Here is a 144,179-nt window from a genome sequence, read left to right as displayed (position 1 = left end):
GAGTCCTGCATGTAAAGTCTCTGAGACTCAGAAATTCCATTGTTTATCCAATCATCAGTGAATTAAGACCCTTTCCAGAGGTTGCTTTTACATTGTTACCACCACTTAGCTTTTGGTTAGACTATATCATCAAAGTTACACCATTCTTAAGTCCATCCCCCAGCATATTGTTTGTCATTGCCTTTTGAAAATTAATTGGATGAGGACCTGGATTAAACGATATAGACAGTTACTGTGCTGCTCCTGCACCATTACATAATTATGACTGCTGTGACTCTTAGCTTAATGACCGAATGTAGGAAGAAAAATGCAGCCTGACTTCAGTTTACCTCAATGATGGATCTCCCACATAACACTTAAATCAAAACCTTCATTGTCAGAATATAGTATATTATTGAAATATAATAATCTATTGCATTAACTGATCTGTTCAGCAAGGTATGGGGAAATTCAACAAAATTAGGGACAACTGAATTGATACTTCCTTCTTAATTTTATTTTATCTTAATACAGATGTTACAGATAAGGATAGGGGCTGACATACATCATGCTAACACACCAACTCACATGTAAAAACAGACAGTAACAGGATCTATCCTGAAGTTTCATCAATTCCAAGTTTTGAGTGTACTTGCATTTAGGGACCAAGAACTTTTCCCAAAGTAGGTGCTGAATCATATTAATGCATGCAAATTGGAGTCAAGTGATAGTCAAGAATACAGTGCCATTTCTGTCTCCAACCACACTGCTATTGCCAGCTCCTCAATGCACACACGGACCATGGTTGGTATAAACTGAGAGGCAGCTTTTCCCAGTAGTTTTTAAAATGATTCTCAGCTGCGTTCACCTAAAATATTGCAAAGATTTGGGAGAAGTTTTATTAAGTAGTGATTTTTTTGCTGCTTAGATCATTTTCAATTGTATATAATGGCTGTATATACCCTTAAGAAGATTCTAACGATGCACTTTTGTCTTCATCGGGTTCTGGAAATTATAATCCAGCTGGAGGACAAGGGGTGGGTAATGGATTTCTCCCACCCCACACCCTTGACTGCTTGGAGACAATGGTAATTACTTGCATACTTATGATTCCTCTAAGGGATCCATGATCAGCAGCTAAACTATGATATTTAAATCCATAGCTTTACCAAAAAGACCACTGTAGTCCTCAAGCTATCATTTCAATACCTAGATAGATCTGGTGGATTCTGGCAATGGAGCCCACGCAAAGAATGCATATGATAGTGGTTTTCTTAATCCTGCATAACTTTGCTCTATGTCAGAAGTACTCTATGAAACTACCACTGGATGAGGACCTATTGCATCATCAGGAAGTCAACATGGATGATGGTGCAAGAGAAGGAAGACACCAATGTTTGGCTATAGCTCATCAAAGGCCACTTCAGCTGAACTGCTCCCCTCCATTAACAGTACCATCCAAGATCTGTCTCATTCCTTCTGCCCTCAAGCATACATCCAAGACCAACATTGCATTATTAGTTGAATATTCTCTGCACACACAGAGATGTCAAGTGGTTCATTGTTATACTTGCAGAAATTATGGCATACTAATTATCACTCTGTTGTGAGTCCACAGTGCCAGTATTAAGTGCTCTATTACCTGCTGGTCCTGTTAAGTCCTTCACAATGATTTTAACATCTGAGGTGCAGTGCTGCTGTGGCTCAATAATGGGCCCTTCAGATGTTTGCATTCAACAACTTTGAGGAGCTTGGGCCATGGCAGGTCCAGCTGCAGACTCAACAACTCAGCAAGAGTGCGCTGACAGATGCTAAGCTGACTTTCAGGCAACAGAGTAGGCATTGGGTTACGTGCTATCATGGCCTTGGATAGGGTTTAGGACAGGCTTACTAGAATGATACCAGAGGTTAGGAACTTCAGTTATGCACAGAGATTGGAGAAACGGATTGTTCTGCTTAGAGCAGAGAAGTTTAAGGACAGTCCTAATAGAGGTATGCTATTCAGAATTGTGAGTGGCCATGAAAGAGCAAATGGGGAGAAACTGTTTCCTCTGGCAAATGAGTTGGTAAAAAGAGTTCACAGATTTAAAACAATTGGCAAGAACTAGAAGAAGAATGAGAAGATTTTTTTCTACGTAGAAGGCTTTTAAGATCTGCAATGCACCAACTGAAAGGATAGTGGAGTCAGATTCCATAGGAACTTTCAAAAGATTGGACATGTTCCTCAAGAGGATTAATACGCAGAGTTATGGGGGAAAAGATGGGGTTGTGACTAAATTAGACAGTTCTGCAATGGGTCAAATGTTTTCTTTGTGAGCAAAAAGATTCTATTCTATAATCCTGAGAGACTGTAAAATGTTGAATCCCATTACACCACTGCTCCTACTACCAGGGTGCAGCTCAGCATTCTCACTGATCTGCAGAAGAGCAGACTATAGGACATCTCTGATTTGATTGCCTAACCGCTGAAGGTGCAGGGATGGTGGAGCCCAGAGCTAGCATAATGCCAGAATGAACATTTTGAAAATTGCTACTACTGATACTGCAGGCGTCTGAAAGGAAGCCTTAGTTGTAGCAATCATTGAGGTGGCCACATGTTGCATATTTGATTATAGAGTGTCAATGCCACATGAGAGCACCCCATTGAAGTGTGTAATGGACTCTCTATACTCTCCTACATTGTGGAAGCTCCCTGGCATGTAGTACAATTCATTGAGTGATTAGTGGGACCCTAAAATTGTTTCTATCTCTTCCTCAGCAGGTCTAGGATGCAACTTGTCCTCCAGAGAGCTGTTTCCTAGGCTGTCCTTTCTATCTATAGCAGCTTATTGTGTTTGATGAATCACTCAGTACAGATCCTTCTAATTCACTATCTATACAACATGGGGTACAATTTTTGTTATGGTACCTGTGAGAATAAAAGTAATGATGAGAGAGCATTCCCCAGAAGGAAAAGCCAGTAAAACCTGGAAAATCAGTACCAGTCACGTCCTAAGTTTTACTGGCTTTTCCTTCTGGATCTACCTTCCCACCCCCAACTCAATCTGTATGCTTGCAGTGTTTGATTTACTGAAATAACTAAAATAGAGCAAAGAGAGAAGGGTTAACATGGAATCATAAGAATAAACAATACAGACTCACAATCTCCAAAGCTGAGTATCTTCTGTCTTGGCATGTGATGCTGATGACTAATCCTCCATTGCTGTCACAGTCTGTAGTCTGACAGATCCCCTTCTCTTGTATTCACGCTCCAGTGTGTGCCACTTTCTTCTGCAAGAAGACTGGCAATGAATCGTGTACCATTTCAAAGGGTTTTAAAGATGTGTGAGGCAGTTTAGCAGGGCATTTGTGATGAGAGAAAGAATCAGTAAGTATGATTGTTATATTGTTATATTATTTGTAAAGAACTAGGAACTAATTGTTACGTATATATCCTGGGATGCAAATTCACTGTTGCACTGCTGTCACATGCCAAGTAACAATGTATCAGTCTACCAGCCACATGGAGAGATGCAAGTGTTGTGAATTTGCCAGTTTGCTGCATATCTTATATAACTGATTCATCTCAGAGCAATGCAGAGATGACATTCGTTCTAAGCCTAAAACAGGTTTATTTACAGTACTTTAAAATATTTCAGCAATCACGGGATTTCTACACACGTGGTGGAATTTTCCATCCCTGCTGGCGTCGGGCATGTTCGATGGCATCGGGCGTGTTCGATGGCGTGAGTGGACAATATGGCGAGAAAGTAAAAAATCGGTTTCACGATGTTGTGAAGCCAGTTTGTCATTGTCTGCTCAGCCCATCAATGGCAGGCTGCGCTCCCTGCCATTGAATGTTGGTAACCTCACTGTAATACATCAGCATATCAGCATAAAGCTATCCCACCAGAGTAAGGAGGAGATGGAGGAGTTGGAGGTCTCCACCGATGAGGAGGACTTCAACGAGCATGAGGGTGAGGAGGTCCTTGAGGGCAACGATGATGGCAATGTGGCCATCACTCTGGCCAGACGAGGCATGCACGCTCGAGAGGCTCTCAAAGCTACTAAATTTGTGGAGGATGATGACGATATGCAGTGAGGAGACTGCATAAGATCCTCACATTGCATCTATGAATGTTTGACTCCAGAATGGCTTATGGCAGCGCATGTGATAATGCTCCTTTCATGGGAATGCAGTGGAGGCCCTAATAGTCGCTCGATTACTTGAGGATGATGACGACATGCAGTGAGGACACTCCATAGATCTTCACATAGCTTCTGAGCATGTCTGACTCCTGTCTGGCCTAGGGCAGCTCACTTGCACTTTGTGATCAGGGTCATATCATAGAGACCCAGCCATGAAACTTTTTTTCGGCCTTCAGCACATAATCCCTTCAGGAACACAGCGTCACTGGTCACAGATGCTAAAGAGATGAAGGCCAGCCCCACCTTAAAGTGCTGAGGGCACTCAGAGAGAATGATGGTACTCTGTGACGTCTGTCCACAACATTCTGGCAGCAGTGACAAGTACTGTCGAGGTGCAGGCATTAGTAATGTGTCCAGGGAGTGTGAGGCCAGACCATGACTTGGGTCTGAAGGCCCCACAAAGCACAGGGAAGAGGCCCTGGACTGAGACACCTGCCTTTATCTTGTGCAGAAAGGTTTCACATCTGAATGGCACAAACATTGCTCATTAGAACAAGGAACCATTGGCAGGGAGACATTCTTGGGGGTTTATTGACAATAGTGAAAATTATGTACAAGTGATTAACACTCATGCCCAGGCTGTGTAACTATATCATCTTAACCTTCCTAACCCTGTCCCTATGTCTTGGTGTTCCCTGGACATCCACAATGGAGGCGGAGGCAGCCTGCTGACTGCTATGCCCTGTCTGTGATGACCTTGGTGGGTGTCCTCTGGAGAGCCGAGAGCTGGAGGACCCCAGCTGCTTTTGGGGTCCTGCTGTGTGGCAGTGGCACCCTTCTTGGCCTGTGGATCTGGAGCTGCTGAGGTCACAGGGAGAGGGGATTTGGACTCCTGGAGTCACCTGGATGGATGGTCCCATGGGGTACACCTGCTGATCCTCCTCCCTATGGGTGCCCAAGGGCCCCTGGCTGATTCCTTGAGGAAAAGGGGTAGCTGGAGTGAGATCGAGCTGTCCGGCACCCCTCTCATGTACACACTGTTGGAGGCCAACTATGGCATCAATGATAGAGTTCAGCCCACACAGCAGTACAGGAGTGACATCCTGGACTAAGGTCTCCTTGGCGGCTACCATCCTACCAGTGTTGACCTCAGTGATTTGGCATGCCGGCACTATCACCTGAGAATGAAGGCGGATGGACTCCTCCATTGTGCCTTGCAATCTGAGGAGTTCAGTGGACATCCCTTCCTTTATCCCGAGCTTGCCTTTACAGATTCAGCAACAGTGACATAACCGAGTCTAGAGGCTCACCATCTGACTCTGGCTCAACATATTTCTGGCCTTCAGCAGTCTTATGAGTGCTGGACACCTGGGAAGGCCCTGCCACCGCCTGCAGTGGATCAAACAGTGCGATATGCTCACCAGATTGTGATTCTGGGGCGACTCTAAAGCTAGGTCCCACCGGGGTGTGCATCTCTGCTCTGGTGGAGGGTGTGGGTGAATGTTGTGATGGGACTTCATGGGGGGTGCCTCCAGATTCCTCTTCAGAGATTTCTTCGGAGCTTGCTTGGAGGCTCTGGGTCATGGACTCTTTCGGCTGTTTGGAAGATGTGCCTGCGAAAGCAAGGAGAGGTAACTAGTGCATGACAGTGACCTGTGAAAGAGGACACATCACTCATGGCATGGTTGTCTGATAGATGTTGAACTGCTGGATCCTCACTTGCTGGAGCATTGCCGACCTCACCGTCAGCACAGGAACAGTTCAGATCCTCGCCGGCCAGCTGGATGGCTCTGTTTTCAAAGTCCATGAGGACCTTGATCTCAGGCATTCCACCACCAGTCTGCAACCTCTCTCTCTTTTGTGCCAGCTTGTCCTGCATGGATAGAGATGGAGAAAGTGTAAGCAGGATGCCTTCCGGGCCAGAAGATAAATGTGCCGGGCTTGTGTGGGCAATGAGTGGTCCCATGGACTGGATGAGGACAATGACGGTGAGTATAAGAGTGTGAATGGTGATGTCCCTTGAATTGGCATTGAATGAGGGCCCTGTGGATAGGTGATGGGTTTGTGAGTGTGTGCATTGAGAGTGATGAAAAGATTGACTTACCCTGGTGGAACGGAGGAGATCATTAATTTTCTTGCAGCGCTGGGTGGCTGTCCTCTTCTGAAGGGCATTGGCACTGACCACCACTGCCGCTGCCTCCCAAGTCAGATTGGTCACATTGCTGCCCATCCTGCAGCCAGAGCGGGGGTACAGGACATCCCGGCCGGTGTGAACTGGAAGCAATGAGTGTGTGCTTGCGGCTGGACTTTAAACATGGTGCCCGTCTTGGTGATGGTGGGTGGGAAAATGAGGAGCCTGCCCGCCATGGAAGCAGTGTGTTTTCCAGCAGTGCATAAATAATGAGGCAGGTTCGAGATGATATGGTGTGAAAACCCACCATCGGCGGCGGCGGGCAGAATGCCTGCCCTCTACCATGCTTAATGCAAATTTGGGAAAATTCCACCCAGTGTGCTTATTTTTCTAAATGATTACTGATAAAATTAGCACTATGAAAAGATTTATATTATGAGAAAGATAAAATTCCAAAGACATATTGAAACAATGGAATTTGCATTAGAAAGGGAGAAACATGTATAAAGGAGATGTGGCTATGTGTCAGAGGAGAAGGCATTCTAGGATCTAACACAAGTGCGAAAAACCTCCAGCCTCTGTGCATCAAGCTGCTGTCCGCAGGATCTGAATCTGAGAAAACTCACTTTGAATTTGCCTATCCAGGGTATTGTGTTGCTTTGCCTGGGCCTGTTTAAATCTATTTGTTTTACTGTTGCCTTAATGGAACTGTAACTGGGAGCCAGATTAATTAGGAGTTTTAGGAGTTATTATAGTAGTAAGTTGTAGGCCTAGGCATGCGTTTGAAATCTTTTCTTTTGTTAATAAATGTTTAATTTAATTTTTTAAAAACCTCTGAAGTTATGGCAGTCTTATTACTTCTGAATTCAGGGCATGCATCTTGAAATAAAATACCAATTGCAAAACAGTTGTGACCGCGTGATCAGGTTTCCCTCGTGGATTTGATCTGCCTGACACACAACATTGGCGTGAGTGGACAATTTGGCGAGCAAGCCACAAATTGGTTTCATGACATTGTGAAACCAGTTTGCAATCGTTGGCTCAGCCCATCGATGGCAAGCCGTGTTCCCCGCCATCAGACATCGGGAACCTCATTGTAATACATCAGCGAATCATTATAAGGCCAACCTGCCAGATTCATCCCCCACTGCTGGATCATCCGCTCACATCAGCAAGCCAACACACCAGTGTGGAACATGTCTTGAAAAGGGTGATGAGCAGAAGTCGGGGCTTACCACCAGGGCCTTGCTCACATCGCGGACATCTAAGGATCAGAAGATGCTGGAGGCCGACGGTAATGGCACACTGGAGGAATATCCATGGCATGCTGGGTGGATTCTCATGGGCATGGCTCTGCTGTGAAGCAGCTCAAGGAAATTGGAAAGTCAGCATTGATGCGCACAACGGATGATGGACGAGAGGGTCTAGGATCAACTGGGAGAGGAAGAGATGTCAGGGTGGTAAGGTTGGGGTGTGGAAATGAAGGTGTTGGGCGGAGGGTTGAGAGGGAGTGGGAGTACAAGGGGGATGAGGGGGTAACCAGGAGAGGATCTCAACTGTGGAGGCAGGTGTCAGAAGGAGTGGAAGGTGTAAGGGAATGAGTTCAGATGGGGAAAGGAGTGCAGAGAGTGGAGGGAGCCCGGGGGAGGAAGGAATGTGGAGAGGGGAGGGAGTAAGTGTGGAAGAAGAAGTAAGGATGGAGGAAGCAGTTGGGAAAGGGGAAGGAGTAAGGCAGGAGGAAAAAGTGAGGCTGGAGGAAGGAGTCAGGAGGGAGAGGGACTAAGGGTGGCAAAAGAAGTAAGGGTGTCTGAAGGAATCAAGGAGGGGGGGACTAAGCAAGGGTGGAGCAATGAAAGGGTCCTGGGGGGTAAAGGTTCTGTGGCGGAAGGGGTCCGAAAAGGGGATGGGGTGCTGAGGGAGAAGGGGTCCGGTGGGGGGGGGGTAAGAGGTTCTGGCAGGGGGAGTTCCAGGAGGAGGGGAAGGGGTTCTGGGGTGGGGCAAGGGTGGGGCGGGGGGGGGAGGTGGGGAGTGAGAGAAGAGGTACCGGGAAGATGCGGTTCCAGTGGGAAGGGGTCCAGAGAGGGGAAAGAATTCTAGGGGTGGGGGAAGGAGGCCAGATGGGGGAAGGGATCTGGAGGGGGGTGGGGGTTGGGGGGGGGGGGGGGTGCCCAGGTGAATGTGCAAGGGAGAGGTCTGATGGGTCCATGGCTGCCTCATGGGGAACAAACTGAGGGTGGACATGGTATGAAGGAATGGTGAGAATGATCGAGGGCAGAGTGAGGCGGTAGGGTGGGAAGGTGAGGGTTCAACAGGAGCAGTAGAAGGGATAGTGAGGGTGGTTGGTGGGGACTCAGAGGCAGACATGGACCCTGGAGGTGGGAAGGAGGAGGTTAATGTGGATGAGAGTGGGATTTTCGGGAAGGAAGGGAACGTGCATGTTCACCAGGACATCCCAAAGGGAAAGGGATGTGGTTGGTAGATCACAGAAGGGACGTGGAAGGCAATGCCTGGGGGGGGTCAACTGTGATGGGGGATAGGAAATGGGTGACTGGAGGAGGGTAAACGACGGATAGCAAAAGTAAAACCGAATTGGCACTATGCTGTCCAAATTGAAAGTGAAATGAAAGTCGTGATAGGTGAGATCATGTGCTGCATGGGAGTGTGATCAATGGGTGGGCAGAGATGCTGGTCAATTCAGATGGACAACTGAAAGTGAACCCCAGCAGGCAGCATTCAAAATGTTCAGGACTTTGAGATGTGATATGGGAAGGATCCATCTGCGTTGGGGAGTGCTTGCATGAGGCTCCAAAAGGCCCTGCCACACACACCCTTCTCCCTCCAAAATCACTCATAAGCTGGCTGCTCCCTCTGCGGTGACAGAGGACGAGGTTGAGGACTGCACAGGCAAAGGAGACTCGGAGGAACTGGACAACCTCTGAGATTGCTGAGTAGATGACCCAGGGGTGTACAGCTGCTGCTGCTACTCCCTTCAGGAGCCCCAAGGCCCCGGGCAGACTCATTGAGGAGAAGCAGCACCTGGAGATATGTTGAGGTGCCCCATTTCCCTCTCGTTGCCACTGCAGGAACTCATCCATGGCTCATGCAATGGAGTGCACATCTTCATGTTCTGTTGGACCAGGGTCTCCATGGCATCCACCATCCTCCCCATGTGACCTCCATATGCGCACATGTGGGCACCACTTCATCAGAGATCAGGCGGATGCACTCCTCCAACCTGCATACCACTCTGTTGAGGGCTTCCAACAGCTCTGTGTGATGTTCCCCCACTTTCTGCTGACTCTCCAGGATGAGTTGGAAGACCAAATCCAGAAGTTCATCGTTTGACTCGTACTTCACAGATGCCTCTTCCCCAGCAGGCCTGCAGGTGCCAGGGAGCTCAGCTAAACCTGCCTCCTCTACTGCAGAGGCATGTCCATGCGGTGACCACCAGATTGTGATCCCAAGCATGCTTTAGATCTAGGTCTCACCGAGGTGTGTATCTCTGTGCTGGTGGAGGATGTGGGTAAGTACTGTGACGGGTCTCCCAGGCTGCTTATTTTTCTAGCTGTTCAATGGAGGAGGTGTCCTCTAGGCTGGAGGTGAGGACCTGAATGGAGCTGAGGGACTGGGTGGCTGAGCGTGTCGGTCACTTGGCAGGGTTCCCTGTGAACCGAACTAGAGATAATGAGTGGCAGCAGAGTCAAAAACAAGAGAGAGAGCACTCACATTTGCATTGGGAGGGGAATGATGTGCAGGATCCTCATGAAGGTGTTTGCCGCCAACCTCACCGTTGTCACAGGCAAGGTCCACATCCTCACCAGTCAGTGCGGCATTCATCCTGTAGTGGCACTGGGTGGCTCTGCAGGGCTTTGGCGATGACAAACCCTGCCACCACCTCCAATGCTGGATTGGTTATGCCGCTGCCTCTCCTGCAGCCAGAGCGGGAGTAGAGGACATCACGGCAGGCCTCCACAGTGTCCAAAAGGTACTCGAGGGACGCATCACTAAATCTGGGAGCCTGCAGTCTTTTTCCGTGCAGCAGTCGTGGGCTGGAAGCACTGAGAGGTGTGCGTGCAGCTGGACTTTAAATATGGCACTCGGCGTGATGAAGCAGCGAGGTGATGGTGTAGCAGGCGAATGAGAGCCCACCTGCCATGGAAACAGTGTGTTTCCCTGGAATGCATAATTAATACGGCAGGTTTGAGACAATACAGTGTGAAAAGCACCCGCTATCGCACTTAGTGAAAATCTGGGATGATTCCACCCTAAGAGTTACAGATACTCTCTCGAGCAAGTGATGACCTGAAAAGATACAGCAAGCACAGCCAGCAATATGGCAGTTCGAGCCTATCAGAAATGACATCTCACTAGAAGATGGTGTTCTGCTAGCCGGATCCAGAATAATCAAATCCAAAACCATGTGGGAAGAGTTTCTCTAGAAGATAGATGAAGGCCACATAGAAATGGAGAAATATGATGGAAACAAAATTGGAGCCTCTACTATCACTATTCATAGCTCTGGGTAACAACATGCATGTAAAAGTGCATGCTGCCATAACAACTTGGACTCCTTGCAGTTGGCTCAGTTGGCTGAATGGTCAGTGTGGATCAGATGGCTGCCAATATCATGGGATCCCCATTCTGGTTGGCATGGATTCGGGACCTACCTCCTCACCCTATACATGATGGAGATCGCTGCAATCTAGATCAGACCTACCATCATGCAGAAAACTGAAGCAGTAGTTTACAAAAAAAAGTTAATCATTGGAACCTTTATGTTGATATAAAAAAGGATGTTATATTGTTATATTACTTGTTAGGAACTAGGAACTAATTGTTATGTGAATATATATTCTGGGGTGCCACATCCATTGTTGCACTACAGTCATGTGCTGAGTAACAATTTATCAGTCTACCAGCCACATGGAAGAATACATGAAATACACACAATGAAGCTCCAGCATTTTGAGTTTAAAGTGTGAAAATCTGAGATCTTCCTGTATGGGTGGTTGTACTCCAGAGGTAACCTGGAAAATATGCTAGGTACTCTTCGGAAGTCCCCATGCAGTCACTTCACAGGAATTGCCTGGGAAATTTCAACTTTCATTGGGCAATTACCCTTAATCTGGAACCCTTCAAAACTATGATTTAGAGTCGGAGACTTCAGATGGTTCCAACTCACTTCACACATAGTTACCCAGGGAGAGTTAGAAGGATTAAAACCAGTTCTAACTCCTGGGTAATTATACTAGTGACCCCCTCCAACTCCCCAATGGATGTCGCAAACTCCGACTACACCCCAACCCCCCCGACCACCCGGCTAGCTCCCTGACCACATGACTACACCCCGTCAATCGCCCAACTAATTCCCCCACCCCCTGACCCCGACTACCCTCCCAACCTGCTGACTACCCCACACTTCTGACTACCCCAACTCTAGACTACCTTCCCAACCCTTCCAACTACCACCAGCCCAAACTACCCTCCTGACACCCATTGCCTACCCCCATCCCCCAGCCCTGACTACGCCCTACCCTGAAACTCCCCATCCCCCACCTCCAAACAGCCACCTAACTGGACTACCCCCTGACTACACCCCCACCCATCACAACACTCCCACCCCCTGAACCACCCTACCCCCTCACCCACTCACCTTACTCACTTAACTACTCTTGGTAGCTTGTCAAAGTAGCATTTAAAGAAAGGGACATTTAAACTTACTCGAATACATCACCTAATTTCTGTAAAATGGGAGGATGGCTTGGTTTCCCCTGATGCTCCTATACGATCAGGGAAGGATGCCAGGAGCAGGTATGCTCCACATTTCTCAAGAGGCCTGGGTCAGAAGTCCAGATAAGACGTGGAGTAAGGTAAGTTGATAGGAGTGGAGTGGCAATCTGATGGTGATTGTCACTCCTTGGAAGATTCAGCCCATTATTTCCAACTTCTGGGAACCAGAAGACATAACAGTTACCAAAAGAAAGAAATAGTTGTGATCACAGTAGCAGGTATTGAGTAAGTTAAGGTAGAAGGAGGTGTAATGAAATATGACATAAGATTGGAAGAGTTGCTTGGAAAATAAGAGAGGAAATTATTGATTATGCTGCATCTAAATTTAGGTGGTGTTAAGAGATTAGAAAGTGAGGATAAGTCTTATCTTGACTATTCTGATAAGCTGTTAAATGTCTTACTTCGCTACAGCAATGATGCTGGTATTGATCTGTTCAGCCACCTCTCTCCAGTGCTGTGGGTTAACTTGATGGATCTGTTGCCTGTCATAAGTGTCTCAATGGCTGGATCAGAGAATGGGGATGGGGTTTGGTGGGGTGGGGATGAAGGTGTGTTGGGGGAGAGTGAGACAATATCATGCTCATACTTCTTCAATAATTTGTTTTTGATTGATCACCTTTGGAAAGGAAACCTCCCCTTTTTGAGGGTCCAGCCTGCCTTTACGTGATAAATAATTCATTGGATCTTCCACTCATTGAACTGGCAGGCTGACTGTAAGGAGTGTGATTATTACTGGCAACATTCCTGTTGTATTTAGCCGAGGCCACAAAAATTGATCGGGCCTTTGGCCAGTGTCATTAGGTGGGCGGAGCTACTGCCAAATATACCATCTAACCAACGTACACTACAAATTAAAATTGACCCTTTAATGTAGAATTTCTCCTTAAACAATAACATTAAATGCGACCCTTTGAGTACTACTGATTAAAGACAAAGCGTTCACTTGAGTCAAGTAAATCTGCTGAATTTGTAGATATGTAATTTAATCATGAAAGATGAGTACAATATACATTTTTTTCTGTTGTTAGTACTCAGTGCTGAGTTTTTTGTCACTTAGATTTTTTTATAGTTTATGATTTTTAGAATTTTTTTATTTTGGCATATTATACATTGTGTGCATTTTGATTATGTAATTACATTGAAAAACTAAGAAAATTTGGAGCTTCAATTAGCTGTTGGTGTAACAATCCAGCATCTATGGTATCTTTGAGACATATTTAGATATTGGTGAATTGTATTTACATAATTCATCAATTAAAATATAATAGCTCACCCAGTCCAAGCTGGGCTTTTAATTTAATGTGGGGTTGTGCAGCCTTGATCCCCTTCACCAAGCTGCTCTATTTTTTTCTTTTCTATACTCAAACCAAAATGTTCAACTACAGAGCTGTTCTATGTAACAAAAAGCTCCTCTTGATGTGTGACAAATCTCATACCTGTTTTGGCAATGATAATAATTATGCAAGAATAGTATAAAAACTGAACTGGATCACTAATACCCTTCAGGAAACCTACTACCACTACCAGTGTGGCCTACATGTGACTCTAGTCCTATTCTATGTGACTGACTCTTGTGTCTTAAGGGCAAATGTGGATGGACAATGTGTAATGCTTTGACAGCATTGTCCAAATTCCAACAGTATAATAAAGAGAAATGTCAACAGAGTCTATTTACAAATCAGAATTTTATTTTTACAAAACTGAAAACATCGATTTGAGAGCATGACATTCATCTTTCAAAGATGACTAATATGCAACATGTGTGATTCTTCTTCTTAAGGTCCAATCATTGTTGAAAATAAAAACTGATTTAACCAGTGATGTACTAATTATTTCTTTGCAACAAAGTAGTATAAAAATTGTAAAATACAAAAACATCTATGTACAGAAAGCAGTAAATGTGTAGCATCATTGAAGTAAATGGAGCACCAAACAGAATAAATAAATTGATCAGACAGTTTTGTTACATGTAATTGTTCTCAATGAAGCTTACCATTATAGTTTGAAGTCCAAATATTCTGAAAATATAGAGGATATTTTTTGCTATTAGTGGCTGCACCATGGCAATGCTAAGCATTTTTGTGGTACAAGTTCTCAGCTGTATCATGCTGCCAATTGGAAATGTGATTCTGCTGAGGCTTGTAGTTCGTTGTTTATGTCTGAGTCCTGCACTATAATCCTGTGGATGAATGCCATATTATACAATATAGCACAAGATCAGCAGAATTTGTCGGGCAAATACTGAGCCTCCCCATGTAAATTCAGAATGGTATAAATTCATCTTTAATATCGCAAATATGCCTTCAATGATCAAGTAACATAGTGTGCCTTATTATATGGTTCCTTTCTGTATCATTATCTTTGAATAACAAAGTTGCAAGAAAAAAAAGTTAAAAGCTGCAAGCCAACAGCTAGTTCTTTTTCTTCAACTTCTTTTATCTTCCTGATAATGCAATATTAAGTGACTGTTGCTGAAGCATTCTTATAATAATTTGGCATCACATGTCAACCTCGTATTCAGAAAATGTCCACTTATTGCAGGTTCTTAAATGATTACAGTGAGTCAGAACTGCTAATGGAATTCTGTCTTCTCATCTGGTAGGGAATAGGAATCATAAAACTCATGTATTGGTTCATCCTCTGAGTGCAGCAGAAGAGCACTATGAAATGGCTTGCTGCTTCCTTCGTCTGATGGCCATAAGATGCCTGCTGTGGCTAATGTAGCTTGAACTAGCAAACTGCAATCCACTGGAACATGCCACCTCAAATTCTGTGTGTGATTAGTATTGTTGTAAGCTGTTATCAGCCCCCATATACAAAAATGATTGATACATCTTAATAAGAGAATTAAATAATTGTGGTATCAACCTTGATGCTGAATTTCAGGTAAGCAAATTATATACGCTCATTATTCATGCTATCAAAAACCTCACTTACAGATTGTCGGTATTTTTTCATAACATCCAATAATTAATGAAAACATTCAAAAAACTAGCTGCTACTGTTGCTGTTAACAAATAATTTTAACTAAACTGATGTGCTACCAAGCTTTTCTTTATGATTTTCTCCTCCAACTCTTCCTATAATTAATTAATTATTTCACTAAGTGTAAGTCCACAGGCACTGGTTGCTTTCCAGTATCTCAGCCAAGCCATCTTCTCGGTGAACCATCAACACAATGAGTGACAATAGGCCATTTTAGAGTTTCCCAAAATAATCTGACCAGGAAATCCTTCTGAATTGCTCCCGCTTGGTGGTGTTACTTTCCCAGAAGTGCTGCAAAAACCTTATTTACGAGTGTAATTGGTTATTCCACTGCACTGCTCGTGACCTAATGCCAGCGCAGCGCAAGCAGAAAATTGCATTCTTTTGGCCGCCAACCAACTTCACTATAAGAAAAACTGTGGCTTCTCTTCTTTTTGCTGGAGCAGCATGAGTAACTCCCTGCGGACTGAACTAGAACAGGTCTGCAGCCAGATTTTACAGTGATGGAAAAGGGAATGACGAATGAATATGTTGCTTTGGAGGAACATGTAGGGGAGAATTTTCTCTCCGTCAGGGGGGCTGAGTGGGACCGGGCGTTGGCAGGTGTGCAACCGATCACCACCTGCCATTGGCTGCATGCTGCTATTTTATGTGAGCGGGCCAATTAAAGCCCGCCCAGCATGACGCGCACCTGGAAGCACTGAGCGCTCCCTGTGCAGGCAAGGGGAGGAGGGCAGAAATCTCCCTGAGGCATGGAGCTGCCTCAGGGAGATTATTTTCTTTATCAAAACTTAAAAAAAATAGATAAAATTACTCAGACATGTCCCCTCATGTGACAGTGTCACATGAACAGGACATGTCAATGAATTTTAATTAAAAAATTTATTTGATTTATAAAGCCTTCATGAAACCTCATCCTGCCCGTGGATGAGGTTTCATGATAAATGTGAAGGCCGCCTGGGCTCTTCGCCTGCCTGCCAACCTTAAGGTTGGACATGCCGCCCTGTTAACTGTTTCAATTACTTTTTAAATGGCCTTAATAGTCGACTCCGGTGCGTGCCCACCGAACTGAAGATTGGAATGACATGAGGTGACGTCGGCACACACGCCTGACGTCACCATGCGTCATTTTACGCGTCAGCGAACGGGGCCCATCCCCGCACACTGACCAGAAGATTCAGGCCATAATGTTAATTTATTTGTGCATACTTCGAGGACCCATGAGTGCAATTGCCATTGTTAATCTATTAATGAATTAAATATGATACCAAGCAAGCAGCAACATGAAAACCAAGCAGGACAAAATAAACATTCCAAAACATTGGGCGATAAAGAAATTTCTGTGGTCAAGGCTAGTTTTTAAAGGAAGGTTGTCCATCAGTTCTCACTATGCATCCTGGGGATCCAAATACATCAACGCAGAGACAAAAAACAAAATGGATGCTCGCTGAACTCAGAACTAGGCAAAGAACTTTATCACACATTTCAGGAGATACGGGGATAGGGAGATGGTGAGAGTTAAAAGGGAATGCAAGCACCTCACTAATGGAGAAGATACATATTGCTGTTAATAACCTCAAAGTGGCCCCCAGTTTAGGAATCTTTTGGCACGTGAACTGCAGTAACCATTACAACCAAGCTCTGTTTTGGATAGCAATGAGAAGAAACATCGATTTCCTCCACTCTGCAGCAAATAACAACTTGCATTGATCTAGTGCCTTCAACACTGTAAAATGTCCCAATGTGCTTCACATGAGTGCTTTATACTGGAGCCAAAGGAGCAGAAGAGATGACGAAAAGCTACATCAAAGAATATTAAGGAGTATCTTAAAGGAGGAGGTTACAGTGGAGAGGTAGGGATGTTTATGAAAGGAATTCCAGAGGTTAGGGCCTAGATGGTTGAAGGCACAGCCACCAATGGTAAGACAAAGGAATGGGAGGGAAGGGATAGAAATGTTAGAGGAAAGGAGGGGCAAAGCATTGGAAGGATTTGAATACGAGGATGAACATTTTAAAATCCAGGTGGTTTTAGATTGGGTGAAGTGTAAATGGGTCTTGGTATGGTTTGGGAGGCAATGGCTTTGGTTTTCCAAATATTTAATTGGAGGGAATTTCAACTCATTCAGGACTGAAGATCAGGCAACCAGTCTGACAACAGATGCAGCAGAGGGTTTGAGAAAGGTGATGGTGAGATAGATGCTTGGTGTTGTCAGCGTGCATGTGTAATGTGTTTTTGGATGACATCGCCAGGGGCAGCATTTCAATGATATATAGGAGGAGGCCAAGGGTAGATCTAACTGACCGCCTGCATATTTTCTCAGCTGAAAACAGCTGAAGGAAGAAACAGTAAAAACTGGAAAATAAGTGTACTAATCCAAACTGGTCTTGTATACCTTAAGATAGAATGCCAGTTTGGACCAGTATACTTATATCTCAGTTTTTACTGTTGTTTCCCACTGGGGAAGGATCAAACTTAAGACTTTGCTCACCTCTATGGTTCACCTTCATGCCTTACCTTGCTGAGGTAATGGGGAGACAGGATTTTAATCCATATATATTACATGCAGTTGTAATACAAGTAAAAGGGAATTACTTTCCCCAGGATAATATAATTCAACAAAAGGGTTTCAATTCTTTCTTTGCATAGAATGAATGTACAGGATCTGTAATACCTGCATAAATATAAAGCAAAGCTATACATAAAGTAGATCAATGTATTTCCTGTTTAACAAATACAAAATCATCACGCAAGTTTAACATTATTTAGTTGCATCCCATCAAAAGAAGTTTCACATTATTAAAACTTAGCAAACTTATGTGCCTGAATATTTTGTACTTTTATTTTAAACTCAGTATTTCTTTTAAAATCAAATTTAGTGACCTATTGTCTTTGAAACATTGCCAGCAGTGCCATTTTGTGTCATAGCTCCTAACACTTGTGGTTTCCTGTCTTATATTCATTGTACACTCATTTAGTTGATGAATATTGGGTCTATATTTGCTGTGAAAATAATGCTAAGAATATTAGTTTAAATTTTGTACAAATCAGATAGCAACATCAAGTGAGCACAAATGCGCAGTTAAACGCAAACATTCACAAGTTGCTGTGTGTGATATGCTGCTTTTCCGCAAATGGCATGGAAGCAGCATCTAACTGTCAACTCTGCATTCAAATGTATCGAATGCTGTTAAGTTTTAGATATGGATCCACCGCCATATAAAGTTAGGGTTTGTCCATTTAGTATTAATGCCCTTTTAACAGCGTGGTCCGTCTTAATTAGTGCCAAGCAACCACTCCGAGTGTGAAAATTAATTAGTGTGGTCTCATCCCTTCAGATTTTAACTGTTGGAGATTTTTTAAAAATTAATTTCCTTTTTACTTTTTCTTTCTGTCTCTTTTTCTCCTCTGAATTCCAACTTCCGCCTTTCCCTCTATTTATTTTAATTTCTGTACTTGATTTGACATTGAATTCACAATTCTAATTTACACTTCCTAGTCCAGGCTCTGAGTTGTTCAATCCACAATCCTCAACCTAATTGGGTAAAGAGATGTACACCATTCGCATTGGTCTCAAAGGTCCTGTCGAGGGCACTGTACTATTTCAATCTCTCACCAACAACAACTTGCAGTGCAGAATCCAATAGAAATTAAACAGGCAAGGGCAAGTTTAATGAATGAAGAATGGCATTTATTTGTGCTATGGTCATTTCAGGCTCTATTGTTGGAGAAATAGATAATTTGGCTGGCAAAAGTAAATGGTAAATATTTCACTTCTCCTTTTGGTTTAAAATATTTCAATTAAAAGTTTTAATAACCATATAGTCTCTGGTGTTTTTATTTCTTTTTGATTTTAATTAGTTATCAATTGGAACAACATATTAAAAGAAAATTAATTTTAATTATGAAAAGGAGAGTAACTTGCTATGGAAATCGATTTTTAATATATAAATATTTTGACCAACCAACTGAATTATGTTTCGATTTGCTTCCTGTACAGTTTTGTACTAAGTTAACTTTATTGTCCTTGGCTTGAAGCATTTCTTCACCTCTTTCAAAATATTAATGCATTGAGGTTGAAAGGAGAACAAAAAGTAAATCTGGATCCACCTGCAATAATCTGGGTTTTCACACATTTCAAAGCTATACTTGACATTTAACTGGGAATACTGATGAAAACTCTGTTAATCCAGTGGCGGAATGTGTGCAGGATTTTACATCTTGGCATCATTCAAATATAGAACATGTTGATTTAGCCACAAGGCTTAGTCTTTTCAAATAAAAATTGCAGGTCCAAGGGATTATGTTCTCTACAGGGATGTTGCCCTCTTGTCTAAAACTATTTGTTTCAAACATGCTATCAGATTTTGAAAAACAGACTTTGGCATTTGAATTTCAATATATGTAGGTGCTATGAATCAGTTACAGAAATGTACAGCATATCAAAAAATTAATCAGCCCTGGGTTTTTGCTACATTCAGCATGAATTTGACTATTTGGTTAAATAATAAAAAAAGCTATTGAATATTTTCCAAGAATGTTGCTAATGTTGCCCAGTTTCCAGTGCAGTGTGCTCAGAGGATATGTAGTCAACTCATATGAGCCAATACAAATTTCCCAATTTTTTTTGGCAAAAGACATCATTCCCTACTGAGTGCTAGAAGCAGGCAAGGTCTCAGTTATGTTCCATAACATGTAGCCGTGTTCAGTGGCCAAGGCACAGGTAAAACTATAGACTACAAAAGATTATGAAAATGCTGCATTTCCCAATCAGCAATATGGGTTTGGGGAGGAGGGGCACAGGTGCTGCAAATTGGCTAACACATAAAAATGTGTGCAGGGATTGCAAGCATTTTTAATCCAAATCTACTCAGCCTTGCAGGGAGTACAATATATTAGTGCTGCCTATTCTTTTGACTGTTGTCTACAACCAGCTCTCCCATGCTATTCATTGTTTGCATATAACAATAGGAGGCACAATGTTGCAAATGGGTAGTGCTACTTAAAGGCAGTCTACACCTCTTAAAGTTTTGTGGATGAAAGGAGTGGCGGGAATTTCTGTAAAAGCCAATCTGGGCTAAGATACTTTGAACAATGGCTGAACATGTGAGAGAATGTGCACCGTTTTCAAACAATGAACTTGTGAAAAGGAGATGTTCTATATCCACAGAGGGGCAGGAGGCCCCCCAGATATATAGGCCTTCATTTTCATCCTCAAGGTGGGTAGTAGGAATTGGGAAAGTTCCAACTTAACCCGCCCACCTTGTGAGAAAGTGCCCACAAAGCGGGATCTTCATTGCCAGAGGCTGGGTGCAGAGTGGAGTCAGGCCAGATGGCCCAGGAAGAAGTTTGGAGGCCTCCCTCCGTGCCGTGCATCTTTGCCCCCTTAATCTCCATACCCCATCCATGCCACCTTATGCCCCCTATCAACCCCCAGTCCTCTTGTACCCCCTATGACAAGTTCTGGTGTTTTTGTACTCTAATGGTTGTCTGGCCAGCCAACCCTCATTATGAATGCTTGACTGAGAGTCCCTGCATCCATTTAGCTTGTTGAAACAGTTGCTCCCCAAAGAAAACATTGTTTGATTGACAGCTCATGCTCTCTGATCTCTGCTGTCAATTTCATAATGTTTATTTACACAAGTTAAGTGGTTTCAAGAATTTGTGGCTTTTGTATTGATATTTTAAAGGGTCTGCATGATTGACTCTTTTATTAAGTTGTAGTGAAGATGTTTTTTTCACTATTGGAGACAGTAATGAATGAATTACTATTTTTAAAGCTGTTTTTACAGATACCACTATGCACTGTAGGGTTCACTGATTCTAGACACTGATTAGTGGGTCAAGAAGCATGGAAGTGTCATAGCTTGGCAAAAGGGGCACGAGGGGGCCATGTGGGGTAGATTGCGGGAGTGTAACTTGGTGTAGGAGGTTTGAGGGGCATCTTTTGAACTTACTTTTTAAAAGATCCCCTCATGCAGACAAGGCTCCTTTGAGGGGCCACCAACCATCACTCTTCAAAAACCTAGCGCGACTCCAGGAAAATTGCAGGGGAGTGGGAGATGCCTATCTCCACAATGTAGCCAGCCAGGTTAGGATTGCCAGATATGGGCTTTAGATAGGAAGCAGTCTTCACCATTTAAAGGCATTCCCAAAAATCAGGCAACCAGGGAATGGGGTCAGGAATACTGAAATCAGGGCCTGCCCACCATTTTTAAAGGACTCCCGAGTCATCCCAACTTAGTGAAAATCCAGGATATACTCATGAGGCAAATAGCAGTGGAAGCAATGCCAGAAGTGTTGCTCCAAAAACATGGATATAGAAGAGGAAGAAGTGTAACAATCTGATGTGAATTTCCAAGTGGCATATCCTGCCAACTGCACCACTCAACGAGTGTTCAATTCACTACATCTTATCACCACATGCCGACAATCTCTGTTAATCTGTACACAACTCTTCAATTCATATGCTTTACCTCACACTCTCACATTTCATTGTTGCAAGCCTTGCACCCTTAACTGACAACCTGCACACATTGGAGCTATTCAGCCATGACAGCCACATTGCCAAATATACTGCAGGATACTCACTGACACACTTGCTTCTTTGTTGCAGGAGAAGGTGGTGCAAAACAGCAAGCAACAGGAAAGAACTGGAGGAGAATAACTGCACCTGCACATGTAACCCCTATGGAAGACAGTGTTTGGAAGGGCCATTGGAAAGGCCATCATTTTGGTGGTGGCTGTTGGCACGCTGAAGCAATGATGAAGTGCTGCCTCAGAAGAGTGGCAGAGGCTCCATGGAGCATGAACCTGCTGCCTTCTCTCAGGAGGAAAGCATTCCTGCTCCCACCGCTGCCACTCCACCAGTGCCATGCTTCTGTCTATCAGCCAGCCAGCCCTGACAGCTCCAGTCCAGGTCAAGGTGGTACTGTCTGAAGCCAGGCCTTCAAGGCCCACAGCTCCTGCAAGGAAATTGCCTAATTGGATATTGGCAGTCTTCCAGCACCCATGCTGCAGCCACTTGAGAAGTACCTTGTAGCACCAATAGGAGAGGCAAAGACACACAGAACACAAGCATGAATGGAATGCACAAGTGTGTTAGTTTACTTCTGGATACATTATGATGTGACTGAATTGACAAAAATTAGATTGGAATGTGCATTTTCTGGTGGTTTATTTTTGTGTTGTCGGAAAGAGGACAATGTGACAGTCTGTGATAGAGGAAAGGCTAGGAGCCTGGGACTGTTGATGAATGGCAAGCTGTGGTCAAGGTTATTGGTATTGCTCACAACTTATTTGATTGTAGAATACAATAATACAGCACTGAAGGAGGCCTTTCAGTAAGTAGCTCATGAGCCCTTTGAATAACATTGATTGGGCAGAGTGGTGGGGTCCTTCATTTTGTTTAATTCGTGTTCAGCTGTGTGAGGTTAAGACAGGGCATAGATTGGAGTGAGGTATTCGTAAATGGCAGCAGTGGCATCACATCAGCTTTGCACACTGACCAACATTTGGCATGATTTTTTGAGACGTAACTATACCAGGAGTTTAAATCTTTTTTATTTTAAGTACTTATTTTATAACATTTGTATTGCTTTTTCAGATTGCGATAGAACTTTGCAGCTCACATATCTCATTTACAAAAAGTAAATGCTTGTGAATTAATTTACCATTGGTTTCTCCTTCAAATAGTTAGTATAAATTGTTTTCATACAACTGAATAATTGTTTATTGGTGCTACTTTTGGACAATTTAAAATTTTTTCATGATATAGGGAAATACTGGGTGGCATAAAGTTATGTGATATATATAGAAATGGCATGGACACTCAATAAAAGGCATAAACAGATTTTTTTTCCTATTTTCTCCAAGTACCAGACATATCCAAGTAGTCTGTTAGAATTAAGGAATATCAGTGTGTATGGAAGATGGTTGTATTCATATAAACCTGTTAAATGCAGCTATATCATTCATTATGTCAGGGGCCTCTTGGAACTTTGAAATTCCACCTTCATTGCACACAACTCAAGCATGGCTGTGAGGCACAAACTCAATTTTTGTAATTATCCTGCTTTGTGGAAAACTGCATAAAACCTTCTTAAAAGACATTTAACTATGTCCACAGCTACCTTGAACACACTTCCTCTCACTTTGCTTCCTGTAAGAACTCCATTCCGTTTTTCCAGTTTCTCTGTCTCCCTTGCATCTGTTCTGACGATACAATCTTCCATGCCACTGCTTCTGATATGTCATCCGGTTTTCTCAACTAAGGATTCACTTCCAAAGTGGTTGACATGGCCTCGACCATGTCTATCCCATTTCTCACACTTCTGCTCTCACTCCTTTCTCTCCTTCCCAAAACCACAATAGGGTTCCCCTTATCCTCACATAACATCTCACTAGCTACCACATTCAACTGACCTTGTTCCAATAACTCCAGTGCAATGCTACCACCAAACATATCTTTCCCTACCCTTTCAGCAACCAAGGGGACCCCTCCCTCGACAATACCCTGATGCACTCTTCAGTCATCCCAACACCCACTTCCCTTCCAATGGCACCTTCCCATGCAAACACAGGGGGCAGAATTTTGCCATTGGCAAGCAGGGGGCAGGGCCCGCTTGTCAACATGTAAAATGACGCGGGATGATGTCGGGCGGAACCCCCGACATCATCCCAGCCCATTTAAATTTTCAGGAAGGAGGGCCCGCAACAAAATCAGCTATGGGCCCGCCGACCTGTCAATGGCCAATTGAGGCCATTGACAGGATCATTTGGTGGGCAGGCCAGGAGCTCCAATGGCAAATAGAAAAAACATGAAACCTTATCAACCGGCGGGATGAGGTTTCATGTAGGGTTTTAAAAAGTTTAACAAAGTTATTATGTAAATTATGAACATGTCCCACCTCATGTGACATGGTCACATGAGGGGGACATATTAGGGAATTTTCTTTTTCTATTTTTCATATTTTTCAAAGTGTAAGCCATCTCCCTGAGGCAGCACTTAGCCTCAGGGAGATGTGCGCTCTTTCGTGCGCATGCGTGAAAGAGCGCACTCTCGCTTTTGAGGAATCCCCCCCTCCACCTGCACAGGAAGCACATAGCGCTTCCCGCCAGACGTCACGTAAAATGGCAGCGGGGCCCGCTTCTCCGGTGGGGATCGGCTCCCCGCCCGCTAGAGATTGGGTCGGGCCCATCCGCCTGACAGGCAGAAAATTCTGCCCAGGAGATGCAACACCTGGGTCTTTCACTTCCTACTGCCCAGGGCCCCAAACACCTTCCAGGCGAATCAGCAATTTACTTGTATTCCTTTCCATTTAGTGTACTGTATTCGCTGCTCATGATAAGGTCTTTACATAGGTGAGACCAAACCCAGATTGGGTGATCACTTTATGGGACACCTCCATTCAGTCTGTGACACTTGAGCTTCTGATTGTTTGCATTTTAATTCGCCGTCCCAATGCCAGTCTGACTTCTGTGCCCTTGGCCTCCTACGCTGCTCAGTAAAACTCAAAGAACCACATTTCATCCTTGGATTAGGCAGTTTACACACTAGCAGATTCAACATCAAGGTTAACAATTTCAGATCATAACCACATTTAACATGTTTCCAGGCAGCATATGCTGGGAATGATCCTGCTATTGTCATACTACTTCTCCAGACAAATCTTTTATTTCTTTACTTGTTCCAATATCATTCTGTTGTCATTTATTCAGTCCTGCCTTCCACCTTATCACAGATCTTCTGTTTTCTTCTCTCCTCCCCTCTCCCACTTTCTCTGCCACTGCACTTAGTTAAAAAAAACACCTCTAATTGTTTCCAATTCTGACACAGGGTCATCAATTTCAAACACTGACTGCAACTTTGCTGCCTCGGTGTGAGAGCCCCAACTATGAGCCCAAAAAGCTAGTGGCAAGCCTGCCTTGGCCATTTGTGGGACCCCCATCCATATTTTGCAGGGATCTAGCAACTAAGTAGTTGCTATTGGGGCTGCTATCCCTTTAAAGGACTGACCCAGGGAGCTGCTGGCCAATCAGAAAGCCAGCAGCTTAGCAGTCTCAATGACCCCACTAGATGTATTGGCCATTGTTAGGACTGTCTCTGTGCAAAGAGGACGTAATAGAAGGACACTTCCCTCCGAAACAGGTAAGTGGAGCCTGGTATAACGTTTCAGCTCTGCTATCATTCTAGTAAATCTTTTTGCACCTTCCCCATTGCCTTTATATCCTGTTTATAATATGGGGATCAGAGCTATTCACAGTACTTTAAGGGAAAAATTTCCGCCCATCGGTGGGGAAGTGCGAGCGCGCCACCATTTTATGTGAGAGGACAAATTAAGGCCCGCCCAGCGGGACATCCACTTGGAAGTGCTATGCGCTCCCTGTGTAGGCGGGCAGGGATTCTCTCATCCAGGAGTGCGCTCTTTCGTACGTGCATTCGAAAGAGCGCACAGGTTTCCTTGAGGCTAAGTGTTGCCTCAGGGAGATCGGCTCAGAATTAAATTTTGTAATACAAATGATGGAAAAATTTCCCTGCAGTCCCCTCATGTGACACTATCACATGAGTTGGGACATGTCCATAACTTTTATTGAAAATTTAATAAAAATTTAAATACCCTCATGAAATCTCATCCTGCCCGTGGATGAGGGGTCATGCTTTTTCAGAAGCCCACCAGGACTCCTGGCCTCCCTGCCAACCTTATGGTTGGACGGGCAGGTCCATTAATGAATTTAATTAGTTTTTCAATGGCCTCAATAGGCCACTGACAGGTTGGTGGGCGCACAGCTGACTCGGCTGCGCCCCCGCCGACCTGAAAATGGAAATGATGGGGTGATGTTGGGAGTTCCACCCGACATCATCCCGCTTCATTTTACGCGTCGGTGAGCGGGCCCTGCCCCCGCTCGCCAACCGGAATGTCTTGCCCCAAGTTTGGTCTAACCAAGTTTCTAAACAAGTTTAACACAACAACTCTGATTTTAAATTTTCTATCCCTCTGGAAATAGATCCCAGTGCTTTGTTGGGTTTTTAATAGCCTTTGTAACCTGTATTGCTATGTTTAGCAATGTGTGCAACTGTACCCCTGGACCCCTCTGCTCCTCCACCCCATTTAGAAACTTATTTTCCAAAGTGTATATGGCTTTCTTCTTCTTTCTAACAAAATATACCATCTTGTACTTATCTACATTGAAACACATTTACCAATTACACACCCATTCTGCAAGTTTATTAATGTCCAAAATAACAAACACATTTCTAGGGTAAGTTTCTCAGAAACAGATTTTCAAATTGAAATGAAGTGCTTTGAAAAATTTTCCACGTATTATAGTAATATAAAACTTTAAGCTGATGCTTGAAAAACTGTAACCTTCTGCAGCCCTGTAATACTCTGAGATCTATAGTCTCCTCTCATTCAACGATCTGGCACATCCCCTGTTTTAATTATTCCATCATTGGCAGCCAGGCTTTCAGATGTCTTGTACTGAATTCTGAAATTCTCCCCCAAAATCTCTTCATCTCTCCCTCTCATTTCTCTTTAAGATGTTCCTTAAGATCTCTCACTTGGTCACCTGTCCTAATATCTCCTTACTTGGCTTGGTGTCAAATTTTGTTTGATAATGCTCTTACGAAGTGCCTTGGGATGTTGCTCTATGTTAAAGGCACTACATAAATACAAATGATTATTGAAATATCACAAACGTTCTAATATGTACATAAAATATTCAAAATATACAAATGGTGTTGCAACCTATACATATACTAGGCAGGCAAAAACCTAAAACATGCATATAAATGTAGCTGTTCGAGACAAAAAAAAACATAAAAGTGCATCAGGTCTGTTTGTGAAACTTACAATTTTCCAATAAATTAAGCACTAGTACCCAAAAGTGGTGACTTCTTTTTTTCCATAGTTTTTGTAGGTCACATTTTTAAATGTGGAAATTGACCCCCTGTAAAGTGGATTTGTACCCTGAAAATGCAATAATACATAATGAAGTAATAGAAAAATTTATGTAATTGTGCAAATAAAGCTAACCCATTATATGAATTACCTTTATTGTCATAGTAGGTTTTTAATACACTTTATATCTCCAACTTCCTTTTCAACGTCCTTCCAAATGATATTAAAACTTTGTCAGTAATAGCAATAATCACAAAATTAATCTGGAATTTACCCCAATATGCTTGTCCAATTAACACTTCGTAGTATATTTCCATGTTGCTCACTACAGCTTTATCTATCCAGCTTATTGGAATTACAAAATATGCATTGGCATCTCTCTTAATTTAGTAGCCTTTTAAATATTTGCATTCTATATTAAATTTGAGATGGAAATTAACACTATATTTTGTTACTTCATCTTAAATACTTACCGTTTGCCACTTAGCTTTTGCTCGTTCGGCTTCAAATTTGGCCACTTCTTTGCGGTCATGAATGGATATAAACATCTTCCAGATACTGAGGATAACCAAACCAACCACAAGGATTGTCAAAGAAATGCCCAAAACTATCATATATACATTTGGAGGCAAGGGGCAATCTGTAAAAATAATACAATATTTCAATGTGTGCCAGTTGCTAAGATGCAAGAATGCTTATTTTTATGATGAGAAGTGGTGATAGATATGAGAGTTAATGATAGAAAATGGGAGATCAAGGTGAAAGATAACATTGGATGCATTACATTGTCTGTGCAATAGTGATAGGGGCCTGGATTTTTCACTGAGTCCAGTTGACTTGGGAACCCTTTAAAAATTGCGCACAGGTTCTGATTCCAGGATTCCCAACCCCATTCCTAGACTGTCAGATTTTCGGGAGTGCCTTGAAAGGGTGAAGGCTGGTTCCTGTCAGGAGCCCACATCTGGCACTCCCAACCTGGCCGGCTCCATTGTGGAGATAGGTATCTCCTACACCTCTGCTATTTTCGTGGATTTTTCCAGGTTTTTAAAGAGTTCACAGTTCCCGAGAGGACTTGTGAACCCCAGTGTGCTTGAGGGGACCTTTTAAGAGATAAGTTCAAAAGCTCCATCTCATGTCCTCTGTACCAAATTACAGTCCCTCTTGCCTTGTTTGCCAAGTTATGCTCTCCCATTAACCCCATATGTTCCCTTGTGCCCCCTATGCCAAGTTAAGCACTCCCACCCACCTCCTATGTCCCCTCATGTACCCTATGCCAGGATCTGCCCTTCCACCTACCTCCTCATGCCCCCATGTCAGTCTCTGGCACGTCCATGCCCATTGATCCACTGTGCACTTTCTGGAGCCAATGAACATCACAGTATAAAGTGAAATGTTTAAAAAAACTTGAGAAATATAATCCATTGATCACTTTCTCCTATGAAAAGGTCTGGACGGCAAGCTCATAAAAGTGTCAGTCATATACAACGAGGCAATGTTCCACAAGATCTGTTGACATAACTCAAGTGGTTTCAAGTGTTTGTGGTTTGTGGTTTTTGAAACTTCACAGGACCTGGATGTTTGACATTTTTATTAGCTCGCTATCCATGTTTTTTTTCCATAGAAGAAAATGATCAGTGGATTACATCTTTTCAAAGCTTTTTTTAAACATTCTACTTTACACTGTGGTGTTCATTGGTTCTCAAAAGTGTACAGTGGGTCAATGGGCATGGAAATGCCAGAGTTTGGCATGGGGGCATGAGGGGACATGGGGCTGGGTGGAAGGGCAGAGTCTGGCACAGGGGCATGAGGGACCTGAGAGGGCTGTTGGAAGGGTGGAGCCTGGCATAGGGGGCATGAGGGGCCTGAGGGGGTGGGTGGAAGAGCAAAGCCTGGCATGGGGGCATGAGGGGACATAGTGGATGTGTGGAAGGGCAGAGCCTGGAAGAGGGCATGAGGGGGCATGGGGATGGATGGGGGCATGAGGTGACATAGGGAGTGCTTGGAGGGTCAAGAGGGTGGGAGGGGTGAAGAATGGACAGCCTTTGTGTTTTTTTTCACTGGGACAAATTTCCACAGCACCAAGGTGGGCTTTTTAAATAGCTCACCTCTGCACTCAGCATCCCTTGTGGCTGCCTCCGCACTTCTTCCTGGATCGGCTGACCCAACTCCAGCCTGCACCAGGCCCCCAACAATGAAGATCCCGCCATGGTGGGCACTTTCTCCCAAGATGGGCAGGCTGAGCCAAGGATTTTCCCAACTCACCTAGCCCCCTTGAGGATGAAAATTTGGGCCATAGCTTAAGTCTCACTCTATCCCATGCTGCTCTATGATCAAAAACTGGTGGAGAAATTTGTTGCATATTCAAGTATAATAACAGTTCAAACATTTAACTTAGTTTTGTAAATAAAAATATTTACTTTTAGTGTCTGGAATCATTAAGTAATTGTTTTACTTCTAGTTAATTACGAAAAGAAAGTCACCATGGTCCCATAGGACCATAGGCTGCTCTCTCATTAGAGAGAGATAACTGGTGATGAGTTTAACCTGAGGGTCACCGCACCTCATGCAAGGGGTGAGATTGAGAAGGCAGGGCCATCATGGACAGCCACAGCCAGTACAGAAATTGAACCTGTGTTGTTGGCATCACTCTGCATCACAAATCAGCTGTCCAGCCAACTGAGTTATAGATATTCCTATCATATTGAGCAATATCTTTGTAACCCTGTTTGAATGTCAAACCAAAAACCATAGCTGATTTCTGGTCAAAATTATTAAAATATAATTTACATGAACCTGATACTAAATTTCCACAATTTTTCATCATTATTATTAAATGAAATAAACATATCAGCTTCAATATTTATAGTAGCCTCAATGTTTAAATTTTGATCTGATTATAATGCCCCTCACAGTTAGATATTTTGTTGATGATGACAGAAGTAATTCTCAATAGATATTGTAAATCTTGATCAGTTTGGGGCATTTAACAATATCCTGAAAGAAAAGTCATAAAATAATTAGAAAACGTTGATGATTTCTTTCAAGGAAATGCTTCAAAATCTAGTAGCTTTGGATGGTATTTTATTCTCTAATTATGTAGTTGCGGAATAGGTGAATTACCATAATATTCATGTAAGAGTCAATCTCATGTTGATATCAACCCTAGCTCTTCAGCAATCAAAGCCCAAAATTGTCAGAACCAAAGTATAATCATGAAGATGTTAATGATTCGGTTTCATTGTAAATGTATAAATACGAATGAAAATGAGTAATGGTAAATAAATGCTTAAAACATTTCTATGTTTAAGTTTTGTTTTTATTTATTCAAATTATTGAACTGATCAGATTATAAATGATAACTAATATGAATTATTTTATATATACTTTTTTATACATATATATTTCTATTCCCACCTATTTCTATTATTATTTTTACAATTTATTTCCATATTGTTTTATCCCCACCTTACAGCCTATTTTGATCCCCTCCCCCCACCCCACCCCACCCCCACTAGGGCCATCTGTCACTTGCTCATCCTGCTTTCTACCCTTAATGTCACCATTAGCACATCCTTTAGCTAATATCACTACCATCAACACCCCTTTCACCTTTTGTTTATGACATCTTTGGCAATCTCTCCTTTGCCTCCACCTATCACTGGCCTTCCATCCAGCTTCACCTGTCCAACCCCCCTTAAACAGCTTATATTTCACCACATTTCTATTTCTCTTTAGTTCTGATGAAGAGTCATACGGACTTGAAATGTTAACTCTGTCTTCCTCTTCACAGTTGCTGTCAGACTTGCTGAGTTTGTCCAGCAATTTTTGTTTTTGTTTCAGATTTCCAACATGAACAGTATTTGGCTTTTATCTTAAGTAAATTATTTTAGTGTTGTTGGTTTTTACTTTATCCCATTGTGACTATTTTTGTTGGATTTCACTTGGGCCCAAATCATGCATGGATATCAATCCCTTGAAAACATTACCTGTCAACCCAATGACTTTCAAAAATTTGATCTAAAAAATTTTACATGAATATATACAGTATATTTCTAAAATAGCAAGTGCTCAAATTACTTTTTAATCTCAAAACCACCAGCTGAGAATAGGGTCGAGCTGTCACTGAGAAGTAAGGTTGCCAACTCTGGTTGTGCATATTCCTGAAGGTTTCATCACATAACTTCCTGGCCTCAATCTCTCCACCCCACACTCCTCCTTCCTTGGGGGCCCCTGCTCATGCTAAATGGAATACGAATAAGCTCTTCATTACCTGATTGAATGATTCTTGTCTTCTCTCCCATTTCCAATATTTCTATAGCCAATATGCAAATATGACTATACAATTTTTTAAAAAATTGTCTCTATAATAATTTTTCCTGGATTGCTTGCAGCAGTGTCCTGGACATTAATCTTTAACTCTTGGATACTCAAGGACAATCCTCTTGAAAAAGTGGGCCCGACTGTTTAAAGATGTAATTGATCAGGGCAGGATTTTTAGCTCAGCAGGTGGATATACGCCCGACCCAACCAAGTGTGAAATGATGGGCGATGACGTCGGCCGAGCATGCCAACATCAACGTGCAGTCGCACAATAGTTCGGTTGGTGGGCTTGCGCCAGAGCTGACCGCGTGCCTGCCGACAATTAGAAGGCCTGTCAAGACCATTACATTATCAATTGTGCTAAATTTTGCCCATTCAACCTAACAGTCGACGGGTAGGTGAAAAAGCCAAGCGGCTTTTGCATTTTTTTTGGAAACCTTATCCACAGGAGGGATGAGGTTTTCGAAATCAAATACAAATGAAATAAAATCTTTAATTTTTAGTTAAAAACATGTCCCTGCTCATGTGACACATTTCATTAACTTTTTGCGCTGTTTAATAATTTTTTCAATATGTTCTTCATCTCCCTGAGGCAGATGCATGAACTGCGTGCTAGGCCTGCACACCCTCCTTCCCCAGCCCGCATAGGCAGCACTCAGCGTTGCCATTTCCGTAAGGCCCACCCGCAAAAAATCATGGTGTGCTGCCAATCACGGGCAGCGGCCGGCTTCCCGGCCGCCCCTGCCCATCCCGCATGCCAAGGGCAAAATAATTCTACCCCGTGTGTGTTGGTTAGCTACTTATTGTGTCAGCACTAGGACTTCCTGAGTATCATGAACGGTTGGTATCATTTCTGATTTACATGATATGCTGCCAATTTGCCTTTGTTCTAACTTTGATTGATAGTTTCTCTAATCTAAAGCTACCTGAACCTGGTAATCATTATGCCTAGCTTGTGCTAATTCTTCAGTTCCTTACCCACCTTAGCACCTTACCCACTTGTATCAGATGTTCAAATCACTGGAGTGATGGGGCACATTGGACCTAAGGCATCATAATTGCCTGTTTTTAAAGTATAACTATATAGCCTTTGGGAAGGGGCGAAGATCAAATTTCTGACAGTGGACTCAGAAAACCAATTAATGTACCAGTGAATGTTAAGTCATTTACTGCTATCAATTCTAGATTTAATTTTACTTCTGTACATTTTTATTCCTTACAATAAATACATAGGCTTGAATCTGCTGGTCGGCGTGCGGGAGTGGCCCCGCTTACTGACATGTAAAATGACGTGCGGTGACATCGGGCGGGCATCCCGACGTCACCACATGTCATTCCGATCTTCAGTTCGGCAGGCACACATCGGAGTTGGCTGCGCACCTGCCAAAATGTCAAAGGCCTATTAGGGCCACTTAACAATTAATTGAAACAATTAACAGGGCTGTCCATCCAACCTTAAGGTTGGCAGGGAGGCAAAGAGCCCAGATGGCCTTCACTTTTTTCATGAAATCTCATCCACGGGCGGGATGAGGTTTCATGAAGACTTTGGCCTGAATTTTCCAGTCGGCGATTTGGGGGCGGGGCCCGCTCGCTGACAGGAAAATGACGCGGGATGACATCGGGAGGAACCCCCGACGTCATCCCAGTCCCTTTAAATATTGAGGCAGGCAGGCAGACAGCAAAATCAGCTGTCCGCCTGCTGACCTGTCAATGGCCAATTAAGGCCATTAACAGGATAATTAAGGTAGGTAAATGCTCTGCCCCTCCTACCTTAAGGCTGGCGGGCAGGCCAGGAGCCCCAGTGGGCTTCTGATAATACATGAAACCTCATCCACTGGCGGGATGAGATTTCATGTCTGTTTTTAAAAACTTTAATAAAGTTTATGTGCTTCTTATTAACATGTCCCATCTCGTGTGACATTGTCACATGAGGGGGACATGTTAATAATTTTTATATTTTTCTATTTTTAAAGTTTTTTAGAATGTCAGTAATCTCCCTGAGACAGCACTTAGTCTCAGGGAGTAGTGCGCTCTTTGGCAGCTGGGGAATCCTTCCCCACCCCCTGCACAGGAAGCGCATGGTGCTTTCCGTCGGGAAATGGTGGCGGGCCCCGTTTCGGCGGCGGAGTTCAGCTGCCCGCCCGCTGCCAAGCCGGTGGGGCCCACCCGCCAACCAAGGGCAAGATTCAGCCCTTTATAAATGAAATAAAAATTTTTATTGAAGTACATAAATATGTCCCAGCTCATGTGACACTGTCATTGAGGGGACATGTCTAAATAATTTTCTTCTCTCTTTATTTCAAAGTTTAAATATGGAATTAATCTCCCTGAGGCAGCTCCGTACCTCAGGGAGATTCCTGTGTTCTTTTGCGCGCATGCGCGAAAGAGCACAGGTCCCGGCTCTCCCACCTCCCCGACCCCAAGTGTGCATCACGCTGGACAGGCCTTACTTGGCCCGCCCATGTAAAATGGCGGCGCGCAGCCGATCGGCTGTACGACCGCTCTCGCCCAGCCTGCCCGATGGGCAAAAAATCTCCCCATAATTTTTTTAAAACTGAGTTACATAATCTAATAGCTTTGTATTCTTCTTCTTCTCCTCCTTCAGTTCTCTGCCTGAAGGCAGATCTGACCCACAGCACCACAACCTCCATCATGGGTAGGGCAAGGAGGCAGATCCCAAATCCATCCCAGCAGGAATAGGAATTGAACCCCGTGCTGTTGCATTGGTCTGATCTACACCAGCCATCCAGACAACTGAACCAACAGGCTCCCCAAGGAGTCCAAGTTGCTGTGGCAACATACACTTTTACATGCATGTTGTAGCTTATCCATAGCCTGAGGATAGTGATGGTCAAGGTACCAATTTCTTTCCATCACGGCCTACCAGGAATATCTCCCACCCTTACCAGCTGCTATTGGCTTATGTTGGAAAGATTTACAAGTTAAAATGAATGCACCTTCTTTGGCCATCGAGTCCTGGAGTGGGACTTGAACCCAGAACTACTGGCTCAAGAGGTATGGACACTACCCACTGCACCACAAGATTTCCCCAATAACCTTGCACTCTCTGCTAATTAAGAGAGATTTAAAGGACACTAGGCCAGAAGCACTATCCCTGTTGCACATGAGGATTTACTATTTATCATATGGCATATTGCTTCATATATTTCATAGATAATAAATGGGCTTGTCTATGGAAGTTAACTATTGCACAAGAATAAAAGGAGTTGGAATAAAGGTTGGATTGTAAAACACCTAACTTTGTTTTCATTAACAAAGATTTAAATTTAAGACATTTATCAATCTTGTGTTCATAAGATTATAACTTTTTATGCAAACAGTGGATCTCATGTTATTACTCATAATAGTCTGTGGGCTGGAGCATAGCTGTAACATTTAACTTCCTAAATAAAGCCATGTTTATCTTTACCTGTCCCTTTAAAGCAATACTGCACTTATTTCTTAGGGAAACTGATTTACAAAAGCCAGCATTAAATGACTGACTTTCTTTATCGTTTAATAATTGTTTTATATATGTAATAAAGCTTGGCACTTTAAAAAATGCTGCTTATATAGAACTTTTTCATTCCTGATTTACTATATGCAAGCACAAAGATTGGGAGTGAGGCAATTTGTTGGGAAGCTAAATAGTTGCGTGGGAGATGCAGCGTGGGGCAAAAAATGGAACAGTCAGGAGAAGTAGGAACTAGGAAACAATTGACTAGGACAAGAGGCCTGGTTAAATTGACAATAGAAAGGGGTTAATTATCTGACAGCTCAAAGTGGCAATGCTTGGGCCTTTGTTGAATAGAGGTGGAGGGTATGACAGGCACTCTGTGGAAATAGCACTATTTTGGAAGTTGTTAGCAGCACAAGTATAAAAGCAAAATACTGCGGATGCTGGAAATCTGAAACAAGAACAGAAAATGCTGGAAAAACTCAGCAGGTCTGGCAGCATCTGTGGAGAGAGAAACAGAGTTAATGTTTCGAGTCCGTATGACTCTTCTTCAGAGCTTTGAAGAGGAGCACAAGTATTACTGGGTCAGGGCTGAGATTGAGTATGCTTGCTTTGGGGTTTCTCTTCATTTTCTATTTTATTCTACGGAGACTTGCTCTCTTCAACCAAAATCTTTCTCTACACCAGAATGATCCTTAAAGTATAGAGAACTTCAGTATCAGATTGCCACTGTTGGTCAACTTCTTAAACCCCTCTCCCCTGCTCTCTCCGCCCTTCCCTTCAATAACAAGTGCTTATGGGTTTCTTAGACAGTTAGCCGACTTTGCCACATGCTCCCCCATCTTCCAAACCTTCCCTTAGTCCAACAAAGCCAAATCTCCCCTAAGATTCTTTCCCCCCTCTCTGGGCAAGCAGCTCCTCAGTTCCCTCTTATATCCTTTCCTGACCTGTCTGAATTTATCTTGTCCATGAAACCCATCTTCTGTTCTATTGACCCCAGCCCCATTAAATTTCTAACCCTTAAACTTCACTTCCTGGCCCCCAAGCTAGCTGACATCATAAATGGTTCCCTCACTTCAAGTGCTGTCCTTCCCCCTCATCAAATCTGCCATCACCACTCTTCTGCTCAAAAAATCTACCTTGATCCCTCTGTCCTTACAAGCTAGTGCCCCATCCCTAACTTCATTTTCCTTTCTAAAGTTCTTGAATGTTGCCTCACAAATCTGTGCCTGATCTGTAAATCCATGATTGATTCTCCCCACAAGTGAAGCCTTTATCATTTCTCATCTCAACCCAAACTGCTTATACATCCTGGTTTCTTGAACTTAGGTCATACCTCTCTAATGTGCTAACACCATCATTAATTAACAAAGCCACCCCTCCACCTTTTTCTAACTACCTGTCCTTCCTAAATGTCACAAACCCTTCAATATTCAGGTCCCAATCTATGTCGCCCTGAAGCCATGTCTCTGCAATGGCTAGCAGATCGCGTTTATTTATTTCCATTTCTGCTATCAGTTCATCTGTTTTGTTTTGAATGCTATGTGCATTTAGATACAGAGCCTTTAGTTTTGTTCTTTTATTATTTTTGTAGCGTCTAGCTTTGCCTGCCGATTTACTCTTAGATTTGTACTCTTTATTCCTTACTGTCATGGTCTGTATATCATTTCTTATATTAATACCTTTCTCTCTTGCTTTGTCCCTACTCTTTGGTTTACCACATCTTGAACCATGGAGGAAACTGATCCAAATCTGAATGAAGACATTACAAGGGGCTATGAGCGCCTCCACCAGTGACTACTCCATGGCCAGCTTTCACAAGGAGATTGTACAATTTTCCCAGTTGTCCAATTATTTTGCAGCTCCCTAAAACACTCAATAATTTGTAGTCTGCACATGAGGGGTGAAAAGTTCAGGAGCATTTGGTGGCACTTTTATGCCTCTGCATTGCTTAAGTGGGAAGATAAGTTAGAGGCCCAATTCCAAGCATGTTAATGTACCCACGGCTGAACTGTCTCAGCTGCGGAAGAATGCTCACTTTATATGAGGTTCCCCTAATGTGTGGCCGCTTCCCTCCCCCGATCCCCTGCATGTGCTTGTGCACTACCATCAGACCATGCTGCCTTGCCCCCCATACTGCTTTGCCCCAACCGCAGTACAGCCCTTGCCCCAGCACCACACTGTCAGCCAGCCAGGAAAAAGTGACTTGCCTGAATGAGTGGTGCCTCTCCCTTGAAGTTGAATGGGCAACCCTTGCGAGCACTGCACAACATTCGTGTGCACTCACCTCTGAGTTCCCATTAAAGTTCCGATTGCCAGGTGCACGCCTTTTAAATGCTATTCTGAATCACATCGTTCTGAAGTCACATCAAGTTGGGAGGTAAATTCTACATGGGGGAGTGATTCCAGCATTGAAATTAGGTTCCGATGTTGGTCAACGGGAAAGGCAGCCCGCCATTGACAGGTAGAACAGACGATGGCTAACTGGTTTCATGACGAACGTGAAACTTATTTTTGGCCTTCCTGCCATATTGTTTCCCCCCCGCCTGCCATGATGCCCGCTGGCAACGGGGGCAGAAAATTCCTGCCATTGTGCAGTCGACAGAATAGATCACAGAGCAAAAGCTGTGAATCAAGCAATGTTTTTCCTGGGGCACAGCTGTTTCAACATGCTGACTGATATCTGGGCTCTCAGCCAAGCCTCATTAGGTATTCTTGGCTGAAAGGATGAGGAGCCATGGGGATTGGGTGAGGTGGCCATAGCATGGAGGGTATGAGGGATCATGGGGAAGTGGGCAGAAGGGCATAGCTTGGCATGGAGGAAATGAGGGGGTATAAGGTGGCATGGATGGGGCATTGGGAGTGTGTGTGGGGTGTGGCGGTGGTCCCGACTCCAATTAACAGGCGGATGATATCTTATTCATTTTTTTCATTTTTATACATTTCTCAAATTATAAATATTAATTTTACTGATAAATGTTCAATTGGAGGAGGGGTCTCTACTGGGGTCTTCATTTTTCACCACATAAATCCCTAAAGGTTTCACCACACTAGTTTGCAAGGACATAGAAAAGCACCAGGCATCATTCCTGGAGTGTTAAAATTGAAAAGTAAGGAATTTATGTTAAACCTGTATCGAACTTTGGTTAGACCACCCTTGGAATACTGCATGTAGTTCTGGTCACTATATTATAAAGAGGATATAGAGACACTGGAGAGTGTGCAGATTTACAAGGACCATATCAGAAATGCATGGGTGTTCTACCAGAAAGGATAGACAGGCTTGGTCTCTTTTCTCTTGAAAAAAGGCTGAAGAGTTATGTAATAAATGTCTTTAAAATTATTAAATGTTTAGAGTAGACACAGAAAAAAATGCTTCCTCTTGTGGGGAAGAGTATAACTAGAAGCTATCAAAATAAGATTGCCACCAGAAAATCCAAAGGGAATTCAAAAGAAACATCTTTACCAAAAACATGGTGAGAAGCTGGAACTCGTTACCACAGGAAGTGATTGAAGCAAATAATATAAAAGCATTTAAGGGGAAGCTAGACAAGCATATGCGTGAAAAGAAAATAGATGGTTGCAATGAGAGATTCAAATGAAGAAAGAAGGGAGGAGGTTCGAGTGGAGCATAAACACTGGTATGGGCTGATTGGGCCAAATGGCCTGTTTCTGTGCTGTACATCCAATGTAAATCAATGTAAGTCTATGACTTGGATACACAACTCTCTATTCTTTCACTCAAGTTTTCAAAGGACAATAAGTTAGGAGGCACAATAAGTTGTGGTGATGGAAGCAGGAAGCTGTAAAAAAGAAACAGACGCAAATGAAATTAGTGGAAAAAACTGCAGCAGATGGATTTCAATTTGGGAAATGTAAGGTCATCCACTTTGCACCCAAGAATAATAAATTGGAGTATTTCTAAAGGATGAGAGATTAGTAACTGTGGAGGAGCAAAGATGTCCATCTACATAAATCTCTGAAAACTAGTGCATTGGTATGAAAAATAATCCAAGAGGTTAATGGAATGTTGGACTTTATATGAGGGAGACTGGAATATAAGGGAAGGAAGTTATGTTTCATTTGTACAGAGCCTTGTCCAGATCTCATCTGTAGTAATATATTCAGTTCTTGGCATCAAACCTCGAGTAGAATATATTGGCCTTGGAAGGGTGCACCACAGATTTACCAGAATGATAATAGAACTTAAAGGGTTAAATTATGAGAACAGGTCACATAAACTTAGTTGGAAGTACTTTCAGTTTAGAATGTTGAGGGTGATTTCATTGAAATGTTTAAAGTGTTAAAGGGGTTCAACGGGGTATATACAGAAGAACTATGTGTTCTGGTGGAAGAAGCCAGGACAAGAGGGCACAACATTAAAATTATAATTAGGCCATTTGAGAGAGAGATCAGGAAGCATTTTTTCACAGAAATGGTAGTGGAAATCTGGAACACGCTTCCTCCCAAAAGGCTGTGGATAATGGTTAATTGAAATTTTAAAGACTGAGATTGATAGTTTTGATAGGTAATGTTATCAAGAGATATGGATCAAAGGCAGTTAAGTAGAGATAAATGCAGACCAGCTATAATCTGATTGAATGATGGAGCTGACTCAAGGGACTGAATGGCTTACTTCTGTTCTTAAATTCCTTAGCTGGTTAGCTCATTCTAACTTTATAAAATTCTGTATCAATTTAATTTGTCACCTCCTCTAGCTTGCCAGTTTAGGATCAATATTTTTTTTCAAAAAGATTAATTTGATTGGTCAGCATAATAATTCTTCATTGACATCTATTAATGAAATTGAACTGTTTTTGAATTGTTCACATTTAGCTTAGATGCTTATTCATAATTTAACAGATTATTCCTCATTTTAGCAAGTTGCTAATTTTTGCCTTGCAGTTGTGTAACAAACAAAAATATGACAATGAAAGATATGGCTAGACTTTCATACATAGACATGAATTAATTATTACTCAAGCTCACCTGTTTGTTCAAGATCAAAAAGAAGTGATCTTCCATGTCCATCTTTTGCAATACGAAATGACATTGTACAATCATTGCCACTTTTCAAAGAACAGTAGACAGATTGGTTTTCTTCAAATTCTATAAAAACAGTTTGGGAATATATATGTATATTTATATATATATATATATAAAGTTTATATATTAAATATGTATTTTAAAATCAGTGAAACCACAATTGCTGCACACTGACCATGGTCTTGAATTATTGCATTTGTCTTTTCAATGAATGATGTTTGTTTTCAAGTTGTGTGACCATCATTTCATTTCACTGAAAGCTTTGAGGGGCTACAAGAACAAAGCTGTACTGACCTCTGTTTTAAGTTATTTGAAATCTTTATTATTCATTATTCAAGACAACTAAGTTCAGCATTTGGTCCTTTGAGTATTAAAAACATTTCCTGAGGCCCTTTTGACATACATGTACCAATTTTACTAATTTTTAATAGATGTAAGTTCCTGGGCAGTGCACCAATGATTCCCCACTATGCATAGCCTGTGTTTGAGATGACCTGCAGGAGTGTACATTTATAAGATCAGCCTTTTTTTATCAGACATTACTTCTAGAAAAAGTAATTTTCTTAGCAAAATTTTAAAATATTTATTGTAATCGCTATAAGAAACATGAGTCAAAAGCAAGTGCAAGACAGAAGAGACATTTAACAACTAAGCTTCTGAACTGCTAATATTCTAACTAATGCATATTAATACTTCTTGCTTTGGCAGCACTCCAGTATACTTCTGATTTGTGCCTTGTAGAGGGTGGAAAGGTTTTGGGAGACAGAAAGTGAGTCACTTGCCACAGAATACCCAGTGCCTAACTTGCTCTCCTAGCCACAGTATTTGTATGGCTGTTCCAAGTAAGTTTCTGGTCAACAATGACGCTTCCCAGGATGTTGACGGGGATTCAGTGATGATAGTATCATTGAAAGTCAAGAAGCTCCCCCCCCCATTTCACCTTTGGTTCAGTGAGAGCACTGTCATCTCGGATGCAGAAGGTTCAAGTCCAATTCCAGAGACTTGACACTTCAGAGGAGTTCTGAAGGAGCGCTGCACTTGGAGTTGCTGTCTTTTTGATGAGAGGTTAAACCAAGGGCCTGTGTTCTCAGGTGAGCATAAATGATCCTATAGCAGTATTTGAAGAATAACAGGAAGTTTTTCCAATGTTCAAATAAAACCATCAAAAAAACATTGGCTGGGATTTTCCATGCCTGCCGGCCTTGGGCATGTTCAGTGGCGTGAGCTGACAATATAGCACAATTGATTTTGCGACAGCATGAAACCAGTTCATGATTGTCTGCTCAGCCCACTGATGGCGGGCCACGTTCCTGCCACCGGACGTCAGGAACCTCATTGTAATACATCTGCATTCCGGCCTGCAGTTGAGGCGACTTGTGGGGTGGGGAGGGTTAAGGGCAGCCCTGCCGTTGAATATAGCGCACAAGCATTCGGGTAGGTGGTAGGGTGGATGAGGGAAGCGGCCACACTTTAGGGGAACCTTTATGAAGTGACCATTCCTTTGCAGCTGAGACAGTTCAAGCACAGCCACGTTGATATAATTGGAGATGGGCTTCTAGCTTATCTGCCCACTCAAGGGATGCAGAAGCATTAAAGTGCCACAACGTGTTCCAAAGCTTCTCATGCCCCTGGCACAGACTGAAAAGTCATGAGTGTTTTGGTGGACTGCAGACCAGTTGAACGACTGGACACGTTGTCCTTGCTAAAGCTGGCCATGCAGCAGTCACTGCTGGAGGCACTCTCAGCCCCTTGCAGTGTCAGCATCCCGGTTTGGCCAAGTCTCCCCCATTTTCACGCTAACAATGCAGCCTTGCAATGCGGGTTAGGAGAATGCCTGTGCCTGAGCTGAGAGCACAACTTGCAGTGCAGTGGGCAAAGCTGCAGCCAATTGGTCAGGTGGAGTGGGGCAGAGGAGATTTCGGGCAGCCATGCAGTGCACTAATCTTTGGCGATCCAAGAGGTGGCCAGCTTTCTCTGGGAAGCATTAAGGGGCCTTCACACTTAACCAGGACAGGTTCTTAATACACCCATGCTAACCATGTGTCTCTCTGTTTCATCCTGCAGGAGGAGCACATCAGGAGCATGGAGCCTGGTGAATTAGCTGTATGCCTGATGGCCTACAGAAAGCGAAGACGATTGAGAAGAGAATGACTGAGGTGCCTGGCTGCGCAGAGGCAGGAGCAGCAACCTCAGGAAGAAGGGGCAGCTGGGACTCCCGCACACACCGCTGAAGAGCCACAGCGACCCATCGCTGGTTGGCGCCTAGCAACACCCAGGGTCTATAGATGCTGCTTTTCATTCCTGCAGATGACCAGTGTCACCAAACACTGCATTTCTAGGAACTGGTTGGTCACATCTGCCAGCAGGATTTGGTGCCACGGGGACTTGGAGGGCATCCACTGTCAGTGCCCGTGAAAGTGACTGCGGTGCTCAATTTTTACGCCAGTGGCTACTTTCAGGGCTCCACAGGTGACTTTTGTGGGATCTCACAAGCCTCCAACCACAAATGCATCCATGAGGTCACAGATGCCAAATTTGCAAGGGCACACAACTTTGTGCATTTCGCCCGGGACCAGGATAGCCAGGATGCAACAGCAATTGGACTCGCCCAGATCTCGGGATTCCCACAGGTGCAGGGTGCAATCAACTGCACCCATATGGTGCTCAGGTCTCCATCGCTGCAAACGGTGGACGACATCAACCGCAAGGGCTTCCACTCACTCAATGTGCAGCTGACGTGCGACCACCAGAAACGGATCCTGCAGGTGTGAGCACAGTTTCCAGGGAGTATGCATGACTCCTACGTCATCAGTCGGTCACAGACCCCTCAAGTCTTCCAGGGTCCACAGAAGCTGCTGGGATGGCTCCTCAAGGACACAAACTACCTGCAGAGGCCGTGGCTGATGACACCCGTGCAATGGCCTCAGACTGTAGCAGAAGGATGATATAATGAACTCATGCTGCACCTTGAAACTTAGCGGAGCAAACCATCAGGATGCTGAAGATGAGGTTCCGGTGCCTGGACTAGTCTGGTGGAGCCCTGCAATTCAGTCTGCAGAGGGTGTCATGCATCATCGTCGCCTGCTGTGCCCTTCACAACCTTGCGCTGCAATGGGGAGACGAGCTGGCTGAGGAGGAGAGGGGGGAGCAGCAATGACAAGCAATGCCGAGGTACAGGCATCAGTAATGTGTCCAGGGTGTGTGAGACAGGACCGTCACTTTGGTCTGAAGACTGCACAGAGCACAAGGAGGAGGCCCTGGACTGAGGCACTGCCTTTATCTTATGCAGAAAGGTTTCACACGTGAGTGACAAGAACAAGGAGCTCATAGGAACAAGGAGCCATAGGCAGGGAGATATTCTTGGGAGTTTACTAACAATAGTGAACAGTATGTACAAGTGATTAACTCCCGTGCCCAGGCTGTGCAACTACCTCTTCTTAACCTTCCAAACCCTGCCACTACACCTTGGTGCTACCCAGACATCTACAGCAGAGATGCAGGCAACCTGCTGACTGCAACACCCTGTCTGTGATAACCTTGGTGGGCGTCCTCTAGAGGGCCAAGACTTGGAAGGCCCCATTTGCTTTCGGGGTCCTGCTGTTTGGCACTGGCACCCTCCTCGGCCTGTAGAGCTGGAGCTGCTGGGGTCACAGGAAGAGAAGATTCATATGGGCCAGACATTCCTGGAGTCACCTGGATGGATGACCCAAATGTGCACTTTCTGATCCTCCTCCCTATGGGTACCCAAGGGCCCCAGGTTGACTACCTTGAGGTAGCTGGATTGAGATTGAGTTGTCCGGCACCCCTCTCATGTACACACTGTTGGAAGCCATGGCATCAACCATGGAGTTCAGCCCATGCAGCAGTGCAGGAGTGACGTCCTGGAACAAGGTCTCCATGCCAGTTGATATCCTACCAGTGTTGGACTCTGTGCATTGGCATACTGGCGCTATCATCTCAGAGTGAAGATGGACGGCTCCTCCTTGCAATCTGAGGAATGCAGTGGACGCCCCTTCCTGATGTTCTCGAGCTTGTATTTGCAGCTCAAGTAACTGGGACATGACCAAATCCAGAGGCTTGTCCTCTTACTCGGGCTCAGCAAATTTCTGGCCTCCAGCAGTCCTCCGAGTGCTGAACACCAGGGAAGTCCCTGCCTCTACCTGCTGTGGATCAGACAGTGCGATGTGCTCACCAGATTGTGACCCCAAGGCTATGCTAAAGCTAGTTCCCACTGAGTTGTGTATCTCTGCACTGGTGAAGGGTGTGGGTGAGCACCGTGACGGGATTTCAAGGAGGGTACCTTCAGATTCCTCTTCAGGGCTTGATTGGAGGCCCTGGGTCATGGACTCCGTCGGCTGTTTCCCAGAGGTGCTGGCAAAAGCAAGTGCATAGCAGTGGCATGTGAAACATGACATATCACTCACAGCATGGTTGTCTGATGGATGTTGCACTGCTGGATCCTCACTTGGTAGAGGAGTGACGACCTCACTGTCAGCACAGGAATGGTCCGTATTGTCACCAGCCAACTGGATGGTTTGTTTTCAAAGTCTGCAAGGACCTTGATTTCAGGCATTACTCCACCAGTCTGCGACCTCTCCCTCTTGTTGTGTGCCAGCTAGTCCTGCATGAATAGAGATGGAGGAAGCGTAAGCAGGGCACCTTCCAGGCCAGAAGATAAGTAAGCCAGGCATGTGTGGGTGGTGAGTGGTGTCATGGATGGGATGAGGACAATGATGGTGAGTGTGAAAGAGTGAATGGGGGTGTTCCTTGAACTGGCAGTGAGTGAGGGCCCTGTGGATGTGTGATGGGTTTGTGAGTGTGAGAGTTGAGAGTGATAAGAGTGACTTATTCTGGCGGAATGGATGAGATCATTTATTCTCTTGCAGCACTGGGTGGCTGTCCTCTTTTGAAGGGTGTTGGTGCTAACCACTGCTGCCACCGCCTCCCAAGCCTGATTGGTCCCGCCGCTGCTCATCCTGCGGCCAGAGTGGAGGTAGAGAACATCCCAGCGGGACTCCATGGCCTCCAAAAGGTGTTCCCGTGACGTGTCAATAAACCTGCCAGCTTCAGCCGTTTTGCCTTTCAGGCCATGTCTTCCCTGCAGCTGTCATGGTCTGGAAGCACTGAGATGTGTGCGACTGGACTTTAAAAACGGCTTCCGATATGATGAAGCAGTGAGGTGATGGCAGGCAGAGAAATGAGAGTGCGCCTGCCATGGAAACAGTGTGTTTCCCAGGAATGCATAAATAATGTGACAGGGTTTGGGACGATATGGCGTGAAAACCCACCACCGCAGCCAGCAGGGAAAACATCATTTTACCCGCCCGCTACCGCACTTAGTGCAAATCTGGGACAATTCCGCACATTGTCTCACTGCTATTTGTGTGCAAACTGACTGCCACATTTCCCTACATTGCAACAGTTTCTACACTTCAAATATGCTTTTTCGGCTATAAAGTGGTTGGGATGTCCTGAGATCACAAAGGGCATTACATAAATGTAAGTTTCTTTCTTTTCATTCCCTCTTTCTGAACAAGTTGCTTGGCAAACTTTCAGTCCTCCAGCACAACATCCATATGTGAAGATATTTTAAAAATTGTGGTCAGAGACACTTACATTATATAATAAACATGAGGTAGTCTTCAAATGAAAAAAAAAATCTGCAGCTTGGTTTCTCTGTGAAAATTAATTTTTCCAGAATTGATGCTGATAAAATGAATTTTATACTTTCACCCCCATTTTACATTTTACCAATTGAATGATATTTATTCACCATTACTAGGCAGCATAAATATTTTATAAGTTATTATTATAGAAGACCAATGTGGAGTATAACTAACTAAATTATGGTTTTGCACAAGTAATAATCATGACATTTTGCACTTCTTAATGTTTGCTTTAAAGCTAAAACTCCCTTCTGAAAGGCATTTATTCTAAAGGAACAGAACACCAAAATGTTCTCTTTAATATATTCCTTTCTTAAAGAAGTGAAATGGCTCAATTTGTAGCATTGGGAGAATCAAAGGATTGCACAAGAGAACTGAAATAAGTTCATTTTCCCCAATTTTTATGTTTTCCCCTCCGATTTTTCCCATTCTTTATTTATTTGACAACTGGGTCATATGGACTGCCTATGTTCAGAAGGGATCACTGGATAATGATCATAAATCTGAACTTGGTTGAGGTCTCTTTAATGTCTCTACCACTTCCTTGGCTGAGATCAGCTAACAACAAGTGTTATTCTAAAGGTATCAGATTAAGATGAATATTTCTTTATGACCATTGGAAGTTTGAATCAAATATAAATTTATCTCATTTCCATGAAAAGCCATGCCGCAAATATTAGATATTAAGTTTCTGCAGCATTCTCAAAGTAAAGCAGATCTTCCCTGTCTTGTATTGTGATAATTCTGCATATTTTGACTTGATCTTGGACTATCTTAAATTCTCAGATCTCCAGAGATTAAAACAATAAGCTATAACAAAACAGTGAATTGAATTCAAGTAAAAGTAACTGAGTTTGTTTTGGTTATTTTTTCATGTGAAAGTAGTATTTGCTACCTGCTGTTTGATTAATCATGGAGCCAACTATCATGCATTTTTCTTGACATTCTTCTACTGATCCATCCATATTAGACAGGTGACATTCAACACAGCTCCTGCAAGAGAAATACCATCATGCAAGATCAATAACTGCCAGACCTTTGTCTCCATCATTAAAAGATGAAGCATATATGTTTCTTAAGTTTTAGGAACCAACACAATTTGTACAATGCAAGTGTGAAGTATATGCAGCTATACAAAATGCCTTTGGAGATATTCAAAGGCAAGTATCCAGGTACACAGTTACATAGTTGATACTTGGCAGGCATTATTCAAAAGAGAACTTTCCTCAGAGGAGCCGAAGTATTGGGAAAAAAACACTCCTGGCGTATCCTTTGCAGATAAGAGAGCTTTAGATAATCGGGGTTCTTTAACAAAAAAGTATTTCGTGTCGCATTACATAACAGGGAATATTTTCAAAACAGCTACAGAATCCCCTTCAGGACATGTAATTCTATCATAAATTATCTTAGATACAAAAATGTGCCAAGGGGCCTTTTTTGAAAAGAGAAGTGGCTGAAAGTTAACAGAGAACAAATGACATTCCACTGTTTGGGACAGGGATGTGTGAAATATCTCTATCTATAGCAGCCTTTCAAGTTGCTATATGGAAGTATTAAAGGCCAGCCAAATTCATCCCAAGAGCTTTTGGGGAAAGCAAGAAAAGTATTTCTTAAAGCATCACTACTTTCCATTTTGGTGAGAAATAACTGAATTTCTGTTAACACGGAAATTTGAAGCTGAAAATATTATATCTTTGTATCTTGATGTTTCACAATTACCCTTCTGTAAAGCAAAGTCTAGGGCAGGGCTGAGCAAAATTGTCAGCCTGGGTGCCACAGCTGTAAGGCGGGCAATAAATGTTCAAGAAGCAAACAATCCATATTCACACAAGGACAACAAAATTTTGTTTAAAAATCACCACTTTTGAACAATGTACTGTTAGAAAATTGCATAGTTGAGTTGTTTGTTTATATTACCACGGAACTGTATTGCTCCTGTCAAAACACAAACTTTATTATATTTAAAGCCTTTCATTGCACCGCACTAAATAAAATTTTTGTAGCTTTCCTATTTATTGATGACTTCTTTATGTATAATTCTGCAATCGGCTTTGTTGAACCATCAGTAATTCTCCATTAGACTGTGGCAATTACCAAAATATATTCAAACTATTTTAGCTTTTAAGTAAGCCAGAAGTTATTAAGTAATTTCTTTGTTAATCAATTTAACTCTGAATAGATATTAAATATAGATAATTTTTGGTTGACATAGACATAAAACCTTATTCATTATTATAACTACATCATCATACCAATGCATTATGATAATTAAAGCAAACTCACTACTTGTTTAATTGAGGTGTCACTTAGTAGGGTGATATGATAGAGTGCAGCAGTAGTTACTGTCAAGAGTTAGCAAGTTGTTACAGTTTACCAAAGGCTAAACCAGATTCCTGGGGCAGAATTTTACGTTCCATAACTGGCAGGTTTGCAGGTGGGGATGGGGCAGGGGAGGTGCTGTAAAATTCCTTGGATGGACTTCCCACCAGCCTCCCGCCTACCCTGAACTCTCCACAGTTTTGCAGTGGGATGGGTAAGGCTTACACTGGTCCGTCTATCCTTGCCCCAATTGAGGCCTTTAAGTGGCTGATTCAAGACCATTTAAGGGCCGTTTCCCTCCCAGCCTTAATTTTCAGGCTGGCGGTGGAGGGGTGGTTCTGGGGCAGGGGGAGAAACCCTGGAGAGTGACACTGCTTGGGCCTTGGGCAGGAAGGTGGGGAGGAGGCCACCTCCTTAAACAGTATCCTTTCAACATTGGGTGCCCCCGCTCCAAAAGGTCTGACCCCTCTACCACAGGCCTCTCCACCAATACCTCCACACTCCCTCTACTCATTCCCCAGGTGTCACCTCCCCTCTCCGCCCTGAGCACCCCCCAGCAGTTACCTGTTACTGGACTCCCAGGATTTAGACTCCAGAGACTGCTTGTAGCCCTAGTCCTGTCCACTGCAGCACCTGGTGCTGCTGGGACGAGAGACCGGTCAGCCAGTCAGATTAACTGGCAGCTCTCTGAGGTGGGACTTCTGACTAAGGGGCGGAAGTCCCATTTCCAGCCAATTAATGCTCCTTGGATCAGGGTGAAGTTCTTTTGCTGTCAGCACATGATCTATACTTGAACTATTCTTGACTTCAGCCATCACTAGTTGCAGTTTTTCTTGTTCAGCTTCAGGTTTATCAGGCAAGCTCCCTCTAGTGGTCACACTAGATTCTGATCATGTTTTGTGATGACTTCTTCCATCACAGCTCCATGTCCATAGACTAGCAGATCATGCACATTCACTTCCACTCCTGAAAGATCAGTGACTATCTCATGCTGTCTGCATTGATACTCTGTCAGAGCACTGGAAATGCCAAACGGCATGTGCAAACATTTGTACCTCCCAAATTATGCCTAGAATGTAATCGGAAAATTGTTGCTTTCATTTAACTTCACTTGCCAGTATGCATCGTTCATACTGAGGTGAAGACTTTTGCCATGGCAAGTTGTGGCAACATTTCTTCTCTGGCTGGGAAAGGGTATTGAGATCTACTCAAAGTTTTACTGAGATCCTTTGGATCTATGCACACTTGCAGCTTTCCAACTATTTTTCACTGCTACCATATTGCTAATCCAATCTGTAGGAGTTGTCACTTTCTTGATTACTCCTATCTTTTCAAGCTCCTTTATCTTGTCTTTCAGGCTGGACTTGAGAGCAGCTGGAACTCTCCTTGAAGATGCTGAGTTGGTCTCACACTCTCACCTACTTCAAGATGATATTCACCAGAAAGACATCCAAGACTTGTGAAAACACCTTTGTAAATTGTCAGAATCTGTTCAACAGTCAATGGCGCTGTGCCATGCAAAACCCTGCAAATCTTTTCTGGTACATGGAGGGTTACCAGTCAAAGCTTTTCACTTGTTTCAGCTGAGATGAAGGGATTTTGCTTTGTGTCTACTATCTGTAACTTCTTTCTTCCCATTGTATTGGGCTCTCAGCTTAGTTTGCCCTCTTTGGGTGAGCATCATTCCATCATAGAGCATCCACTTTACCTTTGACAGCTTCATTTTCAGGTTACCATCTTGAGCAACTTCATACAGGCCTGTGAAGCTCATGGTGTTGCATGTAGCATTGTTGTCTATCTGACACTTCATATTCACTTGATGCCCTCCTTTTGCAGTCATTATTCTAATAGTCACAAACCATTTTTTACTTTGAGGTTTGATGGTGCTACGCTGTTCTAGGGTGAGCAATTCATCAGAATCACCATCTGACATCTCTCCAGCAACCATCTTTTTAGGCTTGCTTTTCTTCTTTCCAGCAAAACATTTGAATGTAAAATGATTCAGCTTTTTGCAGTTAGAACACTGCTTTCCCCATGCTGGACATGGCTCCTTTTCTCTTATGTGGTATCCACTACAATACTTATCTCCAGTACTCTGGCCTTGATATTTCTGCTGGCCCTTCTGTAAATAGTTTTCCTTCTCTGCATTGTCTTGTGCTTGTAAGGCCTGGGTTGCCTCTCTGCATAGTGCAAAGTCTAATCACTTCTCCCATCAATACTCTTCAGTTGATGATTAATTACTGCAGAGTTTCTGCACATTTCAATAGCTTTCTTGGGAGTAAGTTTCTCTTCTCTCAGCAGACAGCCTCTCAGCACAGAATCTCTTGTACCTAAGATGATCCAATCCCTGATCAGATCACCCTTCAGTTGCTCAAACTCACATGATTCAACTAGACATCTCAATGCAGTCACAAACTGATCAATATTCTCTTCCTCTTCCTGAGCTCTGGTGTTGAACACATAGTGTTCATAAATAACATTCACAGAGTGTTCAAAGTGGGTCTTCAAGGCCTCCAAAAGTTCAGTAGACTGGCTTTTCTGCTCCTCAGTGAGGTCTGGGGTGCAATACAGCTTGTAACACTTTTTCCCTAACACTGATAACAGGATTGCTACTCTGATTTGATCAGGTATCTTGTTTAACTCTGTAGGAGAACTCTAACAGTCCTCCAAGAAAATACTGAGGGAGTCATCAACATTTAAAAGATGGCCTAAAACAGGAAGCAAACTGCAGGCACAGGAGATAGAGCTGTCTCCACTACCCAGCTTTTCTGGATCAAAATATAATTGACAATATATGGCAAAAGCATTTCATATTATTTTTGCAAACCAGTAGATTGAGTCAGTATTCAGACAACATAACTCTTAAGTCTAAGTGATGCAGCACAAGGGCTAGATGAAAAGTTCCCATAGGCCTGAAGTAGCCCAGCCAGGGCCATAGAGTGTCCACCCCTGGCCTAGAACAAATTCAAGTTATCTGTTGCTTCTGATGTTTAATGGTTAACCATGTTCCAAGTAAAATGGAAATATGACAAGTGGAATTTAAAGCAGCAAGTCAATCCCAACATGTAAGGCTGGCTCAGTGCTCATATTTTTACCTCTGAGGCTCTAGATCCTTGAGAAGGTAACAAAGTCTGACAGAGTGCTGCACTGTCAGAGGTAGCACCTTTTGGATGAAATGTTAAACCGAGGCTCTATCTACCCTTTCAGGTGGACAGAAAAGATCCCATGGCACTTTCCTCCCCATGTCCTGATGAATATTTCCTTCTTAAACAGCATCACTAAAACAGATTTATCTGATTATTTATTTCATTGCTAATTGTGGAGCATTGCTGTATGCAATTAGCTGCTAATTTGCCTTATATTACAACACTTCATAAAATACATCATCAGCTTCGAAGCACTTTAAATGTCCTAAATTACAGTCTCCTTTTCTTTGTGGATTTTTGGTGATGGAAGACCAGTTATCTATTCTCAAAATACGTTTTTCCTACCAAACTATAGAGATTACCGTTTAGAAGTGCAGGGGTCATAACAAGTTGGGCACTTTTCACATTTATCCCCAGAGGCCCCCGAATGCATGCAGACACATTTGCCACAGATGCACTCTCCATGTCCACTACATAGGGCTCCATTTTCAGAAATACAAAGGTCAGTGCTTGTGGTGCAATTACAATATTCACCAGTCCATCCTTGGTGACAGTGGCATTCCCCGCAATCACATAGCCCGTGACCTAGAAAAGAAAATGAATATTAAATCTTTGCTTAGGCTCAATGTCAATATTTCATTGAAAACTGTATATATTTTCAGCATACTACATGTTTAAGCATTTTGCACTGGAAATGTCAATTAGGAATCTTAACAGATATTAGTACTGAGTCCAAATATTAATTTAATTGGCTGATTTGAATTAATCTGAAAGAATTCTAAACAGGCTTAGCCTGGACCAGTTTGATTGATTTATTAAACAAGTATATAGGGAAAATATATCCATCTGAGTCAGAGAGTTAGATGTTCAAGCCTCACTACAAACTTGAACGTAATCTAAGCTGAAATCAATAAAGCACTGATGGAGCGCTACATTGACAGAGGTGCCATTTATCAGATAAGTCATTAAACCAAAGCCCTATTTGCCTGTTGAGGTGGATGTAAATAATTCCTTGCAACTATTCAAAGAAGGGCAGGGCAATTCTCCTAGTGTCCTGGCCAATTTTTATCTCTTAACTAACATCATGAAACACATATCAACTGGTCTTACATAGTAGGGCAAAAGACAAGGCTGAAGCGTTTACATCCACCTTCAGCCAGAAGTACCTAGTCAATGGCTGGGATTTTCCGTGCACACCGACATTGGGCGTGTTTGGTAGCGTGAGCGAACAATATGGCGTGAAGGCCAAAATTCAGTTTCACAATGTTGTGAAACCAGTTTGTGATTGTCCACTCCAGCCGCCGATGGCAGGCCATGTTCCCCATGATTGGAAGGTCGGGAACCTCATCAGTGTATCACTATAAGGCTAGCCCGCCGGACTCACTGCTGGATCGTTCACCCACATTGACGGGAAAACACGCCAATGTGTTTCACAATAGCATATATAAGGCATGCACTTGGTGGGCTGCACTTTTCTTGGGACTTCAAGGTTTGTTTGCCTACCTTGCTTCGGTCAGCACTCGCAGTCATCAGCGCCAGGCTTCACAGACAGAACCACATCACTTTTAGGGGGGCTCACAGGTAGGTCTTTACCTACCTGATTAGCCATATGTGGGTGGCTTTTCAATGGCTGAAAGGCTAGGGCTTGCTTGGGGAAGGGGGAGAAGTGGCCTCAGGCAAGGGAAGAGGCTGCAGGACGAGAGCTGTACTGGGGAAGAGAGGTATTCCAGGGTGTATGTGGGGGCACATGTTAATCTGGGCAAGAGGCCTCAAGATGGTGAGAGCTGAGGAGGCAGCCTCCAGAGATGATGATGCCAAATGGACATGTGAGGGTATGTGTTTGAGAATGGGTGGTGATGTGCCTTGAGCTGGCAGTGAATGAATTGCTAGTGAATGTGTGATGAGTTTGAGTATGTAAGTTTAGAGTGATAACATGGTTGCAATACCCTGGCTGCATGGATGAGATCATTCATCCTCTATCTGCATTAGATGGCCAACCTCCTCTGGCATTGATCACCACTGCCATCGCCTACCAAGCCATAGTGCTAATGTTGCTGTGGCCAGAGCAGGGGTACAGGACATCACAGCGGGCCTCCATGGTGTCCAAAAGGCGCTCGAGGGCTGCAGTCGTCTTGCCTTTTGGGGCCATGTCTTTTTTGCTGCAATCCTGGGCTGGAAGCACTGAGCATGGCTGTACTTTAAATGTGATGCCTGGTGTGGTGAAGTGGTAAAGTGATGGTGTGGCAGGTGAATCGCAGCCTGCCCACCATCAAAACAGTGCGTATCCCGGGAATGCATAATTAATGCGGCAGGTTTGGAACAATACGGTGAGAAAAGCTGCCATTGCGACCGATGGGTAAAATGTAAAGTGCAAATCTGGGATGATTCCACCCAATGATTCATCTCAGTCTCTACCTGACATTTCACTGCCACAGTTACCAGTGCATTCAGCCAATTCAATTCACTCCTCGTAATATCAAGAAATGGCTCAATGCACTGGAGACAACAAAGATTGTGGGCCCTGACAAAATCTAGCTGTAGTACTGAAGACTCATGGTTCAGAACTAGTTGCATCCATAGCCAAGTTGTTCCAGTACAGGTACAACACTGGCACCTACCCAACAAAGTGGAAAAATCCCCAAAAATGTCCTGTCCTCAAAAAACAGGATAAATGTGACCTGGCCAATTACTGTCCCATCAGTCTCTTTCAATCATTGACAGAGTAATGGAAGGTGGTACGACAGTGCTGTCAAGCAGCACTTACCTAAAACCTGCTCACTGAGGCTCAGTTTGGGTTCTGCTAGGGCCACTCAGCTCCATGCATCATTCCAGCCTTGGTGCAAACATGAACAACAGACCTGAATTCCAGATGTGTGGTGAGGATGATTGCCCTTGACATTAACGCAGCATTTGACTGAGTGTAGTATCAAGGAGCCCTGGCAAAACTGAAGTCAATAGGAACCAGGGGAAAATCTCTCCACTGGTTGGAGTCATACCAAGCCCAAAAGAGGCTCATCATCTCAGCCCCACTGTTGCAGGAGTTCCTCAGGGTAATGTTCTAGGCCCAGCAATCTTCAGCTGTTTCATCAATGACTTTCAATCCATCATGAAGTCAGAAGTGGGGATTTTCACTAAGTGTTCGCTAACATTCACAACTCTCCAGACACTAAAGCAATTCATACCAATATGCATCAAGACCTGGACAACATTCAGATTTTGGCCCATAAGTCGGAAGTAGCTTTTGTACCACACAAGTGCCAGGCAATGAACATCTCCAGCAAAAGAGAACCTACCCTTTGCTGTTCAACAACATTAACATCGCTAAATCTCCACTATCAACATCCTGGCAGTTACCATTGACCAAAAACTTAACTGGACTAGCTATATTAATACTGTGGCTCCAAGAGCAGGTCTGAGACTGTGAATTCTGTGGTGAGTAACTCACCTCCTGATTCCCGAAAGCCTGCTCATCATCTACAAGGCACTAGTCAGAAGTGTGATGGAATACTATCCACTTGCCTGGATGAATGCAACTCCAATAGCACTCACAATGCTTGACATCATCCAAGAAAAAGCAACTTGCTTGATCAGCCCCCCATTCACTACCTTAAACATTCATTCCCCCTACTACTGGTATACAGTGGCAGCAGTTTGAATCATCTTGAATCATCCCAAAATATACTGCAGCAACTGGTCAAGGATCCTGTGGCAGCACTTTCCAAACCCATGGTCACTACCACCCATAAGAACAAAGGCAGCTGACTCATGGAAATACAATGCAGATGGTGGAGGGAGTGAATATTTAAAATGGTGGTAGGGGTGCCAATTAAGTGGGCTGCTTTGTAGCTACAAATCATGGGTATCCAAAGAAATGGGTTTTAGCAGTTGTATTTTGACTTGACAGATGTACAAACAATAACCAGATATATATTAGAATAAAAACAAAAACAGAATTACCTGGAAAAACTCAGCAGGTCTGGCAGCATCGGCGGAGAAGAAAAGAGTTGACGTTTCGAGTCCTCATGACCCTTTGACAGAACTTGAGTTCGAGTCCGGGAAAGAGCTGAAATATAAGCTGGTTTAAGGTGTGTGTGTGGGGGGCGGAGAGATAGAGAGACAGAGAGGTGGAGGGGGTTGGTGTGGTTGTAGGGACAAACAAGCAGTGATAGAAGCAGATCATCAAAAGATGTCAACGACAATAGTACAATAGAACACATAGGTGTTAAAGTTAAAGTTGGTGATATTATCTAAACGAATGTGCTAATTAAGAATGGATGGTAGGGCACTCAAGGTATAGCTCTAGTGGGTTTTTTTTTAATAATGGAAATAGGTGGGAAAAGGAAAATCTTTATAATTTATTGGAAAAAAAAAGAAGGGGGAAACAGAAAGGGGGTGGGGATGAGGGAGGGAGCTCACGACCTAAAGTTGTTGAATTCAATATTCAGTCCGGAAGGCTGTAAAGTCCTTAGTCGGAAGATGAGGTGTTGTTCCTCCAGTTTGCGTTGGGCTTCACTGGAACAATGCAGCAAGCCAAGGACAGACATGTGGGCAAGAGAGCAGGGTGGAGTGTTAAAATGGCAATCGACAGGGAGGTTTGGGTCATTCTTGCGGACAGACCGCAGGTGTTCTGCAAAGCGTTCGCCCAGCTTACGTTTGGTCTCTCCAATGTAGAGGAGACCACATTGGGAGCAACGAATGCAGTAGACTAAGTTGGGGGAAATGCAAGTGAAATGCTGCTTCACTTGAAAGGAGTGTTTGGGTCCTTGGACGGTGAGGAGAGAGGAAGTGAAGGGGCAGGTGTTGCATCTTTTGCGTGGGCATGGGGTTGTGCCATAGGAGGGGGTTGAGGAGTAGGGGGTGATGGAGGAGTGGACCAGGGTGTCCCGGAGGGAGCGATCCCTACGGAATGCCGATAAGGGGGGTGAAGGGAAGATGTGTTTGGTGGTGGCATCATGCTGGAGTTGGCGGAAATGGCGGAGGATGATCCTTTGAATGCGGAGGCTGGTGGGGTGATAAGTGAGGACAAGGGGGACCCTATCATGTTTCTGGGAGGGAGGAGAATGCGTGAGGGCGGATGCGCGGGAGATGGGCCGGACACGGTTGAGGGCCCTGTCAACGACCGTGGGTGGAAAACCTCGGTTAAGGAAGAAGGAGGACATGTCAGAGGAACTGTTTTTGAATGTAGCATCATCGGAACAGATGCGACGGAGGCGAAGGAACTGAGAGAATGGGATGGAGTCCTTACAGGAAGCGGGGTGTGAGGAGCTGTAGTCGAGATAGCTGTGGGAGTCGGTGGGTTTGTAATGGATATTGGTGGACAGTCTATCACCAGAGATTGAGACAGAGAGGTCAAGGAAGGGAAGGGAAGTGTCAGAGATGGACCACGTGAAAATGATGGAGGGGTGGAGATTGGAAGCAAAATTAATAAATTTTTCCAAGTCCTGACGAGAGCATGAAGCGGCACCGAAATAATCATCGATGTACCGGAGAAAGAGTTGTGGAAGGGGGCCGGAGTAGGACTGCAACAAGGAATGTTCCACATACCCCATAAAGAGACAGGCATAACTGGGGCCCATGCGGGTACCCATAGCCACACCTTTTATTTGGAGGAAGTGAGAGGAGTTGAAGGAGAAATTGTTCAGCGTGAGAACAAGTTCAGCCAGACGGAGGAGAGTAGTGGTGGATGGGGATTGTTCGGGCCTCTGTTCGAGGAAGAAGCTAAGGGCCCTCAGACCATCCTGGTGGGGGATGGAGGTGTAGAGGGATTGGACGTCCATGGTGAAGAGGAAGCGGTAGGGGCCAGGGAACTGGAAATTGTTGATGTGACGTAAGGTGTCAGAGGAATCACGGATGTAGGTGGGAAGGGACTGGACAAGGGGAGAGAGAAGGGAGTCAAGATAACGAGAAATGAGTTCTGTGGGGCAGGAGCAAGCTGAGACGATCGGTCTACCGGGGCAGTTCTGTTTGTGGATTTTGGGTAGGAGATAGAAGCGGGCCGTCCGAGGTTGGGCGACTATCAGGTTGGAAGCTGTGGGAGGGAGATCACCAGAGGAGATGAGGTCAGTGACAGTCCTGGAAACAGTGGCTTGATGTTCAGTGGTGGGGTCATGGTCCAGGGAGAGGTAGGAGGAAGTGTCTGCGAGTTGACGCTCAGCCTCCGCGAGGTAGAGGTCAGTGCGCCAGACAACAACAGCACCACCCTTGTCAGCGGGTTTGATGACAATGTCAGGGTTGGACCTGAGAGAATGGAGTGCAGTAAGTTCAGAGAGAGACAGGTTAGAATGGGTGAGAGGAGCAGAGAAATTGAGACGACTAATGTCGCGCCGACAGTTCTCAATGAAAAGATCGAGAGAAGGTAAGAATCCAGAGGGAGGGGTCCAGGTGGAGGGAGAATATTGGAGATGGGTAAAAGGATCCGTTGAGCTGGGAGAGGACTCCTGCCCAAAGAAGTGAGCCCGGAGACGAAGACGGCGGAAGAAGAGTTCAGTATCATGCCGAGCCCGAAATTCATTGAGGTGAGGGCGTAAGGGTATGAAACTAAGTCCTTTGCTGAGCACTGAACGTTCAGCATCGGAGAGGGGAAGGTCAGGGGGTATAGTGAATACACGGCTGGGGTTGGGACTGGAAGAAAGGGTGGGGACGGAGGGACAGGCAGGGGTGGAGGGTCCTAGATGGGTGTTGGTGTCGATGAGTTGTTGGAGCTTGCGTTCCTTAGCACTTGAGAGAAAGAGAAAAAGTTTCTTGTTGAGGCGTCGGATGAGCCGAAGGATAAAATGAAACCGGGGGCACGCGCAGCTTTGAAAAAGGGTACGGCGGTGCTGCTGGAGGGAGAGGTCGAGTGTGTTCATATGGCGGCGCATGTTAGAATAACCCTAACCCGCTTTAGCTGGATTTGACATTTTGCATCCCCTCATCCAAACTAAATATAAGAACTTTGAAAATTTAAACCCTAATGACAGAATTGAGTAAGCATTTTTTTGTATTGTGGCAACATGTTGCCAATCTTTTTAATGCATTGTCTGATATCCAAGCAACACACTTTTTTGGATTGCCCTTCCTGTCAATATAACTTGCCATAATATCGAAAACGGTAACTCTGGGCAGAATTTTCGGTGCCCATTAGCATCAGGCATCATGGCAGGCGTGATCGGACAATATGAAAGGAAGACCAAAAATCAGTTTCACGATGTTGTGAAACCAGTTTGCAATCATCCACTGCGCCCATCAATGGAGGGCCATGTTTCCCACGGCCACATGTCGGGAAATTGTAACATATCTGCATATCATTATAAGCCCTGCTCACCAGAATCATCCCCCACGCTGCATCATTCGGGCATGCTGGCATGTTTTACAACTGAACATAAGTGACATGCACTTGGCGAGCTGCACTTCTCTCGGGACTTGGAGCCTTTTTGGCCTTCCTTGCTTTGGGCAGCACTTGTGGTCATCAACGCCAGGCCTCGCAGGTGGCACCACCACTTTTAAGGGGGATCAGGGCAGGTCTCCATATACGAGACCAACCGAGAGGCTGTGGTGGCTTTTCAACAGCTGCAGGGCTAGGGATTGCTTGAGGAAGAGGGAAATGTGGCCTCAGGCAAGGGAAGAGGCTGCAGGGCCAGGGCTATGCTGGGGAAGGAGGGTATCTAAGCGTGTGTGTGGGGATACATAATGATCTGTCCAAGTGGCCTCAAGAGGGTGAAGGCTGAGGAGGCAGTCTCCAGAGGAAGAGATGAGGCCAGGTGGAGATGTGAGGGTGTATGAGAGTGAATGAGTGGTGATATCCCTTGAGCTGGCAGTGAGAGAGATGCCAGTGAATGTGTGATGGCCTTGTAAGTGTAAGAGCTTAGAGTGATAAGATGGTTGCCTTACCCTGGAAACACGGATGAGATCATTCACCCTCTTTCTGCACTGGATGTTGAACCTCTTCTGTGTAGCATTGGCACTGACCACCACTGCCACCACCTCCCAAGCCAGAGTGGTGACACTGATGGACCTCTTACGGCTAGAGTGGGGGTAAAGGACATCGTGGCAGACTCCAACAATGTCCATAAGATATCCCAGGGATGCATCACTGAATTAGGGGGGCTTCAGTCTTCTTGCCTTTTAGGTCCAAGTCTTTTGTGCAGCAGTCCTGGGGCTGGAAGCACTGAAGTTGTGCACAAGGCTGCATTTTAAATCTGGCGCCCAACGCGAGGAAGCAGGGAGGTGACGGCGTGGTGGGCGAATCAGATGCTGCCCATCAGTGAAACGCCGTGTTTCCAAGGAAAGCATGATTAATGAGGCGGGATTGGGATGATACGGTATGAAAAGCCGCCATTGTGGATAGCGGCTAAAATGTTCTTTTTTCCCGCCTACTACCGCACTTCACGCAAATCTGGAAGGATTCTGCCCTCTGTCACTCTCTCCACAGATGCTGCCTGACCTGCTGAGTATTTCCAGCATCCTCTGTTTTTATTTCATCTGAGACCACTTGGGTAATTATGGAGAGGGATGAATACCTATTTGGTGCATGCAACTGTTCCACAATAATCAGTTTCACAACTTTATCACAACTGTTGCACAAAACCTATTCCCAACTCAATGACTAGTGAATGAATGAGGGTATGGTAGTTAATTACAGTGTTAGGTTAGGCTCAGTGGTAGCACTCTCTTCTCAGTCCCTTAACCAACACCGAAAACTGATTATTTAGTCACTTATTTCATTGCTGTTTGCGGGAACTTGCAATATGCAATTTGGCTGCCTCATTTCTTAGATTATAATAGTGACTGCCTTCAAAGGCATTTCATTGGCTGTGAAGCACTTTGGGATGTCCTGTGGTCTTGAAAGGTACTGTATAAATACAAGTTGTTTCATTTTTAATGATTAAAAGATGCACTTGTCTTTCTTGCGAAAAAGCCATGGGAAAATCAAATATCTTTTGAAATTTGCATTTCTTTGCAAGTGAGTTGGAGAAGGAAAATAATAAAAACATTCTGTGGTTACATGAAAGCCTGATTGAAATTGGAGAAGGGTGAACTGAAAGAAACAACATCCATAAGAATGTCCGTGGTATCAGACAGATGATGGTATCAAAAACAAGATACTTTTGGTCTGGATTTTCCAATGTGTTGGACTGTTACCAGGGAGCAAAATAGTACACTCAATGGATACATGCTGAGACTTCATAATTTTATAGAGTTCACCCTCCTGGCACAGAGCTTTGCACAACAGGAATGCATATAAAACATTCAGGCTAGGAGATCAAAGGATTGATTCACAGCATGCATGGCTTTGTAACCATTAAGTCCAAAATGAAGAAGAAAACCATCTGCAGCCATTAAAACCAAAATGAAACCTCATTTAATCAATACCAAGATAAGTTCTGAAAAATTGAGCATTGCACCTGATTCAAATGTGGCTGACTTTAATCATGTTAAGCAGATTTGTTTACCTAAAATGCAAAATGGAATTTAAACCTGCCCTAACCAAGACTCAAACACATTTTTTTAGCATAAACATGGAAAATTATATTGCATTGGAGCTCACAGCATTTATACCCTCTGCCAAGGGGAAATTGAGCCTAACATTTCTTATGCATCCATAGATGTTTTACAAATGTTCATAAGTATTTTACACAAATTTTCGTAGAACCTGATTATACCCAATCACTAAATTTTCAAAAGTTGAGAAGTTCAAAAGGGGGCATCAACAATGTACAGCTTAAAGCTAGCATCTGACTAATAAGTGTGTCAAATCATAAAAGATGGCACACCACAAAAAACTAATTTAGAAGAAAATGTTTTAAGAATTTAATTCACAAAGATACTTTTCAATAAATTATTATTACATTATTTAAGCCATCAATCATTGCATCTATCTATATATGAATATTTCAACTATTCTATTTGAACATTCACCAATCAGAACTTTATAAGGACCTGCACGCCAACAGCATCCTGCAGGAAGCAGGCAACTTGCTGGATAATAGAAGGTACTTTTCTGTTGCACATAAGACCCCACCAGTGGCACAGGGCTCTGAAAATTTCACTCATAATGAGTAATTTTAATTGTCAAAATTCTTGATAACAAAGTTCAGGGCTGAGAAACTTAATCTATGGAACAGCATCAGTCAATGCAAGTATGATTATGATACTGTTTAGTGCAGCTTGCTATGTCCATCAGAATTGACACAAATTATTAGCCAGGCTATTTTTGAGGCACACAGGCCTCATTTGAAAACATAAGGAAAATGCAACCCTGTACCATTCTCTTAGGAAATAATCTAACTGAACATAACTGACAGAATAAGATAGAATAAACACTTTGTGTAAGCTTGACTATGTCTTGTGAATGTAGCATTTGTGGTGACATGTTAACCTTAGTTTATCCATCATTCTTATTAGTCAAAATGTTTACTTATTTGAGTCATTTCAAGTTAAAATTGAGCCGTCAAATTGAATATTTTTATACTTATTGCAGCTTAGGGACAAATGTGATTTAGGTTAAAAGCCAGAAATGTACTGTATAAATGACAAACTATCTAAAAAATAATTGGGTTGAAAGTAAAACTTTACATACCTCCACACTGAAGCCCTTTAAATCTCACACACGAAAAATCATCACATTCACAGTAGGCACCATATATTTGTCCAAACTCCGAAGAATGACAGGCACACTGTCCACAATAACAGTCTCCTCGACCATTGCAAGAAATGTTTTCTGCACTGTGCTTGCAGGTACCCATGTTTATGTTCTCTTCTGTACATTCACAATGAGGACCTAATCGGCCAGCATTACAAACACATACACCACACTGAAAAGAGCCATTGCCATTGCTACATCTTGAGCTATTGTGCTCTGCGTTTGTTTGGCAGCTGCAGCTACAGGCTGGCTGTACTTCAATCTCTAGAGTGTCTCTGAATCCTAAAGGCTTTATTACAATACGCTTAGGTTCCTTCAGACATTCTGCCAATTCTACAGTCACATTGAAAGAAACCTGAAGTTAAATAAGAAATAATACATCAGTATCTCATTTGTGAATGTAAGTAAAAAAAAAAGTGATATGCAGCTAATCATCCATCATATGGTCGATAATGTTTTATGTCATCACATCATTCAAACTTGTACAATATAGATTCTGTTCATATAATTTGTGGTTTCTATTGTTTTAAAAATAATTGTAAGTATGAATGTTTGTTACACGTATTAGGCTCATGAATAAGGTCAGAGGATGCAGAGTTGGGGACAACTGGCAGAATGGATAACTACCTGGTTTTAAGACAGAAAGCAGAGAGTTGGGGCAATGGGTAATTATTCAGAGTGGCAGAAGGTGGGAAGCGGTGTATCACAAGAATCAGTCCTGGGATCACTTGTTGTCCATAGTTTACATTTGAGCTATTGAAATCAAAAGCTCAATTTCTAAATTTGAAGATGACACCAAATTGCGTGGGATTGTCAACACTGAGCAAGATTGTAACAAGTTACAAGAAGATATTAAGAAACTTGCAGAAGGGCATATAATTGGGAAATTAATTTCAACTTAGATAAATGTGAGCTATACATTTTGGCAAGGAAAATGTGGATTTACATATAACTTAGAAATTAAGAATCTAAGTGGATAGAGATGCAAAGGGATCTGGAAGTAAAATACACAGGTCACTAAAGATAGCCACACAGGTTAACTGGGCCATAAAAAAAAAGCACTAGGGATTATTTCTGGAAGGAGAGAATTGAAAGGTAAAAATATTATGCAAAACTTGTATTGAACCTTGGTGAGCCCACAGCTGGACTACTGCATACAATTTTGAGCATTATGTTATAAAATCATATAGAGGCACTAGAGTGGGTGCAAAAAATGGTTACAAAGATAATATCAGGAATGCTGGTGTATACTTATCAGGCTGTATCTCTTTTCTCTTGAAAAATGAAGGCTGAGGGGTGACCTAATGGATTTAAAATTATGAAAGGTTTTGGTAGACACAGAGATAATGGGCTGGACTGACCTTTAAAAATGGCAGGCAGGACTCAGATTCAGAAGTTCCACTCCATTTCCAACAGATTTTCACCAGTAGGGGGTTGGGGGGGTGGGTGCTGGGGGGGCAAGGGGCAGGCTGTGACTCACTCATGAGGGAAACCCGAACCCAGCAGGGCCATTTGGTGGTGGGTGGGTGGGGCATTAGTTGGCATGGAATGTGGGTGGGGGGGTGATGGGATGTGAGGGTAAGAGCTGGAGGGCCTAAAATGTAAGGGAACAACTGGGGAAAAGTCCCAGAGAACCGAAGCAGGCCTTTTAAATAGTCTGCTTCAGTACTTGGCAGCCTCTGTGGCTTCCTCCAATCAATGTCTGGGGGACAGCTGTCCTGACTCCATCTCACAGCTGCAACCCCGAGTGAAAATTGTATCTGACAGGGCACTTTCCCCTGAGGTGGGTGTGGTGAGTCGGGAAATTTCCCTACTCACACTGTCTGTGTCAGGAGTCGAAATCTGGCCAATGCATTCACTTATGTGTAAGAACAAAATTAAAGGGCATTAATATAAGTTGGTCACCAAGAAATCAAGTAGATAATTCAGAAGAAACTTTGTTATCCAGAGAGTGGTGAAAATGTGGAACTTGCTACCACAGGGAGCGGTTGAAGCAAATGGCACAGATGCATATTAGATGATGCTCGACCAGCATTTGCGGTAGAAGGGAACAGAGGGTTATACTGATACAGTTAGATGAGGAAAAATGGGAGGAAACTTTAGGGGAGAATTAACGCTGGCATGAACTAGTTGAGCCAGGTGTTGTGTGCTATATATCCAATGTAATTCTATGTAATTCATGTTTTTCTGGAAACTAATAAATCTGCAGTGAGGATACGTTTTATAGACTTGATGCTAACTATTAAAAATAATGGGGTAATAGGGTAGTGGGGTGTGGTGCTGGCCTTGACTGACATGTATCCCCTTTTCAGTTGGTAAGTCATTACTTCTAAAATCCTTCTGATATAGTGACCCTCAACGACAGAAGCAGTTGAAGCATCCACATCCCTTCGCCACTGTCCTTGCAATAGGGCAGCTGTATGACTGTAATACACTCCTGAGTTGGTCAGTAAGATCTAGCCTCAGTTTCTTCAAGCAGAAGTAAAAGGGCAGTGTTTGAAGAAACAGCAGCTTTGATTAATATTTATTGTTTTCCTTAAGTACTAAGCAAACTCATGTCTTTTTTTGTATTGCACCATTGAATTCCTTTTTTATTTTAACACCTCTGAATAGCTATAATGGGAGATAATGATAGCATGTCAAGGTATCAAAATTAACAAGATAAAAAACATTCTTCACAATCAAATATATAACATTCAGATTTGTTTGTTCAGATTGGAAAATTAAGCCGTACCGTATCTCCGATGTAGAGATGAGAGCACTTTTTCTCTCCAGGAATGATAGTGCCATCATGACAGATAGCAGTGAAAAAGAATTGCACTCCATCAGTATCTCCTGTCACTTCCAGTTCCACCTCAGATCGCAGCTCCTGAAATGACAGGGAAGAGATCATAGAATCTTACACCACAAGGTCCTATCCCACTGTGCCTGTACTAGCTACCTATTTTGTTCTAAGTACATGTCCTTTCCCATTCATAGTTAAATTATTCTTTTGCAAGTATTTGTCCACTTCCTCTTCAAAATATATTATGGATTCAACTCCATAAACTGTGTTTGGTAGGGAACCTTCTATCCTGACAAATCTCTGCATAAATTCATTGAATCTTTAATCACAGGAGGCCCATTGTGCATGTGCAAGATAATTTGTCCCAACTTCTTTCTTTTTTCTGTTAGTAATCATCTAAACTTTATGTACTCCAGCTACCAACTAACTCACCAGTAAAAAGAACATTTCCCTATTTACCTCATCAGAACTACTCTCAATTTTGAACCCCTCATAAAACATCTGTCATACTTTGCATCCATTGTCAACAGACAGCCCTTATGTATGAAGCATAACAGGGGGTGGGTATAAGGTAAGACACTTCTTTAATAAACACAAAAATGGTTCAATGCCAGATATATAAGGGCAAAGTGTTCTGTGCATTACTGAACTGTGATACTACTATCTCCCACATTGGGTATCCTTATGATCATGTTGAATGAAGCTGCCCAATCACATATAGTTTAGTATTATTTCCAGAATTCAGTGCCGACATTATTTGTCTGATAACTATGAGCAGATTAATGCTTTGGGCTTGTATGTCCTGTATTAAACTCAGTTCTCTGTAAATTTCCTACAAATATGCCCTGCTGAAATGAGCACAAGACCTGATGTGCAAATGTTAACGATCCTCAAATTCAGATGTTCCAAAATTTCTGAATGAAGCCCAAAACAGATTATATTTTTAAAATTCTGTCCTTTTGTAATAACATTTAATAATAAGCATGCACAGCTTAGCGTATAACTACGTGGGCATATTGTATAATGAGCATTAAACATAGTGTCACCTTCTGAGATTTCTTACACTTTATTTCTGGTTTCAGTTATATAATGTGGAGAAAAAAGCATTCCCTGAAGGAAAAAAAATAGACCTGAGCTAAATTGTACTGGTCTTGTGTGTCTTCTCATAGCTGATTCAAAGATAGGATCGAATAAGCTTGGGAAGAAGTTTCCCAACCACCTTCTCAGTCAGGGAATGCCATGTGAATTCATGGAGTCATAGAATGACACAGGACAGAAGGAGACCATTTGGCCCATCAGGCAAGTGCTGGATCTTTAAAAACTATCCAGTTAGTCCCACTCCCCTATTCCTTCCCCACAGCCCAACAATATTTTCTTTCTTCAAGTATTGATTCGATTTTCTTTTCAAAGTTATTGTTGAATCTGCTTTCACCAGCCTTTCAGGTGGTGCATTCCAGATCATAATAACCCATGTTGCCTCACAGTCTTTTTCCAGTTACCTTCTGGTTACAGACTCTTCTGCAGTTCAAAACAATTTATCTTAATTTACTTATCATAACCAATAAATCAAATCTCCACTTAAACTTCTCTGCTCTAAAGTAAACAACCCAAGTTTCTCTAGTTTCATCACATAACTGCAGTCTTTCATCTCTGCTACCATTCTAGTAAATTTCCTCTGTGCTGTCGCTAAGACCTTCACATCCTAGCTGATGTAGTGCACAGTGTAGCATAAAGGTATCTGGCACTGCAAAGATTAATGTGGGACTGGGAAACAGTACCACCCACAGTGTGATGTAAAGAGACACATGACCAGAGAGTCAAGGGAGCTATGGACTGGATAGAGACCTGTGAACAAGCAAGCATGGAGTTCGCTCCTAGCTTGGGCTATAACCTGTATATATGTATAGTTATGTATTATCAATAAACAGTTAATGTTCAACCATTCAAGACTCAGAAGCTCTCCATGAGACGTACATCATACAACATGGTGGCAGCTAATGGAAAACCCCAGAACCTCAGGGAAGCTGGAGCAAAAATTCACAAGCTGGAAAATTAAAGGAGCAGCATTCTGAACTGAATGAAAGCACTTGAAGTGAAGACACAGAGGAAGATCACCTGAGAGAAGCTCCATTGTAGAATTGGAAGCAGAAAGGCAGAAGAAAAATTCCACTATACAGCTGAGGACTCCACAAGGTCTCATGGTGATCCATTGCGAATGCCCACAGAGTGCAGAGTCAAAGGACCTAGCAAAAAATTCAGTTTTAAGCCAGGGCCAATTTAAGAAGTTTCAGTGCCATAAAAAAAAGGCAGAGCAGCTCATTTCCAAAAGCACCACAGCCAGCCCAGGCTCAGAATTGGCACCATATCAAGTGGCGGTCAAGCTCATTGTAAAGAGGAAAAAAAGAGGTTTAAAAGCCTCAGCTAAAGCAAGGAATGAATTATAAAATGCTTTAAAATCCCACAATATTGCAGGGAAGGATCAGAATAGTTGATTTAACAAATCGCTACAAAAAACTAAACCCCAAAAAGGTCGGGACCGCCATTGCCACGGGAGTCCGCCAAGATGCGACAAGAGCGGGAAGACTCTTTGAAAAAATGGTTACTGCTTTGTCATCTTTAAAATCTGCACAGTATTTAAAGCTGTACTCACCTGAACTTTAAAGCAACGATGGACAACAGATCATCAGTACCAGACAAATTTGAACTGATCCAAGAATCAGACCGATACAAAATTGGAGACTTTGACAGAAAAGATTCCTAAGATACATGATAGGTTTGTGCTTAGATAAAAAGACAGAAGCTGAACAAGTGACTACACTACTTTATTCAGTTGGTCTGATAGCTGATGATATTATTGCGAGACATGGAATAAAAGAATCCTTAGATAAATTTGATGAAGTTCTAAAATAAGTTGAGACATATTTTAATCTAAGAAGCAACAGAATTTGAGGGAGCGCAAAATTCAACAAATGTGTCCAACAGCCTGGAGAACTGGTTGACTCCTTTATAAACAAATTATACAGATTGGCTGAAGGCTGTGATCATGGTGACCTTAACTCATAAGGGACAGAATTGTTGTCAGAGTGGCTGACAGTGCCCTTTCAGATGTACTGCAGGCCAAGGAAGATCTGACTCTAGAAAAGGCCATCAAATTGGTCAGTCTGAAATCCGCCAACAGGACCAATCCATTTTATGTGGCAAAAGCAAGCTATGATACAGAGCAACGCCAACTGTTCAGCTAGTAAAGTAACAAAGGGATTGAGAGACTCCAGACCAAGGAAGACAATACCCAAACCAACCACAAGCGGGTGGGCGAACATGTTAGCGCTGAGGAGCCAAAGGACCCCACAGGCGAGAGCAATGTCCAGCAATCTCAGTGCAGTGTTTCAACTCCAATAGTCTGGGACACTTTGGAAAGCTATGCAAAGCTAAGACACCCAGATGGGTGGAGGATCCCAGGACAATCCATGAGATTGAGGTACCACACCAGGAAGAGACCCAACCGTACACCTGAGCTGAGGTCAAAGATCCTAGATTCTCCTTTTGGAATGCGGATATCTCAGTAAACGGTCAATTTATCAACTTCAAATTGGACACAGGAGCCAGTGTTACAGTTGTCCTGGACACAAGACCTGATGCTATGACACCTGATGCTATGTACAGTTGTACGGAGCAGAAGGTGTTGAGCTTAAGCATCGAGTTAAAGGTACATCCAATACAGAGATAAACAAAAATACAGGAGACATTATTTGTACTCCACAGTCAAGAATTTTCTCTTTTAAGCAGAAAGGCCTGTGCTGACCTCAACCTTATTCAGAAAATTGATGATGTCAACCAGCAAGGGTCTGGTTCCAATTTTAAGAAAGAGTTTCTGAAACTTATCATGGATTGGGGTGACTAAAGTCTGTCATTTTAAACAATGAGAGAGAATGCCAAGCCCGTGTGCCTGTTCACACCATGGAAAATACTAAACCTACTTGTGAAGCAAGTACAGCAACAACTGGACGAGTTGCCCAAAATGGGGGTCATCTACCTCATCACTCAGCCAACTGAGTGGTGCTCCAAGATGGTCCCAGTTCCGAAGCCAAAGGGGTCCATATGTACCTGTACCAACCTGAAACTCCTTCCCACTGCCTTGTGGAGTTAAGTCCACCCGATGCCCTAGGTGGATGACAGCCTGATCTTCAAAAGCACAGCATTTTCAAAGCTCGATGCTAGCAGCAGCTTCCGGCAACTTCCACTAGATAAGAAATCCAGATTGCTGACTAGGTTTATCACCCCATTTGGCAGATTCTATTTCAACCGCTTGTCATTTGGCATTACCTCGGCACCTGAGATTTTTCAATGCACAATGTTGGTCAGTTTACAAGGCCTAGTGGGTGTGATCTGCCATATAGATGATGTTTTTGTCTGGTTCGACCGTGGAAGAAACAACAGGAGGCTCAAGGCTGTCCTAGAATTCTTGCAGGAAGCTGGGTTGACACTGAATGAAAAATGTGAATTCTCCACGACTTCTGTTCAGTTCTTAGGATACATTATCAGCAGTACAAGCATCATGCCGGATTCACAAAAAACAAAAACTATCAACAAGTTCCCAACCCCATCATCAATTCCAGACCTCCAAAGTTTCCTGGGCATGGTGAACCACTTGGCAAAATTTCCACCCAACTTGGCGCTGATCACAGATCCATAGACACACAGATCTTTACAGCACAGAAGGAGGCCACTTGGCCCATCGTGTCCATGCCAATCTACAAAGATCTATGCTAATTCCATTTTCCAGTGCTTGGCCGATAGCCCTGGAGGCTATGGCAACACAAGTGAATATCTAAATACTTCTTAAATGTTTCTGACTCAACCACCATTCAGGCAGTGAGTTCCAGACTTCCATCACACTCTGGGTGAAAACATTGCTCCTCAACTCCCCTCTTAGCCTCCTATCTTAAATCTATGCCCCCTGGTGACTGACCCCTCTACTAATGGAAATAGTGCCTTCCTATCCACCCTATCTAAGCTCCTCATAATCCTTTACACCTCAGGTCCCCTCTCAACCTTCGCTGCTCCAAGGAAAACAACCCCAGCCTATCCAATCTTTCCTCATAGCTCCAACCCTCCAGCCCAGGCAACATCCTGGTAAATCTCCTCTGCACCCTCTCCAGTGCAATCACGTCCTTCCTATAATGTGGTGACCAGAACTGCACACAGTACTCCAGTTGTGGCCTAACCAGTGTTTTATACAGTTCCAGCATAATCTCCCTGCTCTTTTATTCTATGTCTCGCTAATAAAGGCAAATATCCAATATGCCTTCTTAACCACCTTATCTACCTGCCCTGATACCTTCAGGGATCTGTGGATATGCACACCAAGGTCCCTCTGATCTTGTGTTTTCCAGGGCCCTAATATTTATAGTGTAATCCCTTGCCTTGTTAGCCCTCCCAAAGTGCATTACCTCACACTTTTCTGGGTTGAATTCCACTTTTAAGGCTGCTAAATCCGCTAGTACCTCCTCTCTCTCTATGGGCAGAAATTTTCGATCGGTGGGTGGGCACGTGCCTAACCCATTTGAACCCGAAATGATGTGCATTGATGTCGGCCGACATCAACGCGCAGTCGCGTGATAGTTTGGTTGGCAGGCGCGCATGCCGGAGCCGATAGTGCGTCTGCCGACAATTAATAGGCCTGTTAAGGCCATTAAATTGTCAATTAAATTAAAATTTTCACTGCCCATCCAACCAGCTGGCGGGCAGGCAAAAAGGCTAAGTGGCCTTTGCAGTTTTTTGCAAACCTCATCCATGGGCAGGTTGAGGTTTCCAAAAGCAAACAAAAATAAAATTAAAACTTTAATTTTTCATTTATAACATGACCCTGCTCATGTGACAGAGTTTTTTTTTTATATCTCTTCATCTCCCTGAGGCACAGAACTGCCTCAGGGAGATTATGCAGTATTCACTTGCGTATGCGCGAAGTTCACGCTCAGCTGGCTTGCACTCCCCTCTGCCCCCGCACAGGTAGCACTCAGTGCTGCCGCTCATGTTTCACGCCGGGCAGGCCTTAATTGGCCCGCTAGCATGAAATTGCGGTGCAGTGTCGATTGCAGGCGGCGGTCAGCTTCCAGATCATCCCCGCCAAGCTCGCCCACCAAGGGCAAAATTCTGCCCTATGTTAATTTCCTCTAATATTTCACACTCCTCCACCATGATGTCTTTATCTGCATCATCCTTTTACATTGTGAAGACCGACACCAAGTATTCATTGAGGACTGCACCCATGTCTTCCAGGTCCACACACAGATTACCTCTATGGTCCCTAATTGGCCCTACTCTTTCCCTAGTTATTCTCTTGCTCTTTATATATTTAAAAAACCCCTTTGGGTTTTCCTTTGTTCTGCCACCAATGCTTTCTCATGCACTCTCTTAGCTTTCCTAATTTCCTTTTCAAGTTACCCTCTGCACTTTTTATACTCCTCTAAGGACTCTGTCATATTGAGCCCTCAGTATTTGCCATAAACTTTTTTTTCTTAATCCTAACCTTTATATACCTTGACATCCAGGGTTCTCTGGCCTTGGTACCGCCCCCCCCACCCCCCACCCCTTTGTCTTTACGGGAACATATTTGCCCTGTACTCTTACTATTTCCTCCTTGAATGCCTCCCACTGCTCTGACACAAGTAGCTGCTCCCATTCCACTTAGGCCAAATTGTATCTCACCTTAGTAAAATTAGCCTTTCCCCAGTTTAGAACTTTTATTCCCTGCCCAACTTTATCCTTTTCCATAACTATCCTAAATCTAACTGAGTTATGGTCACTATCTCCAAAATGCTCCCCTACTGATATGCCTTTCACCTGCCCATGATTATTTCCGAATGTTAGATCCAGAACTGCCCCCTCTCTTGTTGGGCTTTCTATGTACTGGCTAGAAAAGTTCTCCTAGATGCAATTTAAGAACTTTGCTCCTTCCCTCCCTTGCACAACAAAACATTCCCATTTAATATTTGGGTAGTTAAAATCCCCTATTACTGTCTTATTATTCTTACACATCTCTGAAATTTGATTACATATTTGATCCTCTATCTTTCTCTGACTGTTTGGGGACCTATAACCCACACCCAACAGCGTGTTTGCCCCTTTTGTGTTTTTTACTTCTGCCCATATGGCTTCATTTATCTCCCTTCCTCATTACTATAATTGACTCCTTGATCAATATTGCAACCCCTCTGCTCTTCTATCCCCCTCTCTATTTCGTCTGAATACCCTATAACCAGGATTGTTGAGTTGCCAATCCTGCTTTTCTATTAGCCAAGTCTCAGTCATAACTATATCAAACTCCCACATGTCTATCTGTGCCCTCAGCTCATCTGTTTTATTCCTCAGGTTCCTTGCATTAAAATATATTCCATTTAGCCTTGCTAAACTCACTTCTTTCTTAACTAACCTATGTTTACCCTGCCCTCCAGACTCACTTACTAGCTTTTTAACTTCCAATTCCATCTCAGCTTCTCTTCCCTCTGAATTACATTTCAGGATCCCATCCCCCTGCCAATTTAGTTGAAATCCCCCACAAAAGCATTAGCAAAACTCCCCGCGAGGATGTTGGCCCTGTTCCTGTTCAGATGTAACCCGTCCAATTTATACAGGTCCCACCTCCCCCAGAAACGGTCCCAATGCCAGGAATCTAAAGCCCTCCTTCCTGCACCATCTCTCCAGCCAAGCAATTCATCTGCTCTATCCTTCTGTTCCGAAAAATCATTACTCGCCGGGCCAGCATTTATTGCTCATCCCTAATTGCCCTTGAGAAGGTGGTGGTGAGCTCCCTTCTTGAACTGCTGCAGTCCATGTGGCGTAGATACACCCAGTGTTGTTAGAAAGGGATTTCCGGGATTTTGACCCAGTGACAGTGAAGGAACAGTGATATATTTCTAAGTCAGGACAGTGAATGACTTGGAGGGGAACTTCCAGGTGGTGATGTTTTCATGTGTCTGCTGCCCTCACCACCTGATGCAGACCCAGTTTAGCCATTATGTCCTTTAGGACTCATCCAGCTTGATCTGCAGTGGTGCTACTGAACTACTCTTCATGATGGACATTGAGGTCCCCCACCCGGAGTACATTCTCCACCCTTGCCACCCTCTTTGCTTCCTCCAAGTAGTGTTCAACATGGAGGAGTACTTATTCATCGGCTGAGGGGGCACGGTACATGGTAATCACCAGGAAGTTTCCTTGCCCATGTTTTACCTGATGCCACGAGACTTCATGGGGTCCGGATTTGATCTTGAGGACTCCCAGGGCACTCCCTCCCGACTGTATACCACTATGCCACCACCTCTGCTGGTGGGACAGGACTTATACAAGGATGATGATGGGGTGTCCGGGATGTTATCTGTAAGGTATAATTCCATGAGTATAACTATGTCAGGCAGTTGCTTGACTAGCCTGTGAGACAGCTCTCCCAATTTTGGCACGAGCCCCCAGGTGTTAGTAAGCAGGACACTGCAGGGTCAACAGGACTGAGTTTGCTGTTGTTGTTTCTGGTGCTGAGTTGAGGCCGAGTGGTCCGAGCAGTTTCAATCCTTATCCAATTTTCTGTCATGGTTTGTTACAACTGAGTGGCTTGCTAGGCCACTTTAGAGGGCAGCTGAGAGTCAACCGCATCGCTGTGGATCTGGAGTCACATGTAGGCCAGACCAGGTAAGGACAGCAGATTTCCCCTTCCCCAGCAGATGCTAGTGAACCAGGTGGATATTTACGACAATTGATGATGGCTTCATGGTCATCATTGGACTTTTAATTCCAGACTTTTACTGAATTTAAATTCCACCATTTGCCACGGTGGGATTCAAACCCGGGTCCCCAGAGCATTACCCTGGGTCTCTGGATTACTAGTCCAGTGATAATACAACTCCCAATCTGATACTCTACATCCCAAGGTGTTGAAAGAGGCAGCTATGGAGCTGGTGGATACATTGGCGATCATCTTCCAAAATTCTATACATACTGCAGATTGGAAGGTAGCAGGTATCACCCCACGATAAGAAAGGAGGGAGAGAGAAAACGGGGAACTACAGACCCGTTAGCCTTAGATCAGTATTCGGGGAAAATGCTGGAATCTGTTATAAAGGACATGATAAATGGACACTTGGACAATAATGATCTGAATGGGCATTGTCAACATGGATTTATGAATGAGAAGCCACGTTTAATGAACCTGTTGGAGCTTTTTAAGGATGTTACTAACAGGATTGATAAAGAGGACGTAGTGTATTTGGATTTTCAGAAGGGTTTTGATAAAGTCCCCCACAGGAGATTGGTTAGCAAAATTAAAGCAGCTGTTCACAATACATATCAATGATTTGGATGTGGGGACCTAATGTAACATTTCCACGTTTGAGGATGACATAACGCTAGGTGGGAATGTATGTTGTGAGGAAAATGCAAAATGACTTCAAGGGGATTTGGACAGACATAGTGAGTGGGCAAGATGGAATATATTTGGAAAAATGTGAGGTTATCCACTTTGGTGTGAGGCATAGATGTGCAGAGTATTTCTCAAATGGTGAGAGGTTAGAAAGTGTAGATGTACAGAGAGACCTAGGTGTCCTCGTCAATAAGTCACTGAAAGCTAACATGCAGGTGCAGCAAGTAATTGGGAAGGATATTATTGCCATTGAGGCTGCACGGTGAAGGTTCAATATACTTGTTCAGGGATGGCTGGACTGTCCTCTCATGAGAAATTGGGAAAATTTGGCTTGTATTCTCTGGAGTTTCGAAGAATGGGAGGTGATCTCACTGAATCCTACAAAATATTTGAAGGGATAGACAGGGTAAATGCAGGCAAGATATTTCACTTGGTTGGGGAGACTAGAACCAGGGGGCACAATTTCAAAATAGAGGGAAGCCACTTAGGACCGAGCTGTGGAGAAAGTTTTTTTACTCGAAGGGTTGTGAATCTTTGGAATTCTCTACCCCTGAGGGCTGTGAAGCTCAGTCATTGAGTATGTTTAAAGCAGAGATTGACAGATTTCTAAATACCAATGATGTAAAGGGATATGGGGATAAGGTGGGGAAAAGGCATTGAAGTGGATGGTCAGCCATGATCATATTAAATGGCGGAGCAGGCTTGATGGGCTGAAAGGTCTGCTCCTATATTCCTATGTTATGAAGGCAGGGAGATTTTCCTGTGGGGGTGGCCCACGTCATAGAATATCCCAAGCCCATAGGAAGGCTTCCAGGTTTTTCTGGGTGGCTCCCCAGGTGGCGAAGATGGTAAGTGGTGCTTAAAGGCTTCAACTGGTATAAGGACAGGTAGGATGTCCACCACCTCCTCCATGACTGGTAAAATACCAATGGAGGTGGGAAGGCACTGGGCATGGCAGCCCCTGTCATCCCACCCGATTTTATGCCTGCCCTGTCTCCTAGTCCGCTCACAGGGGAGGGGTGTAAAATGCCAACCCACTTCTCACTTCTCTTCATTGAATTTCATCTGCTACATGTCTTCCCATTTTACTTGTTTGTTGATGCCTAAGTGAAGACTTTTACTATCCTTCTCCCTGTTTACTACATTTCCAAGATTCGTATCAGCTGCAGACTTGAAATTATACACTATACTCAAGTCTCTGCCATTAATACATACCAAAAAGAGCAGTGGTCCCAACATGAACCCGTGAGGAACACTACAGTATAGTTCCTGCTTGCCTGAAGAATAACCATTCACCACAACATTTGGTTCCTTAGTCAATTTCATATCCACGCAGCAACTGCTTCTTTAATGTTTGCTAACAAGTCTATTTTTTGATACTTCATAGTACTTTAAACACCTTTTGAAAGTCCACATAAGGAATATCAACCACATCACCTTCATCAACCCTGGCTGTTAGTTCATTTTTTTATTTGTTCATGCAATGTGACTGTCACTGGCAAAGAGAGCATTTGTTGTCCATCCTAAATTGCCCTTGAGAAGATGGTGGTGAGCTATCTTCTTAGACTACAGCAGTCAATGTGGTTTATGTACACCCACAGTTCCAGGATTTTGACTCAGCAACAATGAAGGAGCAGCGATGTAGTTCCAGGTCAGGATGGAATGTGATTTCGAAAGGAACATGCAGGTGGTGGTGTTTCCATGCATCATACGAAAATACGAACATACAAGTTAGGAGTGGGAATAGGTCATTGGGCCTCTCAAGACTGGTTGATCTGATCAAGGCCTCAATTCTATACATCTATCCATCCCCTATACCCTTTGAACCCCTTATCGATCAAAAATCTACCTAACTCAGCCTTAAAAATATTCAATAACTTTGCTTCCACTGCTCTCTGGGGAAGAGAATTACATCAACTAATGACCATCTGAGAGAAAAAAATCGACTTCAGTGGGAGACCCTGATTTTAAACTGTGTCCCCTAGCTCTAGTCTCTCCAACAAGAGGAAACATCCTTTCAGCATCAACCCTGTCAAGTTCTCTCAGGATCTTATATGTTTCAATAAGACCACCGGTCATACAGGCCCAACCTTTCCTCATAAGATAATCCCTTCATTCGAAGAATCAGTTGAGTGAACCTCCTCTGAATTGCTTCTAATGCAATTATGTCTTTTCTTAAGTAAGGAGGCCAGGACTCTACACAGTACTTCAGATGTGGTCTCACCAAAGCCCTTTACAACTGTAGCAAAACTTTCCTACTTTTATAATCCATTCCCTTGCAAGACAGCATTCCATTTGCCTTCCTAGTCACTTGCTGTACCAACATACTAACATTTTGAGATTCATGTACCAGGACATCCAGATCTCTCAGTACTGCAGAATTCTGCAACCTCTTTTTATTTATATAGTATATTGTTTTTCTGTTCTTCCTGCCAAGTGGACAAGTTCACATTTTCCCATACACAAAAAGAAAAAATGCTAGAAAAACTCAGCAGGTCTGACAACATCTGTGGAGAGAAAGACAGAGTTAACATTTCAAGTCCGTATGACTCTTCTTCAGAGCTAAAGAGAAGTAAAAATGTGGTGAAATTTATAATGTTTAAGGGGGGTGGAGCAGGTGAAGGCCAGCGATAGGTGGAAGCGTAGGAAAGATTGGAAAGATGTCATGAACAAAAGGTTAAAGGAGTTTAAAGGGTGGTGGTACTAGCTAAAGGAGGTGCTTGTAACTTCTGGTGATGGACTGTCCACCAATATTCATTACAAGCCCACTGACTCCCACAGCTACCTCAACTACAGCTCCTCACACACTGCTTCCTGTAAGGACTCTCTCAGTTCCTTCACCTCTGTCGCATCTGTTTCGATGATGCCATTTTCCAAAACAACGCTTCTGACATGTCTTCCTTCTTCTTTAGCCAAGGTTTCCCCCCACGGTGGTTGACAGGGCCCTCAACCATGTCTGATCCATCTCCTGCGCCTCTGCCCTCACGCCTTTTCTCTCCCTCTGAGAACCACGATAGGGTCCCCCTAGTCCTCACTTTTCACCCCACCAGCCTCTGCATTCAAAGGATCATCCTCCGCCATTTCCACCAACTCCAGAACTCCAGCATGATGCCACCACCAAACACATCTCCCCTTCACCCCAGCTGTCGGCATTCCATAGGGACCGTTACCTCTGGGATGCTCTGGCCCATTGCTCCATCACCCTCAACACCTCAACCCCCTCCAGCGGTACCTTCCCATGCAATCGCAGATGGTGCAACACCTGCCCCTTTACCTCCCCCCTCTTCACCATCCCAGGGCCCAAACAATCCTTTCAAGTGAAGCAGCATTTCACTTGCACTTGCCTCAATTTGGTCTACTGCATTTACTACTCCCAATGCGGTCTCCTCTACATTGGAGAGACCAAATGCAGACTGGTCTGTCCACAAGCATGACCCAGACCTTCCTGTCGCTTGCCATTTCAACACATCAACCTGCTCTCATGCCCACATGTCCGTCCTTGGCCTGCAGCAATGTTCCAGTGAAGCTCAATGCAAACTGGAGGAACAGTACCTCATCTTCCAATTAGGCACTTTACAGCCTTTGTACAGACTTTGAGTTCAACAACTTCAGATCATGAACTCTCTCCTCCATCCCCACCCCTTTTATTTCCCCTTTTTCCAATATTCATAATTATTTTTAAATTTTTTCGCACTTACTTTTATTAATATTGTAAAGCATTTATTTTCATTTTTATTCAGTGTTTTATCCGTACCTTTTAGCCCATTTTCAATCTTTTTTCCCACCACCGTCCCCTCCCCTCATTCCACCCCCACTAGGGCATCTGTCACTTGCTCATATTGTTCCGTCTAGAATGCTTACTCTTGTCTGGCTATTATCACACTCTGCTTTCTATCCTTAGTGGCACTATCAGCATCTCCTTTAGCCAGTACCACCACCATTTACACCCATTTGACATTTTGTTCATGACATCTTTGCCAATCTCTCCTATGCCTCCACCTATCGCTGGCCTTCTATACAGCTTCATCTGTTCCACCCCCCCTTAAACAGTATAAATTTCAACAATTTTTACTTCTCTTTAGCTCTGAAGAAGAGTCATATGGGCTTGAAACGATAACTCTGTCTTTCTCTCCACAGATGCTGTCAGACCTGCTGAGTTTTTACAGCATTTTTTGTTTTTGTTTATTTCCAGCATCCTCAGTATTTTGCCTTTATCACATTTTCGCACATTCTGCTCCATCTGCCAAATATTTGCCCACCCACTTAACCTAACTATATCCCTTCGCAGACTCCTTATGTCTTCTTTACAACTTACTCTCATACCTATCTTTGTATCATCAGCAAATTTGGCAACCATACATTCAATCCCTTCACCTAAGTCATTTATTTAGATTGTAAATAGTTGAGGCCCCAGCGCTGATCCCTGCAGCACACCATCAGTTACAGCTTGCCAACCCATAAATGACTCATTTATCCGCACTCTCTGTTTCCTGTTAGCTAACCAATCCTCTATCCATGCTAATATGTTAGCCCCGACACCATGAGCTCTTATTTTGTGTAGTACTTTTGATGTACCTTATCAAATGCCTTTTGAAAATCCAAGTACACCACATCTATAGGTTCTCCTTTATTCAATTTGCTTGTTACTTCCTCAAAGAACTCTAATAAATTAGTCAAACACTGCTTCCCTTTCATAAAACCATGTTGACTCTGCCTGATTGCATTAAGTTTTTCTAACTGTCCTGCTATAATCTCCTTAATAATAGATTCCAGCATTTTCCCCATGAAAGATGTTAAATCTTGGACTACTCTCCTACTCCTCCTTACTGGTTCACTCTCTCCTGCCTCCCCTTATTGGGCCCGCTCTCTCCCGGTTCACCTTGCTGGGTCCACTCTCTCCTACTTTCTTCATACCCTTTTACAACGCACTTGGTTGCTCAATACTGTAGTGACAAAGAAAGACTCCAGGGGAAGGATGTACCATCCATGGCTAACTAAGGAACTTAAAGATAGTATCAAATTGAAAGAAATGTGTACAATCCTGCAAAGATTAGTAGCAAGTCAGGAGATCGGACAGAGTTTTAAAATTAGCAAAGAATGACTAAAAGAACATAAGGAGAAATTAGATTATGTGGGCCCTGACGGGCAGAGAGAGTGCGCGGAGCTGGCGGAGAGAGAGAGTGCGGAGCCGGCGGGGAGAGAGTATGGAGCTGTCAGGGAGAGAGCGTGCGGAGCCGGCGGGGAGAGAGGGAGCATGCAGAGCCGGCGGGGAGAGAGGAAGCATGCGGAGCCGGTGGGGAGACAGGGAGCGCGCGGATCCGGCGGGGAGAGAGGGAGCGCGCGGAGCTGGCAGGGAGAGAGAGCGCGGAGCCGGTGGGGAGAGAGAGTGCACGGATCCAGCGGGGAGAGGTAGCGCGGAGCCGGCAGGTAGAGGGAGCGCGCAGACCAAGAGGGGTGGGAGAGCGTGGAGCCGGTGGGGGTTCAGTTTTTGGACTGACGGATTCTGAAAAAAATCCAAGTGTGCTATCACAAGGTAATAGGTAAGCGATTAGTTGATGTGTATTTTGCTCTTAGCTTTCAAAACTCATGTCATTTATTAGTAATGTAAGGCTTTATTAGCAATAGTAAGACTTACTATCAGTAATAAAGCTGGTTAGGAATAGTAGGGTTTATTAGGAAAAAATAACCAATTCACAAAAGAAACCCTTGGAGAGTGGGCAGAAAGGAACAAGAGTCATTTGGGGCAGAAAAAGCTGTGGAGAGAGCAAGACTTGACTTGGAGAGTGGCAGGAAGGAGCGATTGCTGAGTGGGCATAAAAAGCAGCTGCTGGAAGCAGAGCATATGCAGAATTCAAAACATGAGATTTGGAATAATAAGTGATGTCATCACAGGGGAGAGATTGGTGAATAGTAGGTGAATAATTCTAATTTCCACTTTCTAGGCTCCACTTTTTAATAAATAGTCTATAAGGTCTAGGTTATAAGGCATGGCAGGGCAGTTCAGCCATGTGGAATGCACATCCTGTGACATGTTGGAAGTTATGGACACTTCCCGTAGCCTAGATGACCACACATACAAGAAATGTCACCAGCTGCAGAAACTTGAGCTCTGGGTTTCGGAACTCAAGGAACTGCTGAAGTCACTGTGGGGTATTTGCGATGCTGAGAACTATGTGGACAGCATGTTTAGGGAGATGGTCACACCGCAGGTTAAGAGAGTGTAGGCAGAGAGAGAATGGGTGACTGCAAGACAGTCTAGGAGGGCAAGGCAGGTAGTGCAGGAGCCCCTGAGTCCATCTCGCTCACTAACTAGTATTCCATTTTGGATTCTGGTGAGGACAATGGTTCCTCAGAGGAGTGCAGCCAGAGCCATGTCCATGGCACCATGGGTGGCTCAGCTGCAGAAAAGGGGAGGAAGAACAGCAGAAGGGCAATAGTGGGTGGAGATTTGATAGTTAGGTGAATACACAGGTGTTTCTGCAGCCATAGACATGACTGCAGGATGGTGTGTTGCCTCCCTAGTGCCAGGGTTGAGGATGTCACTGAGTAGCTGCAGGGCATTCTTGTGGGAAGTGCAAACAACCAGAGGTTGTGGTTCATATCAGTACCAATGACATAGGTAGAAAGAAGGATGAGGTCCTAAAATCAGATTTGAGAGAGCTAGGAAAGTAAAAAGCAGGACTTCAAAGGCAGTAATCTGTGCCAAGTGGTAGTGAGTACAGAAATAGGAAGACAAAGCAAATAACATGTGGCAGGAGTGATGGTGCAGAAGTAGGGCTTTAGATTTCTGAGGCATTATGATCGGTTCTGGGACAGGTGGGACCTGTATAAGGAGGACGAGTTACACCTTAGCTGGACTAGGACCAATATCCTAGCAGGGGGATTTGCTAGCGCTGCTGTGGAGGGTTTAAATTCACTTGACACGGGGATGGGAACCTGGTGGGAGTTCAGATGGGAGAGAAACAAAGCTGGTAATGGCTGGAAGAAAAGTACTAAGCAAAATTGGAAGGCAGAAAAAACAAAGGCCAGTGTCAAATAGGGTCAAAATAAGGAAACATGTTAAAAAGACAAAGTTAAAGGCATTCTACCTGAATGTACACAGCTTTTGCAACAAAGTAGATAGAATTGATGGCACAAATAGAAGCAAATGGGTGTGATCTAATTGCCATTATGGAGTTGTGGCTGCAGGGTGACCAAGGCTGGAAATTGAATATTCATGGATACTCAATAGGGAGGATAGGCAAGAATTAAAAGAAGGTGGTTTAGCAATGCTAATAAAGGATGAGATTAGCACAGTAGTGAAAAAGAACCTTGGATCAGAAGATCAAGATGTACAATCAGAATGGATGGTGCTAAGAAATGGCAAGGGGCAGTAAACATTGGTGGCAGTTGTTTATAGGCAACTACACTGTAGTGGTAATGTTAGGCATGGTATAAATCAGGAAATTAGAGGTGCATGTAACAAAGGTAATACAGTAATCATGGGGACTTCAGTCTACATATAGACTGGATAAATCTAATTAGCACTAATTCTGCAGAGGACAAATTCCTGGAATGTATATGAGATGGTTTTCTAGAACGGTATGCTGAAGAACCAACTAGGGTATGGCTACTTCAGATCTCGTATTGTGCAATGAGAAAGGGCTAATTAATAACCTAATTGTAAATGAGCCTTGAGGGAAGAGTGACCATAATATGGTAGAATTTTACACTAAGTTTGAAAGTAGCGTAGCTCAATATGAAACTAGGGTCTTAAATCTAAACAAAGGAAATTATGAAGGGGCAAGTTAACTGTAGTGGATTAGGAAACTACATTAAAAGATATGACAGGAGATAGGCAATGGCTAGCATTTAAATAATTAATGTATGGTTTACAACAAATATATATTCCCTTGAGGCACAAAAACCCAACAGGAGAATTGACTCAACTGTTGCTATCAAGAATAGTTAAAGATGTAGTAGATCAAAGGAAGAAGCTTATAAATTTGCCAGGAAAAAGTAGCAAATCTGAGGATTGGGAGCTTTTTAAAATTCAGCAAAGGAAGACCATCAACTGATAAAGAAATGGAAAATAGAATACAAAAACAAACTAGCAAGAACCACAGGGCAGAATTTTATGTTCCCCTGCTGGCAGGTTTGTAGGCAGAGGACGGCCACAAAATTCCTCAAATGACCTTCCCATTGGGTTCTCACCTGCCCTGACCACTGCAATTTTACAGTGAGTTAGGCCGCTCCCCACCCCCTCACCTTTATCCCAATTGAGTCTTTAAGTGACCAATTAATGACCGCTTGCGGGCTGTTTCCTGCCTCAACTTTTAGGAAAAGGCCGAGAAATTAAACAAATACTGAGGACGGAATTTTCCAATTCACCCTGCGGTGGGTTTAATGGTGGGCAGGAGCTGAAAAATCAGTTTCCTGCTGGCGTAAAATGATGGCGGGAACTTGCGCTCTCACCTGCCATGGCGGGTCGCCATTACCGCCAAAGGAACCGATTTGCATCCTGCTAATAAGATGCAAGGCCCGACCAGAATTGCACCCCCCCCCCCCGCCCCCGCACTGCCAGCAGGAAATCACAACAGCCCAGAACACGTCTGAACCAACATGGCACGTACATGTCAGTACTTAGCTGCAAAAAGTCTGCAGCAGCTCGCAGTGATCCAAAGAGGAGGTGGAGGCCTCCAGTGACCAGACCCTGGGACACCACGTGCAGCAGTGGGTGGGTGGAGCATCCACCACATAGACCTTCTCTGTGCAGCAGCATCTAGGAAGTAGTTGTTCTCGGCGCAGCAACATCTTCCAGGGTCCAGATCATCAATAAACAGGTTCTTCCAGGAGTTGGATCTTCAAGCAGCAGATGTACGGCTGCAGGGGGTACTTTTGGGAGGCAATGGTCTGTGCTGGGGGTGGGGGGGGGGGGCGGGAATTAGATGGGCAGGAGAGGAATGAAGAGCTGAGGCTGGTGTGGAGGTCTAGAGTGGGACAGGGGAGGTTGGTGGTGGTAGGGGAAACAGAGAGATGTTGCTGGTGTCATGGAATGGGTGAGGTGGTATGGAGCAAGAGGCTGTGATGGAGTGAGGGCGGTGAGCGGGACAGGGGTGGGAGGGGGTGCGGGGCTGTTGTGCAGGTGTGGACGGACATGGAAAGAGCGCTGTGCAGGGGTGGGCAGGCATGGGGGGTGGGGTTGGTATTGTGCAGGGGTGGGCAAGCATAGGGGAGTGTTTTGCAGGTGTGGACAGACATGGAAACTGTTGTACAGGAGTGGACAGACATGGAAACTGTTGTACAGGAGTGGACAGACATGGAAACTGTTGTACAGGAGTGGACAGACATGGAAAGAATGTTGTGCAGGTGTGGACGGGCACGGGAGGTGTTGTGCAGGTGTGGACGGGCACGGGAGGTGTTGTGCAGGTGTGGACGGTCACGAGGGTGTTGTGCAGGTGTGGACAGATATGAGGTCGTTGTGCAGGTGTGGATGGGCATGGGGGTGTTGTGCAGATGTGGACAAACACAGAGGGGGTGTCATCCAGGTGTGGATAGACATGGGGTGTTTTTCAGGCATGGTGGGGATGTTGTCCAGGTATGGACAGACATGAGGGTGGTGTTGAGGTGTGGATGGACATGGGGGGGGGGGGGGGGGGTATGTGTGCGGGGGAATGAGGGAGTGGTGAGCAGAATTGATGGAGGAGTCCTGGAGGGCATACTCCGGGCACTGGTGATGGGATAGGTTAAAGGGGGCAGTGGGAGCCGGTAGGGAAGGAAGGCGAGGGTGCAGTGATGTCGAGTGAAGTGGCAATGAGGGTTTTTGGAGAGGATGTGGAAGGTGATACAGATTCTGAGGGTCGGCAGGATGAGTGGGGCATGTCTATTGTAACTGGGGTGGGCTGTTTGGGAAGGTGGGGACTTCAACATTGACCTTCACGAGATGGAAGGTAATGGGGGAGGGTTGAAGGGTGACCATGGGGAGGTCAGGAGTGATTCCTGAGGTTCAATGGTTATGAGGGGGCGACAGAGGGAGGGGAAAAGGTATTCAACTCCACTTGATTTGTCATTAGCACATGGCTGCTCACAATTGTGCAGAGCCTCATGGTGGAGATCTCGAGATGCTGCAAGGGAATTGGGTCATTGGGTGTGGGGGAAGATGCAGGTCATCTCAACTGGACAACTGAAAGGGAACCCCAGCGTTTAGTACTTACAGTACTAGGGCCTTGGGACAGATGAGCATGTGAAGGATAAAGGGTCAGTGTGTACGGGAGAGTTCTTGCACATGGCTCACAAGGGCCCTGGCAAAGACCCTTGGCTCCTTGTACATGCATGATTCTGGGGAACATGGGATGTCCCTTGAAAGATGGTGGAGGGGGGGGCATGCACAGGCTTAAGCACTGTTGCAAATAAACCACATCAGATATGAATAAAGTGCAAGTGAACTATATTTACACAAGAGTGATTAGTTTAACACTGTTAGTGCACCCGTGCAGCCACTTGTGAAATCAGAAGTTCTTAATTTTTCTTTCCCTATCACTTCTTCTAAATGCTCCCCTAACATCTGTAGAAGGGGTGAAGACTGCTTGCTGACCAATTTGCCCTGTTACCTTGGATTAGCTTGGCATCCATCCTCTGGAGACTCGAGGATGGGAGGGCCTCAGCTTTGGCTGTCCTGCTGGGGGGCAGCTGCTCCCTCTGTGGTCATAGAGGACGAAGCTGAAGGAATTCCAGGCAAGAGGGATTCGGAAGGGCCGGACACTCTCAGAGTCCTGAATGGAGGTCACAAGGGTGTTCAACTGCCACTCCTCCTTTTCGGTGTCCTAGGGCCCCTGCTTGACTCCTTGAGGGGAAGGGGCACCTGAAGGGAGGTCGAAGTGCCCCATCCCCTCCATACATAGCCGCTGCGAAAGCTCACCCATTACTACAGCAATGGAATGCAGTTCTGCACGTATCTTCAGCAGGATCTGCTGGACCAGGTTCTCCATGGCTTCGGCCACCCTCTGCATGGAGACCTCCATGCATGAACAGGTTGGCATCACTGCATCAGAGAGCAGGCGGATGGAACCTTCCACCTCACGTGCCACTCTGTTGAGGGCCTCTGTCTTATATTCCCCCCGCCTTTTGCTGCCTTTCCAGCACCTTACGGTAAGCTGATTTCAGAGGACCATCATCGGACTCGAACTTCGCAAATGCCTCTTCCCCAGCATTCCTCCAAGTGTTAGTGAGCTTGGCTGACCCTGCCTCCTCCTGCTGCTGACATGTGCTCTGTGGAGTGACCAGCAGAATGTGAGACCCTTCCTAAACTAAATCTAATACCCATCAAGGTGTGAGAATCTGGGCAGATGGAGGGTGCAGGTGACTCCTGTGACACCTCTAGAGGTGCACTTTCTTCCTCAGTAATGTCTTCGGTCCTCTCTGGGATTGTTTGAGTGCTGGTCAGAGTTTTGTCTGTTTTGGGCCTTGCCCTCTTCCTGGTGGTATCAGGAGAGGAGAGAGCGAATGACTGCAACAGCTGCCTCCAACATGTAAGAACGTGTGACGCTTAGGTTTCTATGACACGCATGAATCCTTACTAGATGGAGGCCACAAGCCCACCTCTCCATCTCCATAGGCTCTGTCCCAGTCCTCCCCTGCCAGCTGGGCTGCCCGCTCCTCAAAGTTGGTGAGGTCTTTGAAGTGTGGCCAGTCCCTCCCGTCTTCTCCCTCTCTTAACTTAACCTGCAAAGTGAGGAGGGACTTGAGAGCAATTGGGTTTCATGTATCTTACTCATGCTTCCAGTCTTACAAATAACCCGCTAGATTGTGTGCCAAGTGATTAATGTACTGCAGCTCGTCCAGAGAATTCTGGGGCAGCACCCTGCACAGCTCATGCAGATAAGGAGAAGGCTCACAGAGGCATGTTATTAGGGGTGCTTGATGGTGCCCCCTTCCCTCACACCCCGTCCCAGAGAGCATGTAGGATCTCTGTGTGGAAGGGTCAGGGACCCACAGTGGCCTCTCCACCTATAGAGTAGATTGACTGCAGTACAGTTATGAGGCATCACCCTATCACTTTGCCACTGAGGCTTATGTCCTCTGTACCATTCAGTGAGATAAGTGTGAGAAGTTGAGGGTTCACTTACCCTGATGAAACGGATGAGATCATTCATCCATTTCCTGCAGTGCAGGGCAGTCTTCCATTGTACATCTTGGGCACTGACTGCCCTGGAGACATCCTCCCATGTCAGGTTCATCTCCTTGCTCAACCTCCTCCTCCCATCCCGTGGATAGAGGATGTCCCTCCTGGCCTCCATTTTATCGAGCTGGATGCCCAAGGAGGCATCGTTGAATTTGGGCACCGGAGCTCCTTGTCCTCTTCAGGCCATCTCCTCCCTCAGTGTTGGGTAGGTTGCTGTCTGGGCACGTTTTAAAAATGGTGCACGGATATGACGGCGGGGCGCTTGGATATCCAGCCTGCCCCGATGCACGATATGTCATGAAACCCATGATTGCATAATTAATGAGGCTGGAGTCACGCGAATTCTCATTGGCCTCTGCAATGGGAAAGACTCCCCATTCCTGCCCACCCCCCTCCATGGGACTTAGTCACAGAAGGGAAAATTCCACCCTTTGTGTCAGTCATTATGGAGGAAGACACAAAAAATACAAGAAATTCCAGAAATACAAGAGAACCAAGTGAGAATGAGGAACTGAAAGAAATTGGTGTTGGTAAAAAAAGTAGTACTGGAGAAATTAATGGGACTGAAATTTAAGCCCTGGGCCTGATGATCCACATCCCAGAGTGTTGAAATGGCTGTAGGGATACTGGATGCATTGGTGGTTATCTTCCAAAATTCTATAGATTCTGGAATGGTTCCTGCAGATTGGAAGGTAGCAAATGTAATTTCATTATTTAAGAAAGGAGGGAACAGAGAAAACAGAGAACTACGGACCTGTTAGCCTGACATCAGTACTGGGTAAAATGCTAGAATCCATTGTAAAGGATGTGATAATTGGGCACTTGGAAATAATGCTAGGATTGGATAGAGTCAGCATGGAAGGGAAATCATGTTTGACAAACCTGTTGGAGTTTTTTGAGGATGTGGCTAGCAGAATAGATAAGGGGAAAATCAGTGGATGTGGTGTATTTGGATTTTCAGAAGGCTTTCGATAAGGTCCCACATAAGAGGTTAGTAAACGTAATTAGAGCACATGGGTTTTGGAGTAATATACCAGCATGGATTGAGAAATAGTTAACAAATAGAAAACAGAGAGTCGGAATTAAATGGGTCATTCTCATGGTGGCAGGCTGTGAATAGTGGTGTACTGCAAGGATCAGTGCTTAGGCTCCAGTTGTTCACAATCTATATTAATGATTTGGATGTAGGAACCAAATATAATATTTCCAAGTTTGCTGATGACACAAAACTACATGAGAATGAGAGTTGCAAGTGGGATGCAATGAAGCTTCAAAGGGATTTAGGCAGGCTAAGTGAGTGGACAAGAACACGGCAGACAGAATATAACATAGAAAAATGTGAAGTTATCACTTTGGTAGGTAAAACAGAAATGCAGAGCATTTCTTAAATGGTGAGATAATGGAAAGCTTTGATGTCCAAAACTTGTTCATGACCTTGTTCATGAGTCACTGAAAGGTAACATGCAGGTGCAGCAAGCAATTAGGAAGCCAAATGGTATGTTGGCTTTTATTTCAAGATGTTTTGAGTACAGGAGTAAAGATGTCTTGCTGAACTTGTATAGAGCCTTGGTGAAACCACACCTGGAGTATTGTGTACAGTTTTGGTCTCCTTACCTAATGAAGGATGTACTTGTCATGAAGGGAGCACAATGAAGGTTCACCGGACTGATTCCTGCGATGGCAGGATAGTCCTATGGAGAGAGATTGAGAAGGCTCGGCCCGTATTCTCCAGAGTTTTGAAGAATGAGAGGTGACCTCATTCAAACATACAAAATTCTTCCAGGTCTCAACAGGGTGGATCATCCATAGCTGGGGTGTCCAGAATCAGGGGACACAGACTCAGAATAGGAGGTAGGTCATTTGGGACTGAGATGAGGAGGCATTTATTCACTCAGAGGGAGGTGAATCTTTGGAATTCTCTACCCCAAAGGGTAGCTGAGTCATTAAGTATGTTCAAGACAGAAATCAATAGATTTCTATATATTAAAGACATCAAGGGATATTGCGATAGAGCAGGAAAACGGTGTTGAAGTAGAAGATCGGCCATTTGAATAGCAGAGCAGACTTGAGGGACTGAATGGCCTATTCCTGCTCCTAATTCATATGTTCCTATGCATTTTTCTGAGTGTTATAAAATATCTCCTTAAATGTCTGCGACTGAATCTCTACAGCCCTACCCTTTAACCAACTTTCCCAATTCACTTTAGCCAGATCTGTTTTATACTCTTGTAATTGCTTTTATTTAAAGTTAAACACTCGTCTTAATTTCCCACCTCTCACTCTCAAAATGAACGCAAAATTCAATCATTCTATGATCATTGCAATTTAAGACCCCCTCTATGATGAAGTCATTAATTAATCCTGTTTCATTGCACATTGCCAGGTCTAGAATACCTGCTCTCTGATTGGCTCTAGAACATGCTCGTAAAGGAATTTGTTGCGAAAACATTGTAGGAACTTTCGCTGCTATCTTCCTGCTCTCTCTCAGACTCACTGTTTAAACTCTCACCACTCTCTCCCTGCTCCCTCTCAGACTCGCTGTTTAAACTCCCACTGTTCTCTCCCTGCTCCCTCTCAAACTCACTATTTAAACTCACTGCTCTCTCCCTGCTCCCTCTCAGACTCACTATTTAAACTCCCACCGTTCTCCCTCTCAAGCTCAAAGTTTAAACTCCCATCGAGTTTTGCCAGGGAGATGCTGATTTAAATCTAAACTTTCAGTTTGAATTCAGCTAAAGCAAATTTAAACTTTTTTCTCTATAATTGCTTATATAGAAATAATAATATATATGCATTATTTTTTAAAAAACAGTTTAGGGTACCTGTGTAAAACTTGTAAGCTAAGAAGACTTGAGAGATGCAAAAATTATTTTACGTCTCAGATTCAAACATCCACAATATTTCAGTGGAGAGCACAATATTATAATATTTCTTTGGTATGCAGATGTTAGCTGTATGTTTGCACTTAATAAACAAGCTGCTAATCCTGCTCGTTCCAAGTACAGAAAAGGCATGCACAAACCTGCTGCTTTCCTTACCTGCAGACTGTGAATCAGGTGATGAAAGAGGCCTTACTCATTGCGGCAAAGGGATATTTGTTTACCTCTAGCATTTGTTAATCGGCTGTCTATGCAACACAAATGGCAGTTTCTTTTGCATTAGTGGACTGACATAAAGATGCACCTGGAAACAATTCTTAACAAAGGCAGATGTCCTTCAAAATCTGACCACATCTGCTGGTTGATGAGCCCACAGAAAACCCAGTCAATTTGTGTTGGGAAGATAAAGACAAATCTAGAGCTTAATGCATGTTTCAACAAATCTGATCCAGCAGGTGATAGTTTACTGTATATTCAAACTTCAGAATGCAGGGAAGAGGTAATGTTTCAACTGACAACTTTGTCTGGGAGTGAATTCCACAGGTAGATGAATTAATTTGGAAAGCTTTAATTTACTGTGGATTATTTGGACTAATATAAAACAAAGCAGCACAGCTGAACCAGCTGTGCAATCCTAACATTAACTTAAGGGATCAAGCTTAAGTGTTTGTTAACAAAGGTTCCTTACATAAAATCAAAGGTTCTTCATTGTGGTTGACTCTTAACTCCAAAGTGGCTTAACAAGCACACAACGTTATATCAAAAACAGAGCAACTAGAATTGGGCAATACATGCCAGCATTTCCTGTGAAGCTTGCATTCCAAGAATGAACAAAGCAAAAAAGAGTGAAAGTAGCTGGTAGAGGTGGTACTGAGGAGAGTTAATACGACAGTGGGTGGTAGGGTGAGAGGAAGCAGATCAGCCACTGGGTAATCAATTGCTGGTGATGTCTGGCTGCACACTGGTGAGGTGCCCTCCCACTTATGCTTTGTCCTTGTCATTGTCTGGATCTTTGTCATCAGATTGTTGAAGATCTTCTTGTTGTGCTGGCTCAATATGCTGCACTTGTTGCACAGCAAAGTTGTGCAAAGTGCAGCAGACAACTACAATGTGAGAGGCTCTCTTCGAACTGTAGTGCAGGAAGCTCCCAGACCTATTCAGGCAGCATAAATGTTGTTTGAGCAGACTGATAGAGTGCTCATTGATGGCTTTAGTGATCCCATGGTTTTGGTCATATATCCTTCTAGTGGGTTAATGTGGATTTTGTAGATGTTTCTTGATCCATGTGTACAGAAGACAGTCTTTGTCCCCAAACAGGTCAATTGGTGGGAGGATGGTGGACTGACAAATTATGTATGTGTCATTACAGCTATCAAAAAACAGAGCACAGGCCGGCATTATTTAGGCAATGGTCACTCACCAGCTGAATATCACGAGAGTGGTCATCTTTCCTATCCACAAATACTGCTGGCTGATTGAGAGATGCCATTATGGCTACATGCATGCAGTAATTGACAACTTGAACTAATGGGAAGCGTACTATCAGTCCAAATCTCACATTCCTTTCCTGGCATTTATGGAGAATGTAAAACATTGATTGGCGTTGGTAAACTGCTTGGTACAGGCATAAACAGAAATCTGATTTTTGTGACTGACATCACCTGTACAGCCTGGAATAAAATTAAGGCAAAAAAATTCAGGGCCATTGACATCTTGACTGGCATAGTCAATATATGACCAAGTGGGAGAATGGCTTTAGATCTTGTAAGAAAAGACAACATAGGTCTATGACAGCCTCTCAAGAAAAACATAGGCAAAAATTCATCTTGTGTGGTGGTATAAAAAAGGCAATAGCAAATTGGCAGACACTCAGGCTCCACTCAATTTTATATTCCATTTGGAAAGAATGAGCATCACCATCACTGCTTTTGTCAGGTATAGAGAGTTAAAATTAGCCCAATGGTGTTTTCAGAAAATGTAACTATATTCACACCAATTTGCCATTTTACACTAAAGGATAGCAGCCCTTGCAGCACAGTGTAAAAGAAGGGATTATATAATAGATCTATTTGATACAAGTCTGAAACTTATCAATGGTTCCAGCTTAGATTCCAGTCAGGCAGTAAGCTACTTACACTGATACAGAAACAAAAGCAAACACACAGCAAGTAAGGCAATATCCAGAGAGAGTTTATGTTTCAGGTGTACACTTATCTTCAGAACTGAAAAATAATGCCTCTGCCCATTCCTTGTTTCTCAGTTCTCAGGGAGAGCCTGCAACCAAAGCATAAACTTCTCTCCTCCACAACTCCAATCTCCCTCTCCACTTTAGGTGTTGACTGATCTGTTGCATGTTTCCAGCATCTGCAGAATTTTGCTTTTTACCCTGTTCACAATGTCTGGTTCAAATTTGCATTACCCTACCAGGAGAAAGCTCTTAGTTGGCATAGTTACACATACTGTGATGACCCGTGTGCTTTTTTGGGGTAGGGGTGGGGGGCAGGATGGAGAATCTATATTTTATGTTGCAGCGATGGTCCCTTTAAAAATTAGGTTTATCTATGAGATGTTTTCCGGTAAAGCACCTGGCTTCCAGTAAATGATCATGTGACCAGGTTGCCTTGGAAAATAGAAAAAAGGCCAACAAGAAGTTAGTTATATGGATGAATAGATTGTGGCATGGTTCTGTTTCATGCCGTTTTTTTGGAGTTTCGAACAATCTGGCTGCAGAAGAGGGAACATCTCTTTCCAGCAAAGTTCATCTGAAATTTTGAATGCTAGCTAAAATACTTTAAGCTCTTCTGAACTGAAGGACTCCTGACAATGAGTTGAGCTTCTAGAGATAGCCAAGCTGGGTGGAGAGTGAGAGAGAGTTTTAGATGCAAGGTTCTAGATTTTAAAAAATACTAGAACCAGGAGAGTTCTGACCAGAGGTGGCTATGCTTAGGACCCTAGTGATGCCTGTGTTGAATGAGAAGTCTACAACAATGGGACAATTGGAGGAGATTTGAAGTGACTATCTTACTGGAAGTGGAAGGGAGTGGTTAATCTTCCAATTTCTGATAAGTATCTGACCTGAATTTTGGATGTGTAAGTCGAATGGGTATAGAAGGAAATTTGAGTTAAGAAGTTCAGTTTAGAGAATGAATAACCGTGTTTGTTGTACTTTTAGGGATGACTAACTACCTTCTGCTGGGAGCTGTTTCCATGAGTGACCGGCAATAGCTTCCTGTCAGGCAAAATCTCAATCCTACCTGCTTTTTCATTATAACACCATGTTAAAATGAACTCATTCTGGTGCCAACATGGACACTGGCCATTCTCACACCTGAACTTAAAATCCAGGCTTAGATGTCAGATTTCACACTACATCCCAATATTTGTGAAAAAATTAATTATTTAACTAAAAAATAAAGATTTTCACTGAATGGTATTGAGATTTGACTTTTCTGTTGAGTGCTAAAAATACAAAAGTGTACCTTGTATGCCTTAATAATCAATTGAAGGATATTTCCTGAATCACTTTCGAGTAGTTCCACTGTGGCACCAGGTATCAGTTTTGCATAATTCTACAAGGAAGCAACAATAATGTGATGATTAATTTAAAAGCAACAAACACACCCATAAAATAAGTTGCTGTGCAATAATAATTATAAAAATTCATTTCTAAAGAAACTATAAACATATGAAAGATTATGTCAAGAACTGATAATAATGGAGCGTGAACAACTCAGATGCTTTTTCTGTAAATAAATTGATTTTGGTTGGAAATATGGTAGCCATTTACTTCAATATTCTAACTGTTCAAAATCTGGGACTTAATGCTGTGATTAGACTGCATGCCTTGTATCAAACAAACATAGTTTTCCAAATAGCAGTGATGCATAGTATGAATTATAATCGCCAACCCCACGATTATTTGGAGTGATTAGGGTTAGGGTTAGTGCATTAGGATTAGGGTTACGGTTAGGGTTAGTGCATTAGGGTTAGGGTCAGGGTCAGGGTTAGGAGTTTGGAGTTGTCCAAGTATTTAGAGATCACCTGTAAGAGGTAGTCCTGCACCACTATTAATGCAGGTCATGCATAATATAAAAGGTGACTAAAGTGACATGAATATTAAAACAACCGACAGTTCATTGCATAATGTGAAAAGGCTATCACTAATAAGTCTGAGAAATGAAACTGATCCACAAAGCAACGAAGACTTTGTTTAAAACATCAAAAGTGATTATATATTTTTCTCTGGTGATTAATATGAGTGAAAAGGTCAATGCAAATATAAGATGGAAAAGATGTTGAAAATAAAAAAATACCAGTTTTCCAATGCAAACAATTAATATAGAGCAAACAGGAATTAATCTAATTAAGATTGAGTTTGAACAATTGTGTTAATGGTGTTTCAACATATCTGTGTATGTTACCGTGTTCAACTGCTCTGTGCTGGATTATGAGAGTCTGTTACTATTGATGTTCACTGTGCTTGATTGGTTCAGCCTGGGTATAGACTCAGAGAAAAGTAAACAAAGTCATAGAAAGAGCTGGAAGCCAGAGCTGAAGCATGGCATAGATATTTTAAAGCACAGTGAACAAACCCCATTACACACACACAAACTAGTGTCATCAAAGCATAGATCCGAGATATAAAATATACAGCATACATCAGCAAGTGGTTCATGAATAAAAGAGTGCTTGTGCAGAATTCTGGAGAATGTGATTAGTAAGTTTTCTTTAAGCAATGTAAATGGACTATGAAACTCCACATCATCTCAAAATGGTACCAATATTGTAACAATAATATAATTATTAACTGCAACAAGGTTTCTGACTTTAATGAGGGGTACTCTATAGCTACGACATGCATGTGCATAAGCCTAACATAATGGAGAAAATCCACTCAGGTGGTCTTATCCAAAATTTATTTGTCTTGTATCTAAATTTATTTTTGCTGGTTTGGGGAGGAGTAGGGTCACATTTTGTATCAAAGCACTGAAAGTGAGATGCAGCAGGGATACAAAAATCTAAAAATTTCTAAAAGAAGCAAATAAAATCAACAAGAAAACTAAACTATTGATTGTCTCAGGATCTAAGCAAAACAGTTTATATCAATGACACAACTACTAATTCACAAATTATTTCTTACAATTGTCTCAAATTAATTCCCCAGGGGCATTTGCTAGTAACTATTTTTACATCAGTACTGGGATAAACTTTTGGAGTCAACCGTGATGATTGTTTAACCTTTATGAAGCTGGGTATTTTGTGCTTTATTGATCAACTGTTCAAACTGCTGAACTGTTAAATAATGTTGCTCACCAGCAATGAAAGCAGCTGAGTAGAACTCTGCTCAGATTGCCACTGTGGGTCTAAATCAATGGAAATTAAGATTGATCAGGAAAAAGCATTTTTTACAGGTGGAAGCTGAGGGGGGTAAGCACTGAGCGAAAAAGCACATGGGAAACCAACTATAGTGATCAGTTGTAAAGATTATTCAGGCTGCAGACCAAAATCAGTTTCTATAACTGAGTTTTACTGTAAAGGCATTGGGTTAGAATCATATCTCTCAAGAATGAAGTTTTCTTTTACAAAGTGGAAGGATCTGGACATGCTAACCTGGGATTTTTTTTTTAAAAAGGTCATAAGTTCACCTTGGAACTGTCAGCAAGGAGACCGCTCTTCCAAAAAGTCACCTGACCTACATGGTACTTGAGAAGGAGTTATTTGTTTGTGTTGAACTGCAAAGCTCTTTAATTAATGAAAAGCTAGGAGACAAAAAGGCAATCACATGGGAGAGAGGAAAAAGCCTAAGTTGTGGACCTGCCTGTTTTGAAGGCAGCCTTGTGAAAACAAGCGGAGAAAGGAAAGCTACCTTGACTGGCTCCCTCTCTCTCTACCTTGCCTAAAATTGTGCGTGGCTATCAGCCTATAGCTGCAGAACCAGGGACAGTGGGTGATTGGTTGCAGAATAATAATTGATAAGGGATGAAAGGACAGAGACTAGGCTTCTTACACATTGGTAAACTAAAATGTCAAAAGTTGCTCAGGCTTTTTTTACAGACAAAAATGTAACCATGACTGGGTTTACAGAAATTAACGAAGAGTAAGTTAATAGAATTGGCAGATAAGCTGGAGTTAGAATTATGCAAAGGGGTGAGCAAAGTAGACATAGTTAAGATAAAGTGCAGCATTTGAAATTGGAAGGGGTACCATAAAGACCATATTCTCCAGGGGGTGAGTCAATTGATTGGCAAAAGAAAAAGGAAAGAGAAAAGGCAGAAAAGTAAAAAGAAAGAGAAGAAAGAGAAAGAGCATTTAGGAAGCTGGAACTGGAATTTCAGGCAAAGGAGAAGGATAAGGAAAGATAGGCAAAGGAGAGAGAGAAGGAACAAGAAAGGGAATACTGGTATAAAAGGCTGGACCTTAAAAAAGAGGCTTCAGATGCTGAAGAAGGTTCTGATAATGAAAAAATCTCCAACCCAAAGCCTAGTGGGGAGATGTTTAAATTTGCAAGTTCTCCCAAAGTTTGAGGAAAGTAATGTAGAGGCATTCTTTATTTCATTTGAGAAGGTTGTTAAGCAAATGAAGTGGCCAAATAAAACCTGGATATTGCCTTTACAGAGTAAGTTGGTGGGTAGAGCTCGCGAGATTTATGTTTCACTTTCAGAAGAGGTTTCTGTGGATTATAGTGCAGTGAAAAAAAAGGCAGTTCTTTGTGTATATGAGTTTGTCCCTGAAGCATACAGGCAGAAATTTCACAATATAATGGGCAGACCTACATTGAATTTTTTTTTGGGTAAGGTTACTGTTGTAAAAAAAAATTTTAAAAGAAAAAAAGTAATTTTGACCATTGGCTATGGGTATTAAAGGTAGAGACAACTTATGAAGCTCTTAGGGAAATAATTCTCTTGGAACAATTTAAAGGTTCACTTCCTCCAGTACTTAGAACCCATGTTGAAAACCAGGGGGTTAAAACAGCTGGACAGACAACAGAGATGGCTGACGATTATGAGCTGGTCCATAAATCTAAACCCCATCATCCCCACAACCCGAGAAGGATAGAAGGTGAAAGGAAGGCAAGTGGCCAGGGATGAGAAGGGAGAGGTGGGAATACCCTGGAAACTCCTCCTCAGGCCAGAAAGGAAGGTGCTGAGAGTGGAAGCGATATTTGAAAGCCTAAGTGTTTTCATTGTAATAAAGTGGGGCATGTTTGTGCCAATTGTTGGAAGTTGCATCGGAAATTCACGAGGACTTTTTGGGGTATGTAAGAGTGATTCAGGAAAAGGGGTCTGACTGAAAATACAACTGATCAAATTGTAGTGTTAACTGCAGTTAGGAAGTCGAGTGTGAACACTGAGTTCAGGAGAGATGAATGAGAAATATGAGAGTTATAAAGAATTTTTAGCAAGGTGAAAAGTAATCTCTTATCTCCCAAATGAAATAGATAAACCTACTATCATACTTAGAGACAGAGGAACCACTCAAATACTTTTGCTGGGAAAGGCATAACTTTTCCAGCAGAGAGCGCATTAAGAGCCAAAGTTTAGTCAATGGTATTGGTGGGAACTATATACCCACACCTTTGCCAATTAACACCTGGGAAGTGATTTAGCTGGAGCAAAAGTAGTAGCTTCTCCCATAATTACAGAAAGCCCAAGTAAGGTTAGGGACAGAGCAGTTACAGATCATAAGTCCATAAGACATAGGGCAGGATTTTCCTGTCAGCAAGTAGACGGTGAGGCCCACTCGCCGACATGTAGAATGATGCGCGGTGACATCGGGCGGAACTCCCGACGTCACCGTGCCCCATTTAAATTTTCTGGTAGGCAGGGGCTCAGCAAAATCAGCTGTGCGCCCGCCAACCTGTCAATGGCCAATTGAGGCCATTGACAGAGTCATTTAGCTAATTAATGTACCTGCTCGTCTAGCCTGAAGGTTGGTGAGCAGGCCAGGAGCCCCGGTGAGAATTCGAAAAAGCATGAAACCTCATCCAAGGGCGGGATGAGGTTTCATGTAGGTTTTTAAAAATTTTATTAAAGTTTTTGTAAAAATTATGGACATGTCCCAACTCATGTGATAGTGTCACGAGGGGACATATCAGGAATTTTTTTTTTCTATTTTTAATATTTGTCACAGAACAGCCGATCTCCCTGAGCAGCACTTAGCCTCAGGGAGATGAGTGTGCTCTTTTGTGCATATGCATGAAAGAGCGCACGGTTGGGTTTAGTGATTCCCCCCTGCCCGCACAGGGAGCGCATAGCACTACCGTGTGGATGTTGCGCTGGGCAGGCCCTAATTGGCCCGCCCACGTAAAATGGCACCACGCCCCAATCGCGGGTGCCATTCGGAGGCACGCCTGTGCGCATCCACCAATCAACTTCGCCCCCAAAGGGGGGGGGGAAATCTTGCCCATCGAAGCAGAAATAGGCTATTCGGCCCATTCCGCCATTCAAAGAAATCATAGCTGATCTGATAACCCTCAACTCCACTTTCTTGCCTTTTCCCTAAAACCCTAGATTCCCTTACTATTAAAAATCTGTCTATCTCAGCCTGGAATATACTTAACGACCGAGCCTCTATAGCCCTCTTCAGTAAAGAATTCCACAGATTCACTCTACCTTCTGAGAGAAGAAATTCCTCCTCATTTCTGTCTTAAGTGGGCGACCCCTTACTCTGAGATTATGTCCTCTGATCCTAGACTCTCTCGCAAGGGGAAACAGCCTCTCAGTATCTACCCTGTCAAGCCCCCTAAGAATCTTATATGTTTCAATAAGGTTGCCTTTCATTCTTCTAAACTACAATGAGTACAGACCCAACCTACTCAACTTCTCCTCATAAGAAAATCCATCCGTACCTGGGATCAAACTAGTGAACCTTCTTTGGACTGCCTCCGATGCCAGTATATCTTTCCTCAGATAAGGGGACCAAAACTGTTCACAATATTCGAGGTGTGGTCTTGTATAGTTTAGCAAGACTACCCCATTTTAATATTCCATTCCCTTTGAAATAAAGGCCAACATCCCATTTGCCTTCCCTATTACCGGCTGAACTTGTATGTTAGCTTTTTTGGGATTCATGCACGAGGACTCCCAAAGCCCTCTGTGCTGTAGCTTTCTGCAGTCTTTCTCCATTTAAATAATATTCAGCTCCTCTATTCTTCCTGCCAAAATGCATAACCTTACATTTCCCCACATTATATTCCATCTGCCAAGTTTCTGCCCACTTAACTTGGCTATATCCCTCTGTAGACTCTGTGTCATCCTTACCACTTGCCTTCCCGTCTATTTTTGTGTCACCTGCAATCTTGGCAATAGTACATTTGCTTTCCCATCTAAGTCGTTAATATATATTATAAATAATTGTGGCCCCTGTGGCACTCCACCAGTTCCAGGTTGCCTTCCTGAAAATGCCCCCCTTATCCCCCCCCCTCTGTCTTCTATTAATTAGCCAATCCTTTATCCATGCTAATATTCTACCCCCAGCACCATGGGTTCTTACCTTATTAAGTAGCCTTATGTGCGGTACCTTATCGAACACCTTTTGGAAATCCATCAATTGGTTCCCATTTATCGATCCTGCTTGTTATCTCCTCAAAGAATTCTAATAAATTTGTCGGGCATGATTTCCCCTTTATGAAGCCATGCTGACTCTACATGATTATATTATGCATTTCTAAATGCCCTGCTATTACATCATTATTAACAAACTTTAACATTTTCCCAATGACAGATGTTAAGCCAACTGGCCTATAATTACCTGATTTTTTTTGTCTCCCTTTTAGAATAAGGGCATAACATTGGCAGTTTTCCAATCCTCTGGGACTTTTACAGAATCTAAGGATTCTTAGATTATTACCAGTGCATCCACTATTTGTGTAGCTACTTCCTTTAATATCCAAGGATGCAACCCATCAGGTACAGGAGACTTATAGGCCTTTAGCCCCATTATTTTCAAAAGTATTTTTTCTCTCGTGTTGATTATTGTACTTATTGCCTCCCCACCTTTTGCCACTTGATTATTTAGTATTTTTGGAATGCTATTAGTGTCTTCTACCGTGAAGACTGATGCAAAGTATTTATTAAGTCCTCTGCCATTTCCTGGTTCCCCTTTATTATTTCCCCAGCCTCATTCTCTAGGAGGCCTATGTTCACTTTGGCCTCTCTCTTCCCTTTCATATATTTAAAGAAGCTCTTACTGTCCATGTTTATATTACTTGCTAGTTTACCCTCAAAGTTTATTTTCTCCCTTTTTTTTTGGTCAGCTTTTGTTGGTTTTTAAAACTTTCCCAATCCTCTGGTTTACCACTAATCTTGGCCACATTGTATGTTTTTTCTTTCAATTTAATACTGTCCTTAACTTCCTTGGTTCACTACAGTTGGTTTATCCCCTTCCTAGAATTATTCTATCTCACTGGGATATATCTTTTTTGTAAGTCACGAACTATTTTCTTACACGTTTGCAATTGTTCATCAACCGTCTTTTTTGCTAAACTCCTTTCCCAGCTCAGTCCAGCCAACGCTGCTCTCATTCCTTTGTAATTACCCTTATTTAAGTTTATCACAGTTGTTTCTGACCCAGGTTTCTCACTCTCAAATTGAATGCTAAATTCTATCATGTTATGATCAGCATTTCCTCGAGGATCTTTTACTCTGAGATCATTTATTATACCTACCTCATTACACATTATCAGATCTAAAATAGCCTGATCCTTGGTTGGATCCACAACATATTGTCCTCAGAAACTTTCCCAAATACATAATGAATTCTTGCTCATGGTAACCTCTGCCAATTTGATTTTCCCAATCTACATGAAGATTAAAGTCACCCATGATTAATGCAGTGTTTTTTTTAATACATGCCCTCATTATCTCCTGATTTATTCTCTGTCCTACAGTACTGTTAGGGAACCTAAAGACTACTTCCACCAGTGTCTTCTTCCTCTTGTTATTTCTTACCTCCAGCCATATGGATTCGACATCTTCTGATCCAAGATCATTTCTTGCTATTCTATGTATTCCATCTTGTACTAACAAAGCTACCTGACTACCATTTCCTTCCTGCCAGTCCTTTCGAAAAGTCACATATCCTTGAATATTTAGTTCCCAGCTTTAATCTCCTTGAGACATGTCGTCGTAATGGCTATAAGATCATACCCATAACCTCTATTTATGCCATTAATTCATTTATTCTGTTCTGAATACTATGTGTATTTAAGTAAAGAGCCATTAATTTTGCCTTTTTACCATTTTTTTCCTCTTTTAACCCTATTTGCTGCTGTTTTTTAATGTTTGTACACTCTGTCCCTTCCGGTCACGCTCTGGGTATCACTACCTAAATAGCTGCCCTCCAATGCTGACATGTCCTTTTGCTTTGTAAGCCTACATATCCCCTCTCCAGAACCTTCCCCCTCTGTTTTTAATTTAAAGCCCTCTCTACAGACCTACTTATTCATTTCGCCAGGACACTGGTCCCAGCACGTTTCAAGTGAAGCCTATCCCACCGGTACAGCTCCCTTCTACCCCAGTACTGGTGCTAGTGCCCCATGAACTGAAACCCATTCCTTCCACGCCAATCTTTGAGCCATGCATTTAACTCCTCAGCATTATTTACCCTTTGCCAGTTTGCCTGTGGCTCAGGTAGTAATCCTGAGATTATTACCTTGGAGGTTCTGCTTTTTAATATAGCTCCTAACTGTTCAAATTCCTTCAGCAGACCTCCTTTCTAATCCTTTCAATGTCGTTGGTACCAACGTGGACGACAGCAACTGGATCCCTCCCCTCCCACTCCAACATCAGAATCTTCTGTTGGGCGTGCGTCCCAACATCACCATGTATCATTCTGATCTGCCTAAATTTGGCGGGCGTGCACCAGAGTTGGCTGCGCACCCGCCGAACTGTCAAAGGCCTATTAAAACCATTATTAAACTAATTAACCCTATTGAGAAAGCTGCCCATCCAACCTTAAGATTGGCAGGCAGGCTAAGAGCCCAGGCTGCCTTCGCATTTTTCATAAAACCTCATCCACGGGTGGGATGAGGTTTCATGAAGGTCTCATTAATTAAATAAACATTTTTATGAAAATTCATGAACATGTCCCAGCTCATGTGACACTATCACATGAGGGGACATGTCTGAATAATTTTATTATTTTATCTATTGCAAATTTAACACTGAAGTTAATCTCCCTGAGGCAGCTCTGTGCCTCGGAGATTTCTGTGCTCTTTCACGCCTGCCCCGACTCTCCCTCCTCCCCCCGCCCGCACAGGTAGTGCTGAGCACTTCTGGGCGTGCATCACGCTGCGCGGGCCTTAATTAGCCCGCCCATGCAAATTGGCGGTGCACAGCCAATCACAGGCAGCGATCAGCTCCACGCCCATTCTCAACCGGCCTGCACAAAGGGGAGAAAATTCTCCCCAAGTTCCTCTCCAACCCTGAGGAGATGTCCTTAACCCTCGTACCGGGCAGGCAACACAGTCTTCGGGACTCACGCTCATAGCTGCAGAAAACACTATCTATCCCTCTATTAGTACTGTCCCCTACCACTACTGTATTCCTAAATCCTCTCCCCCCTTGAATTGCTCCCTGTACATGGTGCTGTGGTGAGTTCACTTATCCTCCCTACAGTCCCCACTCTCGTCCACACAGCTTGCAAGAACCTCATAACTGTTGGCCAGTTACAGGGGCTGAGGTTCCTTGAATCCTACCCCTGGGTCACCATAACTGCTTCACTTGCAGGCACACCCCCTGTCCCTGATCACAGATCAAATTTGAATTACCTAATCTGAGGGCTGTGACCACTTCCTGGAGCAAAGGTAACTTTCCCCCTCCCTGACGTGGAACAATGTCTGCAGCTCAGAATCCAGCTCCTTAACTCAGATCCCAAGTTCCTCGAGCTGCAAACACTTACTACAGATGTGTTCGCTCTGGATCACCTTGGTGCCCAACAGCTCCCACATGCTCCAGCAGCAACACATCACTCTCCTGCTATTGCTATCATATTTTATTTAATTTCTTAGTTAATTACTCTAGTATCCCTGCTGTTTACACTTGAAGAATCCCCCGTTCTTAATGGTCTCTCACTCTTTTCGCACTCACTCACTGTTAAACACCCCAGTGCTCCTCTTGCTCTCTCACTATTAATGGCCCCGCTGCTCCTCTCGCTCTCTCACTGTTAAAGGCCATGCTGCTCCTCTCGCACTCTCAGGAATTTTTCCTTCGTGTGTGATGATCTGAACAATGGCTAAGCAAAATCCATCATCAAAGGTCAAAGTGATACCATTGACAGATTTTTGGCTGGCTGAAATTTTCTTTCTAGACTTAGATAATCCAAAAGGGATGTTTAACAAATCTTCTCTATTTGAGGCTCAACGAGCTAATCCAGAGTTAAATAAAATAGCACAAACAGCCCAAACTGAAGATGAGGCTAAGGCAGTCCAGAATGTTATTATATTAGAAAGGGAATTCTAATGAGGAAGTGGAGACCTCCTCAGAGACCAACAGTTGAAGAGTGGACAGGTATTTATCAGATATTACTACTGCTCAAGTATCGTAAAGAGATATTACTTATTACAAATGGCACATGAAATTCCTATGGCCGGACATGTAGGAATACGGAAAACTCAAGCATGGATAAACCAGCAGTTTTACTGACCAGGTCTTCATAAGGATGTGGTGTAGTTTTGCAAAACGTGCCATACATGCCGGATGGTAGAAAAACCACAACAAGGGAAGGTGATGGTTTAGTGGTATTGTCGCTGGACCAGTAACCCAGAGACCCAGGGTAATGCTCTGGGGACCTGGGTTCAAATCCCACCACAGCAGATGGTGGAAGTTGAATTCAATAAAAATCTGGAATTAAAAATTTAATGATGCCCATGCAACCAGTCGATTGTTGTAAAAACCCATCTGGTTCACCAATGTCCTTTAGGGAAGGAAATCTGCTCTTTACCTTACCTGACTCCAGACCCACAGCAATGTGGTTGAGTCTTAAATGCCCTCTGAAATGGCCTAGCAAGCCACTCAGCTGTAACAAACTGCTACAAAGACAGAAAAAAGGAATTAACCGGATGGACCATCGACCTAGGTACCATCCCAGGTTATTGCTAAGCAAGTGCCACTTGATAACCCCTTCCATTACTTCACTGATGTTTGAGAGTAGACTGATGGGGCAGTAATTGGCCAGGTTGGATTTGTCCTGCTTTTTGTGTACAGGAAATACCTGGGCAATTTTCCATATGGCTAGGTAGATGCCAGTGTTGTAGCTGTACTGGAACAGCTTGGCTAGGGATGCAGCAAGTTCTGGAGGGGGTTAGTAAAGTAAATGGTTTGATAAATACACCAGATCATAGGAAAAAGAATTGGCTGTGTCATATCAATATATTCAAATGATACCATCGTAGGGAGGAAGATAGGAAAGAGCAGGTATGTCAGGTTGTACGCATAGTGGAGGACAAAGACAGTGAGAGTGCGGTATAAAGAGACTTAAGCAGTTAGAGGGAAGGTGTAATTAAATGACAAAGTCATTCAACAGCTTAAAACCCATCACGTTTCCACCTCTCTCCAGTTCCCAAGAAGTCATATTGGACTTGAAATATTAACCCTGTTTCTCTCTTCACAGGTGCTGCTAGATCTGCTGAGTTTTTCCAGCACTTTCTGTTTTATTGCAGATCTCCAGCATCCACAATATTCTGCTTTTATTTCAAGTCAAATGCAAGCCCATCAGTCCAAGAAGGATTGTAAAAGAGGGCAGGGGAAGAAGACATTCACTCCTTACATTGCAACCTTAAAGAGTATATTTTTTCAGTTCTTTTTTAAATAGAAGTCATTAAGTCCAAACTAAACTCCTCTGCATTGCATGGTTTCATGGAAAACAGCCATCTATTTTTTAAAGCGAGGGAGATTAGGGTCTAAATACATGAATTTGACATGTCAAACAATTGTAATTATATTAAATCAGACAAGCAGTTTAACCTTGAAATCAATGGCCCATCTGGCACACTGAAAGGGCTACAAATTGAGCCAGGCTCCAGGCATATCAGCTTGAGTTCAATTACATAATCTAGACTGATTCTGTAGCATAGTGCTGAGAGAGTGCTGCATTGTAGGAGATGCTGTTTTCAGATGAGATGTAAAATAAAGCCACATCTGCTTGCACAGGTAAGTAATCCCAAGGTAATATTTGAAGGAGAGAAAGGAAATCCTTCTGGTGTCTGTCCAACATTTATACCTCAATCAACAGCAAAATAGGTTAATTGGTTATTTATCTCATTAGTAAACATTTGGGTTGGATTTTCTGGCACACAATTACCAGCTGTGTCCTGACAGGTGTTAAAGAATGACAATCTTTTTCTGGATTCTTTATTAAATGTTTAATTCCTGCACCGTAAACACAATGTGACCCAATTATTAATGAAATATCAAATCCAGATGTTCATTACTGTTGTCATAACTGTTGTATTAGAATGTAGAAGGACCTTACTTTTCTCCAGCTTGGTTCGTATTTTTCTTCCATCACCATCCTAACGCAGCAATAGCATACAACATTTATTCAATAAAACTTATGCATTCCATCATGATGTTGCAATGCCCAAGGATAATGCAACAATTGAAGTGAGGCACTCAAATGCTAGCCATATAAAATATCCTGTCACACACTCAGTTACTTGAGTAGCAGATACCACATTGATTACTTTTGTAGGCGCATTCAAAATTTATTGGTGTAGCTTGAATGCTGATATAAATGTCAGAAGCTACAAACCTATATATAGGCATTAAGGCTATGATTACAGAATTGAGTGATTCTAGCGTGTTAATCATTTAATTGACCTGCCAGCTTTTTAGAGTTGTTGGTTAGCTTCTGCTTGTTTTCAAGGTTGACAGGTGTGCTTCAAAAGCAAGAAGGTTAAGGTACAAAAGAAATTAACAATTGTAAATATAATTTGTCAAATTGCTAGTTGTGTGAAGGGATTATACCCAAAGGAAAATTGGAAATTATGAGGTGCAATCAATGAATCTTGCATATACACAATGCAAACACAATGTGGCTCAATTCTTAATGAAATAAACTGCATTTGGTTGGGTGGCTACAATTAGTTTTAAGGACTAAAGATTGCAGGTCAGGTCCATGTATAGGTCCATATCCCTAATTAAAGTAGAGCACATGAGCTATGTTTGTGTCATACACTGCAGGATTCTTAGCATTCAAAGGTCAGATTCAGTGTGCTAAGAAAAGGCTGTCTACACTGCCACCTGTTAAGACACGCTTGGATTATAATGACTAAACATGTGTAAAATCCTTACTGTTTGTTTCATTTATTTTAGCATATCTGCAATCAGTAATTCTTAAGATTACTAGCTATGTTTTGTACCAATGAAGTTTAATTTTATTTTGATTAACATAGACTCATGATGGGCAATGTGGGCAATGAATTACTTTAAACAAATAAAAGATAAAATTACATGTTTCATTCTTTATGATTCATAGAACAAAGGTGAGTTGCTTTGGAAATAATGACTGTCATAGCTTAGATATAACAAAGGCTCTTTGAAATAAGGTGCATTTGGCTGAGAGGCTACAATTAGTTTTAAGGACAAATGGTTGAAAGCCAGGTCAGAGCCATGTTTAGATAGTGTTTCCACTGCTTCAAAAACACTCAGATATAACAGCAGAGAGTCTTCTGGGTCTGTATCCAGGGTCATGGGATTTCGGGCACAATGGATATTGAAAAATTAGATGCATTCCTTTCATGTGTATTCTCCTGATTTTTTGATACTCAATGCCCAAGCAATCTAATGCACCAGGGCATAGAGCCAGAGAAATTTCTAAATGATTATAAGATCCTTGTTTTTTTAATTAAAGAGATTACTGATAATTAGATTCTGATAAACCACCCATTGGCCTGAATCTTGCGTACCGAGGTTGGGAGCGTGCCCAAACCGAACACGTAAAATTTCGCAAAAAAGTGCTGGGCATGCATCATAATGTCATTAAGCATGCGTGCAATATTGAGGTTGGCGGACGTGCACGGGAGCTGCAGCAGCACCCGCCAACAATTAAAGGGCCAATTAAGGCAATTAAAAAGCCTATTGACCACGATTTTATATTGCCCGTGTGATATTTGGCTCATCACAAAGGCAAAACGTGTGGGTGGAATTCACATTTTAATCATTTCCTCATGCATGGGTGGAATAAAAGGCCCTCGGAGCAGCAGCAATTTCTCTGTCATTGCCTGTCCTTTGCTGTGTGAGCACAGAGTTGCCCCAGAGTTTCTTGGCATCTCATTTGATTGTCAAGCCTGCCTTTCCGCATCTCAGGTCCTCATCTTCCCTGGAAGGTTCCCCTGAGTATTGCAGCACAATGCTCCTTCGTTTTCACGGCACTGCTCCTCTGCATCCCAGCTAATGGGGATAATGTATTCTGCTGGTGGAACCTTCTCTGAAGAGGAAGAGAGGGGTAGGAGGGAGAGGAGGGCAGGTGGGTACAGGCAGCATCCCAGGGACAGACCTTAAAGAGGAGAGACACGGGCTGACTTGGTGCAGGACCAGCAGGGAGGCCAAGGCGGGAGGGCAAGTCGAAGATGCCACTACCCAGCAGCTAGAGTGTTCAGGCAATGCTCCAACTACCTCCAGATGTCTGAGGTCCAGTGCCACAGGAGACTCTGCCTCTCCAGGGACACAGTGTCAGCAATATGTCACATGATAGGTCCAGAGATCACCTCCAACTGCATGGGCGGCCACCCCATGCTGCTGGCTTTGAAGGTTACACTGGCCCTCAACTTCTAAGCCTTCGATTATTTTCAGGGCTCAGTGGGGGATCTGTTTCTCAATCAGCTGCACACAGTTCCATCAAGCTCGTGACTGATGCTACCTTTAGACACATCCGCATGTTCATCCATTTCTGGACAGACAAGATGAGCCAGGTGGAGAGAGCACGAAGCTTTGCTGTGATGACTGGGATCCCCCACGTCCAGGGTGGAATAGATTGCACTCACATGGGCACCAAGGCACCAGGTGAGCCTGGAGCTTTCATAAACAAAAAGGGGTTCCACTCAATGAATGTTCAAACCGTCTGTGACCACAGGACACAGATTCTCCAAGCTTTTGCCCATTACCCTGGAAGCTCATACGATGCTTACATTGTGTGGTACTCACAGGTACCAAGCCTGTTTGTGGCTCCTGCATGAGTGGTTGGATGGCTCCTGGGTGGTAAGAGCTATTCCTCGAAGAGCTGGCTGATGACCCTGCTCCATCACCCAAGAACCGAGGCCGAGGAGAGATACAACAGGAGCCATGCCTCCATAAGGGCAGTGGTGGAGAGAACCATCGGGCAGCTGAAGATGCACTTCAGATGCCTGGACCAATCAGGGGGAGCACTGCAGTATCCTCCAAAGCGTGTCTGCCTCATGGTCGTCGCATGCTGCACCCTGCACAACCTGGCTCTGGCAGGGGGGTACCCAATGGAGGCTGAGGAAAGCGAGGCAACTCCACAGGCCACAGAGGATGTTTCAAGTGATGGCTCAGAGGAAAAGCCTGGGAAGGCACAGGTTGAGGACCTTGAGGCAGAGGACAGGAACCTTCAGGGAGTCAGGAGCACCTGGGATGTTTCGATCCAGTGATCCTTCTGCTAGGCATCAAAGACATTGATGCCTTGTCAAGCCAATGGTACTGTCTCCTTTGCTAACAATCAATAATTGAGAACCCAACACATTACATCAGCACCACACAACACCATACTTTTACAAGCCTGTGCTGCATCTGACACCTATTCAAACCACCCAGTTAACTCAGGCCATTTAAATCAAATAAATGTTTACGTTACATGAACAAACAAAGAACAAACAAAGTGTCCATCCCTAACACAAACAAATTAACACAAAAAATGTCACCTTGATATGCCCTGTTGTGCTCAAGGCACCTTTAGCTTATATCTGCAGGTGCTGTGTCTTGGTGCCCCTCCTCACTGTCAGTAGCATTTGATGCAGTTGATGACTCTGTTGTCCTGGTGACCCCAGTGACCTTGGCAGGCATCCTCTAGCTGCTGGAGCCTGAGCAGGCTCCACCTGGGAGGGTGCATCCAGCCCCATAACTGGGCACTTTTCAGTCGTTGCAGCATCATCAAATGCAGCAGCCACTAGCAGAGGGGCGGAGGAGCTGGTGCCCTTGTCCAGAGTGCCCTGAGAGAAGCCCATAGAGACAACAGGCAGCTCATCTGCCAGCGTGAGGTGTGTTTGCACCTCCCTGCTCACCATTGATGGACGGGCACCCAACAGTGAGACTAGGTGCCTCGTCCATTTCTCACATTGGCAGTGACCTCCTGAGGCCATTGTCTGTGTGAGGGCTTGCAGGTCCGAGTGCAACCCCAGGAACCCCTGAGCATGCTCCTGAAGCTGCGTCTCCATGAGTCACCCACTCTCTCCTTGAAGGAGGCTGCGTGCTCAGTGTTAAGGGTCAACTCAGAACTCATGCTCCGCATGGACTCCTGCATGGCGGAGACCATGGCACGCAGACCCTCATGCATCTCCACCAATTCTCCCTGCGCTTCCCATTGGACATCCAGCATCTGCCGCCTGATGGACAACTCCTGAGGCTCGTCATCTGCCTCGGATGCAACATGGTCCTGGTCTCCAGCTGTGCTCCCACTGTCAGCTCCCTGGGACCCCTCTGCCAGCTCCTCATGTGAGTGTGATGTGCCCTCACTACTGTGCATTACCCACGGAGCTGAATATTTAATGAGTATCTGAGCTGGTGCCTGGTTCAGAGAGATGGTGTGTCGCTGGTGCAGGTGTGATGTCTTCCTTGGAGCTCAATGAGGGGTTCTCAGGGTTGCTGCCGGCTCCTGCAGGTGGCACATTCAATCGTTATAGTCACTATGCATGCTAGGTGGGCTGAGGAGACAGTGGAGATGTGCTGTATGGTGCCATCTGCATTGGAGCTTCAATGGGCTCTCTGGCTACGACAGTTCCGTTTCTGATGAATGGGGCGTGTTACATTTCCAGTACCCACTGCACACGCATCCGTCACCTGCACTCTTACCTCCAAGACCCCAGCCTCACTGTGACTGGAAGAGCAAGCTGGCCAGTGGCATTCCAGCTCCAGTGCATTGCTCTCGTGCTTCATCAGGCTGCACAGATTTGGCATTCCTCTACCCATTCTGCGGTGCTCTGCAGTGTTATGACTGCTCTTCTCCTGACAGGGGAAAATAGCCTCATTATTGCTCCCTCTCCCTGAAGGTCCTTTCCTGGTTTTCAGCCACCCTCTCACCCGGGCATTGTCACAGTGGCAATCTCACCCTGCAATGCACTGAGGCCAGTCGTGTTGACATCCCAGCCTTTGCAGGGCAGGCTTAAGTGCCAGTTGGCATACTCATAGACCCCTGAACGTTCCAAGTAATGGGCAGCCAACTAAAGTTCTCCGCACAGGTCGATGCCAATACTGCCCTTACCCTGGCTGACCACAGCAGATCATTTAACCTTACAGCACTGAAGCCACGTCCAGCACACCACATGTGCCTGCTGACGGTGGCTACCTCTGTCCAGTTCTTCTTGGTCAATTGGGGCAGCCTTCTCTTGCTGTCCCTGGGCATTAGGTTATGCTGCCTGGCACTGACCTCCTCCACCAGCACTCCCAGGCACTAATCTGAGAAACAGGGGGCAGATGCCCAACCAACTTGCCCTCCCACCTTCCATGATCACCAGGTGCTGAAGTTATGTCTGCACATCAGGACATTTGTTGGATTGCTTCCAAACAGCTCCCTCAGCCTCCCCAAAATGCTCGGCAACCTTCAGGGAGCTGCCTCTTCTGTTTTTGAACACCCTGCTGGGTCCTCATTGGACCCGGCGCCCAACACGTTCCCACTCCCGCGCACAGAAAATACATCCAGCAGTCGCGTTTCACTCTGGGCGGGCCTTAATTGGCCACCCAGCATAAGATCGCATTCACAGCGCGAACTCAGCCAGGAGCGGGCCGGCTTTGGATGGCACCCTGAGGGTAGAATTCAGGCTATTATATATTTTGATGAAAAAATTATTTTAATGTCCAGCATTAACAATTTCTCAGGAATTAAAAATAGTACTGGATACAGAGGATTAGAATATAATAGTCTTTCACTGCCATAGCCTGGGCTTAATGTCCAACCCAAACTGATCTGATGAATGTCTCCTTCGTCAGTTTGCAGTTGTGTGGGGAATGATTTTGGTTGTCTGAGCTTAATTTTTTTGTGGTCATGGGTCCACAAGACAAAAATTTCCCGAATTACAAACTAATTAGCAACAAGTTGGCAATCTCACAAAGTACACAGGATGACTGGTGTATTGGAAAACGGCACTCACTACAGTTGAGGGATCTGATTCTGTGTTTGGTGTTAAAGTAATTACTCTATGGAGTGGAGGAAAGTTTATTATGCACCTAACATGTTATAGGGCTTACTGACACTGACACGAGTTATCAGAATAGAAATGTATTTAATTTCCAAAAGCCAACCCCCATCCAAAACACAAAGCAATGAAAAATTAAATCAAACAAAACCTTATTAAAAAAAATAAATTAGTACTTGTTCATTTACAATTCCTGTGCTATTGTGCAAATAATTGATCTAAGTTTTCTGCTCAAATTATACTGGCACCTCAATAAACTCAAACTTCAGGAACTGCACTGTTCAGCCCCCACTTTTTCTGATTTCCTGTCAAAATTGACAGAGAATATATAATACATCTACCCATATGTGGGCAGGCATACTGTCATATAATACAAATGATTGAAGTACATCAGTTAGAGACATTTCCATTATCTCTTCCCTGGAATCGTTGAGTGCAAAAGACATCTTTGCCCTTCAATACAATCAGTTGCATTGGCTCAGGTGCAATTTTTTTTTCAAATTTTCAGTTTTACTACTCGCCAGACTACATTGCAGCACTCGAGGCCTGCTGCAGAAATCATTGACTGCTTTGGTAGATTCCAGGAAGCCTGGGTGAGAAATGAAAATTGCCCTGAGGCTAGAAAACTAGCTAAAGTCAGGAGCACAGCCTTATGATGGGTAGAGGTCATGCAAAACCAAAGGTTACATAGAATTAACGGCAGAGACAAATGATTTGACCCAACTGGTATATTCCAGTGTCTGTAAGTCCACATCAATTTCCTCCAACTCTAATTGCCTCTTCCCACCCTCCCTCAACATCCTATTTCCTTCTCCCTAATGTATGCAATGCACCATAAAAGTGGAAAATTCCAATCACTACCTGCTTTTCCATTACACTTTTGAATTGTAGGCATTCAATGCTGTATCTGTACCAAGGTATCATACGGTGATTCCTTACAATGCACACCAATCTTCTTTATCAGACTTTAACTCAGTTTGAAATGTAAATTCATCATTCTGCTTACAAGACTCCAGAAATTTTCTTCAAATAAATTGCTTATTCAGCATTGAAATTTCTGCAATTCTTTCAGTTATAATAGTGAATTAAATTACCTTGTATATATCCAGCTGCTTAGCTGTCACAGCAAAAATCAGTAGGATATTATTTTCCATAAGCTTTTCTATTAGTTGACCAAGTGAGGGATATTCCTACAAATATAAAGTAAAAGATAAAAGGTAAAATGAAAATATTTATGTAATTTACAATGCAAACATACAAAAAATAATGGACAGAGAAAGGCCCATTGCTCCATCCAGCATGTCCCACATAGTTGTGTTGCCTCAGGCATTACAGTGAAAGCATTCCTCACCCACCTGTAGCCATGTAATCCCTCAGAAAGACAAAAAATTAGATAAAAACCCAAACCAATTAGAGAAAAAGAAATGGAAAATTCCTCTCCAAAGCCATTAGGCAAACAAAACTAGCCTAAGAGATCACATTGGTCATGATTTACAGAACCTACCTCTTGCACAAGGTAATCTCTGTCCCCTGCCAGGAACAGGTGCGGCTCTCCCTTGTAGGTCATCAGTGTTCACCACACAAGTTGCCAACATGTTCACAAGTCCATTATTCTCTCAGAAAAGAAAACTGCCTAACTTCTAACCTAGTTCTACTTTTATGTAATTTGTAAGCATAACCTCTGGTCCTCCCTAACCTATTCATTTGAAATAATTGCTCTAAGCAGAAACTAGGTCATTTTTTTTAACCTTGATCAAATTACCCCTAAATCTATGCTTTTCTGATGAAGATCCAACTCATTGAGTCTATCAGGGTAACTAAGGTGTTTTAAACTGGGAACTGGTTTTATGCATCATCCATAATCTTGTGGTCCTTTGGATCCACAAAACCACTTCCAACATGGCTTAGGTTCCATCCTTGAGCCCCGTGCATTTGCTCATCTACCATACCACATATTGTCATTATTATTTATAAGAATGGTATCAATTTCCATTTGCATTATATAAGCAAAAATTATTATTACAATATACAGCAATAATCTGCTTAGAATATTAAAAAACTGACAATGGTTTTACTTCTCCACCATCACCATTGACTCCATGACAGACAGTGTGTTGTTCAGGCAGTTGTCTAACAGAAACTTTTGGACAAACCATTACTTTCTCCTCATTAAAACTGTCCCCATTAAAAACTACTTTATATAAAAAAACTTCGGAAAATCCATTTATCAACAACATTCTTCTTCAGTCAACCTTCCTAACTCTATAATACGAGTGTACCAGGTGTAGAGTTTCGGAGAAGAGTCATATTGGACTCGAAACATTGGGCAAGATTTTTCAGTCGGCGTGCCTCGGGGAGATTGAAGCACTCTTTCACGTGCATGCTCAAAAGAGCACTGGCCCCGACTCTCCCTCCTCTCCCCGCCCGCACAGGTAGCATTGAGCGCTATGACTCGCGTCTTACGCTGGGCGGGCCTTAATTGGCCCACCTACGTAAAATGGCGGTGCAGAGCTGATTGCGGGCAGTGATCAGCTCCGCAACCGTCCCCGCCCACTCCCATTGAGCCCGTCTGAAAAGTTTAGGCCATTAACTCTGTTCCTCTGTCCACAGATGCTGGCTGACATGCTGAGTTTTTCCAGCATTTTCTGTTTTTATTTCAGATCTCCAGCATTGAGAGTATTTTGCTTTTATTCTATACTAGGTGTCATTTCCATCCTGGGATGTTTTGCCATGTGAAAGGCATCATAAAAATGCAACTTGTTACAAAATGTGGCAAAAATATATTTAGTATATGAAAAACCTATTCTTGATCCTTAAACATATTTAATGAGTATAAAACTAATCACCTACACTCCTTGTCTTTGGTACTTTCCATTCAAAACTGGAAGAAAGTAGATTCTCAGAAATTTGAAGTCACATCATCTTTAGTTTGAAATAAGGAACAAGACAAGGGACAGAAGGAAATGCAGCTCTGAGTCAGAATTAAATTTCCCAATGCATAGTTGTCATAAAAGCCACAATGGTACCTGTGACGCAAAACAGCTTTTGAATGAGTCAAGAGTTTGTATTTATTAAAGGTAGGGACAGTTTGCTTTTGGAATGTACTTAGTTCAGGTTTTGGTAAAATACTTCAACTATTCACAATTTGAAATCCAAATAAAAATTGTTGGAAAATCTTTACACTCTTAGTACTTCCACAGACTCTTTATGACTGAAGTCAAATATACTGGTACCAAATATTGAAAGGTCTTTGAGGTGTCTGTCTGAAAAATCGTTTGGCAATCTGATTTTATTTTAGAAAGGGAAAAGAAGCAGATAAGAAGGTTGCAAAAGGACTTCATTGTTTGCATGGGGCAGAATTTTGCCCTTGGTGGGCGGGCTCGGCAGGGGCAGTCGGGAAGCCAACTGCTGCCCGTGATCAGTGCCAGAAGGCGATCTTGTGCTGGCAGGCCAATTAAGGCCAGCCCAGCGTGAAAGGCAACTGGGGAAGCTCCGAGAAGGGTGGGCGGGGGCATGTTGTCCACCAGGGCCGACCCAGCGGCTGATTCAAAAGCGGCCCAGGCAGCCCCTGGAAGACTGCCACGGAAGGACATCTCCTGTATTCTCACTATAGATTCGAGTGCAGTTGGACACAGCAAGCGGGAGAGCATGTCGGCAGGTCAGTCGGCCCCGCATTTCTCCGACAAGTGCCTCGCAGCCCTCCTGGAGGAGGTGGCTGCCAGAAGGGACACCCTTGTCCCCAGAGACGGGAGGCGGAGGCCACAGCACCTCATCAAGAAGGAATGGGTGGAGGTGGCATCCCTAGTGAGCAGCCATTACGTGGTGAAACACACATGGGTGCAGTGCTGGAAGCGCTTCAATGATCTGTTGCAATCGGGAAAGGTGAGTACCATGTTGACATGGGTCCGTGTGGAGAGCAATTAAGGACTGGCCATCCCCCCATGAGGGCAGGGGTGTTAGAGCATGAGTAGCAACTGTCAATGATGCCGGAGCTGGCCAAGGGGGTGAGTCCTGGCTACTTGGACTGAGACGGAGCCACGAATCGGATGTGGCAAGCGAAGTGCTCCTCAGGTGGGGTTGGCCAGGCTGCAATGGGCACTGCAGGTAGAGAGTGTCCTAATCAATGCTCCTCTATCCTTTTGGGAGAAGACATCCCATAATAATATTGAGAGGTCAAGTACTGGAGAGGGACGCCTACACCTCATCCTCACCTGCTGTGAGTAGGAGGCCCTGGAGCTTAAGAAGCTGCATGCACCTCAATCAACCGGCTATGGTGAGGTTGGGGTGTCAGACAAAGATAAGGGTGCAGTGCAGAGGTGACAATTTCGGAAAGTGCAACCATTCTAGTGTAGTCTCAATATTGATGTGAGACTCGAACCTGAAGTCCCATTGATAATCGAAAGACATGGGCACCGTGATGCAGATCTCCATTGTCTCACCAGGGTGCCTGGCATGCATAGTGACAAGTGTGATGACTCTCACTAACGACATGTTCATCTTCTCCCTTTTAGGTTCACTAGCAGTTGTTCACACTGAGGACCCTGATAGGCTACCCCTGACCCCGGAGGACCACCATGCTCTGCACACACCCCCAACTGGAGGCACCGATAGGGAACCCGCCCACCCAGGAACCCGCCCACCCATGCCCATTCCTGCATAAATGTTGCCCATGGTAAAGACCGCAGGAACGCCTGTCAAAATTAGGTCGACAAATATTCAATGAACAAGCAGAGAAACTCTCATTTCCAAAAGAAACCTAGACTGCAATGTTAATGTAAACTACTATTCATAACACTGGTAAAGAAATAGTGTTAGAGGAACACTTAATGCATGGTAGTCATGCAACCAGCTGTTTCTCTCCATTGAGTATGAATGGACACAAAATCTAGTTCCTATGCCACAATACACCATCAGGTTTTATTTATTTGTTGAAAATTACCAGGACTGAACTGTGTGTGTTAGCATTTAACCATTTGGTATCCTCCACAATTGTGGTATTTTATGAATTAGAATATTCAGGCCTCAGCAAACTAGATTGAAAAATTAATATCAAAACTTAAAAGATTCATTTAAATTAATGTCATGTATATTTCAAGCAACATTTAGAGTTCGCTAAGAGTAAATATTTCTATTTTCAGGAACTTGAATTATGAAAATTAAGCTTATGTTGAGAATTTTTAAATGTTGGCCTGAAATGTAGCCCACAAAAAATGGCAGTGTTATTTTGCAACCAATCTTTTTGGCTTTCAACATTTTAAACATAAACAATTTTCAAATAAACAAAGTATTTAAAAAAAAATATTTTTTTACCATTGCTGTTGACTTGGTATATTTGTTCTGGCTGTCTAAGTGGCATTTTCCATCATGAGGGATAACAATTCCAGCCAACTTGCTGTCCATTCCAAAATGTGTATCAGCATCAGTCACAAATACCAATAAGTGCAAGGAATCATTGCGCCAGCCAATTTTTTCCTAAAATATAGATTATTTTAATACTTCAACAAGTTGTCTTTGGACATTTTTTTCATCTGTGTGGCAGTGACTAATCCTAAAGTGAAGTCAATTTAAAAGTCCATTTACCTTACAGACAGTTGCTTGTAATATTGCATCAAATCCTCCTTCAGGAGTATCCATATTTGCAGAAATTTGTTGCTTTTGAACAACTTCATTAAATTTTGTGGTGTCTTCAGTCAGTGATAGCATGTGTCTGTAACCAAATGTGGGCAAACAATATATGTCGTGACTCCTATTTAAAAGAAAGATACAATATTTTTCCAGTTCCATGCACAATCGAATTCAGAATGTAGCAAAAATTGAGTCTAGAAAATATTGAGCACCTCATGAAAAACAGTGCAGCACAATTTTGCACATACAGTTTAAGGAAACTTAAACATTTTTATCAGGAAGGGATGAATCCTCTAAATAAGGGTTATATCCGTTTTTATAGCACCCACTATGATGAAAATTATTTTGAAATATTTAAGTGATAATTGAGGTTCTAATTAAAGGTAAGATATCTCTTACACACTTCAAACTTTATAACTATTTCCAGAATGAAGCTTGTGAGGTTATACACATGAAATATTTTCTCAGTAGAAACACTGATGCATTAAATTGCTGAATTAAACATTTGGCTGGGATTAGCAGAAGCAGAATCCTATAGTAAAGTTATACTTCTGGTACTTCCTTGATACTGATTTGAGAAATGAGTATGTTGACAGAAAAAAGTTATAATATCACAATTGTATCATTTTCTAGTCAGCAAAGGCAGAACTTTAGACATGTGACAAAGTAAGCATGCACTGAACTTTTTGTTACAAACCAGAATATGAAGACCAATTATTAATATAACTCACTTTTGCCTACTGAGCATTACATTGGTCTTCTGCTGCATTAATACTGTAACCACTACCAACTGGAGGCAGGTTGTTTACTGTTTGCTTTTAGAAACATAGAAAATAGAAGCAGGAGTAGGCCATTCGGCCCTTCATGCCTGCTGCGTCATTCATTATGATCATGGCTGATCATCCAACTCAGTAGCCTGCTCCTGCTTTCTCCCCATATCCTTTGATCCCTTTTGCCTCAAGAGCTATATCTAACTCCTTCTTGAAAACATACAATGTTTTGGTCTCAACTATTTTCTGTGGTAATGAATTCCACAGGCTGACCACTCTCTGGGTGAAGAAATTTCTCCTCATCTCAGTCCTAAATGGTCTACCCCATATCCTCAGACTGTGACCCCTGGTTCTGGACTCCCCCACCATCGGGAACATCCTCCCTGCACCTACCCTGTCTAGTCTTGTTAGAATTTTATAGGTTTCTTTAAGATCCCCCCTCATTCTTCTGAACTCCAGCGAATATAATCCTGAACGACTCAATCTCTCCTCATATATCAGTCCCGCCATCCCAGGAATCAGTCTGGTAAACCTTCGCTGCACTTCCTCTATAGCAAGAACACCCTTCCTCAGATAAGGAGACCAAAACTGCACACAATATTCCAGGTGTGGTCTCACCAAGGCCCTATATAATTGCAGCAAGACATCCCTGCTCCTGTACTTGAATCCTCTTGCTATTTGCCTTCTTTACTGCCTGCTGCACCTGCACGCTTATCGTCATCGACTGGTGACCGAGGACACCCAGGTCTCATTGCACATTCCTCTCTCTCAATTTATAGCCATTCAGATAATAATCTGCCTTCCTGTTTTTGCTACCAAAGTGGATAACCTCACATTTATCCACATTATACTGCATCTGACATGCATTTGCCCACTCACTCAGCTTGTCCAAATCACCCTGAAGCATTTGTGCATCCTCCTCACAGCTCACCCTCCCTCCCAGCTTTGTGTCATCTGCAAATTTGGAGATATTACATTTAGTTCCCTCATCTAAATCATTAATATATATTGCAAATAGCTGGGGTCTCAGCACCGATCCCTGCAGTACCCCACTAGTCACTGCCTACCATTCAGAAAAAGATCCGTTTATTCCTACTTTGTTTCCTGTCTGCCATCCATCTCAATATACTATCCCCAATCCCATGCACTTTAATTTTACGTTTATCTCTTATGTGGGACTTTGTCGAAAGCCTTCTGAACGTCCAAATAAACCACATCCATTGGCTCCCCCTCATCAACTCTATGAGCTACATCCTCGAAAAATTCCAGTAGATTTGTCAAGCATGATTTCCCTTTCATAAATCCATGCTGATTCTGTCCAATTCTGCCACTGTTTTCTAAGTGCTCAGCTATTAAATCCTTTGTAATGGACTCTAGAATTTTCCCCACTACCGATGTCAGGCTGACTGGTATATAACTCCGTTTTCTCTCACCCTCCCTTTTTAAATAGTGGGGTTACATTAGCAACCCTCCAATCTGTAGGAACTGTTCCAGAGTTTATAGAATCTCAGAAGATGAGCACCAACGCATCCGCTATTTCTAGGGCCACTTCCTTACGTACTCTGGGATGTAGATTATCAGGCCCTGGGGATTTATCGGCCTTCAATCCCATCAATTTTTCCAACATCATTTCCTTACTAATACTGATTTCTTTCAGTTCCTCCCTCTCACTAAACCCTGTGTTCCCCAACATTTCTGGTATGTTATTTGTGTCCTCCTTTGTGAAGACAGAACCAAAGTATGTATTTAGTTGGTCAGCCATTTCTTTGTTCCCCATTATAAATTCCCCTGTTTCTGACTGTAAGAGAGCTACATTTGTTTTCACCAATCTTTTTCTCTTCACATACCTATAGAAACTTTTACAGTCAGTTTTTATGTTCCCTGCAAGCTTACTCTCATTCTCTGTTTTCCCCGTCTTAATCAGTCCCTTGATCCTCCTTTGCTGGATTCTAAAGTGCTCCCAATCCTCAGGCCTGTTGTTTTTTCTGGCCAATTTGTATGCCTCTTCCTTGGATCTAATACTATCTCTAATTTTCCTTGTAAGCCATGGTTTGGCCGCCTTTCCTATTTTACTTTTGCGTCAGACAGGAATAACAATTGCTGGAGTTCACCCGTGCGCTTTTTGAACATTAGCCAACTCATAGTTTCCTTTATTAAGATTCAGGACCCTAGTCTCAGAATCAAATACGTCACTCTCTATCTTGATGAAGAATTTGATAATATTTTGGTTGCTCATCCCCTAGATTGCCAATTATTCCTTTCTCATTACACAATACCCACATTCACATGTTTAAGTGTTTAAACAGTGTAGGAAGCAATGCCTGTGCTGTTTAAGCATTTTAATGTAATATATGTAGGGTTCAGGGGAAGGTAGGGACCATTAGAGCACATTTTTAATCCAGTTTGACATTACATCCGAGTGGTGTGAGATATTCCCTCAGGAATTTTCACAACAATTATCTAGAGTCAAGTTAAGTCCTATGGATTTAATCTACAAGTTTAACATTGCTGTGCAAATCTCTTTGGGGTGATGCTAAGGTAGTGGTGTAGAGGCACTCCACAACTGATAATTGTTCAATAACTGCATTCTATAGCTAAAGTGATAAAACTTGTATTGATCTGAGATAGACTTAAGTTTTGAAGTGCATCATTTGTATAGATTAAAGTTATATCGGTCCATTTATTTTTTACAGTCTGGAAGCTGGGTGAGATTTTTCACACATGCAGATAATAGAAAATGTTTCAGCACACAAACTGCTTTCAAAGCACTTATGTTGGACCTGATTTTGCTGCAAAAATAATGATGAAGCTAATGGTGCTCACTGTTATTTGTGTAAATATATCAACAATTACAGATGCAAAACAGATGCAGTTAAATGTCAATATCAAAAAATTGCTGTCTGAGTTGCATTTGTGCTGAGTTTTGCAAAAATGGCAATTTACTGTCTGCCTCACCATTGGCATGCACTGAATGCCATGAAGTTGCTATATTTGCACGATAGGTATATTACAGACTCATCACAGAAGGTTGTCTTGTCATTAGTAAGGTAAGCACCTTTATAATGACATGATAATTGTTAAATGCCACCAATCAACCTCTCTGCCTCTGAAAAATATTTATTACAAGTGTGGAGTCTAATCATAACAAGAGCAGCTTTCAACTTCATTTGCATAGCTCTGCTCAGTAACTTCCATCTGCTGGTGAAGTTTTTAATCTTCAACAAAAGCTAATGAGATAATAGGCTCTTCTTTGACACAACAGCTTTGGCCATAGTTACACTGCATGTTTAGTATGGAGATAGTGTATATACGAAATAAAGCCCAAACTGACTTTGGAGGCAAACAAATTGAAAGTCACTTCCCCCAGGAAATCTCATTATGTTTAGCTTTTGTGCCTGATTGAGCCCTCAGTCCAGTTCTGGCTGCTTTAAAATTATTGCTGGAGCATTGGTGCACTACTTTCCATATATACAAAGCTTGTAAACTAAATAGATGCTAAGCAGTTTTCAGCTGACTGGGTTCTTTTCACACTTAAGTTTAAAATGCAAAATGTTGATTTTAAATTGATTTCAAGGATGGAAACTTTTTCACAGTAACCATAACATAAGATTAAATCATTTTATATTATTATTTGGCACCCTGAATTTTCTACACTTCCAGGGCTTCTGAAAAATGCGTCAACATTCGACCTGTATATGAACAATAGTATAAATTGCATACCAGCAGGGATTAACTAAATCACTCGGTGTCGTTTTGATAAAAGGAGACATTGGCTTGTCTACGAATGTTCCAAAACCCAGTTTAAAGTTACTGGTTAATTTGGCCATCTCTTTGGTGAGAGAGGAGCCCAGTTCCTTGATTCTGTTCAGGTCATCGGTCATAGAGGCAGAAAGGTCCATTAGGTAATAGATGTCAACTGGATAATCTTCAAACTGCCGCACATCCACTCCAAATGTCACCCGACTACCTGTTAGAAATGTATGTTTTTATCATATTAAAATTTAAAAAAAAAACAAACAGCATGTTTGAGATGCTGAATAATTATATCCGAAAGATACTGGCATTAATGTGTATAGACTGATAAGAGTTTCAATTGTTATTCATTCTGCTCATTAAAGAATTAGGGGCTAACTATATATTGAAATGGGCTTTTACTGCATATTTTTAAAAATCAGTGCTTTTATCCTTGTGACTTCCCAGTACAGTACAATCTATAAAGCTTTATTTTACTCAAACCTGTTGTTACTCCAGGCGCTGTTCCCATTCAATGATTATTGCTGAAAAAATATAAAGAACCCAACAAGATTATTCTATTTGTGTTCCTCTATTTAAAATGGTTCCCTTTGAGCGTTTAAATCGCTAAATGAACTTTTTTACTCTTGCAGCAATTTCAAGTATTTAAAGGCTTCCTGAGGCTGGCATTCCAGGGCAACAGGGAGACAGGGAGATTGTCGCTTGACCAGTTAGACTGTATCTAATATTTCAGTGAAACCTGTGAAAAGTTGTATGCACCTCCTTTTCAGATGCATGTACACAAGAATGCCACTCTTTATCGCGCTTACCTGGTCGCAGGTTAAGTGCAAGTTTTTGTGGTGACATTTGTGTCCTTTTCCCGCTCCTCTCCTCGCCGTTCAAGCTTAAAGGCTCGCCCCTTATAACCTTAAGGTGGCTGACGGAGAACTCGATAAACTCACGGGAACATTCCCGCAGCAGAAGATTGTCAAGGGTGTCACATCGTCCACCATCGTCATTGAAGTCCTAAAATAAACAATACACACTCCATGCTTAGATCTAGTCATGGTAATAAAGATGATGTTTTCCAAAATAAAGGCCGGAGGTGTTAAAGAATTTTGAAATCTGCTAATTCCTTTTCTAATATTCATAAGTGTGCCAAATTGTGGCTTTAAGAGATCCCAATGAGGAAAATATTAATGTTCAACTTTTCAAACCAACATTCCATCTGAATCTTCAAAATATGCTTAATGTTTTTGAACATCAATAAACCACTGTAAGTGAGTTTTACCTTAATGCGGGTGCTTGCTCTACTGAAAACACGTATTCCAGGATTGGCTGGCCACAAGCTCTTTATTTCGAACTGGCTAATGGGGACACAGCACCATTTGTGATATCTTTTCTATTTGATACAATATACCACATGCATTTTGTTCCACAGGCTTGCATTCACTCGCTAAGTAATTTGAGATGAATATTTGTACAAGTTTGTTCAAGACCGTGGTTTTCTGAGCCTGAGGCTACCTACTCAGGTAAAGCAGATACATCCTGGGCTGGTGTAAATTCCCGGTTTGAAGTGCAGATGACAGCCATATTTTAGGGACAAATGAATTGGTTTAGAATCCCTCACCTTTAGTAAAGTTTGCTGTACACGCTATGAGCAAACACTTTATATATTCATCCATAAAATGGATTATTCATTTACTAACACTGTTGTTCGGCAGACTGCAAATGCCACAAATAAAAAGCACTAGGTGGAGAAGGCTGTGGTTTTAATGGATCAACTATTAACTTGGTCAAACTTACGACATGAAAAGGAACTTTCACCTAACACTTTAATAAATAATGGAGTAAATGTAAAAATTGTCACTGGAAGACTTGATAATATTTTAAAAGCGTTTGTTCTACCTCTTGGAAGCACCAACCACACAGCGGCCCGAGCCGCAAACAGTCTTCACAAGTGGCTGCATTTTCAGAAGAGCAGGAACCTGCCAAGGAAACAATGGAGGAATTAGTGACCAGAACATGAATCAAGGGAATAACTTGCCTGCCGAATGTTCCGAAAGGAACATTCCTGAACACTTGACAAATAGCACTAGCTGGTACGTGTAAACAAGTAGATCTTTTTTTAAACTTACTCTTTGAAATTATCAAACGAATGGATTATTACAAGGCATTGTGAACAATACTGCATCTACCCCTCCCCGAAAAATCAGGTGTAACATTCACGTGTTAATTCCTGATCTATATACGGGCGAATGATACTTGCGCACATTAAGTAACATTTTACAATCCGAACAATATTTCAGTTCACTTACTGTACATTAACTAGGAATCTGCACAATATTAGGTGCCTCAGGTTCTACTCAGTCATGGAGCAGACTTTACTGGCCTTTGTTTTCATGCTGCATAAAAAAACAAAATAAGTGAAACGTGTGGTAACCATGAACTCACCTTCTGCACTAATTAATGTTTTTGCCAGAAGCAGCACGATTGTCACCAGGTCCACTCCCATGCCTTTGGATTTGAACATACAGTAAACAGATAGAAAGGATGAGTTTCAAGGCGAAGGAGGACTTGAGAAGCTCCTGATACCTGCAGCCTCGCGCTTTGTGGGGGAGGAGCTGCAAACAGTGTTCCTTACCTGTGGAGGTGGAACAGACTGCTGACACTTGGAGTCTCGGAGAAGTATAGTCACCATAGTGCAGCCGCCTCGCCCCTGCCCTTCGCCAACTTCCTTCTTCCTTTTATGGTAAAAACAGGTATGAAGAAAACATGTTAGAAAGGTGCAGAGACTGTACATCATAGGATGACTGCCTGATGGGGAAAGACAATGAGTGCTCACCTGGCCCATTGTGAACTGCCCACTTCCGGTAAATTTCTATGAATAACATTCTTCATATTCACGACATTCGGCACCCCTGACAGTTCAAAATCTTTTAAACGAAGCTGGGATTAGTTTGTTTTGATTTTCTAAGTCCAGGATTTTCGTGATAATAGATGATTCGGTGCAGACCACGTAACAAAAATAATGTTACTGGCAATTTTGCCCACATCAGTGTCTACAGGGCCAGTGGCACAGAGCTGTCTCCACAGCTGACAAGCCCCAACAAACTTTCCTGACTCAAAGTCACCCGGTCAGTGGCAAACCTGAGAAAGGCAAACCCATTGAGAAAAGGTGTAGCGATTGGGGGTTTGTCCTGTAAAACACTGATAACCAGAATTAGGAAAATATAACAACGATATTCATCAATGTGAATTAATTGTCATTGGGGGAAAAAATCCTCAAGATTGTATTGTGCAACTTATTCCAGTATATCAGGTAATTATCGCTCTCATTTATCTGATTAAATTGCATCAGCCCACCTATTTACCCGTTCATCTTTTGTAAAAACAAAACACGCTGATATACTCAGAAGGTCAGGTAACATCTGTGGAGAGAAACAGTTGATGTTTCACGTTATGACCTTTCACAGGATCCTTATAAACGGTCATCGACCAGAAACATTGAGTGGAATTTTATGGCCCCATCACAGCGGGGGCGGGACCGTAAAATGTGGAGCCATTCAAAAGTCAGTTAACTGCAGCGGTACCGTAAAATTCCACCCATTAACTTTGTTTCTCTCCACAGATCCTGCCTGCTCTGCTGAGTATTTCCAGCATCTTTTGTTTTTATTTCAGGTTTCCAGCATTCACAGTATTTTGCTTTAGTCAGTTCTGCTAACCTGTTTGCCTTACAGTCTCCTCAATGTTTGCCTATCTCCTTTAGGCAGAATCTTCAGCCGGTGAGCAGGGCGGGCCCTGCTCGCCGACGTGTAAAATGACATGCGGTGACATCGGGTGTACATCCCAGCGTCACCGCACATCATTTAGATCTTCAGTTCAGCGAGCGCGCACTGGAGTCAGCTGCGCGCCTGCCGAATTATCAAAGGCCTATTAAGGCTATTTAAATATCAATTAAAATACTTAACTGAGCTGCCCGTCCAACCTAAGGTTAGCGGGCAGGCGAAGATCCCAGGCGGCCTTTGCATTTATCATGAAACCTCATCCATGGGCGGGATGAGGTTTCATGAAGGTTTTTAAAGTTTAATAAAATTTTTAAATAAAATTCATTGACATGTCCCAGCTCATGTTACACTGTCACATGAGGGGATATGCCTTTAAAAAATGTTATTGCCTTTATTAAAATTTTTTAAAATCTAACTGATTTCAGCCTCCTCCCCCTGCCCTCACAGGGAGTGCTCAGCGCTTCTGGGTGTGCATCACGCTGGACGGGCCTTAATTGGCCTGCCCACGTAAAATGATGGCACACAACTGATCGCGGGCGGGTGCACAGCCAATCGCCGCCTACGTCTACTCGCATCCAACACCCCACCCCTGGACATGGAGAAAATTCTCCCCTATGTTACCACCAGGTTGGGAGGAGAGCACACTTTATCAAGCACCACTACTCCAAAGGTCATACCATTGGTTTAAAAGTTTACCCACCAATTCACCCACAAGTTTACTCACCAATACGGCCAATTGTTTACCTTTGCTACTGTTAAACCCAGAATAAAAGAGACTTTAATCAGGCTTCTTTCAATAAACTCAGAATGATTATTTATTATAAAACAGAACTTTTATAACAAGTTGCAAGAACCGGTGAACACACAATTGTGATCTGGAAGTGTAACTATTTACCCATTTTAAAAATTCCCCAGCGCACACACAGACACACACACTGACAAACAAAAGACAAGCAAGAAGTCTCTTCAATGATGGGCAGTTGGAGAAAAGTTTATAAGAAAAGGATAAAGTTCGTAAGATTTCGATGGTGATGATATGGTGCACTTCCGTGTGAACACTGTTCGCTGGTCACTGTAGTTGTCAGGATGTTCTTTCCAAAGGACCGGACTAACCTTTCTTGTCCCTGCCTTTCAGGTCTGAATGCAGACAAATTATATGCAGATAAAAATTCTCTAGCTGTGGGTTGATAACCACTCATGGAATTTCAGGCAAGGCAGGGAGATAGCCAGTTAGGGTAGCCTTCCTTCTTATCTTATTCCCCAAAAAACTGAGTTCACAAACAATGGGTTCAAAACTTAAAGCTTGCCTCTGCCATGTGATTTCCAATACATTACTTGCTTTTGCCTTTACCAGCTTTTCCCCCCATCAATTAAAGTGATTGCAGTTCAAAACAAACACCTCTTCCCTTTCCAGTGCCACACTGATCAGGTGATTTCTTGGAAAAGGCACGTTCCAAGGTGAACTTTTGACTTTTTAAAAAAAAATCCAGGTCAGCATCCAATTGTTCAGATAATGCAGTCTTTCCGTATTTTAAAAGAAAATTATAATTCTAAAAGAAATATTATCCTAACACCCTATGTTTGTGTTGTTAGCAGATATTGATATTCTGCTCCCAATAACCAAGTCCAAAATCTCTATATACTTTGGACCATAATTAAATTTCAGTCTTTTTAATGTTAAACAGCATTGCTGCTTCTTCAAGGTCCATTTCTCAGGAGGGTTGCTCTAGCTAACAATGGGGGTGCGCTTTATTTTAATCTCATAAGTTTCCAATTTTAAAATTTCGACTCCTTTTCTTTCCTGCTGCTGTCAGATAAGGCTTATTTGAATTTAATTTAATTCTTTTATTTTACTTATCACCTGCAGCCTCCAGACACCAAAGACATTTCCCTTTTCTGCTTCCTTTGCTCGTGTTCATGGGATTCCCCAGCACAACCTGGGCCTGCAGTCCAACCGGGTGTATTACTGCTTGCACAACTTCAATTTATTCCATTTGTTTCCCTCTCCTGGGACTATTGTTATCTACTGATACTAGTTCCCTAACCTACTTCCATGTACTCTTTTCTTTTTATCCACCCTTAGGCACTCAAGTCCACATGCTTGCCTTCTCTGATCTTCTAAATCACAGCTTTATTTTTTCCCACTCCATCCAGCTGCTCGCAGTTTTTCCAGTTGGCTTTGAGTGCTCAGCTTACATTTGTTCCTCACAGACTGACCAGAGATTTTTCTCCTGCACCCAAACCACTTCTTCACTCTGCAATCCAATGTCATGCTCTTCCATTCTGTAGTTAATGCTGTTTAAATTGGAAACATCCCATAGTACTTGACAGGATGGATCCCTCCGCCTGGTACCGAATGGTGTGCTGCCTGAAAGACTGAAATTGAAAGATTCTCTCGACAAAGGATTAGAGAATTTTGAGAATACAGAGAAAAAAAGAAAATGGCATGTTGGGAGGGTGTTGGTTACACAGTGGCATGTCTTAAAGAGGTCTCTGCAGTCTTCTGTAGGTTAAATGTAAGTCATTATTAATGACCAGCACTATTTACACATGTACAATAAAGGATACAAGCTAGGTGTCGTCTCCATGCTTAAGTACATACTTATCTCTGCTCAACACCACACAGTGCCTGAGTCTGGGTCATGTGCCCTTTTACATCACTGTGTGGGCAATACCATACTCAGTCCCAAATTAACCCTATATGTGCCAGACCCTTATACTGCACCGCCCCGATAAGTCTTTATTCAATGCATTTGGAGTATACTAGTTTATTTCATGTCTTACCTTGTTATCAGTCCCATACAGTTACATTGTTACATTATCACCATTACTATCTTTGCACTATTACTAGGTTATCACCACCCCATCTACCTCCTTCATGTCCTTGAATTTAAAGGTTCAAGCAGTCTGGAAGCCTTATAACCCTTCTATATCTCGTTCACAATTCTGTCAGAGGAGTGGTAGGCTCTGTTGTTGCTAGTTGTTTCTGTTGGTCTGGAGGTTGTGCTGGCATCTGAGTATCTTCATCGTTAGCTCTCCACTGTGCATTGGGACCAGCCAGTCTAGGGATAGGGCGGAGATTCCTCCTGTTTTGTCTGACCGTGCCCTCTGCAGTGTCAACCTGGCAGGACTGAGGTTGGTCCTCGTACTTTCTGATGACGGGACCTTCTCTCTTGAGGTCTTTAATCCAGACCTTGTCACCCCTCTGTGGTTGTGTCAAATGTCTGGTGCGGCTGTCTTCTGTTCTGCCTGCCTGTTTGGATGTCCAGGGAATCCTTATTTACCAATCTTAGCATTAATATTATTGGCAGAATTGGAAGCTGTGTGAGCAGTTTCCTGCCCATCAGGAGTTTGAATGGGGACAGGCTGTATTATTAAGGGATGAACCTGTATATGAGCAATGCTGTGGAAAATTCCTCATTCTTTTCCAGTAAGGCTTTTACGATGCGGACCCCTCTTTCAGCTTCTCCATTTCAGTGTGGGTATCTTGGGAAGCAGGTACAGTTGCTGAAATCAGGTGTGGCAGCAAAATATTAATTGGAATATTGTGGCCCAACATTGAACATGATCTCGACGGGATGCCATGGCTCGCAAACATCTCTTTTAGTGCCTTAATTACAGCCTCTGTGGTAGTGGTATGTAGTTGCTTCACCTCCACCCATCTGGAGTAGTCGTCCACCACTATAAGTAGCGATTTGCTGTTGTAGACAAATAGGTCAATGCACAGCCTTTCCCAAGGCCTGGTAGGGAATTACATGGGCATGAGGGGTTATAAGATCATAAAACCAAAAGGCGTGAGAGAAGTAGGCCATTCAGCCCATCGAGTCTGCTCTGCCATTCAATGAGATCATGGCTGATCTGGTAATCCTCAACTCCACTTACCTGCCTTTTCCCTATAACCCTTGATTCCCTTACTGATTAAAAATCTGTCTATCTCAGCCTTGAATATACTTAATGATCCAGCCTCTGCAGCCCAGGATGGCAAACAATACCACAGATTGACTACCCTCTGACAGAAGAAATTCCTCCTCATCTCTGTTTTAAATTGGCGATCCCTTACTCTGAGATTATGCCCTCTGGTCCTAGACTCTCCCACAAGGAGAAACAACCTCTCAGCATCTACCCTGTCAAGCCCCCTAAGAATCTTATACGTTTCAATAAGGTCACCTCTCATTCTTCTAAACTACAATGAGTACAGGCCCAACCTACACAACCTCTACTCATAAGAAAATTCATCCGTTCCTGGGATCAACTAGTGAACCTTCTCTGGGCTGCCTCCAATACCAGCATATCTGTTTAGATAAGGGGACCAAAATTGTTCACAGTATTCTAAGTGTGGTCTAGTAGTGCCTTGTATAGTTTTAGCAAGACTTCTCTATTTTTATATTCCATTCCCTTTGAAATAAAGGCCAACATTCCATTTGCCTTTCCTATTACCTGTTCACCTTGTATGTTAGCTTTTTGGGATTCATTTTTAGGGACTCCCAAATCCCTCTGTGCTGCAGCCTTCTGCAGTCTTTCTCCATTAAATAATATTCAGCTCCTCTATTCTTCCTGCCAAAATGCATAACCTCACATTTTCCCACATTATATTCCATCTGCCAAGTTTTTGCCCACTCACTTAACCCATCTATATCCCTCTGTAGATTCCTTGTGTCAGCCTCACCACTTGCCTTCCCACCTATTTTTGTGTCATCTGCAAACTTGGCAATGGTACATTCACTTCCCTCATCTAAGTCATTAAATATATTGTAAATAATTGAGGCCCCAGCACTGATCCCAGTGGCACATTTACAGGTTGCCATCCCGAAAATGGCCCCCTTATCCCAATTCTCTGTCTTCTATTAGTTAGCCAATCCTCTATCCATGCTATTATACTACCCCTCATACCATGGGCTCTAATGTGTCATGCCTTATCAAATGCCTTTTTGAAATCCAAATGTATTACATCCGCCTTTATCTATTCTGCTTGTTACCTCCTCAAAGAATCCTAATAAATTTGTTAGGCATGATTTCCCCTTCATGAAGCCATGCTGACTCTGCTTGATTAGATTACGTATCTCTAAACGCTCCCTCTAGCCCTGATTCTGCAATGCACAAACCTGGTAATTCAGAATGGTCCCTTTGATCAGCTTGGAAATGCCTGACCACCAGACAGTGGACTGGGACGTGTTCTGCATTTAGTGATGCCCAGCTGGCTCTGGTGTATTTTTTGTATTATATAGTTCACACACAACACAAATTATCATGATCACAGCATTTGTCACAATTGCCAGATTCAAATACATCAGTACATATGGATTGTTGTTACTATATATGTTTGTACGGGAGGGGAGGTTGTAGTTATTTGTTGGAAGGTTGAATCCCCTTAGGGGAGAAAACGGGAAAGAGAAAGAGATGGATACGTGAGTCATGATGCATCAATAGGAAAGAAAGCCAGAAAGCTGAATCCTCATCATGAGGCTATAACAATATAATTACAGTTAATTACTATGCATGAGTTTACACATTTACAGTGGGAGTGCACTAATTCAAAAAGGAGAACAAGAAGGATGAGTATTAAAAGTACTTGAGATTACCTTACCACATAAAAATGTGAATAATATGAGAGATTAATAATCATATATGGTACTATATTATCACTAGGAATATCTATCAAAGAGAATTCTTTTCACTTTAGACTACAAAAATTTTGTTGAGCTGATTCATATGTTCAGGATATTGAATTCCATACATTTGGGCCACTGTGTCTCATTGATTTATGCACTAGAGCAGTTTTTGGATTGAACAGATGAGAAGGTCATCGACCTGAAATCTTAATTCTATTTCTCTCCACAGCTGCTGCCTGACCTGCTGAGCTTTTCCAGCATTTTTTGTTTTTATTTCACATTTCCAGCGTTTGCATTATTTTGCTTTTGTGTAAGGATGGTAATTCATCGGAATGAAATCAAAATATGGAGACCATTTTGTAAAAATGTATATCTTCAATTTTCAAAGTCTTAAAGCAAATAAACAATGGGTCAGAGTTGTCAAAATAGCCTGCGCCTGCAAAAATTTGTATAGCTTTCCTCAGTAATAAAGGATGGGTATTTAATTTATGGTATGTCCACATTTGGTTATATGTGGCAAAAGAATAGAATTAGATACGGTAAGTAATAGTTGAACTGGCAAATGATATCTCAATTTACACAATATTCCTGTGTAATGAGGAACATTGTTCAACGCATTTGCTATTTGTTCATTGCAGTTTAAAACTTGTTAATCACAACACCTAGAAATGTTGTACTCTTCCCCAATATTCACTCCATCTATCTCAATTCCAAACTTAGTATCATTCAGTAGTGATTTTTTTTTAGATTTAAAGAAAATAAAATTTGTCTTTTTTAATTTACAGATAATCTGCTACTACAAAACCATGTGGATAATTTTGTCAGTTCACAATTTAAAATGAAGGAAGCTTCCTCTATACTGGAATGTGAATAGAATACCTTGGTATCATCAGCGAAGAGAACGTAGTGTAGGCCAGAAGATGCATTTACTATGTCATTAGTGTATATAAGAAAAAGTAACAGACCAGGAATGGAGCCCTATAGTACTCCACACTTGTACTCAATATATCAGAACAAGTTGAATCAAAGCATGCAAATTGCTTTCTGCCTGTAATGTAACAATGGAACCATGAAAGAGCAATTCTTCTAACCCCATAATATTGTAGCTTAGAAAGTAGAATAGAATGATCCAGCGTATCAAAGACTTTACTGAGATCCATGAAAACCCTACCTTGTGTTTTTTCTGTGCTAAGGAGTTCAATGTCCTATCAAACATTTTTGAGTACTAAGTCAGTGGTCTGATGCTGTCTGAAACTGTACTGATTTGAGTTCCAGACATTTTGACATGGCAAAAAGGAATATAGTCTATTGTAAACAACGCAGTCTAATATTTTTGAAAAGATCGACAGTATGGAAATTGGGCTATAGTTACTGAGTAAGGACATGTCATCTTTTTTATGAACTGGTGTAACTTTAAGTTTTCATATGTGATGGAAAATGCCAAATAACAATAAGAGAGATATGAATAAGACATTGACAATATTTGACTTACCCTTTTTCAATAGATTATTGCTTACTTTGTCATGATCAGCAGAATTACTTGTATTGAGCAAATTATCAACTTTCACTATTTCACTCAGTCAGTAGGAGTTTAAAACAATGAATCAGTACAAGAATCAATAAGGAATTATTTAAAATATGTGCTTGTAGTTTACAGCTTAAATCATTAAGGCAGCCAATTGTATAACAGATTAGGAGTACAAGAAATCAAATAAGGCAGGTGTATTCCTGATAAGAATGGTAGGTAGCTCACTCTCATGTTCATTATGACTGGTCCCCTTTCTGTTAGGGCTCATCTGGTTCATACACAATGCAGTATCGGCAATTTAATAGAAATGCTTAAAATTGTGAAAGATGTACACATTAGATAGGAGGAGATGGTTTTAAGTGGTTGATAAGTCAAAAACGAGAGACCATTGATGCAAGATTAAATGTGAGAGATTTAAAACAGGGAGTATGAGAAATTGCTTTACAGAGACAGTTGTAAGATTGTGGAAGTTACTACTAGGGTTAGTGCCTAAGGAGAAAAATTATGTATTGACAAGTGATTTTTATATTTTTATCTAAGACAGACATCAGCCCAGTCAATTGCTCCAAAGATTAATGCATTGGTTCAAGGTGAGAGTTGCCAGGCATCAGGGAGCAGCAGTAACAAGAAATAAAATCCAAATATAGATATCAAAAAGTTTATCTTTATCTATTTCTGCTTTAATAGTTTACGCTGCATCTGAACTGTGCTAAAAGCCAGGATAACGGATCAGGCACAACATGTCAAATGAATTTGACACCCCTTACCTTGTGTTACATAACATTTCTGTCATCATAACTAGTATCTTGTCCAACTTACAGTGACAAAGGTCTTAGGAGATGTGCTATTTTGACCAAAATTAGTAATATTAGGCAAAGAATTCGAAACAGCAGCAGAAAAATCACACTGTTACAGCAGAGGATTTTGTTCTCAATGTGCTGTTAAGGCACTTGCCAATGCTAGTGCAGAGAAACCATACAAAACTGGAAAGGAATGTTCTACCCAAAGCTAATACCTGATCCAATACATTATTATGTTGTTAGATATTTTTAAACGAGTTAGAATATCCTGCAGGTATAGAGATCAAAGAGATCAAAGCCAGGTCAAGGGCACCTGGAAAATTATGTCAAAGGATTGATCGTTGGTGTAGTTCACTGTTTGCAATATGGAAGTCAAGCAGGATACTTAATGGCATTCAGCCTGAACAAAATTTTACATTCTTACTGAGTGAACAACACAAAACATTACCTGTGATAACCTAGTATTTGTGTATGTATTAGTACTTGCATCAATAAAGTTTGGGTTTCATTAGTGTAAATCAAATAAACTCAAGGTGGAGATTTGTGAATGAGTTAACAGGAGTCACAACAGTTTTTATTAGTTATCTAGTTTCATCTAACATTATTAACTATGAGCTTTGGAAGATTGGAACAACATTAACAAAACCGTGAAACTGTAAACAGCGCAATATATCACCACACATTTTCCAGAAATGGATTGACAAGGGAGCATTTCTTGCTCCCCAAACAAAGACTAACATTTAAAAAAGCACATAAGCTTAATATATTATTTCAAACTGAAAGTATAGTTTGAACTTCCTGACTAGGATCACCATCTAGTAATATCCTCATTTTGCTTGATATCAGCTGAGCTTTTTAAATTGATAAGTGCAGAGGACAAACAAGCTGCAAAAACACTTATTAAACTGCCCAAAATAGTCAGTGAGGCTTTGTGATTGACTCTCGTGGTTTAGGCAAATGGTTAATTTTATTTGCTAGGTGGATGTCTGTGATAAGTGTGGATGTGGAAGTGATGAAGATGGTGGGTTGCATTTTGTTCCTGCAATGCGGGTTCCCCTCACCCCGACTGATCAGAGAGCCCAGTGTCATTTCTATGAAGGAGACACTACATAATTAAGTGCCTGTCAGGCACGTAACTGGCCAGTATCAGGCCTTCCAAGCAATCAAACCCCAGCCTGAGGCCGGCAGTTCTCCATTGCCAGCAGTGCCACTGTGAGCCACTGCTGGTAATGCACTGAGGCCCAGCCCCAGGACTGATGCTGGATCCCAGGACACAGATGAGTGAGGGCAGGCTGGGGGTCAAGGGGATAGGGTTGCTGAAGAGGGGAGCAGTGAGGGTTGGAGTCAAGTGCAGTGGGCTGGCTTTCAGCAGCCCTCACTTTCCGATTCCAGGTCCCTCAGCTGAGCATTACAGAGCATGTCAATAAACAACCCCAGGCAAGGGCCTGGTTCACAAGTGAACAGGCATTCTGAAGGAAGATGCATGGAGGGACGGTGAAAGCTAGTCAGCTGGCCAAGTCCACAGCGTCAGCAATGCGAGGGGTGAGTTGGATGAGATAGGAGATTGGTAAGGTTAGTCCCAATGGATGCACTGGGTGGGAAGGTCAGCAAGAGAACAGGAAGTGGAAACTGGGATTGCTGCTTGCAATGAGCCAGCACTGAGTGCCCCAATGAGCCCTTTGGAGGATGCCACATGGGCACAGAGAGAAGCTATAGGCTTATCCAAGAGGTGGTCATGCTTGAGATGGTGAAATGAGAACAGGAAGGTTGAGGAGTATTGAAGGGTTGGAGTAGGGAATTGGGAGGGCAATGAGGGGAGAAGTGAAAAGAGACATGATAATAGAAAAAGGGGTCTAGCGGGGGTAAAGAGAAAAGAAGTTAAAAAAAGAGCAAAAGTGGAAATAGAGTGATGGGTTCGGGTCTGGAGTGGCAGCCAACACGTGCGCAAGAATGGATTCAGGGAAAGCTCAAGTTACAAAGGCCTAGTTAAATGAAAGTTAGGATACATAAAAACCTGATAGTAAAATGGGAATAAGAAATAGACAGGAGATAACAGGCAGGGGTTCAGTGGTGGGTGAAGTCAGCGTGGAACATCAATGAACTGTTGTCCATGTTCAGCCACAGATGTCGTGACTAAAGCTTTTAGTGGATGACCCACTGATGGGGGTATTTTCATGGGAATCAGGATGCAGGAAGTGTGCACAGTCAGTTGCAGGATCAGAAAGATGATGCAAAGTTGAACACAGTATAAAATCCAGAAGCAACAGAGGTTTGTTCTTCAGCTCAGGTGAGTGATTTTCAGGTCAGGAAGAGACTAAAGCTAAAAGATCAGTATAACCAATGCTCAAACACATGCTCAGCAGGAGATTGAAGTATCTCAATCACAGCACTGGTGGAAAAGGTTGTAAACTGGTCACAGTTATTTTAAATATAACAAAGGAGCAGCAGACCAGAGACAGAAGTTAAGCCTTACAGTATAGTGAGTGCAGTCCAAAGAAGAAGCATCATCTGGATGATGTTACAAGTCTATGAACCTGAAGCCAAGTTTGAGAGAAGATCTTGATTCAGATTTTTTGAGGTGTTTTCCATAGTTCACAGAGCAAAGCAGTTCAGAAGGTCATAAATGGAAGCAAAGTCTTATTGTTTATTCCAACATTGTCCAGCACAGAAATAATCTTGACTTCCGTAGAAGTCCAGGAATTTGAAGCCAAGTTTGAGATAAATCCATGTCCAGATCTTTTCTAGACCTCATAAGGTAAGGTCAGGGGTTGGAGTTTGAACTAACAAACAAAGGCCGCATAACTAACAATTAACTTGAAGATTGGGCTAAAGTGAACCTTCTATTAGAATCATGGCAACCTAAAACAATAGAAGAGAGGATTTAGAGGGGAAAAAAAGCAATGGATGGCAAATGACTATGGACAGACAAGCACATTGAACTGTCAGGGAGCTGACAACTCAGGAGCCGTCTTGAAAAATAACAATACTGTTATAAATTCATATATTAAAGCATATTTTAAACACTCGGGCCTGAATCACCTATCCAATCTCTCCTCGTAGCTATACTTTTCTAACCCTGGAACCATTCTTGTAAACCTAACCTGGGACTGTACAGACCAATTTCAAAAGGAGCTAAGAAATGCCGTTTGTATTTGATAAGCCAACCTTGCTAATAGAATCTGTGGGTCTGTTGAGACAATGGCTTCCCAAATACCAGACCCTCAACATGAATGCCACCCCTTTCAACCCATAATGGCTGAGACATTGGCTGGATTTACTGACTCCGTCATGGTGGGACCCGCCGTGGGAGATTCGACAGCCCTGCCAAAAATCCATGGACTTTCGGCAGGGCGGGACCAGAAAATCCCACCCATTATCAGTCCTGAAAACAAAGCCAAATTCCAGATGCTGGATAAACATCCTTTGTTGAAGTCACAATGGAGAAGGAAAGTCACATGACCCAAAACTCTGAAGTTTTGAGCAGTTTAATATTATTTTTCTGAGCTGTGCAGACTATCTGCTGTGTAACATCCAATTGGCAGGCACACAGAAACAAGTTCTGTCCAGGTTGGACCACTGGCCCATCTTATCTGACTCTACTGGAAGATTTTGTATCATTGCCTACACTTAGGCAGGACCTTTTTAAACCATTCCCATGACCGTTGGAAAGATAAGCAGGGCGACATAAATAGGAAAGGTCCTCCACCCAGAAAAGACAATACAAATTAGGGTGCGAGAAGCCCTCCTGCACTCTGAAAGCAGAACACCCGGAGAATGGAGTGTTCCCACTGTAGTAAAATTGGCCATTCCAGATTTGAGTGCTGGAGGTTGCGGGGAAAGCCCATGGGTCTAATAGTGTTTTATAAGAGCAGTCCCCTGAAGAACGCCCCATTGGGTAGTGCAGCAGAGCAGGCAGGGAACTTCACTGCAGAAACTTACCCCTTGGAGCACATGGCATGATACGTGGCTGAGCCAGACAAACCCCCAGAAAGCATCCGGAGTTTTGTCCTTTCAGGAAGTGTCCTTATACCCATCCCAGGATGTGAGCAAGTCTGTTGCACTGCTCCAGAACACAGGGGCCATTCAGTCCTTAGTGTTGGAGGGAAACCTAAACTTACCGCCCGAGTCCTCCCCGAAGGCCAAAGCACTAATCAGTGGAGCGGGAGGAGGATTTGTTCCATAGGGTTCACCTAGAGTGTGACCTTGTTTCAGGCCATGTCACAGTTAGAACTGTCCCCGAACTACCAGTAGCTGGAATCGATTTCCTCCTCAGAAATGATTTGGCTGGCAGCAAAGTGTTAGTCAGCAAAAGCAAAGAGGCTGATGTCAGCCAGCAGAAATCTGCAGGAGTGCATAGAGCTGGAGAATGTTCTGAGGCCCTGAAGGGCGAAATAGAACCATAAACCATTGAGCGAGAGCTGCTAGAATTTAACGAGGCTAAAGTTTGGCCAGTAGAGTTAAAAGAGACCCAGGAAGGACCAATTGAATTTAAATCAGACCCAGAAAATATTCCAGATTTAGACAGGAACCAGGGAAGTCCCAGAGCAAGGAAAGAGGTTGTGAGGGAGATGCCCCAAATAGTTGAAGAGCCTGAAGGAAGGCTAATTATTAGAATAGGGAGGAAAAAAGGTTAAGGAATTGCCCAAAGTATGGCTGGTAGAAACATTCTTTCCAAATTTAAATAGGGACCAGGGAAGTTTCAAAGTAGAACCAGAAAGAGTCAGGGAGATGACTCACTTAGTTGAAAACCAACAGGGAAGTGCAGTGGGAACTGACAATCCACCAGAGGGCAGTTGTGTTCCAAAAGACATGGAACATCCTAGAGGAACACCCATTTCCAAAGCAAAAGAGGAAGCATAGAACAGTAACAATGAATTGTAGAGAGACAGAGGTGAAGCCCACTTTGAACCCAAAACTGCCCAACTGACCAATGGAGAAATTCCAACAAGATTGGACCCCATACTCACCCATCTTAATGCAGAATTGTGAGGCAACCTGACAGGGGTGACTGCTGCATTTAAATTGACCTATAAAAGCACACCAGGCTGCATCACATAGCCTTACCTGGTATAGATGTGGGAGAGACCCCTTTCTTAAGGCAACCTCTTTGTCATCCGGGTCCAGAAAGGCTGGCCCAGATTTGGGAGAAAATTGCCCAGAATCACAGAATTGTCATGCTGCAGAAGGAGGCCATTAGGTCCATCATGTCTGCACGGGCTTTCTGAGCATTTTAACTTAGTGCCAATCTCCTGTATTTTCCCTGTAACCCTGCACATTGGATGATTACCTAAGTGGAAACAATGTCCTCTTGAATGCTTCGTTTGAACCTGCCTTCGCCACACTTCCAGGCAGTGCGTCCCAAACCCTAACTACATGCTGTGTGAAAAAGTTTATTCTTTCCTCGCATTTGCTTCTTTTGCAAAACACTTCTGGTTCTCAATCCGTTTATGAGTGGGAACAGTTTTTCCCTATCTACTCTGTTCAGACCCCTCATGATTTTGAAAACTCCCAACAAGTCTCCTCTCAGCCTTCTCCTCTCCAAGAAAAACAGTTCCAACTTCTCCAGTCTTTCCTCCTAACTGAAGTATCTCATCCCGGAAACATTCTCGTAAACCTCTTCTGCACTCTCCAGTGCGTTCACATCCTTCCTATGGTGTGGTGCCCAGAACAATACATAATGTTCCAGCTGAGGTCTAACCAGTGTCTTATATAAGTTCATCATAACCTCCCTGCTCTTGTACCCTATGCCCTTATTAATGAAGACTAGAATCTTGTAAGCTTTAAAAACAGCTCTCTCTACCTGTCACCTTTAATGATTTATGTACATATACACCCAGGTCTCTCTGCTCCTGCACACCATTTAGAGTAGTGTCCTTTATTTTATACTGTCTCTCCATGTTCTTTGTACCAAGGTGTATCACCTCACACTTCTCTGCATTGAACTTCATCTGCCACCTATCTGCCCACTCCATCAATGTGTCAATGTCCTTTTGAAGTTCTACACTGTCCTCCTCACAGTTTACAATTCCCCCAAGTTTTGTGTCATCTTCAAACTTTGAAATTGTCCCCTGCACATCAAGATCTAGATCATTTATATATATCAGGAAAAGCAAGGGTCCCAATACCGACCCCTGGGGAACTCCACTACAAACCTTCTTCCAGCTCGAAAAATACCATTAACCATTACTCTCTGTCTCCTATCTCTCAGCCAATTTTGTATCCAAATTTCTACCGTCCCTTTTATTCCATGCCCTATAACTTTCCTCACAAGTCTGTTGTGTGGCACTATATCAAATATCTTTTGTAAGTGCATATACACCACATCAACATCCTTGCCCTCATCAACCATCTCTGTTACCTTATCAAAAAACTCCAACAAATTTGTTAGACATGCTTTTCCTTTAACAAATCCATGCTGACTCTTCTGAATCAATCCAAATTTTTCCATGTGACTATTAATTCAATCCTTAATAACTGTTTCTAGAAGTTTCCCCACCACCTAAGTTAAACTGACTGGTCTGTAATTGTAGGGCAGATCTTTGCAATCTTTTTGAACAAGGTCATAATGTTTGCAATTCTCCAGTCCTCCTGCACCTCCCCCAAATCCAGGGAACATTGATAGATTATTACCAGTGCCTCTGCAATTTCCACTCTCACTTCCTTCAATATTCTTGGATGTATCTCATATGGTCCGGGTGTCTTATCAACTTTAAGCACTGACAGCTTATCCAATATCTCCTCCTTATCAATTTTTAACCTTTCTAGTGGCTGAGATTCCTCCTTTGTCACCATGGCCTGGGCAGCATCTACCTTGTAGGTAAAGACAGATGCAAAGTATTTATTTAACACTCAGCCATGCCTCTTACCCCTACGTGCAAATCCCCTTTTTGGTCCCTAATCGGCCCTACTCCTCCTTTTACCACCTTTTACTACTGATGTGCTTGTAGAATACTTTGGGATTTCCTTTTATGTTAGCTGCCAGTCTTTTCTCATAATCCCTCTTTGTTTCTCGTATTTGCTTTTCCACATCCCTTCTGCACCTTTGTATTCAGCTTGGTTCTCAATTGTATTTGCTACTTGACACCTGTCGTAAGTATACTTTTTCTTCTTTAACTTAATTTCTATCTCCTTTGTCATTTGAGGAGCTCTGGATTTGTTTGCCCTACCCTTCTCTTTTGAGGGACCATACCTTGACTGTGCCCAAACCGTCTCCTCTTTGAAGGTAGCCCATTGTTCAGCTGCTGTTTTCCCCGCCAACCTTTGATTCCAGTCTATCTGGCCCAGCTCTGTTCTTGCCCCATTGAAGTCCACTCTCTGCCAATTGATTATCCTTACTCTGGATTGACCAATATCCTTTTCCAACATAATCCTAAACCTTATGATACAATGATCACTGTCCACTAAATGTTCCCCTACTGTCATTTGATCTACTTGGCCCACCTCATTCCCAAGAAACAGGTCTAGCAGTGCCTTCTTTCTTGTTGGACTGGACACATACTGCTGTAGGAAATTCTCCTGAACACAATCTAGGAACACTTGTCACTCACTGCCCCTTACACTACACTAGCCCAGTCTATATACAGATAATTAAAGTCCCCCATTATAACTGATCTATGATGTTTACACCTCTCTGTAATTTCCTTGGAGATTTGTTCCTTTATATCCTTCCCACTAGCTGGTGGTCTATTCATTACACCAAGCAATATAATTGCACCCTTCTTATTCCTTACTGCAGTCAAATCAATCCTGTCCTTGAATCCTCTGACACATCCTATTTCTCCAGTACTGCAATACTCTCCTTAACCAAAAACGCCACCTCTATTTTTTTCCCTTTCCTATCTTTTCTGAACACTTTGTAGCCTGGAATATTTAGCACCTAGATCTGCCCTTCCTTAAGCCAGGTCTCCATTATTGCCGCAACATCATAATCCCACAAGGAAATCTGTGCCTGTAACTCCCCAAATTTATTAACTATACTCCGTGCATTCACATACATGCAGCATAACCCTGAATTATACTTCATTACTTGCTTCCTTATTCTGACTCCATCTATTAACTTATTATTCTCTATGTTAGTGCTATCTGCCTCTCCCAACATCCACCTGTTGCAGTGCCCACCCACAACAGTAACTGGAACACCCCAGTTGTGTTCGCACCCAAGTTGGACACTGAACTGGAATCCCTGAAAGGGGCCAAAATCACCTTTAAAAAACCTCAATCTCCTGGTAACCAGCTTGACCACAGTGCCTGAGTTTGAACAACTGAACCCAGGAGTTACCAAGGTGGACAGAGAAGAATTAAGCTGAACAAGAGCAGCTCAGCTGTATGAACAAAAGGCCTTGCATTCACCAAGTGAGAAACCCAGAATTCTCCTACAGATATCCCAGAGCAGCTGGACTGTTATTAACCAGCTGGATGCTAACCACCATTTGGAGCCCCCAGACCCTTTAGAAGATACATAATCTGGATTTGGACAGACACTGAGTTCTGAAAGCAATCGATTCGCTTAAGCCTGATCCTCAACAGAGAAAAATTCAGAACTCTAAACCCCTAACAGACTTCCCTATTAAAGACAGATTTTGAATGCCCACAGGTCAACCTAAACACTACCCACATGGCAGGAAAGGGCAATGTCATTGCTGATGCCCTATCCCGGGTTTAAGTTCCAGAAATGCAGCAGGAAACTGACATTGGCCCTGCTAGCTGTGCTTTTGACTTTCCTGTGTGAATGAGAGAGTGATTGCATATGCATTACTTCCTGGTTTTCTGTCAGAAGACCACATGAAAACAAAATGAAATAGAGTTAATTTTTTTCTTCGAGGAGGGAGGACAGTTGGGTTCCTGTGACATGAAACAGAAAACCCAGCCCTGTATATATTTAAAAACTTTACCCTTACTACTATTTCTTAATTTTAAACTGGACTTTCCTGCTGAACAAAGACAATTAAGATGCTTGACTCTCTGCCTGGAAATTATCGACAGCCCCCTCCAGAACAAAACAATTCTCTTAGTTTCGGGAATGTCACACCTTGTTATGCCTAAGGAGCTTCTAAGAGACCAGTTGGAACTGCACAGTCCAATTTCAAAAGGAGCTACAGAAATGCCATTTGCATTTGATAAGCCAACCTTGCTGATGGAGCCCATGTGCCTGTTGATTTGATGGCTTCCCAAACACCAGACCCTCAACATGAATGGCACCCTTTACAACCCATAATGGCTGAGACATTATCAGTCCTGAAAACAAAGCCAAATTCCAGATGCTGGATCAACATCCCTTGTTGAAGTCACAATGGAGAAGGAAGGTCACATGACCCAAGACTCTGGTCATTTGTGCAGTTTAAGATTACCTTCTGAGCTGTGCAGATAGTCTGCTGTTTAACATCCAACTGGCAAGCCACATAGAAGAAAGCTCTGTTTAAGTTGGACCACTGGCACACCTTACCTGACCCTAATGAAAGATTTTGTACCATCACCCACAGAATGGACGCAATCTTTGCATGCTAACTTCATCTTGCGACACCAACAACACCTGAAAATGCGAATATTATAATACCGGTCTCCAGCCAACTGATCATCGAATGTCTACATGAAAGAATTCCTCATTGGACTCTGACTTTGGAACTTGAACTCATGTGAACCAATATTCATCTTTTCTGTGGTCCTTGTACTATAAAACCTGCTGTTCTCTATCCCCCCTGTACTGTGTGAATGCAGAGTGGGACATTGCTACCGCTCCTTTTCGCTTTTTTTTGAACGTGTACAAATAAAATTAACCTTCTGACTTAATCCTAACTCGAATTTGCTGTGGGAGCTCTGCTGCTTGCTCCTTAAGGGAGGAGAGTGTCCTGAGCTCTGGGCCCCACCTCTGGTCTTGGCTCTCTCCCGTCAACTGTGGGCAATCTTGTCCTACATAATGTCAGATGGATTGACTGTGACCATGATGGATGAAAGAGCTTTTTCAGATTTACTGCCTAGTAAGGGATTAAGACACTGATAGTGAAGAGCTTACATGAGATGGTGAGCTTCAAGTGGTTGTAATGCATTCAGTGCTGATGAACCATCTGCTGGTCACTTGTGATATTCCTGTTGATTCTAACTCTTAGACTGCCTGATGCCCTTATGAGTGAGAGTGTTTGGAGTGAGTAGAAGTTTCACTTACCCTGGCAGAGCGCAATAGAACATTTATTTATTCCCTGCACTTCAGGGTGGTCCTTTTTTTGTTGCCATGAGCACTGAGCTCCCTGGCGACCTCCTCCCAGGTCAGGTAGGAGGATCTGCTGCTTCCATCCCTTGGAAAGAGGACTCCCCGCCTTTCCTGCATGACCTGTAGAAGAATCCCCAGAGAGGCTTTGCTGAACTGGGGAGCCAAGGGTTTGCAGCATTTGTTCAGCCCACACCTAGCTTGCCATGAGGGAATGTGTGCGGGTGCCATTTAAACATGGTGCCAGGACCTTTGACCCATGAGGTAATGGCAGGGTGGATGAATCACTGCCCACCCTGCCATGAGATTTGACAAGCTTCTCGTCAATGCAAAATTAATGAGCTGAAAAGCGGAAAAATCGGGTGTGAAAATCCACCCTGCCGCCCAGCAGGAATCATGCTGATTTTGCCACCCGCTACCACACTTAGGGCAGAATTTTACATCTCGCGAGCAGGTGCACACCCAACCGATCGGGCGCAAGACGACATCGGAACCCCGCAAATGTGCAATCTTCAGGTCAGTGGGCATGTGCGGGTGTCAGAGCCATCAATTAAGAGGCCACCTAAGGCTATTAAAAGCCCAATTGAACCCAATTTTACATTGTTTCATAGTTTGCCATTGTGAGATTTGAACTCTTGATACTCTTTTTGAGTAAACCTGTTTCCATCTGTTTCAGATGAAGTTACATTGTTTCATAGTTTGCCATTGTGAGATTTGAACTCTTGATCTTGGGGTTACAAACCCAGTACCATAACCACTTGGCTATTTAGGCCAAGCAAAGTTAGAAGATGTAACTCTTTCGAGTTAAAACCAATAAAACCAAATTAACAAAATTGGGATAAATCAGGCACAGCCCCTAATTCAGGTCAGCTGTAAAACCAAGAACAAAGTTTAAAGGAAACTTACAAACTTTAAATCAAAATGTGATTAAAGGGGTCAACAAAACACCCCAGTCCCCGCGGGGCCCACCGAGCACGGAAGGCCTTGAGAGTGCCAGCAGACACCGTGTGCTCCCTCTCCAGGGACATCCGGCCGCGAACGTAGCCGCGGAAGAGGGATTTGCCCGTGTGATTTAGTGCTTGCTGCATGGGTAAAACAGGCAGCCCACATTTTGCAAAACCTCATCCAAGGGCAGAATAAAAAGGTTCAGCAGCATTGCCAATGTGAGCAATAAGGAATTTAGGAGATAGTTTGCTGCTGGTTGCTTATTTGAACTTGACAGCTTCATCTCAGTTCTGAGCTTCATTCTTAGCATCTCTTGGCTTCATTTCAGGGCTAATTGGTGTCTCCAATGACCGCGGAGGATTTTGACCATGTGAATCCTTCCAGGTATCAGACAGCCTTCTGTTACCCTGGTAATAGGGATTGTGGTCTCCGATGGTGGCACCTCCTGAGGAGAAAGAGAGGGGCAGAAGGGACAGGAGGTCGGGTGTCCCAATGCAGCTTCCAGGTGAGGGACCTGTGGGAGGAGAGGCGCAGGCACAAGGGGCGCAGGGCCAGCAGGTAGTCCAAGGCGGAAGGAGCCACAAAAGATGCCACTATCCTGCTGCCAGGGTTTACAGGTGGTGATGCAGCTACCTAAATATGCCCACGGTGCAATGCCAAAGGAGGCTCCGCCTCTCCAGGGAGAGGGTGACCTCCCTTTGTCATATGATTGGGCCTGAGGTCGCCTCCGACTGTATGGGTGGAAATCTCATGCCAGTGGCTCTGAAAGTCACAGTGGCCCTCAACTCCTATGCCTCTGGCTCTTTCCAGGGGGCAGTGTGGGATCTTTGTGGAGCGTCCCAATTAGCTGTCCACAGTTGTATCAAGCTGGTGACAGAAGCTCTGTTCAGGTGGGTATTGACAGTTATTCATTTCTGTATGGACGAGGCCAGCCAGGCTGAGTGAGCCAGAGGCATCGCAGCGATTGCTGGGTTCTCTCCACATCCAGGGTGCAATTGACTACACACATGTGGCCATCAAGGGGCAGCAGGTCAGCCAGGAGCCTTCATCAACAGGAAGGGATTCCACTCATGCAGATAGTGTGTGACCACA

General features: G+C 43.1%; 1 protein-coding gene across 1 annotated transcript; it reads right to left on the bottom strand.

Moving 5' to 3' along the window:
* Positions 1 to 26,224: 26,224 nt before the first annotated feature.
* itgb6 (integrin, beta 6) lies at positions 26,225 to 123,176 on the bottom strand. Its single transcript, XM_041201281.1, has 17 exons — positions 123,062 to 123,176; positions 122,861 to 122,960; positions 122,671 to 122,733; positions 122,125 to 122,204; positions 121,047 to 121,242; positions 120,205 to 120,451; positions 115,670 to 115,835; positions 115,400 to 115,561; positions 111,184 to 111,279; positions 92,205 to 92,294; positions 64,224 to 64,358; positions 61,427 to 61,844; positions 51,231 to 51,453; positions 46,299 to 46,396; positions 39,681 to 39,800; positions 27,388 to 27,554; positions 26,225 to 26,983 (listed from the first exon to the last, which is right to left on the bottom strand). The coding sequence occupies exons 1-17, from the start codon at positions 123,068 to 123,070 to the stop codon at positions 26,888 to 26,890; spliced, it is 2,466 nt and encodes an 821-aa protein (XP_041057215.1). The 5' UTR covers positions 123,071 to 123,176; the 3' UTR covers positions 26,225 to 26,887.
* Positions 123,177 to 144,179: the final 21,003 nt, after the last annotated feature.

The sequence above is a fragment of the Carcharodon carcharias genome, chromosome 12 (genome assembly GCF_017639515.1).
Source record: "Carcharodon carcharias isolate sCarCar2 chromosome 12, sCarCar2.pri, whole genome shotgun sequence".
Classification (NCBI taxonomy): domain Eukaryota; kingdom Metazoa; phylum Chordata; class Chondrichthyes; order Lamniformes; family Lamnidae; genus Carcharodon; species Carcharodon carcharias.
Note: the sequence above shows the minus strand (reverse complement) of the source record. Positions and strands in the feature narration are given on the sequence as shown.

Excerpts from the sequence above, each read along its gene's own strand:
- itgb6 (XM_041201281.1), bottom strand. Across the intron at positions 115,836-120,204 it reads GATTTAGTTAATCCCTGCTG|GAGTCACGACATATATTGTT; the intron begins GTATGCAATTTA and ends TCTTTTAAATAG. Across the intron at positions 51,454-61,426 it reads TAAAGGGCTTCAGTGTGGAG|GTCACGGGCTATGTGATTGC; the intron begins GTATGTAAAGTT and ends TTTCTTTTCTAG.